The sequence below is a fragment of the Euprymna scolopes genome, chromosome 13 (genome assembly GCF_053919585.1).
Source record: "Euprymna scolopes isolate OS-2025 chromosome 13, ASM5391958v1, whole genome shotgun sequence".
NCBI lineage: Eukaryota > Metazoa > Mollusca > Cephalopoda > Sepiida > Sepiolidae > Euprymna > Euprymna scolopes.
This window is the reverse complement of record NC_136494.1, coordinates 104,353,344-104,497,522: the sequence shown is the minus strand read 5'-3', so window position 1 is coordinate 104,497,522 and position 144,179 is coordinate 104,353,344. Positions and strand designations below refer to the sequence as shown.

Genomic DNA, 144,179 nt, shown 5'->3' with positions numbered 1-144,179 from the left:
AACAAAGAAAATAACAGATTACATTTACGTTACCACTAAACTGTACCAAAACATCATCTTCATATATTAAATATGAAATTAAAACTAGTGATGAGACGATTCCAATATTTTTCCCAATTCTGATACAATTACCGATTCCGATTCTTTATAAATCTGTAAATATTTAATTATAAGGTTATTTACTGTAAAAAAAAAACAAAACAAAAAAAAAAACATGTTAAATGTGCATATATTTTTTCAAATGTAAAAACATACCTGTAGGAGGGGAGTCTATAGATTTTCTATAGACTTTTGTTTAGTGGTAGTTTAAAAATCAGTAAATATTTATTACAAACAGGCACTGAAAGATTTTGTTTTAAACAAAATCGAATAAAAAAAAAAGAGAAAAGATAATTAAAGAAATCATTTTTGGCATCCGAAAATAGACACAAATTTTACAGATTCCAATACCCCCAAAATTCTGATTTTTCAGATTCCAATTAATCGTCGCAACACTAATTAAAACTCTTATTATACATGCATTTTATTCAACCCGATATTTACACTATTTGACACAAACCGCCTTCTGCCGGTGCAAATGTAAATAAACAGCCAGTGTTGCTTTATTACAGACAAGAGTAAATACACCATTCCTTTCTTTGTCTTTTTTTCACAATAATGTCCAACATTTTGCTTATTTGCAACTTAAACAGCAAACATTTTTTTATTGATTTGCTATCCTCCCTCCACAAACGTTTCCATTGTTATAATTTCATCTGGACAAGCTCAAGTACTTTGGTACCATGTTCAAGATTGTGCTCTGCTTCAGTACAGAAGAACTTCTACTTTGATTAATTTGGTAACCGACATTAATTGATTAAAATAACAATATGATAGTTGCAGAGGAATTTTAACCTTTATTAAAGAAAACGTTAAGTTTTTTTTATTATTAATTAATTTTTTTTTTGATGTAACAAAGTTTATAACAATGCTACAAACGATATTTCTTTTTGGATGGGGGACGAGGCTTTGTTTAAAATTAGCTATATGATTGTTTCAGAAGAGTTTGTACTTTTATTCAAAAACAAATGCAACTTTTTGTAATGTAACAAAGTTTATAACATATTAAAAAATGTTATAGTCATTAACATTAAAAAAGCTGCAATAGCCATTTGCTTTTTTATGAAAAAAAATCTTTGTCGTTGCTTTTTTTTTTGTTTTGTTTTTAAATGTTATAACCTTTGTTAAAAAACAATCCTAATTTCCTTAAAAGTTTTAAATCCTCTGCAATTATCGACACATTTTCAGTTTGTCTTTTTTATATTCAAAACTACAATTCTTCTCATTTATGTTAGTTTTAGCATCCAAAATTCTATTTGGAAAAAAAAAAAATGAATCTCTTAGTCAATGATGATTATTTCCTTTGCATTAGTGTCATCAGAACAAACTAAAAAAAATCTCTCATAAATCAGTTGTATAACTTTATCTCTTTTGCTTTTTTCCTTGGTTGTCATGTGATAATATTATGCTGCAAGACCATTCTGGCAAGTTCCATAAAAAAGGGAATTATAAAAAAAACAATAAATAAACAGATAAAAACATAAACCGACAAATGAATAAACAAATAAATAAAAACAAATAAACAAAAAATAAACAACATTTTAAGGTGGTGGATCACATTTCAATATTAATTTAATGTCAAATGATAATCGGATAGTTTCTCAATTTTGAGACGGGAAAATTGAGTTGGTAGTTACTTTTTTCTGTTTTAAATATAAATGAGGAGGGGGGTATATTTAAAATAAATTTTTTAAGAATATTTTTAGAGGATGTAGGCCCTTTTCTGAAATTACTGACCATTTAACAAAAAAAGAGACCATGATGGAAAATTCTCATTTACTCAAGTAAAAGTGATGATAACGATCTGATAATCAATGTTGTATGGCTGTTTGGTTGATGCCAACTCATTTTGTTTTTAACCATTTGAAAAACACTGAAAAAACGATATTTCCTTAATCGAATGAACGCAAGCGGACAGTCAATGGGATTTAACAGACTTTTCTAAGGGAGTCTCATTATTTCACAAACTAAAAATAAAACAGCTAATATCAAATGCATCTGCTGATGACCTAAATACAGACAGTGAAGTAATAAAATTTGTGAACAATGTAGAGAACTTCCCGGTTATGAAAGAGAGTGAGTAGAAAATAATTAGGGAGAAAAAGTTTTGCGACCTTCGCTAACTAAGACGTAGTTTGGATTATGATGCTCTTAGGAATTAATATAAGATTTTTTTCATAAAAGATGAATGTGACTGCAAATATGTGCAAAACCTAAGAAGATAGTGGCTAGTAGTCTGATCATAACAAATTTATATGTAGCGTCTGCAGTTGCAAACCTACTTTCCCCTCCCCCTCTAATGGGAAAAATTACGCCTATTTTATTATGTAAAGAGACAATGAAATAAAACTTTTTACCACATTTGGTCACATATGAAATTTTCAACCTAAGTGGATTAAAATCAAAGATTTACCCCCTCCCTCATTTTTGTAGGATTTATAAGATAAAGACAATACAGCAAATATTGCTAATGTAAAGCAATTTTGAGTTAAGTTGCATTTAAAAAAACCTTTAAATCTTAGAAAGTTGACAAATAAATTTTTGCAAAGGTTTTATTTTGTGCACTTGAAGATTTCTGTTAATAATAGGACTGCAGAGTCAGAAGGTATAAGTTCTGACTACTATAATTCCAAAAACTAATCCCAACTAATTATTTAAAATTTCTCCGGTATTTAGATTGTCTATTGATTATATTTTAGGCAAAAAATTGAAAGTTGTCTCCCTTTAGCTTGAAAGCAAAATCAGATTAAAAACAAATTCCAACACATTTTTGTATTGTTTTTTATGACAACACTTTTGAACGTCGATGTTTAAACACAATAGTTAAGCCAGTAATGAACACACATAGTATCTCCATAGTAAATAGCAGTTATCTATTTTATTATCTGGAGATTCAAACTCTGGTTTCAGCAGTAACACTTTATTCCTACGACAAAAACTTGCTACAAGGGTTGTTCCAAAAGTAATGTCTCCTATTTATTATTCCACCCAAATGGATCAGAGGCAATTGCAAATTGCATTTTTATGATGATTGAACTTGTGCATTGATAACCTGTAAGTTTCATTTCTCTGTCGTAGATATTGATAGTGTGAGATTAAGAAAACAACCCCTGTCACAGATGTGTGTCAGAAGCACAAATGAGTCGTTGAATTCCTGACAAAAGTGCATTGTGAATAGTGGTGAATATATAGAAAAATAAATTCTAAAAGATAAAAAGGTCTCTAGTTTTAATGGTACCACTCCAGTCTTCGTAGCTCTTCAGCATTTTGATTAAAAAATAAAAAAAGGATGCTTCACTTTGGGAATGACCCTCTTACATACAAACTGTACACCAAAGTAAACATAGTAAATTAACATACAAACTCAAATGTGTATAAATAAATACTGCTGTCATATCTGGACAGGAGCTGCTAAAAACAGCCTATCCTGCCTTGACAAAGTACAAAATAGACTTTGTGGTTTGGTGGGGGATGCCCTTTTCTCTTCCCTGCAACCTCTCTCCCACAGAAGAGACGTGGCAAGCCTATCTTTGTTTTATCGTTATTTCCATGGCAGGTGCTCGTCTGAACTCCAATCTCTGGTCCCCCCTCGCCAATCCTTTACGAAAAACACCCATCTAGCTGAATCCACTGTCAAAAACTTTCCACACTCTTTATCTATGCCTAAATCAAAATGTAGAGTCCATGAACAAAGCTTCTTTCTTCTTAGAACTGCACACCTGTGGAACTGTTCCGTCTGCCTGCTTCTCTCCTGACTACAACTTGGAGGTCTTCAAGTTCAACGTAAACAAATTCTGATGAAACGCCCACTTAAGTAGACACTTTAAATATCCACACTAATGTACTGTACTTACAATAACCCTTATCCCTGAGTGGCTTCCAGGCCTTGATAAGTGGTGACCACCTTGTAAAAAAAAAAAAAAAAGTCAGTCGTAAGACAATACAAGGATGGGTCAAGTTTTATTAAGGTCTTACTTCTCCATAGTGTATTTTCAAAGAAACGTTGATAACTCAACAACTATCTAATCAAGCTGAAATTGTGCATGGTGTTACTGTTATCAAACAGCATCAGATCCATACGTTAATTTGGATAAATCGGAAGTTAAAATTCTGTCAACAATTTTAACTTGACAGAACTTTTTAAAGTCATAGTCATATAGTATATGGGACTTCATTGGCTACACTATGGGCCACGTAGAGAATCTTTACAATGAACAACATAAGTTATCACCAAAAGTGTGAATTACACCTAGATATATGCAAATTATATCAGACTGATATTTTGATTAAAATGATTATTCAAGAAATGCAGACAGTAGGTTGTACACAAACAGGGACTAACTCGACTGAAAACATAACCTCCTTAATAAAAAAAAAATAACAAAAACAGTAATAAAAGTCAAATTCAAAAAATAAAAATATTATCACATGAACTAATGGCATAACCATGTTATTCAAATATGCTAATTTTTGTGCTTCTTTAAAATAGTATTAGTGCAGACATGGTCACAACAGATCCAATATGATTTAAACACAGCATATCAGATTTCATAATCTGGAACAGACAATCGATCCATCAATTTCTTGATAGGCAAACATTAAATTTGACTTTCGTAACAGTCTCCCATACACAAAAAAAAAGTCACATTCTGTTATTGGAAAAAGTGGAATTCACTCTTCCTATCCAGTAATTACCAAACTACTAATGACCGTCAAACAAAGCACTTCCTTTTAAGCAACTTCCTGTTAACCTTTAACCTTTGCTTTATGAATATCTCCCACCGTCTCTCCTCAATACATTATATTCCCCCATTAGCTGATTGGCTGCTAATCTACTAATCAAAATACATTCATAAACAATTACACAGGATTGATTTTTATTCTATTAAAATAAAATTTTTTAAAAAGTGCATATGCTCCCAAACTTCTTGACAGAATTTCTAAACTTTACATGATTTTATTCTTGAGAAACTAAACATTAATAGTACAACTGTCAATAAAAAAAACAAATAATAGTCACTTGAAAGTACTGGTCAGAATTACACTAAATTTTGTATGAATGGCCCTTGGGATGTCATGGTTACATACTAATAATTATAAACACTAATATGTTTCAAACTATTAATAGAATTGCACCAAATTCAGGATAAAAAACATTAGGGATTGTTAACTGTAATGCTTAAATAAAGCTTCAGCTGTAGAAGCTAAACTAAAAGTCACCCGTTCAGCGGCTAATACATATATATATATATATATCTTCTATATATATAAAAGCCAAACGTCTGTGTGTATGTATGTTTGTTTGTAACGCTAAAACTTTTGAAAGACGGAACCAAACTTGACAAATTTGGTATCATATCGAAGCCCCATCACCCGGATGACAAATATCGAAATTTCACGTCAAACGGACCACTAGAAGTTGGTCAACTGATCAGTTATCTCCGAGGGGGGCCCCCAAAAAACCTGTCATTATCTATATATATAAAAGACAAATGTTTGTTTGTTTGTAACATTAAAACTTGAGATGAAAGATTCCTCTCCCCTAAGAATAAAACATATGTTCAATATCTGCTTTTGTTTTTTCATTGTTTATACGGTCCCGAGCAACGCCGGGTAGCCCTGCTAGTATATATATATAAGTGAAATTGTGTGTGTGTGTGTGTGTGTACATTTCCCTACCAAACTACTCTGTCAATTTTCAGTCTACAGACTCGAGATTTGACAAAAGGGGTATTGAGATTTGGGAAAATCTTTTTAATCAGTTTTTGGTCGGAAATTTGGCTGTCATGGAGTCAAAGTTCAACAATTTGACCTTTGAAAATTCTACCAAACACCTCTGCCAATTTTGGGTCTAAACACTTGAGATTTTAGATATAAGTTACTTGGACATGGATCAAACTTTTTAATTTGATTTGAGCCCAAAACAATTAATGTTAAGGCATCAAAATTGGAGTCAAAGTTTTAAAAAATTTGACTTCTGTGGTCTCTACCAAATTACTCAGCTAATCTTTGGTCTAAACATTTGAAATTTTACATAAAGTGTATTCAGATATAGGGCCAGCTTTTGAATCAGTTTTTAGCCTAGAATTTGGCTGCCAAGGGGTTAAAATTCAAAAGATTTGACCTTTATGGTCTCTAACAAACTATTCAGCCAATTTTGGGTCTAAGCATTTGAAATTTTTCATAAAGGGTATTCAGACGTGAAGCAAGCTTTTTAATCAGTTTTTGGGCGAAAATTTGACTGCCAAGAGATCAAAGTTGAAAGAGTTAACCTTTGCAGACTGTACCAAACTCCTCCACCAATTTTGGGTCTAAACACTTGAAATTTTAGATGTAGGTTACCCGGACACAAGTCAAACTTTTTAATATATCTTCTATAATATAAAGCTGAATGTGTGTGTCTGGTCATGAATAGGCTCCTATATGGTTGACTATTTTAAAAAACTGATTACATATAATGATAGAAGATGTATTGAGACACAGGAATGGGTATGTTTGATCTGGCAGAACGGCGGTTCAATAAAATTGTGGGGTCTGCGTTCGCGCCTGGTCCACAGAGTATGGAAATAATTAAAAAATTAAAAAAAAAAATGTTTACAAGTGTTTTTGATATAGATGTACATAATACTTTAATAAGTATGTTTTAACTTAAATAGGGATGGTATAATAAAATTGTGGGGTCTGCGTTCACGTCTGGCCTCCATAGAATGGAAATAGGCACAAACTTTAATAAAGACTTTTCATATCTATCTGCGTAAGTATACTTTGATAATTATGTTTCAGTTTGAAGAAATATGATATAATAAAATTATGGGATGTCCATTTGCACCTGGCCTCCATAGAATGGAAATGTCACAAAGTTTAACAAGGTTTTTTAATATAGATCCACAGAATATTGTGATAAGTGTTTCAGTGTGAACAGGTATGGTATAATAAATTATGGGGTTTATCTATTTTATTTTTACTTTCATCATATTTTGCTTTGGTTTTGATACCCCCAAATTCAACCCAATTTACAACCCTTCCTTTTCATAATCTATCATACTTTCATAAATCAGAGTCCATTTTCTGTAGGCTGTTTTTGAACCCAGTCAACGATGGATACTTTTCCTAGTATATATATATATATATATATATATATATATATATATATATATATGCACATAAAGTTATGAACAGAACATAGGGCCCGAGCAAAGCCAGGCTGAACTGCTAGTATATATATAGATATTAAAAATTAAATTCTCTTTATTCCTTTAGAGATTTATTAAAACAGAAGTTCAAATAACAAAAAAGAGAATTAAAAAATTTTTTAAATAATTTATCAGTAGTAAATGGCCGATTATTTCTGATAAGAAAAACAACTTTTTCCTTTACATCTTTCTGCAACCTAACACAACAGGTTCAGACATATCAGTGGACAGCCAAAGACCTGGAAAAAAAAATAAATAAGGAGGACTTGGCCAAGTCCTCAGGATAACAAGTGATAGACTTTCGACAGTAAAATTGTGATTGGTTAATCATCTCATGTGACCTTCCGCAGGACCATCATACATAGGTTGCTGCAGTTCCGGGCTCAACCAGATCTATACTGTCTGTCCTATTCCTTGAGTCATTCTAACTTGGGGAGCATGTGAAATAAATAATGAAAACAATATAACTTATGTACTTTGTGTGCAAAATTAATTATGGAACAGTCACTAAATTAACTTGTATTTTTATTATATACATTTTTATGGTATATTTAATGTAAATAGTTACTGGAAAAGTTTCAATAACTTGATAATTAACCCTTTTTATGTTTTTGCTGCCCTTTATTTACTGCAGTCCTTGATTCAAAAAGAAAAAAGGAGAGGAGGTCAAAAGAATATTCCACCTACTGCTAGCAGAGGCAACAGAACCTATCAACCCATTTTTCTTTCAATGTGCAAAAATAGTTACAAATGACACCTGTAATAACAAATGTCAATAACAATATTAGAGAGGGAACTGGCTGAAAGATATGACTTTCTCACCCGTCAAAAAATTAAAAAAAAAAAAAGTTTCAGACAAAGATTGCTGAGCTAGACTTTCCACCTCTGATCAATGAATAAGCTATTTATTCGGCCTCTTAATTGTTTGTATACAAACAAAAAGAGGTAAAACAAAAAGTTATTAATAACTATATCCATAAAAATACTTGACTTTTTAGCCTTTTAAAAACAGGCAAAAGTTACAGCCCACTGACTAAGAATTAGTACTTTATACCAAATTGATGGTCGAATATGGTTAAATTTGTGCTCATTTTTGCATTAAATACTAATCTTTATTGGTTCTTAGCTGTGTATCAACTACCATAATATTTAGTTTCCTGCACTTCATCATAAAGGTCTATACAAAAATTCAGTCAAATTGGCCCAGTAGTTTCTGAGAAAAAGTGAAATAGACAAATAGACAGACTAAGAAAAATATAATTTAGATAACTAGATGTTTTTATGCTCACAAATAATATACAAAATGTATATGTTAGAAATGGCTAATGTGTAGATATGTGAAAAAGGTGGACTTACCAAGACATGTAAAACGAACTGCAAGTCACAGAACTTATCTGAGCGTGACTATATAAGTAGCTCAAAAGCACTTTGACAGAACTAGTCTGGAGTTGAAGAGATGACTGTATGTCCAGGTGCTAGTCTGGACGAAACCAGGAACAGTAGACAAACAAATGTCACTTTACTGACAAAGACCCCAAAAGAAGTCAAAAGAAAGAGATAATGGTAAACATGTAGGAAAGAGGAAATGGATGTGTCAAAACTTTTATATCTATGACCACATTACTAAATTGATTAATGGTTGACCGTCTCAGTCAAATGATCTAGGACCCCATGCATTATTAAAAAGAGACCCCAACAAATGTATACATTTTCCCTTTTAAAAGGCCATAAATTAGCATGCATATGTTTGTTTTTTTTTAATTCTGATTACATTTTAATTGAAATTCAATGTTCAACGAATCAATGAAAACCAAAATCAAAGAAAAAGTTCAGATTAGACAAAAGAGAAAACCAAGAGATTTTGTTTTGAAACCAAGAAGAGGAAGAGGAATAGGTTTAATAAATCAACAGAACAGATAAGGAATAATTATGAAAAAAAAAAAAAAAAAAAAAAATCACCCAAGTATGACCAAATTTCAATGAAAATCTCTTCAAAATTAGAACATTTTTCAGTTACATGTATTACTTTTAGATTTGTAAACATCTTTTCAAGTTTTTAAAAATGTTTCTGAATTTTTGATAAGAGGATTGGTAATTGGTATTATTCGGATTATTGTTCTCATCTTGAGTGTTATTTGCACAGGGTTTCGGCCAACATAACCTCTGACCTTCTGGAATCTGCATGGAATTTCGAATGGAGCCCTTTATTTAATCCATGGGAGTAGCATGTTTTCGTTCAGCCAGACATCGCCAGATAAAAGTCTTAAGTAAATCACACTTACAATGTAGTCTAATAGATAAAGTACTAGATAAAATTCAGTTGTAAGTGACACTCTTCTGGAGGTTGAAGGTTCAATCCTCAGTGAATAATACAATTGTAAAGCACTTAAGATTCCTATTCAGTCATGGTGGATGAAACAAGAGCATGCTTCTCTCATGGATTAAATAAAGGTCCTGTTCGAAATTCCAAACAGATTCTGAATAATCAAAAGGTTTTCCAAATGTTGAGAACATTTTTCTTCAGAATATAAAAAAGTATTTTTAAAATGCATCAAACTGTTCAAGATGTTTTCAAAAGTGAGAGATATAAGAGGAATGGGTGAGGATGCATTCAATAGAAACCAGCTTTTCCAATTACTCGGATCAAAAACTATTCATAATCATATTATTTGGATTCATCAAACTACTGTTCTCATCTTGAGTGTGATTTTCACAACATTTCGGTCAATGTAATCTCCGACCTTCTTCAGATGTATCTTGTCGAACTCTGGAATGTTTCTGTTGAACTCAGGAATTTGGACGGAATTTCAAACGGAACTCTCTATTTACTTCAGAGGAGTGGCATGCTTTTGTTCCATCACATATGATTGGATAGAGGTCCTAAGTAATTCACAATTGTATTTTTTGGTTGCCAATACTGAGAATTGAATCTTCAACTTTCAGGAGAATATGACTTTTACAATTGATTTTTTTCCAAGTACTCTAACCACTGTGCCATGGGTCCTTGAAACATGTTCATAATCAATTGAAACTGCCAGAATGGTAGTTGGGAATTTATCACTCTCAAAATATTTAAATTTAAATTTAACAGAAAACAATCAGGTGGAATCAGAAATATTTTTTACAAAAACAGTTCAGGTAAAACTGTTTAACAAAACGTTAATATTGAACAAAAAAAACAAAAAAAACATTTTAAACAATTGAATAAAATGTTAACAGATTTCTGTATTTACAATATATATCTCAATGAAACTATTTACAGTGATACCTCGGTTGTCGAACGTTTGGGTGGTCAAACAACTGTGTTTGAACCATAAGTTGGTGATTTTCTTGCCTCAGTAGTCGAACAAAATTTCAGAGTTTGAACCACCAGCAGTGGTGTTCCTCAATGGAACATTGTAATTCATATTGGTCGCAATACTTTTAAAGTGTAGTGTGCGCTTGTGCAAAGGAATATGAAATGGCAAAATTAACTATAAGTACTATTTTAAGCATAAAATTTCTATTAAAGCTAGTGATGTAGCTAAGGTGTGATTACAATTACTAAACAAAGGCCACAGTTACTAGAGGAAGTAGAAAAGTTAAATTGTATTTACATAAAGCAAATGGCGTTAGCTGGAAACAATGTAAGTGAGGAACTTCTGTGCAAAAAAACGAAACATATTGGTAAATTTAAGAAGCTTTACACAAAGTTTTTGTTTAGATGATGCTCTGAGGTAACCAATGACATCAAATTGACCCTATGTGATTTCTAGAGAAATCATTTTAATATCGTCAATAGCACAATTCTTATTCATAAACATGGTTTGATGTTTCTTATAGGACCATGGATTCTGCTTGGCGAAAATTGTGGCCTGATTGTGTTACAGAATGTGAATTTGAAGGGTTTGACGATAGTGTGGGTCTCAGTAAGGAGGCTGCTTCTGTGGAAGCTGAAGTAATTATGGAGAATATTGTAGATTTGGAGGTGGACACCCATGATGTTGAGGAACTACTGGAAGAGCATGCATCTCAGCTAACAGAATTTCATCTTCAAAATGAACTGGAAAATAAATTTGTTGAGAAGGAACATTCAGAGGAAGAGGAATGGAAGGAGGATGAAAGAAATATGCAACAAGTGGAATTATATCCAAGCCTTTGTGGTTAAATATCACCCAGATGTCGCTACAACCAGGAGACATGTAGACATTTTTTATGACAATGTCATATGCCATTTTCGCAAAGTGTTGGACAATAGAAAAAAACAAGTTTCATTGGATAAATATTTTAAACATAAAAAACATCCCGTTCGGGTATCATCTTCATCCAAGAAATTTGCCAAAGAGAGAATCCAGATTACAATTTGCCTTCTGTCTTGATGGAAGCAGATTCTCCTTTCATGCAGTAACATCTCTATCCCTCCCTTCATCCATCCACTTGCACCATCAGCTGACCATTGAAAGGTAAGCAATAAAAACAGTTTAATTGGAATTACATACATTTTATTCTCTTAGTGCATGTATAGATTATATTATTGTAATCATTTGAATATATGTTTATTGGTGATTTTCTGTGCAATTAAATGTATAAAATTCTCAAAGTTTACACATAAAAATGGGCTTTTAAACTCTGAAACCAATAAATTCTATTTCAATTAATTTTAGGGGGAAATATCATTTTGGTTGTCGAATATTTTGATGTTTGAACAAACATCTGGAACGAATTATGGTCGAGTATCGAGGTATCACTGTATATCAATTAAACAATATATTTACTAGACATGAGAACTGGAAATTTTGATAAAAATTTACACATTACAAAAGAAATTATTTTATCTATTTCAGAAAATCATTCAACCATTAGTTTAATTAAAAAAAAAAAAGCACACAATTTGAATTTCCTATTATAAAACAAAAAAAAAAACCGAAATAATTGAACAGAAGCATGAACAATAAATGAAAAACAATGAATTAAAAATGGATCTAAAGTATCAATTCTGTAGTGTATTTTAAGACAACAGATTGATAGAGTAATAACAGACAATGCAATAAAGTCACAATGCAACGGACAAAATGGGCAAATTACTAAACCACAAACACTAACAGCACGTGACTCAACAACAACAACAGACCAACATAACCTCCGACAGAGAGTCTGTCAAATATGTTGCAGGGATTCAAAAGTGTCCATTTTTATAAAGCCTCAGACTGACTGGCTGTTTCTGAATGTACTAAGGAGAAATTTGCATACATATTTACTCAAAAGGAGAATTTATTTTAGTGATGATGCCCAACACACACAAGTTATGGAGTCGATTGAAAGAAATTCTACCAGATTTTAGTCTGTTAAAAAAATAAATAAATTACTAACTCCTCTTTTAAATCACTTTGAAATATGGGGTCTAATTAGATTACCAAAGTTAACCCCAACCAAGTCTATTTAGTACTATTTTTTTCTTTAATTCACTTAAAACAAAGATAAATTGCCACTGAAAGTGTAAGGGACTACTGCAGTAACAGGCATATCTACAGGGGACAACCTGGATGGAAAATTTAGCAGCAAGATGTTTTACATTGCATTTAAATTTTTGCTTGTAAATTTGGTTAGGGAAACGGTGAGCAGAAATGAAATTTCAAAGGCAGTACAGTGAAAGAGTGAGATTTTGTTACAAGTTTAGTGGATTAGAAGTATTTTGTTGCAGTATGTTCATCAGAACACACTCCATAGAAATACTTGTAAAATAAGCATAAGGAAGCAGCACTACAATGATGGGACTGGAGATGGTGTTTGGCAGACAGTACAGGGCCTATTATGTTAGAAATTCCTTTTTTACATCTTATTCCAAAAAGGAGAGACCAAAAGTAAAACATCCCCATCAGACTTGCTGGAAGTATAAATGGTGACAGACTAGTAGCCTGTTATGGGTTGAAGTCATTTATTCTAAATCAATATAATAGACCTGGATTAAACACTTGGCATATAAGCCTTAAGGGTTAGGCTGACATAAGAAAACCAAACGAAAAGAAAGCGGAAAAAAAAAAGAAAAAAAAAACTAAAATATTGCTTCCACTCTTTTTCTTTTAAATTTGATCATTTTATTTTATCGGACATCATATCATACTGAATGCCAGAAAATCATCCGCTATCGAGAGATCCTTTGAAGATTCTAATTTTCCCTTCAAATGCAATTGTTTGTATTTCTCCTGCACCAGGTATATTCGCCAATTAGTTTTGGAAATTGTTTTTCTCGAATCCAGCTGCACCTACAATTACTGAAATGATTGAGATCTTCCTAAAATTAAAGTTTCTTTTCATATTGTACATAAGACATTTGTATTTCGTTATCTCCTCTCTCTCGGCTCTGTTTAAGCCAGCATCATTGAGTACACTGACATACTAGTTCTCTCTCTTATCCTATATCACCAAGTTTGACAGCTCCGTTTTTTTAGCACCTAACTGCAGTAATTTTATAGCCATTTTTTAATGTGTAAAAATAAGAGTTTTATATTGCAAATTTCTTTAATAGCTATGGAATATTTAATGAGAGTCAACGTGTTTTAAAAAGCGTGAAAATGTATGTCAATTTAATAAGGTTATCAAGTGATAAGGTCATAAATGATAAAGCTTTCATTGTTAGCAGTGGAAAACAATGAAACAGGACTGGATCTTATTTTTAGATTGTCACAAGTTTGTTAGAGTTGAAGAGGCAGCCGTAGTTACAATAAATCTATCACAATTGAATTAAAGCCAAATCAAGAAAAAAGTACAAAAAATAAACCAAAAAAATAAAAAATTATTTTTCTGAATCTCAGGTGCTCAACAAGTAATTTTAGTTATGTCAGGAATTCTGTATGTATGTATGTACGTATGTATGCAAGTCTACAAACTTCTAAACGAGAAGATTGCAAGTATTTTATAAAAAACTAATATTTTAACACGTGATGGAAAAAAAATATCTGCTGATTTTTCAAACGAAAAATGGAAATTCATTTTTATAAAACAAAACAGATCTTTGAGTTTTTTTGTTTATTTTTTCAAGCAGATAAAAGAATGTAAATATTTGTTCAAAATAGAATAGTGTTCAATATCGAGTAATGAAATCTGCTGAAGGAGTTAGAGTAATTCCTATGTACAATAACATAAAAAGAATAAATTCTTTAAATGTAAAATTTAAGATATAATGAGTTGTGTATTAATATTTTCACTTTAACTTTACTAGTTTCAATCACCAATGCTATCATCAGGAGAAAAAAAATTATATCGTACCAGTAGTAGCATCAAGCTGGAACAGAATTTTGTAGCTTTCATTTTTTTTTTATAATATGTAGTACATTTTGGATCAGTTAGAAATCAATAGACCCATCAGTATCATATTAACCTCTAATTTTGAGGTGCTTTTTTCTTAGAAGTTTTCGAATTTATGAAATGTATACATGTACATGAACATGTATAGAGAGATATTTATTTATATGTTACAGAAAATCAAAGCATCAGTACCATCGGTTTCAAATCTAATCATTTTCCAGGAAGACAGAATAACAGAGGCCGAAGGAAGTTTTGACACAGGCAAGCAACTATAAATCTTCCTTGTTTAGATTTGAAATGGAGGCTACAGATGTTGTTCTGATTTTCTGTAATACTTATATGAATAAATATTACACTTATTTTTTAATTTTTCTTAATAATCGACCACCTCTACTGGGGGTCCTCTCCAACTAACCTTATATATAATCTTAGTTTCTCAACCTTCAAAACTATATTAAAAAAAAAAAAAACAAAAAAAAAACTTAATCTCAAATCCATCAATGGAAAATTATTTTGCTGGTAAGTTAATTAATCTCTTGCAATGACTATTTGTTCGCTTCCAAGAATTCACACTAATCTTAATATTATTTTAGGGATCATCAGTTGTTTACCATGAAAATCTGTTTCATGGATTTAAAAACAAAACAGTATATTAAATCATGGCTACCCAGCAGTGTTAATTAAACACCACCTACCTTAAAAAACGTTCTAGATATTGAATCTTGTCTCTTTCATTATATATATATATATATATATATATATATATATATATATACATACATACACACACACACACAATTGAATAAAATAAATAGAAATATTAGTCACAACCGTTTCATTGGATATGAAGATAGAATCTGAAATCAAAACAGCATAAAACCACAACAATTGTACATTAATTTATTTACCATCGTTAAATTCTTAAATTACGTTTAAAGCATAAAATTCAGTTATTATCTCATTTTTTATACAATAAAAACAACAAAAAAATGATCAGAAAAAGTTTAATATAGCAAAAAATTAAACTAATCATTCAAGGCATTATGTTCAGTGTATCTTTTTTTTTCAGGAATTAAGTTAATTTTTTAAATAAATTAAAAGTGATCATTTAAATATTAAAAAATCTGCAGGCAATAAAAAATGAAGGAATTACAAAACTAAAAGATCATTTCTAGTTAAAATGATTTAAAAGTTTTCTAAATGGAACAGGTTAATGGTTGGGGTGAACATTTTATTTTTCAAATAATGGATTGTGGAAAAGACTAAGAAGAGTAGCAAGAATTTCGAAGAAAAGGCTAAGAAAAAGAAGAAAAGGCTAAGAAGAAGAAAGAGAAAACAATAAACAAGTATTCATTTCTGAATGAAATCATGCAGAAAGACTAAGTGCTGTGGGAGAAAAGTTAAAGAAAAAAACAACAGTTAAAAAAAAAACAATAATAAAGTAAGGCATAGATACCCCACTTCGCTCGGATGGTGACAGCAAGGCCTAGAAAAAGAAGTAAACATCTTAACAATATTCTAAAATCAGAAAAGGAGAGCACAGAGCAGAAATAGAGAGCAGAAAAAGAGAACAGAAAAAGAGAAAGCTTTTTATTAAATTTCTGAAGAGAACAATCAAATATGGCTATCAAAATGTCATGAAATAAGAAAACATTTCAATTGTGAAAGACATTCAAAAGAGATCACATGCCTTATTTTTTTATGAATAGATACAAATAGACAAACATGGGCCACAAACTCAGAAACAGTCATCTCAGTGTTATTACCAACGAGAATTGCATCAACTGCAGGTGGGAGAGGGAAGGTAGAAGTTTCTTCCACATTCATAGATGAGAGTGAGGGGGTGGGGTCAAGGTGGTGCGGCAGCAGAATTTTCTTCCCTTCTCTGGAGAGGAACTAGAGTAAACCCTGCTGACCTTAAAATTGATTATCTTCCTGTTCACATTTTGCTTGAAGGTCAAGTTCAGTACTGCTGAATGCAAAGGCAAGGAACGTGTGAAAGACACATTTATGTAACATATTAAACTTTGAGGAAAGTATTTCTGGTGAAAATGGTGTTCTGTCAGCCACAAAAAAAAAGTCAGGAGAGGTGTATTTAAAAATTGACGTTAGTCCAAGTATTTTAAAACCACTATATATAATATACATCACTAAAGTATTGGGTCTCAAATTTGTTTTGCCTAATCCAGCAGTTGCAAACCTTTTGGACTTCATGTATTGCTAAATTTATACATTGTAAATACAATAATAGGAAAACTTATTAATATGAAACGCACCCATTAAAAAAAAGTTAAAGTATCATTTTTTTAAAAGTTAAATAAACTAAAAAGCGTTTCAGAATTTTGGAGATGAGGATTGATAATTCGTATTATTTGGACCACTGTCCTCATCTTGAGTTCTATTTTCAGAACAACACTGTGTTATGGAGAGGCAAGGTGCAAATGAACTCAAAATCCGGGCCAACAAAAATGGTTGGTTGCTGGTTGTTTTTGTTTTACGGCATATCAACCTTTTTCAGGTTATTTAATGTCGAATCTAGTTATTTTGAGGAACGATTTTTAATGGAGTATATTTGTTTTTTAAGTCGGATTCTATTTAACCCATAGTTGGGACCCTAACAGGTACTACCACTCCGGGTCAGAGTTGACCTGGGAGCAATGGCAATTAAAGGGTGGCTCCACACTCCCCAAGGCCTGCAAGGTGGGGCCTCACCATCGGATATAGTGTTAGGTCATATCCAGGACCAACAAAAATGGAACCCGGGAATTGGATGACCTGGTCCTATGACGCAAGTCGTTTTCTGGGTCAAGCGGTTGAATGAACTTAAATGGGATGACCTGGAGATGACGTAATTCAGTCGCAGGTAAGACCAAAAACATACGCCAGGCTGGTCAAAATATGGGTCAATGACGTCAATTGGTTTATGGGTTACCAGGTCGAAAGTCCATAAAAGTGAGATGTTAAACAAAAACAAGGAGAGATGCGAAGACAGAAAACGAGACACAGACGACGAGGAACTGCCTGTCCCATTTACAACCACACCTCTTCCACCACCGCCGTATTGTGTATATATGAATGTTTACTAAATAAACCAAGTTTGTTTTATAACAAAGTGTCTCGTTATTCATTGATAAATGAACAGTGGTCATTTCAATCTAGACGATTTAGAACATATGTATAACTGTCAGCGTCAATGTCAAACGCACCATCTCTCAGTCTATCTATCAAGATATTCAAAAATCTCTTATAGTTAAATTACAGGCTTGGTGCTCATGTAGTAGAATGTACCCTGTCTCTAGATGAAACACTAAGACTCTTCCTAAGACGAACAACAATAACAATACAGAATATACATCGTCTTCATACCACCCAGTATATAACATCTGAATAATCCCAAATAGTATGAAATTGAAAAACATTACCAACTTTTAGCATATTTGCTCCATAGGTTGGGTGAAATCAATTTATGGAATTTTATGCTCACATGACTTTGCTATAGGACGAAATGCTGTAAGGTCTTGAACATATGTACCATGCATAACAAGGGGTGGGGCAAGCATCTGCCCCTTTTACTCCTGTTTTAAAAGTGCCCTTTTCAGAGGAATGTATTATAGACTTATGCCCCACCGAGACATTTTTTTTTTTTTCACTTGAGCATCTGCCCTGAAAAGTTCTCTGCACGTCACTGATGCAAAATACATTTTGTTATTTGTCAATAAATCTGAAGCTTCCTAAAAATTGAAATGATGCCCCAATCATGTCTGTGAACCAGCAGTTAGTAACCATTGACCTAGACGACTGGTCTAAATAAAACAAAAATGCATCCAATTCTGAAGAGGAGTGCATTTAAAAATCTTCAGTTAGTATTGAAAATGCAATTACAGATTTATGCATGACAGACTAATGAACGGACACACAAATTAACAGAACCTTTTATAGAGATCTGTGGCTGCATAAAATGCTTTCAATTCCTCCTCACAGATTTAGTTAAATCTGCATGCTTAGTAAAGAAATTATCATTTCAAACTTAAAAATTTAACTGACATATTTTTCAATAAAAATAAATCTAACATACACAATTGATCTAGTTTCAGTGCTGTTTTTTTGGACTACCACCATCAAGAATTAAAGAAAGTTATTGATTTTTTTCTGAACCCCACATGCACTAATTTGGTCTTCAGTTACCCTAAGTGAACGAATATCAGAACATTTTCTTTACCATAACCAACGCAAGATCATACAGTCCTAGTGACATATGGCCGAGTGGTCCTAGACGTTGTATCAAAAGTTTACAGTTACCCAAAGTTCAATCCTGAACGAAGGCAGTGAAGAGTAACATTCAAAACAGAGAATCAGCAACTATGTCCCAGAGCCTAGCTGGAGTCCGAACACGGTACCCCCGTAATAATAGTAATAAAGTGTTGGGTTTGAGACTCCTTACAAACGGTTCCCCAATTCGATACAAAAAATCTGATGAAGGCCGGAGGGCAAAACGGCTGAAACGTTATGACTATAACAACCAAAATGAGGAAGTCAGTCCGACAATCTCAATAAAAGATCATGCAGAATCAGAATATGCAAAGTTTCTGAGTTTTAGCTGATTAGACAGAAATATGATTTTCCTTATATAAAATACAGATACTCCAAATTTTTTAGAAACTTAAAGAAAAAAAAACTATAGAATGCATCAAATGGTGAAAGTAGTTATTTTATATTTTCAAACGTATTTTGTTTCTGTTTTAAACATGTATTTTATGATCATTGCATTAAAACATCTATTAAACTTTAATTTCAAATAATAATTTATATTTTCATTAGATGCAAATATGACCTAAGAGCTAATGAGTTTGAAAATGTAAACTGTTTCTTAAAAAATTTGAATAAAAGTTGTGTGTTGACACACACACACACACACACACACTCTGTAGCAATCCTTGCATTGACTGTGTGTTATCAACAGGTCTAAGTTTGTATGGTAGTCTAAACATTCAGTTTGCAAATCACTCGTTGAACTTAAATGTTATCTTCGAAATCATCTGAACTGATCATTAAACTGGCAGACACTCATGCATCAAAATCGATACGAGATCCATCATATATTAATGATTATGACATCAGGAACGTTTTTTTTTTTTTTTTGAGTTAAAATCAATTTAATAGAAATAGTGAGGAAAAGACGTTTTCATACCTTTTTCTATCTTGAGCAATATAAAAAAAACATTAAAACATCAGCTGAATGCACTACTTTCGGTTTCTTTTGTTAAAAAATTTTGATTATTCCACCATTTTTATATATTTAAAATGTTTGTCTTCAGATTGCATTTTAACTCAAAATGGTTCCTCATTTAATATTAAAAAGAAAAAAAAAATTATCACCTATATGCAATTTTTTTCGTCATATTCTGTTTACACCTTCAAACTCATCATTTGCCAATCTAATATATACAACCTACTGTAGCTACCTAATCTAATATTGCTTAATAGTCTTTACTTACATTTCCATTTATTATTTTTAAGCCATTAAAAAAAAATACTTTTTTTTTTTTACTAAACCTGTTTTTCAATATAATTTTGAAAGTCAAATTTAATTATTACAATATTGTTTGGTCATTAAATTATTAATTGAATCAAATTAAGAAAATATATATATATATAAATTTTGTCAAAGTAGTGTTTTAATCTCTATAAAATCATTGGATGTAAATTTCTTTTTTTTTTTTTTACTAATAAATTTCAACTTACCAAGGTCAAAAACCACTCGAGTACAAGAGTAACTGCAGTGAAATGATTATCAGTTGAGAGATGAAAAACGTTATATGATTGGGAAGGGTTAATGGAATGGACCAAACTTGAATTTATCGTGAGGATGATTCCTAATAAAAATCTGTTGACATTAAATTTGAACACAACCATATTGTAATCTTCAGAGAAGCAGTAAAGCGATGTGTTTTATAGAGGGAAATTCCTTGCAAAGAAACTATATTAGAGGAAGTTATGTCCGATGTTAGGTACATGCAAGAAAGTAAAACATTTTTTCCATCCTTTATGATAGCAAAGGAATTTATGCTGTGAAAACTTGTAGCACATGAAGAATTGTTACGAATTTTAAACCCAGAAATGACTTTCTATTGCATATATATATATATATATATATATATATAAAATAAATAAAATTAAGTAAATCATAGAAACTGTTTGAATACTTTTCATTTGTAGACTTAAGAGGTATTTTATATCAGAAACCTATTTTGGCCTTTTCTGTTGACTTAGAGTCTGGACTTTTTTTTGTTAGACCCAATTTAAATGCTTGCAAATTTAAAAAACCATGAACTAATTCATTTTTCCCCAACTATTCATAAAAGATTATAATGGCGTACTTGTCTCTGAATAAAACAAAATGCCTACCGATGTATTGAATTTTGTAATTTTTATTTTTTTGGCAAATATGACTTTTTAAAAATTCTATTAAAAATTGGATAAATAAAACGTTTGTTTTAATATTATAAGTTATTGCATATCTTATTTCAATAAATAATTGATTAATAGTAAATAAAATAATTGATAAATCATGTACACACACACACCTAACAGGCACACAAATGATAATTTTATTTAGAGAGATAAGCAAAATAAAAAGTAAATATTGATTGAAATAAGTGTTAACGACAGCTGTGAATAATTTTTTTTTTTATATGAATGACTGTTAATGTAGAGATTTTATGACACTAATAAAAAATAGTCAAGATAAATTCTCTATATTACAAGATAAGCAAACAACCATACACTAGATAAGCAATATTGATAAAAAAAATGAATAAAAATCCCTAGTACATATTCTAAGTGTAGAATTTAAGATATCATAATGGATCATTTATTTATTACGCCTCCTTATGTGACTCATTATTATATTCAGTGCAACATCTGTTATACATGTTAGACAGCTTTTAGAAACTGACTTTTAAAGTAACCTATCTCTGGCCAGATCTTTATTTATCCTTCTTTCTGTCAAGTCCATCCTTATCACTTCCTCTCAGGTTTTCCTTGTCCTTCCCGTGTGAACTAACTCTGCTACTTTGATTTCTTCTTTTTTTTTTTACTAGAAGCAAGACATATTGCCATTTGGACATAAGAGGTTTGTATTTGAGATCATGTCTACAGGGGACTATGTGGGGAGTTGAGCAGCAAGATGTTCATATTACATTTAAACTTCTACATGTTAGTACAGTCAGGGAAGAACGAAACAGGGATGGGATTTCAAAGTGTAGCAGTCTAGAGGAAAAAAAAAAACTATTAAAGTAGAAGTCTACGAACCCAAGAACTCTCATCCCTTCTTTTAACATGACCACATCATCAAAGTCTCCTGTTCTGCACACATCAATTTAATCTTCCTCTAAAGTCATCAGATCTAAGCCTGTTTTTAACTCGCATCACATCAATTGTATCATTTTTATATTAATTCTCTCTTTATTCGAATCAACAGTTGTATGTCAACTTTTAATGAAACAAAAACAGACCGGTTAATATTAGCTTCTCAAGTTGTTTGAGCAAAAAAAAGCAGTTAACATATAAAGTGCTTAATATATTTTCAGATAAGTTTTATAGCAGTATTAAATGTGGCTTAACACTTAACTGCAGTTTCATGGCTTATCCATTCTTCAGAAATATTTTTGTGAAGGTGTTCTGTGTGCATTCACTATTACAGGCCGTGATCAGACAATGGTTGCAATATCAGCCATGTTGTCTCGGTCATCATTGCAACAGAAGAATTCTTCGTTCAAATAAAAGCACAACTCCAAAGTTTATTTGTTGGAGGTTACAATTATACCAGTTTTTGAACACCAGGCTTGCAATTGAGAGATTTTTTCCCCCCGGCCAAATCAAAACAAGTCTAGAGGCCCATCTTGCTTGGAGAAGTACACAGACCCAACTAATTGTCAGACTTCAAAAAAAAACAAACAAACTGTATCATACCTAGAAGGACAGCTCTCCTCCCCTCTTTTCTTTTGTCCATCAACTGGTATGAGGTGCATTCAATAAGTTTCCCAACTTTTTTTTGTAAAAGTATTTAAAATTATCATAACTCTTGAAAATTCAGTATGTTATTGCTATATATATTATGAGATTACTGACCAATTTTTATGATTTCAGGTTCAAATGAACAGCTACAGCAGGAATAGGAATACACCCTACTAAAGCCTGATTGTTACAGCTGGTGAATTTCAAAATTGCAGTCTGGATGTGAGGACACTTTAGAAGAATGATTTGCAATAAAATTGTTTTAAACTTGGAAAAAATGCCACAGAAACATATGGAATGCTTCAGACTACTTTTGTACTCTATTGCATGAATCGAATATCAGTTTTGGAGTAGCATAAGAGATTCAAGGAAAGAAAGGAGTCAGTCCGGGATGATGAGAGGTGTGCGATAAGGAAATAAGCCACAACACCAGAGTTGATTGGCCAAATAAAGAATTTCATGGGTAAGTACCATCGTGTGTCTATAGAGACAATAAGTGCACAGTTTGATGTAGGAACTGTACACATAATTATTCATGAGGAACTGAGGATATGGAAGATTTCATGAAGTTTGTCCCAAGGTTGCTCAGAGAAGATCAGACTATTTGACCAAGTTGGATATCAAGACAGTTCCTCACCCTCCCTATAGTCCAGACCTTGCTCCCTGTGACTTTTGGTTATTCCCTAAGCTCAAGGAAAATCTTAGAGGCTGTTGTTATAAGACAATTGAGGAGATGAGAGCCTGTGAGAAAGGTTATTGACACGCTCATGTAAGAGGACTTCTATGGGGCTTTCCAGAAGTTGTTGGAACGGTACAACAAGTGCATTGCAGCCGGAGGGGATTACTTCAGAGGCAACTAAGTTTCATGCGTGCAATATTGATAAAAGTGGCCAAATGAAAAAAAGTCTGGAAACTTATTTAAGGCACTTCGTATATATCTACTTTCATTAGAACTAACTACAGCATCTCTTCTCAGTTCATCCCCATTTGATCTCTCAGAAACTGACTACATGAGAAATGGTCAGCCAGCAACCTCCTCAAACTAGCCAATCTACTACCAATCTATTGAACATCAAAACCGTGTATAAGGCAGGTGAAGCTAGAGTTTCAGCACTTGATATTTCAAAAGCTTTTGAAAAAATCTGACAATATCTCACAAAAATTAATATATACCAACTATACTATATATAGATGAGTATTTAATATAACCAGATCCTTCTTAGTTCAAAGAAAGATCCAAATTGTCCTAGATGGTCATACATCTGAATAACATAACATTAATGCAATTTTGCTATAGGGATCGACCCTTGGACCTTAATTATTCTTGATTGCTTTTCCTTTTCTGAATGATTTACTCTACATTCTCTAGCATTATGGTTCTTGACATAGAGGATGGGGCTGGCAGACTGTCCATAGTATCTCAATGGGAACTTTGTTTCTAGTGTGATAGCACTTGACATAGCAAAGGCATTTGCAAGTGTCTTGCAGAAGAGTTGCTTCACAAACATATTAGCTGTGTCTTCTAAACCATAAACTTCTTTCTCTCTAATAGGTTTGGACAGAAGTACATAGTATCAGTATACCTCAAGGATCTATTCAGGGTCCAATCTTCCTCCAGATCTTTAATGATTTTACAAATCCTCTGGGATCATTTATTGACATATATGCAGATGTCACAACTGTCTATGGCAGCACTTTGAAGAGCATCAGTGATCAAGACTTTGCTGATTCTCTCTTATCTGGAGCATGTGTTGGGCCACTAAACTGTAAAAGAGAAAAAGTGGCTTCTTACTTTTAACACCTCTAAAAACAAACTTCTCTCCTTTCACCATTAATGCCTAGACCTTTGTTTTGCCCTAATTCAAACAAACGGATTTAGCTTGGAGGAAACTCCTTGTTTTGATAAGCTCATGAGAACAGGTCTATTCAATCAGTTGTTAAGGTTGCAAGGAAATGCTTTTGATTATTCTACCATTTCAGAAAGTACCTACTCCGGATATAATTCTGTATCTATAGGAGTCAAGTATGTCCTAACATTGAATAGTGTTGCCACATCCGAGATGCCACTCAGAGTACTCTTCCTTGACTTGACAGTGTGAAAAATCATTTTCACCCTTTTGTGGATGTTTGGCATTTTTAGAAAAGCATGGTTCAGTTGAAGTTAATGAGAAAATGAATAAACTGTACGAGTCAACAAACAGCATTTCATTTCCATTATTTTTGTAATACGTTCTTTCAATGCATCAAGGCTGATCTTCAATGATGCACGGTCTTCATTGTCAATTTCGAGTACTTTCATGTCATCTCATTTTGACTTACAATCTTTTTAATGGCCATTACATTATAATCTTCGTCAAGACTTACTATTCACTCCTGCACCAGAAAAGGTTTGCTTAGGCATTATAAGAAATTATTTCACTGTCAATTTCACTTGAGCCTGTGGAGGGCTGCTTTCTCCATCAAGATTTTGGAATAGACTTTCATAAGATGTAGTAAATGTACCAATCACACATCAATTCAAGGCAAAATTGCGCAAGCACTGGGTCTGTGTAAACTGTAAATTTCTGACCCCCCCCTTCCCTATATGCTACCTAAAGCATGCTTGTTTTGGATTTCATCGGCTCATGCAACACTTAAAAAAAATAGTTTTTACAAATATTTCTTTTTTTCTACATGAACAATTAATTTTTTTTTTTTTTAATAAAAGTAATTGATTTTTTTAATAAAAATTTGGTTAATCTATTTTTAAAGACTTCTTTTGAAACTAGAAAAACAAAGTATCATTTCTTCATTGAAAAATTTTAAAGATTGTTCTTTTTAAAAAAGTAGATAACTGAATTATTATTGCTAAATCGGAACTGAAAGGATAGCAAGGTCATATATGTATGACTTTGGAGTATAGTGTTGATGTAGAAATTGGAAAATGACAGATAATGAAAATATAGCAATTAACTTAACTATATATAAGTAACACTCACACTAGGCGGATTGAATTGGCTTTTTCCAAAGAAGGAAGTTTCATGAGAGTATGAAATTTACAAGCGACTTCCAATCGCATGCATATCCCCATCAGGGGAAATGATGATATTAGGTTTCTGCTGTTCATGCAGGAAGGTGTCAACGTCCTCCCACAAAGAGCACTTGGTATTCCCAAATGGTCACCCATCTCGTACTGGCCAGGCTCAACATTGCTCAACTTTGGTGATTTTAACAAGAACAGGTGTTTATGATTTTGGATTGGTTGTTTTTGTTTTACGGCGTATCAACCCTTTTCAGGTTATTTAATGCCGAATCCAGTGATTTTGAAGAAAAAGTTTTTAATAGAATATATTTGTTTTTTTTTTAAGTCGGTTTCTATTTAACCCATAGTTGGGACCCTAACAGATACTACCACTCTGGGTCAAAGTGAACCTGGGAGCAATGGCAATTAAGGGGTGGCTCACACTCCCCAAAGCCCACAAGCTGGGGCCTCACCATAGGATATAGTTTAAGGTCATATCCAGGGCCTATAATTTTGGAAAAGTAATAAAAAAAAACAACGAAAAAGAAAAAGTGAAAATGGAAAGAAAATAGAATTGAGGAAATTTTAACCCTGAAATTTAATGTTTATATTATTACATAAACGTATATATGTGTGTGAACGTTTATACAAGTAAAATGGTGGTGTAAAGTCTGTAACTTTTAGCCAACCCTCTTAAATAAGAGGAAAAATACAACAATGGCATATGTCATATGATCATGCATGAATCCTCAGCTAATAAAAAAAAACTCATTATGTAATCCGATTATGGGAGCCATGTCTAAAAACTTACGTTGGATGCACTTTGTTTTGTCATCTCATAAACCAATTAACATTAACATTTTTTTTTTTTTACACGTAACCAAGGTACATGAAATAAATGTTGAAAAACTAGGTCAACATGGATAAAAAAAAAGCTTGTATTATTGTCATAATAAAAGATGAACATGTGTGTGTGTAACGGTGTCTATATATCTTATTTTATTTATTTTTTTTACATATCATTTATATATTTTGTTTTATTTTATTTACAAAGAAGTCAAGGCCTGGAGACCACTTGAGAATGACGTTACGAGACAATATCATAGTAATCGTAAGTAGTGGAAATTTGGTAAATTGGTTTACTTAAGGGGGACGGCTCATCAAGAACTTGTTTATGTTGGACTTGATGACGACCATATTGTAGTCAGCTGGAAAGCAGGCAAACGGAAAGTTCCACAGGTGTGCAGTTCTAAGAAAAAAAGCTTCATTCATGGCATCCATGTTCATTTTTAGGCACAGATAAAGAATGGGGGAAATTATTGAGAGTGGTTTCAGATAGACGAGTGTTTTTCGTGAAAGTTTGGCAAGGGGGGGTCTATAGATTGGAGTTCAGATGAGCACTTACCATGAAAATAACGATAGAGCAGAGATACGCTTGCAATGTCTCTTTTGTGGGAAAGAGGTCAGGGAAGAGAAAAGGGCATTCCCAACTAGGCTACAAAGTTTATTTTGAACTATGTGAAGGCAGGAAGGGTGCTTCGAGCAGCTCCTGCTCAGATGTGGCAACAGTACTCCATCCTAGGACGTACTTAGCTCTTATGCAGGTAGGGAATTGCATCAGCAGTGAGACATCTACTGGAACGTTAGAATGATCCCACCATTTTTCCAGTTAGCTTGGCAATGGATTTGATGTGTGTGTTCTATTTCAGATCTGGAGTAAAAGTCAGACCCAGAAGTTTGTCAAAACATGGGGCCCCCTAAGACGAGAGCCATTCATTTCACTTGATGACAGACGGGGGTCAGAGTGCTGATGATGGAAAGATAGAAGCTTGGTTTTAGATGCATTAAAATTAACCAGCCACCCCTTTCTCCAATGTTCAAAGGAATAAAAACTACTGGACAGATTTAGCAAATTTGGAACATTGTCAAAACATGGAGCTTTTCCAAGACGAGAGCCATTCATTTCAATTGATGCCAGATGGAGATCAGAGCGTTGATGATGTAAAGACAGAAGCTTGGTTTTAGATGCATTAAAAGTAACCAGCCACTTTTTCCCCCATTGTACCTCTTGCTCAAGATCAGAGGAGAGAGAATCAGAGAACTAGATCGTTTACAGCCTTTGATGTACTGTCATAGATGGTAGTGTCATCAGCATAAATGTCTATGAATGATCTAAAGATGTGATTTAGAAGATCATTGATGTAGATCAGGAAGAGAGTTGGGCCCAGATGGACCCCTAAGGGACTCCAGCATTAATACTATGAACTTCTGATATCTGACCATCAACCACTACTCTTATGAAACTATCAGAGAGAAATGATTTAATAACTGAGAAGACATTTCCAGCTATACCATAGCTGGAGATCTTGTGAAGTAGACCTTTGTGCCATACCCTATCAAAGGCCTTTGATATGTCAAGAGCAATTACCGTGGAAAGAAAGCCTCTGTCGAGAGATTCTCTAATCCTATGAGATTTAACCGTAAGCCCATCTGCTGTAGATCTAGCAGAACGGAAACCCTATTGCATGTCACTAAGAAGGTTATTTTTGATGAGGTGGTTGACTGGTTGACAACTTCAGATTCCAGTAACGTACTCATGATGCACAGGAGACTTATTGGTCTGTACTGGGAGGGAGATGACCGATCATCTGAATTCTTAAATACAGAGAATACTGATGAGATTTTCCAAGGTGTTCGGAAGCAATTCTCCTTAAGACAACGCTTAAACAGCTTTGTAAGTATGGAAGCTATTTCTGGTTGATGCTTTTTCAGCGCTATAATTGGAAAGCCGTAACTAATATATTGTTGACCGTTCAAAAAAAATTAAAACTATATTTTGTTGCAGTGACACTTTTACTTTATTTATTGCTTTAATTCGAAAATTGTTTTATTAAAATTATGTTTTCTTACGTCGACTTTTCAATAAATGTTTTTTACAGCACCTTGCACTGTTAGGGAAAGATAACTCTAATTTCTTCTTGGTCAAATAAATAAGATTTTTTTCCGAAAACAAAAATTTGAACATCAAAACATTTATTGTATAAAAATGTATCAATATATGATTGTAAAAACATTTAAAAGTCTCAGTAAGAAAATATAATTTTAATAAAACAATTTTGTAATTAAAACATTAGATTTTTATAAAAAGAAAATAGTTGGGGGGGGGGGTCCGAACAAATTCCCCAAAAATACGAGTTATTGTCCCCTGTTCTTTAACCGATAAGCGCCACCTGGCGACAGTTTAGTGAAACACACCAAAAAACATGGCGCTCCCCCGAATATTGGAGAAGTGTCAATGAAATTAATAATCCAAATAATAAAGTGCGCTGGTGGGTTTGTATTACTGTACACATAGATTCGAAAAAGTTGTCAAAAAAACAAATATATAACAAATAAATGTTATCAAAGGCAAGATAAGTTACTTTTCTACCTAACTGGATATATTTTTGTGTTTTTATTAAATGTAACATATTTATTCAGATCGAAAAATATACAGTGTTTACAGATGTATTCGAAAATTCAAGATGGCGTCTCACACCCTCTTTAACACCGTAAGTATGGAAAAAGGTGTTATAAATAAAAAACTATACAAAATACTATTAAAAACCCGCCGAATATATGTCAACCTATGTCACGGTAACATATATTGAGCGAGTTTTTAACAGTATTTTATCCGGTTTTTTATTTATAACATCTTTTCCCACACTTACCGTGTTAAAGAGAGAATAAGACGCCATCTTGAATTTTCGAATACATCGGTAAACACTATGTTTTTCGAGCTGAATAAATATGTTACATTGAATAAAAACACAAAAAATATATCCAGTTAGGTAGAAAAGTAACTTATCTTGCCTTTGATAACATTTATTTGTTATATATTTGTTTTTTGACAACTTTTTCGAATCTATGTGTACAGTAATACAAACCCAACCTATTATTTAACATGGGGAGGAGGTGTTTTGCAACTATTCTGTACTTAACCTAACAATTTAATCCGAATCCCAAATTCTTAAAAGGTAACTCTTCCGGTGATAACCAGCGCACTAACCTAATAAAGTTAAAACTGAACTTTAGACAATGATTTTGTATAAATAAAAAAATACCGAAACTAAAACAGAGAGAGGACTGTAAATCTTTGACGGTCCCGAGCACGGACGTACTATTAGAATTATGCTACCTATGCACTTTTGTTACCGTACTGAAATAATATTTAGAAAGCTATTCTTAACATGGGGGAAGGGCGAGTGTTTTCTAACTATTCTCCACTTTCACTTAATTTAATAAAAAAGATATCTTAAAATGAATTTAACTTGAAAATACCATTTAAAGAAATAGCGCGGTAACAAAAGTGCATAAGCATCACAATTATTTACAACAAAATACTCCTCTTAACTTTGGGGACTTTTATCAACACATTCTAATACAAATTTAGGACGCGGAGATAAAGATAGGCGTGGCGGCGCCGCGAGAGAAACAAAATAACACTAGTTTCTAATCCTATCAGTCACATTATTGGTAGAAAATGTTAAAGGATTGCATGAGGTTTACGCGTTAATTATTACTAAAATCATAATAAAATAAAATAAAAAATTTCACTGTTGGATTTAAGAACGTAATTAAATCCACAGTCATGAATATCAAGCTCTTTATAAAAAAATTTATTTGTTAATTGAAAAAAAAAAAAAAAAATACTTCGTAGCACTTCGGAATTTGAAAGGAGCCTAACGTTGTAGAATTAGCTTTAAAATTCTTAGCAAGCCCTCATGAATTAATCTTGTAATTTTGTAGAAACTATAACAATATTACCGTAACAAAATTATAGTTTTAGAACAATTTATTACAATAATTTAAGACTTGTGCAGTTTGCGAACTGTTATTTTTTTAGATAGGATTTTCAAGGTAAATTCAATTTTTACCGTATCTTTTTATTATTATTATTATTATTATTATTATTATAACATTGTTAGGTGAAAGTACAAACAGCTCTAAAGCACCCCCTCCTCGTGTTAAGAATGACTTTCTGAATAACGTTAATATTTCAGCATGATCAGTAAACTGCATAAATACCAATAATTTAATGACCAAACAATACCTTAAGTAAATTTATCTTTGAAATACTATTTTAAGACGAAAGAATGGCTTAATAAAAAGTTTTCAAGTTTTTATTTTATTAAAAAGTAAGAATTAAAAAAAAATGTATTTTACTTTTTTTATCGTTTTAAATTTACGTTAATAACCCTGATGTCGAAACTAAACTACTTACTGTTGTTGGGGACGCCGATTCCTCATCGTCGCTTTCCGTGAAAAACTTTTTGAACTTGTCCATAATAATTCAATAAATAAAAAATTTATGTCCAAAAAATCCGATACAAACTTTTGCCGTTCAAACAACGACTTTCAAATAACAACAACAAGCAGCATAGTTTGTTTTTAACTATAACTCTTTCCACGAAGGAAATTAACTTTATTCTTCAACAAAGGGCAATTATTGAGTTTCAAAAATAAGCTATTTTTTATTTGTAACTAGCAAAGCCACCTGGCATTGTCCGGGACAAAAGTGTAACATTTTTATTAAAACTTCCACACACCCTCTCCCTAACCTCTTTCTCATCCGCCCAGCTAATTTCTCTTTAACTGGACATTCATACACACAGACAGCTCTCTTTATATATATATATATATATATATATATATATATATATATATATATATATATATATATATATATATATATATATATATATATATATATTATTTTGTTTTATTTATTTATTTTCTGCTTTTTCACTTCAAACAAGGCCCAGTGCCACTTTGATGAAGGGGGCTATTATTTGGAACATAATTAGCAGGGATACTATATAGGGAGTTGAGCAACAAGATGTCTGTTTACTTGAACTTCTGCATGTCAGTGAAGCACAAGCAGGGAAGCAAGGACCTGGGAAGGAATTCCAAAGTCTAGCAGTCAGAAGAAAGAAACTATTAGAGTGGTTTTCGGCATCTAGGGATCTCTACTGTGTAGAGGTGGAATTTTGCTGCTTGTCAGGGATATTTACATGTAGGGGGTACAAGGGCTTGAAGTTCGTCAGAGCACCTTCCATTAAAAGGTACAATGGGACGGCGGGGTTGTAACTACTTTATACTTTCACTTAACAATTTATTAAATAAAGACATCGTTATATTTGAATTCAACTTGAAAATACTACTTAAAAAATAATGCAGTAACCTAGATGCATATGCACCGAAAAGATATTTCTCTATGGAGCATCTCTGATATGATCCCTGATAGCTTTCCATGATAGCCTTCATGAAGTACCTTGTTGTTTTGAGCAATTTAATAGATTTCTTCATGAATGAGCCAGCATTTTCTTTCCAAAAGAGTAAATAAAATGGCTGAAAGAACGACACTTTCTTCCAGACAGAACTTTGTCCAGTTGACCCCCAAAGAATGAATATTTTCTAAATTTTAAAGATTTTTCATCCAGTGTGATCAAAAATATACCAACTTTGTATTTTTTTTTTTTTTTTTTAAATTTTAGCTTGACATACAAACACACATTTCCTCTTTATGTAGATTAGCCTGGGTGCCCCGTGTTGCCCGGGTGTGCGTTGAGCAAATAAAAAAATTCTTTAAAATTGGTAGTAGGCAGGCATGCTCAAACATATACCGTGAAGGGGGAAAAGAATGTGGGAAAAAAAAAAAAAAAAAATTACATCTTTGATGTTGCGTCCCCAAACCAGAAGTGGCGAATGTTTAAATTAAGGCTAGTCAATCAAAAAGAGGGGATGACTTTCAGAAACATTGACGAAAAAAGCGACCCCTCCCTGTAGAAAAGTGCCCAGTTAAGAGTGAAGGGATTAATGTTTTTAACAATTTTTTTTTATATTAGTCGTTTGAAGGGTCGAGTTTCAAAACGATACCAATCTCGTGAAAATCAGTCACCTCTGTCGAAAGTTTTAGGCAGACATACAAACATACATTTAAACAGACAGATATAATAGATTATTATATAGATCATGATGAACAGAATAATATTAGTTCAAATGTTTACTTCCCTCCTGCAACGGGAAGATGTGACAAGTTTAGGGTTTCAAAAGTGTGAATTTTTTTGTTTTCAAAGTTTTTTACTTCTGTAGAAGAATTCCTACATAAGATGCCTTAACCTTAAGTCTTAAATTTAAACCATTTTCTAATATCAAAATCATGAAATGACTTTTTATTAAAATTGGAATAAGGATTGTAAACGTAAGGTTTCATTACATTATATCTTGATTTGTAAGTTGTAAACCGCTCTGTTTGTTGAATTTATTTTACCTGTTCTGGGATGAGTATTTTTCTAGTGATATGCAAGATCCAAAAAGTAAATGAAAAATGAGATTTGGGAATTGATTTTGAGGATACATTTAAAAAAAAAAAAATTATTTTTTTTTTTTTTCTGGGAGCAAATAGAATGATTGGATGGAGAGTTAAAAATATTAGTCAAGCATACAAAGAAGAGTGGCAAAACTAATGAGTAAAAGTAAGAGTAACACAAAGATTTTTTAAAATTAGGATTAACTACTTTACCAGGGAGAGAGAGAGGGAGAAATAAGGCATGATTTAATGGAAACTCTAAAAATAAGTAATAGCATTTTTAACTATAATGGACACTTATAAAAATCTCTCTTAAACCTAAAGCAGATTTCAAAAAGCTAGATCAATTGAGTTCTTTTTGTTATTAATAGTCATCATATTCGGTCTAACATACATTTTACACACTGGCATGTGTTGAACAACTTTTCAAAAATTGACTTCTAAATTAGTCTATCTCTGGCTAGATTATTATTCAATTCTATTTCTTTCAAGTCCATCTTTCTCACTTCCTCCTACATTATTTTTGGTCTTTTACTTCCAACAGACCCTGATAGCTCAACTGTTCTATATCTACTAACTCAAGATTTTTTCAATGTTGTCATACAAACAAATTACCCTGTTCTGCACACATTCCTATACTGTCCAGGTTTAACTTTTTAGGGGGTCATTAGATCTAAGCCTTTCTTTAAGACTCATATTACACATCCACTGCATCATTTTCATATTTGTCTCCATGTAACACATGTCCTCAACCCTCACTAGCTTAGGTTCATTTTCAGACATCATTGCAGTGCATACACATCATTTAGACACTTTTCCTTTGGTCAACAGTAGTAATGCCTTGCTTGTTAGTAATGACAAGTTTTCAGAACTTACTCCAATTGCTCCTTATTCTTGTAGTCATCCCAACTCCTCCAATAATATCACTCGGGTGACAACAAAAAGTATTGAACAACATCAATAGCCTCACCATTCAAATATATTTGCTCCACATCTAAGCTCTTACCCTTCTGCATTATCTTGCTCACAAACTGATCGTCTCCAAACCTACCAATAATTCTACTGCAGTTTTTTTTGTAACTAATGCTTACAAGTATTACAAACAATTGAGTTTCTTCAAGAAATTCCCACAAAATGAGGAGAGGAGCTTTCCTTCCTGGGGGGGGAGGGGGTTCTAATAATACAACCATTGATCATCACTTTCTTTTGGTAACATTTACTTTCAGATGTCTACTTTGCATTCCTCCAAGTTTTTAACAAGTAAACATTCCGTTGTTTCACAGACAAACACTAGGAGTGGAACGATAAAATTGTCGCCCTAAAGAAAACAACACTACAGCTTTATTTTAAAACTTTTATTGAAAAAAAATCAATTCACATAACTTTATTTTATAATAAACCTGACATCTACTCAATGTAGCCACCTTCAGCCTCAATCACCACCTTAATACGGGTCCAGAACTGGGAACATGCCTTTTCCACACGTGCCAGCGAGAGCTTGGCGAATACTCAGCGGATGGCGGAGATCAGGCTGGCTTTGGTGTTGTGGGAGGTCATGTTGATGTTCTCAACGTATGACCAAATGAAGTAGTCCAGTGGGTTCAATCCAGTGATGCATTTTGAGGGTGCTGGTAATGGTCCTGTTGTCATAACTTGGATCGGTAGAGAGCATGAGTTGTACAGTAGTGCATCTCCGATCTCGCTTGTTGAACATTGTATCACTTTAAGACATGATAGAAGGCTCCTATCGCTCCTGGAATTTGTACACAACTGGCCAACTAGATGGTCTGCAATAATGAAAGGAAACCGGTTTTCATCAGACAGAAATGGAATCATCGTCCTTTCTAGGATAACAATTTTATCGTTCTACTCTGTAAATCATCAGCTAAAGCATGTTTTCCAGAAAACTTGTATGAAAATCTCTCGACAATACTGTGATAACTTGGAAGTGTTGAACTTACTGAGGATGGATCAGAGAGGAAGTAAAAACTTTCCTATCTATGGACAATACTAGGCAATTTTTCCGTTATCCAAAACTGGGTGTCCGGATTTGACATGTTATCTAGACACTCAAGTCTCGTCAAATCTCACGAAATGAAAAAAAATCGGCAGTTTTCTTCGTGTTTTCAGATAGAAGATACACGTGGTAAATTCATCTACGTAACCCTTTTTCCATTCTTTTTTTTTTTTTTTTTTCACATAGGAGTCACCACTTATCAAGGCCCGGAGATCACTCAAGGATAAGGGTTAATGGGTGTATAGTAGTCAATGGGATTATAGCGTAGTAATCGTAAGTAGTTGAAATTTTGTGAATTGGATTACTTAGGGGGACAGTTCATCAAGAACTTGTTTATGTTGGATTTGAAGACAATTAAATTGTAGTCAGTTGGAAAGCAGGCAAACAGAACAGAGTCCCATAGGCGTGCAGTTCTAAGAAAGAAGCTTTATTCGTGGAATCTACGTTTAGGTTTAGGCACAGATAAAGAGTGGGGGGAATTAGAGTGTTTTTCGTGAAAGTTTGGCCGGGGGGGGGCGACATTGGAGTGGAGTTCAGACGAGGACTTGCCATGAAAATAACAAAGCAAAGACAGGCTCGAAACGTCTGTTCTGTGGGAAAGAGGTTGCAGCGAGGAGAAAAGGGCATCCCCCACTAAGCTAAAAAGTCTATTTTGAACTCTGTCAAGGCAGGATAAGCTTCTTCTAGCAGCTTATCCTGCCCAGATGTGACAACAATACTCCATCATTGGACGTACGTGGGTTTTATATAGGTAGAGAATTGCATCAGGAGTGAGATATCTACTGGAGCGGTAGAAGGATCTTGTTACCATTATAAAAAAAGATTGTTTGTAACCCCCCCCCTTTACTCATCGATAAGATAATTCCGATAATATTTCTAAGACAAATGAAAATGGCTGATATACTATAACTTTAATGTTAAAATTGTCATTAATGTCACTGTTAATTCTAACATGACTGAGCATTTTTGTACATTGCTTGGACAACATTTACCTATCTCTTACACATCCTTATTTTATGCAAAACCTCACCAGACAACATCTCTGAGCACTGTCAAAAACTTTCACCAAATCCACAAAAGTAAAGTTCTTTTTACCAATATACTTCTCTTGCATTTGTTTCAAAATAAATATAGCACTTTAGCCAGACATAGAACAAAACTATGCTTATCTGATTTCCTATTTGTTGCTCAATTATTCTCTCAACCACTTTCAGGATTTGATCCATCAACTTAAGGTCTCTGTAATCACCTCTATCCAAATTGACGCCATTTAAAATGCTAGTTCATAATTGTACTAGCAATACCAGACACCATAACGTTCAGCTCTGGACAATGTGTACACTGCTACTTCATTTGACAATCACAGTCTTTAAATCAGTAATAAGTACATTTCTCCTACCTCCATCAAAATAAAACTTATATAACTGGATTTACAATGAAAGTTACTTAAAAATGGTATTTTAATATTTTTGTTGTGATTGTGTACATTTGAAGAAATTGTTATTTAAATCCGACTATTAACGACAAAACATGCCAGTATAGCACGCCCACTAGCGGTAGATAACTTTTTGCAAATAAGTGGTCGGGGCGTGTTCAAATAAATACTCGAAGCAGAAGTTGTACCCGTCAATGATATTTCTAGTTGTTTTAGCTAATCTGGGAAAAGAATTGTCTTTTTATGGAATTTGAACATAACACACGTCTTTCCAGTCAAAAGTTAGAATATTTCAAAATTGATGCTTTGTAGTACAAAATAAAGATAGAAACTGTTCGAATGCTATTTAATAGCAAATATATTAATTTCTTTTGTCCTAAAATTTGAAAAGAATTGGATAAAAACTTTATGCAGGAGTCAATAGAAGTCATGACAAGTGCGTATAAAGATGAGAATTTTTGTGTGTCATGGCGCACACAAAAACTCTTATTTTTGTTATTATTTAGAAAACAAGTTTTTAATTATGGACAGGAAAAGAATATCTTTTAAAAATAAATTATTTGAAAAAGAATAACCGACAATGAACCTTGAGTGACAAATAAAACATCTCAAAGTTTGTAGTACAAAGATAATTAAAGATAGAAACTGTGTTCGAACACTATTAAATAGCGAATATATTAATTTCTTTCGTCCTAAAATTTGAAAAGAATTGGATAAAAACTTTTTATGCCCGAGTCGATGACGAATGCATATAAACATGAGAATTTTTTTTTTTTTTTGTTTTTTACATGGGGGTCACCACTTATCAAGGCCCGGAGTACAGTAATCAATGAAATAGTATTGTAGTAATCATTAGTATTGGAGATTTGAAAGAGTATCTTACTTAAGGGGGCGGTTTGTCAGGAATTTGTTTATGTTGGATTTGAAGACATCCAAGTTGTAGTTAGGTGGGAAGCAGGCGAACGGAAGAGAGTTCCACAATCGTGCACTTCTGAGAAAGAAGCTCTGCTCATGGAATCTACGTTTGGATCCAGGCACAGATAAAGAGTGGGGAAAATTACCGACAGTAATTTCAGCCAAACTGGTGTTTCTCATGAAAGATTGGCGAGGGGGGATGAGAGATTGCAGCTCAGACGAGTACTTGCCATGGAAATAACGATAAAACAAAGACAGGCTCGCAACGTCTTTTCTGTGGGAGAGGCTGCAAGGAAGAGAAAAGGGCATCCCCCACCAAACCACGAAGTTTATTTTGTACTCTGTCAAGGCAGGATAGGCTATTTTTAGCAGCTCCTGTCCAGATGTGGCAACAGTACTCCATCCCTGGACGCACTTGGCTCCTACACAGATAGAGACGCACAAAAAAAAAAATCTGTAAACAAAACGTTTATCAACTAACTTACAAACATAAAGTATTCATTTTATTTTTGATATTATTTAGCAAACATAAGTTTAATTATGGAAAGGAAAATAATTTTTTTAAAAAATAAATTATTGGAAAAATAATGATCAACAATGACCACGCTTTTAAAGGAGTTAAAACACACAAACTACTTATCCAGTTAAGTAAAAAAATAACTTTTATTGGGTTTGTTTTACAATTCACAGAGGTATGAAAAAGTGGCTAAAAACAAATATATAACAAATACATGTTATTCTTCTACCTACCTCGATAAATTTTTATTGTTGCAAATGTTTATTCTATTTTATTCGAAAACAAGTAGTGTCGAGCATTACATGAGAACAAAAAAATGGCCGCGATGTCCCTTGAAGTTTTGACAATGACTTGAAAATAAAAAAATTATACAAAATAGTGGTAGAAACTAAGCCGATAATTGTCACAGTAACTTGAAGCCCTTAAAAATGAAATTTATTATCCTTATTAGTTTAATGAACTTGAAAACAATTGTAATCTGTACAAAATTTCCTTTCATTTAATATGCTACAAGCCATATTTTGTTAATTTTTTTGAATTGTGTCGTGGTTGCCATCTTGGATTTTCTGGTTGCCATCTTGGATTTTTCACTGTGTAATGATTGGGGCTATGACAAGAGAATATTCTTATTGTTTGACTTGAGTATTTATCCGACACAGTTAATCGATCAAGAATCACATCACTTTATATAAAAATATATAAGATATTAACTGATATATATACTTGAGAGTCAAAATAATGAAAAGAATATTCTCTTGTCATAGCCCTAAGTAATGATGACAAATGATAAAGTCCATCAGAATAACATTTCGCATGATGATAAATTCTTACCTCCTATTTTTTAAACTGTTTTTTTGTGATGCTTCTACTTTGAGACATTAAAATGAAACTTAATTATGCTAATTACTATGCTAATTAGTTTAATGTACTTGAAAACATAATTCTGATCCGTACAAAATTTCCTTTAATTTGATATGCTACAAACCATATTTTGTTAATAATTTCTTTAAATCATGTCATGCTGCCATTTTGGATTTCCTGGTCGCCATTTTGGATATTTTATGTTATAATGGCAAATGATAATATCCATCATACTTCCTATGATGATAAAGCCTGACTTACCATTTTTCTTAGCTGTTTTTATGATGTTTTTATTTAAAGCTGTTAAAATGAAACTGGAATATGCTAATTAGTCTGTACGTTACCAAGTGAGATTGTCGTAAATAACGCCAACTGAACCTTCATGGTATGATGATAATATCTTCAAAATTTCATCATAAGGAAAAGATCTGGAGATAGAGATTTTTAAAGATGGTTTAATCTGTAAATTGCGCAAATTTCCTACTATTTTCAGTCACAAGCTTATATGCATTTGAATAGGACTGACTTGAGGCAAAATGTCCAGTGAACAATTATTTTGATAATTTGAATGGTCATAACTCCAATTCCAAAAGGCCAATTTTAAAAAACTGAAGATATTATTTCTTTGTTTTTTATGCGCTTTTCAATAATGCTTGATTTGAGTTTATTTGAACTAAAGAAAAAAATGGTGTGGTATTGCTAATTGTACCACAATCCCAGTCTTTTGGAACAAGTCCTCCTTTTATGATCTGATTTGTTAAGTCTGTCATTATCTCAATGCCTGTTTTATTGGCAGCCTTCAACATTACTGCAACGAAACCCAAGAGATCCTCAAACTTTACCCTTATTCATCTCCCTCCAGTATCAGGTCTTCAAACTTTTTTTTTTTTTTTTAACAGACCCAATTAAAAAAGTTGAATCGTAGATGCAGTTAAAAAATTTATTTAAAAAAAAATGCCCAATTAACTCTAGGATAATGTAATGGAGAAATATAATATATAATGAATTTCATTTTTGTCCCTTACATAAAAAATTAAATATTATTCCATAAAAAGGAAATTCAAATAAATTATTCTATTTTTGCTAATGGATCTTGAAACAGATTATGAAATTAACATTGAATTAAAATGTAGTCATATTTATATATATATAGAATATTTAGGCACTATCTCTTTTGAACCAAATTCAAGTCATCTCTGCTGGGTGATTATATAGCAACAAGATAATGTACAATTTTATTTGGAAGTACAAACAAAAAACAAAAAAAAAACAAGTGAAGCATGCATGGCCACTCATGAGTGCACAGTGAACGAAACATAAAAAAGTGACTAATTTCAGCATTTGCCCCCCCACCCCACCCATTTAGCTCCAAAAGTCCCCAGGGGATGTCAAATCCTGGTGAAAATGAACAAATGGTGTACTTTTAGGCCTTAACATATGTAAATCTGAGTTCTGCAACATGCAAAAAAAGAAACAACTAAGTCCATCACCCCCCCCATTTAGCCCCAAAAGTCCCCAAGGCCTTAACATATTTAAATTTGAGTTCATCACCACGCAAAACTGCTAAATAGACATACACAGAAAATTTTGGACAAATATAGTAAAATAATCCCAAAAATGGAGTGTTTTTATTAGCCCTAAAAGAGCCCCTGAGGCACACCCAAGAGTTATCATGAAGTATAGATAAACAAAATTATATAGAAATCAGTTAGTTATAATTTTTCAGAAAGTTTTATAAAAATCCAAGGTATCAATTATTTTTAATAAGCACAAAAGTGTCAATTTTAGCCATTTTAACCCGAGGGGGAGGGGGGCAACCAAAATTTTCCCAGAAAATCCGTTCTGTTGCCTTTTTTTATTACTCATATCATGTTTAATGTTTGTGCAAAATTTCAAAACCTTCCAAGGCATAGTTATTGGAAAAACTGTGAAGGACGAACGGACAAGAGTGAATTTACAGATTCACCCTCCTTTTGTTGGGGGAACCCAAAATTGTTTCACATTCTTCAGATTCAGTATGAGACTTTCTCTTTAAGGTTTTGGAGTTCAAACCAATTAAATGTGTCTAATTGGTACTCCATCTTAGTATGGTTTTCGTAATTCTGATCCAGTTTCATCATAGATTACAGTTAGATAAGATTACTGGAGAGCTAGCAATTTTTGCATGGCCCTTTTCCATTGGTCACAGCTATCATTTTTAGAAATCATTAAAGTAAATCGCATTTATTCCTACACTAGCCTGGGTGCCCGGCATTGCCTGGGTGTTTGGAGGTGTGTGTTGAGCAAAAAAAATAAATAAAGTTGTAGTAGGCAAAAAAATGGAAAAAAAACAAAAAAACGTGACGTCTTTGCTGTTGCGCCTATTGCCAAACCGGAAGTGACGAAGGTTTAAATTAAGGCTAATCAATCAAAAAGAGGCAATAACTTTCCCTGGAGAAAAGTGTCCAGTTGAGGATGAAGGAATTCATGTTTTTAGCCAAATTTTCAATATTTGTCGTCCAAAGGATCTAGTTTCCAAAATGATATCAGTCTTGTGAAAATCCGTCGCCTCTGGCGAAAGTTTTAGGCAGACATACATACATACATTTAAACAGACAGGTGAAATTTATATAATAGATTGCCCATGCATCTCTATAATTGTTTACCCTGGCAATACAGATCTATGATGATTGTGTTTGGGACAATTAACTGACACTTTCATTGTTGTTTTCACTTCTTTGAATGTATCATGTTTTATTATATTCGATTACATTTGTCTTTGATAAATCTTCTGTGAGAATGTCGATGTAAACAAAACTATTTCTTTAGTCTTTTTTTTTTTAAACATTTCACTTTATTCTGATTTCATGTGTGCTCAAAAAAGATAACAGACAAGAGGCAATGCTCATGTTGGAGAAGAGGCTCTAACACATACTTTGCTATAAATGTAAAAATAAGATATAAAATATTCTTATTCTACAATTGCATTTATCTGTTTTAGTATAATTGGAATAGGTATAAACAATTTTTATTTATACAATATATATTTTTCACTAATTGACGATTACATGTCAAAATGTGTGTTTTAAAATGAAATTTTTCATTGGTAACTATTTTAACATTCAAAATTAATTCTCTATTGTAAGAATGAAACCTTTTTTTTCTTTTTACTAACAATTATATAATGAAATTTCCTGTATGGAGTTAGAAAAACTTATAATATTAATTATAATAATTATAATTTGTAAGGGCTATTCATTTAATTTATGGAAATCATTCTGCATAAGGCATGAAGCCACTCGATGTAAGGAGAAAAAAAATTTCAGGATCAAAAATTAGCCAAAGCTAAGTGTTATACAAATAGATTCAGATTAAGAAAACAGCAATTTTTCACCCTTTGTCTGAAATATTATTTATGAAAGATAAGGACAAAAGGACAAAATATGTGAAGTGAGATTTATAAAGCTGCTGAAAGTAAATTCAACGTCCAGTTTCTACTCTCTTAAAAAGGTTACAAAAGTTGGCTGATAGAATATAGGTGAAGTTTGAAATGCGATTCGGAATGTGATTTCAGAATCCAAGGCTGAATGTGTTAACATGTTACGAGTTATCGGTTGGGTTGAAAAATCATTTTCCGTTTATTGTTTAGAGAGGAAATGCACAGAAAGAAAAACAATTGTGAGAAATACTACCAGAATGGAAAATTAAAAAAAAAAAAAAAAAATATCAAAGCAAAGATTGTCCCAGAATCTTGTGTATTCAACCTTATTAGTGGGTTCAGTGGAGCATCGAAAGTAGATAAATACATAGTAGTAAAATATGAAAGTAAGATAATGTTGACATATCAGCAATAAAAGTAAGAAATAAAAATTCTTTTTATATTGTCGGATGTTTACTTGTAAACAAAGCTGCAGAAAAGAAAGATGTTTTAAGAAATGCTGGGAGAATTCACCAATGAAAGAAAGACAAGTGTTTCTTTTCACTTTTATATGACACTAGCAGGGCTACCCGGCGTTGCTCGGGACCGTATAAACAATGAAAAAACAAAAGCAGATATTGAACATATGTTTTATTCTTAGGGGAGAGGAATCTTTCATTTCAAGTTTTAGCGTTACAAACAAACATTTGTCTTTTATATATATAGAAGATAATGACAGGTTTTTTGGGGGCCCCCTTCGAAGATAACTGATCAGTTGACCAACTTCTAGTGGTCCGTTTGACGTGAAATTTCGATATTTGTCATCCGGGTGATGGGGCTTGGATATGATACCAAATTTGTCAAGTTTGGTTCCGTCTTTCAAAAGTTTTAGCGTTACAAACAAACATACATACACACAGACGTTTGGCTTTTATATATATAGATGGTATTAAAGATATTAGCTTCATGACACATAATCATTAGAAGCAACATCATGCATAATCATTTGATGCTGCTTACAGTCTTTCATATGAAACCCCACACAAATTACAAAAGGGAGCAGTACATTACAATAAGTAGGAGTAAAAAAATTTTAAAAAGCAGGATAATTTTATCATAAAATGAGTATATTTTTCTTAATGATTATAAACAGAGCAGAGGAATTTTATTATAAAAAAGACTTTAAAAAAGACTTTAATCTGGCATTCGGTCCAATAACAAATAAGCGATTGTTCACGAAATTTATAGTAAATAGTTATTTTAATTATGTTTATAATCTTTGGTACTCATGGTCAAAATGGTTCACAAGCAAGTGACATGCACAGGAGGTGAGGGTGGGGTCATCTAATTATATTCAAACTATCTCCTTTTCTCATATTACTCAATACTAGGACTTGGGGCATACAATCACAGAGTTAGCTCCGGGCAATCAGCAAACCTCTGCACACTAGTTTACAAGTAAATAAAGTTGACTATACATATTGAAGTATTTTCAATACTATTTTTTGTTTAATTTATTTATTTTTCTTAATTTTATAATTTCAATTATTTGGAGGAAGGAAACACATTAACTTGTTTTTCAAGTATGTTTTCTTTTTTTACTTTAATGTATTCTAACATTTTTTATACATATTGTCTTTGCAAAATCAGAGAAAACAACAATGATTTTAAATGCTAAAACTGAAGATTACCTTCTACTTATTAGTAGATACTACTTTCAAGATTTTGATATTTTTAAGAGCTTGAATTATAAAGTGGATCCTTAACACAGATCTTCTCACACACTACCCTAAACTTTGGTAGTAGTATTATTGTATCAATACATCCTTTAGTAGTAGTATTATTGTATCAATACATCCTTTGGTAGTAGTATTATTGTTATCAATACATCCTTTGGTAGTAGTATTATTGTATCAAGTATCAAGTGTATTGATACAATAATATCACCCCACAAAAACAAATTTATCAATGTTTTCAAAAGTAAATTATGAATTTGAGTTATACACTCTTAGTTTTGTTTTCTAGTGGTTTATAAACATGGCTATATTTTTCCATCCAAGTTTTCATTTTGGTATTTCACGTGTACAATGAAACTTGCTATTAACTTACTGGTGTTAACATTTTTTTTTTTTTTTTGCTAAAGCAGTTTAAGTAAAATAAAAATGTTTGAAAATATGATCAAAATTGGTTTCACTCTTATTTACATGATTGAAACAAGTGAAGTATGCATCGTTCCCTGTGAGTGCACAGTGAACAAGGCATAAAAAAAATGACTAAATTCAGCATTGCCTTCCCCTCCCATTTAGCCTTAACATATGTAAATCTGAGTTCTGTACCATACAAAAGAAAGAAATGATTAAGCCCATCATTTGTGCACCCCCCCCCCCATTTAGTCCCAAAAGTCCCCAAGGCCTTTACATATTTAAATTTGAGTTCAGCACCACGCAAAACTGCTAAATAGACATACACAAAACATTCTGGACAATAGTCCCAAAAATAGAGTGTTTTTATTAGCCCTAAAAGAGCCCCTGGGACACATCCAAGAGTTATCACAAAGTATAGATAAACAAAATTATATAGAAATCAGTTAGTTACAACTTTTCAGAAAGTCCTAGAAAAGTCCAAGGCCTCATTTTTTTTTTTAATAAGCACATAGCGTCAATTTTAGCCATTTTAACCTGAAAGGCACCCCGAGGTGGAGGGAGGGGGGCAACTGGAGTTTTCCCAGAAAATCTGTTTTGTTACTTTTTTACTCATATCATGTTTAATGTTTGTGCAAAATTTTTAAAAATTCCAAGGCATAGTTATTGAGAAAAGTGCGAACGGACAAAGGTAAATTTACAGGTCCACCCTAGTTTTGTCAGGGGACCAATAAGAATTGAATGTTGTTATTTTTGTTTTCTATTCAATTCTGTAAATCGTTTACAGAAAGACTCAAGCTACCATTGGACAAGTACCTTTATTTATTTGGTAATCATTACTATTACCGACATGCATTATATTCAAGAAAATAGTTGGGAAATTTGTTAAAAACAATTTATTTTACTTTACCTATGAACTGTTTGCATGAAAATCTATTTAATGTTATAAGTCATTAAAGTTACCGTAAATATCGATTCTGAACAAAGTGGCCATCTTTAGTCAGAGGCAGTAAGCCCCATAACCTAAACAAATGAAATTACTATTTTCTTCAGAATTGTTATTTATGGTAACTTTAAAGGTTCATAACTCGTATTGAAGCTTTTCTGTATTTTCCTCAACTTTTGGGGGGCATTTTATACAGAGCAAAGTTTTAGGTTTTTAGTATTTCTTTTTAAGGTATTGTTCATAGAAGCTATACAAATAGGGGGGGGCGTTAAGAAGTTATGCTCGTTTGTCAGTTTTTATTTTATGGGAAAAACAATGCATTTGGGGTTCATATGATAGGACATTGCTTTTGGTGGTGTTCAAGGGAGGGGGGAAATCACAACAACAGTAAGCAGAGGTGTTAAAAAAAAAAAAAAAAAGTGATAGTAGGTAGGCGGGCTTGAACCCGTAACGCGAAAGAGGAAAAAAAAAGTATCCATCGTCCGACAGGAAGTTCGGAACGTTGAAATTAAACGAAGTCAATCCAACTGATACGATGACTTGTAAAAATGGCGATGCAAAAAAACGATCCCTCCTTGTACAAAACTGCCCAGTTGAAGGTGAAGGAATGAATATTTTTGGCAATTTTTCAATATTTGTCGTCCGAAGGGTCGAGCTTTAAAACAATATCAATCTTGTGAAAATCCGTCGCCTCTGTCAAAAGGTTTTGCGAGACATACAAACACACACATTTTGCCCTTTATATATATACTAGCGAGGGGTACCCAGCGTTGCTCGGGTGTTTGTAGGTGTGTGTGAAAAAAAACAGGTGCCCGTGAAAAAAAAAACCGAAGCTTTTACAACGCGCAGTTGGAAAATAGTAAAGTGTGAAAAAAAAAAAAAAAAACAGGTGCTCGCTTTTGATTGACGTGACGGCGATAGGTATTCAGCAGTCAGAATTTTGTGCGGGACAGTTTTTAATGAGGTCAATAAATCGGTTTGTTTGTTTTCAAAAACCCGCTCCCCTGTCTGACATGACGAAGTCGACAAACGTTCACTGGCTCTGGGCCTGTTATTAGAGTTGAGTTTCGCTTTTTTTTATACCGAAAACCAAATGTAACGCATGCCGATGCAGGAAATGTGGAATAATTAACGTTTGAAAGTCAATAAAATTAAATAGACAGGAGAGAGGAGTACCCAGCGTTGCCCGGGTGTTTTTTGGGGTATGTGAAAAAACCCCGAAGCGTTGACGACGCGCAGTTGGAAAATAGTAAAGTGTTTTAAAAAAAACAGGTGCGCGTTTTTGATTGACGTGACGGCGATAGGTATTCAGCAGTTATTTTGTGCGGGACAGTTTTGAATTAATGGGTTTGTTTGTTTTTAAAAACCCGCTCCCTCGTCTCGATATGACGAAGTCGACATTGAACAAACGTTACTTAGCTCTCTTGAGACAACTGGCTGTGATTAGAGTCGAGTTTCGCTTTTTTTTATACCGAAAACCGAATGTAACGCGTGCCGATGCGGGAAATGTGGAATAATTAAGGTTTGAAAGTCAATAAAATTAAATAGAGAGGCGAGCTCCGTGGATAATTCGTAGATATTACAATTTATAGATAATATAAAAAGTTTTAAAAAGTTGTGAAGCGAGCAAGCGCTTGTTTGAAAGAAGCCTTTCGTGGACATCGAGGAAAAGCGAACATACATACATACATACATACATACATTTTCGCTTTTATATATATAGACTAGCAGGGTACCCGGCATTGCCCGGGTGTTTTGAGGTGTGTATGTAGGAGAGGGTGACCCTGTTTTAATATTATAAAAAAAACACGATGTTAAAAAAAATTGGAAAAACCAAAACAAAGCAAAAAGGAAAAAAAAAAAGGTGTAAAAGAGGAAAAAAAGTTTAGGTAGGAAGCTAGGCTCGAACCCAAAGCATCGAGGCTAAGGCGGAAAAAAATAGCCTAACACGTTACCCCTACGCTAAAAGACATACAATTGAGAACAGATAAAATTAAACCTTTAAAAACACTTGCAGGTGGTTTAAACTAGCATCAATGTTTTCTAGGTCAAACATGACGTCATTGTCGTAGTAGCAGGAGGAGAGTAAATGAAGCAACGATTTTTTTGGCACCTCTCCTTGTAGAAAAGGGTCCAGTTTAGAGTGAAGGAATTAATGTTTTTGGCCAATTTTTCGATATTTGTCATCCAAGATGTCGGGCTTCAAAATGATACCAATATCGTGAAAATCCGTCGCCTTTGTTGAAAGTTTTTGCTAGACATACAAACATACATACATTTTCGCTTTTATATATATATAGAAAACTAGCGGGGGGTACCCGGCGTTACTCGGGTGTTTGTAGGTGTGTGTTTGGGGGGTAAATCGGAACAAAAAGGAAACTTAACGATAGCGATTTAACAAAACAAAACAAAAAAACAAAAAAAACAAAAAAAGAGGGGGAGGGGTGGCATGTGAGCTCGAACCCGGAGCCTTGAGGCCTATAGACTGAGCTTGAACACCTGCGCTATGGCGACAATGTTAATGTAAGAGCAATTAAAGGGAGTCAAGTCAAGGTGGTTTGATTGACAGGTGGCCGGTTAATGAGGTCATCTCGGGAGCGTTACGATGATGGGGCAGTTTTTTGGCTTTTGTTTACTTTGTTTCACTGCGAGGCGGTTTTTTCATTTACTGTGAGGCAGTTTAGGCTTCACCAAGATGATGAGAGGGTACCAGCTCCCCATTGAAAGGGGATTGTCCAAATTAAATAGCAATTGTCTGATATAAGGAGAAAAATCCGCATTGATCAAAGCTGATTACTTTTGGACGTTCCTGGCAATCGCACTGTGAACGATGCAACAACGTTCGTATTAGTTTCGCTTTTATTATACGAAAAAGCGAATCTACACGTAGCGATTGAAAAATGTTGAATATTTAGCTTTTGAAAGTCGGGCAAATTATATACACATGCGACCCCCGTTCGTAACTCGTAGATATTATGATTTCGATGTGATATAAAAAGTTTTAAAAATGAATGATGGCCTCAAGAGGCCGCTGAAAAAAACAAAAAAACTTTTGCGGACATACAGAAAAATGCACACACACACACACACTAACACACACATTTTCGCTTTTAGATATATATAGACTAGTGGGAGGTACCCGGTGTTGCCGTTGATGTAGGCATGGATTATGGTGATACTTTTCTGGTCTGATACAGAAATTGGTTTCACTGTAACACCATGCCTGGCCCTAAAACCACCACTTTTAGTAGGAACCAAACCATCATCAACTAGACTTTCCCACAACTTCAGAATATCTTCAGCACATCTGTTGATCGGGAATCCATCAGAAATAAATTTAGGATTTGTCCAGTCTGTCTGCTTGCTAATACAAAGAATAAAATCTGCACCACTTAGTCCTGACACATGCAACTTAAACTTTATGGTGTCATGAATTCTTATCTTAAGATTATATGCCTTATTGCCAACGTGTGCACACAGATCATGAAAACGCTTTCTTCTTTTCTTTGTTGTTATAACATCTTCACTCTCAACAACAACAACAACAGTAGCCTCAAACAACTTTACTTCTGTAGCAGCAAGTTCGAGCACAGCTGAATTGCCTGTCTTGTGCCGATTCTTTAAACAAGTTAATTGCCTCCATGATGATTTGAAGAATTCCAACCAGTCAGCAGAATCTTGGTTTAGATTGAATTCTTTTCCACATTTACTGATCCATTCATCATCCAGCGCAGCCATAGCCAAGATTGAACTCACTACACGAGTTTGTAGCGTAATTCAAATCTTGTTGGTAGCTGAAGAGAATCCCATCTACCCTCGAGAGAAGGATAGACTACGCCAGTTTCTCAACTTGGTATTTTACCTCGCGGTACATACAGCGCCTCACCTTCCCAAATGGTCACCCATCTGGTACTGACCAGGCTCAATGTTGTTTAACTTCGGTGATCTGGCGAGAACCGGTATGTCAATGTGAATTGTGCCGTATATTGATTTACTGATACAAGCATCATAACCAGGAGATTTGGTTGGTGGAAACTGCGACCTGTAATTAATGATTACTTGGAAGATTTGTTTTTGTGTAGTGGACACTTTGTTGATTTCTTCTTTCTTATGTAAATATATATATGTGAAATGTAAATATTGATGTTATAAAACAATTACTGCAACAGAAACATTGAAGAAAGTTTAAATGATATAAAGCATAGTTTAAACAAAAGAAAACCAAGGGAATCCAAAATGGACACACAGAACTTCTCAATGGACAATTCTCAATTTTTAGAAAATATGTATGTAAACAAGTAAACTAACAACATAGCATGCATTCAACATCCATTTGCAACAAACGTTTTCTATTTGAAGACATAATTGCAAAAAGAATTAGGGAAATCTCTTAATATTTCTAAAATTTTTCTTATAACCATAGAATATTTCAAAGTAAATTATTCTTCAAACGGCTAAATCTCACATAAATCTGTTTATTGCATCAGAGAATCCACAAACCAAGGATTTCAAAACGTATATACATTAATATGTGAGCTTTAGCCATTTTGAAAATATTTTGCAATTTATGCAAAAAGAAAAAAAAAACGATTTAGGTAAAAAAAAAAAAATGTACAGTTTAGGCATATTTTTTACAAAGTAGAATCAAAATTATTCTCAATTTTCTGAAAATGTTCATTTATTATCAATTTTATGAGTTGATAAGTTACTTCTCAACATTTACAAACCTAACAAAACAAGTGTGTTTTTAAGGATTTTCTTCTATTTTGGAGAGGTTTTCTGAGGCTGGTACAATTTTGCTTATAAAAAACTGAGCTTGACGAAGGTCGCTGATTCCTGCAATTTCAAAATCTTATTAAATCGCTAGATTCAGCACTCTCTAGATAGTAGTGCGCAAGTGCATCTGTTTGGTGACTTTAATGTCTACCACATTAATGGGCTTGGTTTCTCTAGTTACACAGATGTAGCTGGCAGCATCATACATAGCTTTTCTATATCCCATTCGCTGACCCAGACTCAAGTTCCCAACCCATCTCCCAGATCATCAAATCATCAATAAGCCTTACTTCAAGACCTATTTTTTACCACAGTTCCTTAGGACTGTGTAACAAATGCCCATAGTTCACTCAGGAATGGTGATTATGCTATGATGGCATCACCCTAAACTCTCAACCACAAGTGGAATAGCCACTGCTCAAAACAACATGTTTCAAGGTGGCTGACTGGGAAGCAATCAGGGATAACATCAGAGATGTCCCATGCAGCAGAATCTTTTTCTTCCTGTGAAACAGTGTGCAAAAGAGGCTATTGAATGGCTCAAAGCAGCAATAGTAGAACATGTTACTTCACGGAAGTTTTATAGCAAACCCCACTCTCACCAATGGTTCACTTTTACTTGTGCAACTACCATTGCTCAAAGGCAGCATGCATTCCACAGACTTATCCGATATAAGCCCAGTACAAATAGACAAGGGTGTATAGAAGCGAGACATAAATGGAAGCTAGATACAAATGTAAGAATGAAATAGTTGCAGCTATACTGAAATCACTAGAAAATGCATTGAGTAGCAGAAATTAGGAACTTGTGATTTCTGGAAAATTTATAACAGTGTTATAAATAATGGTCAATCAACAATTTTCCCTCTATCCAACAACCATGCATGGCAACTGAGAAGGCTAACCTGCTCATCCAGTGGTTTGCCTCCACTTTGAAGGGATTACAGAGTCTTGAAAGACATTACAGCCATCTTTTGTTTTTCAGTAGCGCTCAACATTACTAGTTTTTCTAACCAAATAAACATTTTACATTAAATAAAAACACTAAAAACTTATCCAGTTAGGTAAAAAGTACCTTATCTTTCCTTTGATAACATTTATTTGTTATATATTTGTTTTTTTGACAACTTTTTCGTACCTCTGCGTATAGTAATAAAACCTGGGGATGCTAAACTTGAAGATAACCTTGTCTTGCACGAATTCACAATTTTGATAATTTTTCTTGCCCATAATTTATAAAAGTAATATTTTTACCGCTATTTTTCTGGTTAATGCATGTGTATATCATCAGCAACAGCTGTGGGCTGTGGGTTCGGCATGTCTAGTTAGAGTTTTGTCAGAGCTAATGTTGACCATTTCGGTACTTATGTTGAGAAGGTACCACTCAGGACCGAATAAAAGTTATTTAGAAAACCATTCTTGACATGCGGAGGGGAGGGTGTTGTGTAACTATTCTGTATTTTCACCTAATCATTTAATCAACAAGGTATCATAAAACTTGAAAATACTATTAACAACAAAAATTAGCACCGTACCTTCACTGAATAGGCATCCCTTTCGGTCAATGTGCGCTGCTTGTCCAACCCACAAAGGGTGTTTATTCAGAAAGCCGTGCTTAACATGAGGTTGAAAATAAAAAAAATACCTTTCAGAATAAACTCCCCCAATCTCTCCATATTAAGAACGGCTTTCGGAATAAACACTTCCAACCTCCTATGTTTGGAAAAAATAAGGGTGGCTCCAATGTCTGGAAGGGGGTGGAGATCCTAGAAGGTCAGTTCTACCCTGAGGCGTGTTTGCCATTTTACGTTGTTACGGGGAGGAGTGGTGGGTAGCTGGCTGGACTAGGTGGTCGTCGTCATTTGGTTCCGTTATTGGTGCACGCCACTTTATTGGAGAGAGAGTTCTGAGGGGTGCTGACATCGTCCGTGTCCTGCGGTGTTGCCTGTCTGGCAGTAGTTTAAAGTGTTACGTGACGGGGTAAGTTGCTAGCAGTACCTCGGTGAGCACTTTCTGTTACCCGTTGCTTGTCGATGTATATGCACCTTCCAAGTTTGGACATGGTGTGAGGTATGCTGCGGAGGGAGGGAGTCGTTGGTTCCTTTCAGGGCTAGTTCACCAGAGAGTTGCATGCATCATATTTTTTCAACTAGCGGTTAACTGACTTCCGAGTTGGGGTCACGAAATAAGGATCATTTCGCAACCTTTAAACCAGCCCCATCTCAGATCATCCAGCCCAACTATGGTCGGAATTAAATTTTCGACACATGTTAAGAACGGGTTTGGGAACAAACACCCCCAATTTCCGCTTGTTGAGAACAGCTTTCGGAATAAACACCCTTTGTAGGTTAGACAAGCAGAAGCACTCAGCGCATATTGATCTCACTTTCATTTCCATCAATACCTTTGTTAAAGTTACGAATCCATGGTACTTCTTTTGTATTAGAACGAAAATTGAACACCGTAAAAAAAAAAAAAAAAAAAATGAATTTTCATTAAAAGCCAATGGCATCTATTTACTTTTTTATTTATTTTTTATTTTTTTCAATTTCAACTGAAAGCAATGTTATCTACTTAATTGTCATGTTGCAATTAATTATCCTCAGACTCTCTAGCTATGGATTAGGAGAAGGAAAACTCCAAAATAATAAGTCTTTCCCTGCTTCCAGCACACAGTCCAGCAGGAGTCCAGCCAGCAGTCGAGCCAGCACCTTCAAGTTGTCCAGCAATTCTCCTGGCCACTGGTCTCAAGCAATTACGGTTCCGAAGAGGTGCGATAAAGATTACGTAACCACTGCTTTACTGATAAACACCTCGCGCATGCATTCCTACAGAGGCTATCCATTGTCTTTCGACGCTGAGAAAAAGGCCTATCTATATACAACTACTACACATCAACGAAAGTAGAGAATATGAGAAACATAGAAACTATGGCATATATTTAAACATGAAAAAGAAAAAGGAATATTAAAAAATTTAAATAATCATAACAAAATAAAATACAAAATCCGTCGTACCTGCGTAACAATTCCTTGTTCCTCATCTTCGTCATCGCCACTCAACGCACGCTTTAACTTATCCATAGTTTTGGTAACACCTGTATGAAGTCAGTTTTCCTGTTTCGCTGTGTAGCCGTTAATCTCGAATCATATAAATTCCGTTAACTTTTATTTATTTATTTTTTATTTATCCAAATATACAATAAAAAAAAAACAGTTGAGAATGTTTTTGACGGTGTAAGTCGTGTATACAAAAAGACGTCGACCAACAATTAGTAGAGCCAATCAGTTGCGCCCTCTTGTAAATAGAAAGTGAATGAAATTTAGCATCAACTCCGCAGCCAAAACACGAAATGAAGACAGAAACTTAAGAAAAAAACAAAACAAAAAAAAAAACTTATTCAACGTTTAGGAATCTATGTCTTAAAAAAATGACTATTAAAAATTTTTTTTATTATTATTTTGGTACAAAATATTAACGATTTAATAAAAATTCCGAACTATTCTTAATCTAGCCACATAAATTATTTAGAATGAGATAGGTTTCGTATTTTATTTACCAACTATTGTGTTTGTAAATCGATTATCACGAACCAATGTCGATAATTTGATTCAATAAGGCTTAGCGTTCCTTCATTCTCACGCGCCCCGGTATTATTTTAGACAAGCATGGATACCCGGCGTTGCCCGGGTGGACATGAAGTTCGGTTTGCACACAGCTGAAGTAGATGACAACTTCCCACCAGATATTTCGGCAACCGGTGCGCTGGACCCCCCCCCCCCAAAAAAAAAGGAATCAATCAAAATAACTTTTCTTTCAATCAAAATAGCAAAAAAAAAAAAAAAAAAGCGTGGTAGACAGGTTCTAGGTGTGTCAGAAATTTCGTGAAAATAGTGAATAATTCCACCCCATCTTTCCTCGAAAAATGTAATTCAAGCCCTAATTATGTTTTTCAATTAAAGGAGCAAGAACCAAGGTTTCATTAAAAAAAAAAGAAAGAAAAACGTGTGAAACAGGTGAATTTCTAAAAAACAGTTCTTTTTTGTTGTTTTAAATTTGAATATATTATTTATTGACCCTTTCTCTTCAATTTGTGATATATAAGACTTTGGTACATAAATTAATTATTTACTTTTTAATAGACATTTCAAAATGGGAGGCGTGAATTATTCGACCCCCTGTCTTTCCAAGCTTATAACTACTCGAAAAATGTAATTCAAGCCCTAATTTTTTTTTTTTTTTTCAATTAAATGAGCAAGGACCAAGGTTTCATTAACAAAAAAAAAAAAAAGAAAAAACAAATAACGTGGTTTAAAAAAAAAGGTTTTAAACTTCAAACTTTACAGGTAAAATTCTAAAAAACACTATTTGTTTTTTGTTTTAAATTTGAATATATTACTTATTGACTTTTTCTCTTCAATTTGTGAGTAAATTAATTATTTACTTTTCGGTGAGTAAATTAATTATTTACTTTTTAATAGAAACTTGAAAATGGGGGGGGGTGAATTTAAAAAAAAAAAACGTTTGTCTAAAATATTATATTCGGTTTATTGGAAAGGACATAAAATTTCACATTGACCCTGAAAATATCGTAAAAATAGAATCAATAGAAAAATTTTGATAGATTTTTAAAGTTTAAAAATTGAAAAATATTGAGTTCGGAAAATTCATTACTGTTTAAAAAAAATATATATTTCTATTACTTTTAAAACAACTTTAATAGTTTATTTTGGAAGTATAATCCATAAAGAAAATAAATAACCCACTTTTAACTGAGAAATTACGAGATTTTTATATTTTATTCGCAGTTTCGTGCTAGGGGTGTCAAAAATTCCTACAAAAATTCTGATACACCTAGACAGGCTCTAATCTGAAACGCGAAAAAGGGAAAGAAGGGAAAAACGTTACTCGCAAACGCTTTTGCCCATCGAACCACGACGACTTATGACGTCATTACCCTTCAAAATAAGTTTTTTTAAACATGCATTCAGTTTGATATGCGTACGTGACTTGCAAAAATCTCGATGCAACAAGTTATCCCTCCTTCCAAGAAATAATCCGGTTGACCACCACAGAATTAATCTTTTTTTCTAATTTCCAGATATTATGCGTTTCAGATGATACCAGTTTAGACCTGGTCCGATGACTAAAGTTTTTAACAGACATACAAGCACACACACAAACACACACACAAACCGATGTTTGAGATTTATATAGTAGACTAGCATGGATACTTGGCGTCGCCTGGGTGGAAATGAAGTTTGGTTTGGACACAACTGCTAACTCCATCGTTACCCCACAACAATTTAAAAAATAAAAGAACGGATAAAAATACGAAAATGTAATCGCCCAAGAAAAAAAGAAGTACATGAAAACCTCCCCACTAAATATTTCGGCAGAAGAGATATGAAAATAAGAAGCTTTTTTTTTTTTTTTTTTTTTTTTTACACAGTGATCACCACTTATCAAGGCCCGGAAGCCACTCAGGGATAAGGGTTATTGCAAGTACATTACGTTAGTGAGGAGATTTTATGAAGTGTTTAATTAGGGGGCGGTTCATTAGGAATTTGTTAACATTAGACTTGAAGACATCCAAGTTGTAGTCCGGAGGGAAGCAGGCAGACGGAAGCTAGTCTTCAAATATTGATCACTTTTAAATGACTATATACCAGTTTATGCAAATTTCTTTAATGCTGCTTCAGTCTAGAAAGATTTCTCGTTACGGTCTGTTGCAACTAAAAACAAAGTAGAATTTGTTTTAACTGAAGTAACCATTATAAAAATGATTAGTTATGACTTAATGTGTTATCAAAAGAAAAAAAAATAGCAGTAACGATGTCAAAGCATGTGATTTACACAACCCTCGAAATTAAAAAAAATTATAGAAACTTTGGTTATCGTCATTGAATTGGAATTTTTGTTTCTTTTAAATAAAAACTTAACCTTCAGTTTACTTACACTAAAAAAAAAATCAAAATACGGAAATTGTTTTTTGTTTTAAAATAATTATCCGCCAAAATTACAAAACAACCCTGTTTAAATGCAAAAACAAAAAGAAAGAAAAAAGACCACCGTTAGATCTAAGCGAACGTTAAAACTAGAGCTTACAGGGCAACCTCCTAATCCACTGGCTCACAACGCTGAATGCGGAATAACGTTGGAAATTCTTTTATTTAAACCAAAAATTAATGCATGTGCAGTTTTTGAAGTCGTTTAGAAAGAAACAATTTTACTGACTCTCCCTGAATTTAAAATTTTATTTCTACATGAAATAATTGACCATTTTTTCTAATTCACACATATTATACAGCTGAGGAATTGTTTTTTCAAATGGTACTGGTTTCGACCCGATCTGATGCGGCTGACGAACGTTTTTAGTAAACATACAAACATACATACATATATTCATGCACACACACACACACACACACACACACACGCTAATAGGCAGTTAAGATTTATATAATACTAGCAGGGATACCTGGCGGAGTCATATAGATTTAAATAGAAGTGACATTATGTGTACTATCTTTATATCAAAATTTCTATCTTTCCCTCTTTCTTAAGCAGTATCTTTATGTTTCTCTCTTTACCTTTGAGATCATTAAAACTGCTTTAGCCATTTCCGGGACTGACCCCATATCCTCCTCCCACTCTTAAGAATATTTCCCCCGTGATTTTGGGAATGTGACAAATAAATACTCAGCATTACTTGATCAATCTACATAATTTTTGGAATCAGCAGTTTTTCCAAATTTATACATAAATACATAGAAAAGTAAGTGATGATTGTTTGTCATTTTTGTTTGTCATCAATTGTCAGTGTCATACATCATAAAAAAATTTTATGCCTTTTTTTATAGAAGATAATTTTGGGGAGGAAATTACGCTATATAAGATGGTTACTTGGTCTTTTGGCTAAGATCAAAGTGTATCATATCTGTTCTCAGCATGCCAATGACTTCATATCCTCCTTAAAAAGAGTTTTGGCAATTACTGCCATGAGGACATTACAGACGAAAATCACATTTTAACATGACAACTAAACAAAAAAGTGGGGGTAATGCTTGGGAAAATTGCCTTGTCACAACAAAACAGACAGTAATTCCTAACACGATGCCCTAACCCAAAGAAAAAAGGTTTGATAATGCCTGTAGGTCTCCAGAACACTTTTAATATCAACGCAATTTTGCTTCAACTGTTTTCTGTTTTTCATTCATAATATTTTTCTACCACATTGTTTTTCGTGATTTATGGTATCCGGCATTGCTGGTCATATAAACTTAAATAAAAATGAAATTATGCGTAATATCTTTCTATTTCTCCCTCTCTCTTCAGTCGTCTCTTTATATTTCTCCCTTTTTTTCTCCTCTATTTACCGTCTTTCTCCGGAAATCTTTCTGTATCTTTCATCTAATTTATTCCTCTCTTTTGCTTTATGGTGTTGAACAATATGTAATTCAGATACTGGAACTAAACTGTTTTGATCCTTTTCGGGACTAACTCCACATACTCGGCCCTCCCCCTTCAAAAATATATATGAAATAAAGTTATTTCCAGATCATAATGTGCTGCAACCATTTCTGAAACTGACTCCATTTACACCCCCCTCCAGAAAATACATATAGAATAAAGCGATTTTCAGATAGTGAACTGCTTCAGCCATTTCCGGAACTGACTCCATGTACTCACCCTGCCTTCTAAAAATATATATGAAATAAATTGATTTTCAGATAGTAAACTGCTTGAGTCATTTCTGCGACTGACTCCATATACGCCCATCTCCTAAATCTATATAATACTAAAACTCTATGGATCTTGTATGTTTGCAATCAGATTTCCGGTTTTCAACATCCGGTTGCGCATGCGTAAATAGCAACGTCTTCAATCCATTATTCCAATTCCGGAATTTTTATATCGCTTTTAATACAAACAATTTCATTTAATTTGATCAAATAGTTTTTTGTTTTTTTTTAACGGCTAAAAACATTCAACTTCGTAAAGTCTGTCGCAGTTTCAAAAAAACTTCTCCCTTTTAAAAAACAAAAGTAAACAAACAAGAAAAACAACACTCATTATTAATAGAAGCAGCGGCGGTGAAAGAAAACACCTCTCACTTTCCCTCTAATAGATTTCAACACTCCTACTCCCTCTGTTTTCGTTACGTACGCGAGAAATCTTTAATTCATGTCATTATAAATAAATAATTTTATAAAATCAACCGTAGTTTTTTTGTTTTTTTTTAACGGCTAAAAACATTCAACTTCGTAAAGTCTGTCGCAGTTTCAAAAAAACTTCTCCCTTTTAAAAAACAAAAGTAAACAAACAAGAAAAACAACACTCATTATTAATAGAAGCAGCGGCGGTGAAAGAAAACACCTCTCACTTTCACTCTCATAGATTTCAACACTCCTACTCCCTCTGTTTTCGTTACGTATGCGAGAAATAGTTACGTGTATGTGTGAGAGAGAGAAAAAGGGAGCGATGTAAAACTGGATAGAGTTATCCCCCTTAACTAATGCAGACCTTTTTACTAGAGGGCGTTATTACAAAAAAATTTCTTTTTCTTCTTCCCATGTTTTTTAAAGATATATTGGACCATCAGAAGCAGTTTCGATGATACTGGGATTTCCAATTCATGTTAGAGAACCTGCAGTTGTTCATCTTCAGATACATCTCCCTGATCAACATATGATCTATATTCAAAGGACAAGCAACAGAGACCTTAATAGAAATGCTTCTTGCACAACTCTAACAGAGTTTTTCAATATTTGCCAGAATGATGAATTTGCCAGAACACTCTATTACTCGGATGTCCCAAAATACTATGTGTGGCAAAATAAGAAATGGCAAAGAAGAAAAATGGGTAGAAGAATAGTTGACCACCCAGGAGTTTTTGAAGCAAATATTCTTGGTCGTATGTACACAGTCTCACCAAATAGTGGTGAATTGTACTTTTTGCGGCTACTACTTCACCATGTAAAAGGACCTAATTCTTTTGAATCTCTGCGAACTGTAGCAGGTCATATATGTCCATTATTTAAAACTGCTTGCAAAGAAAGAGGATTACTGCTTCATGACAACCACTGGATACAAACAATGGAGGATGCAGATAAAACGAGAATGCCAAGAGCGATAAGGGATCTGTTCATTGTGATACTTTTAAACACAGAATGTTCAAATCCTCTTGAGTTGTGGGAAAGATTTTCCAACTCCATGGCAATGGATTACTACAATGCAATGCAAATCCAAGTCAACAATCAGAACATGGTCAATAAAAATGCCATCAACAACACGTTGAGGTACATAAATGATAAACTTTGTGCTGCTGACAAATCACTGCAAGATTTTGGATTGCCTTTGCCTCAGAATTTACCTAATGTGATTCACATAAATAGAGCCATAATGGATGAGCAAAGTTACAATATAGCAGAGCAAATGACATATATAAAGACACATCAACATTTATTAAATGACGAACAATCGATTATCTACAACTTTATATGCAGTTGCTTAAACACAGACTCTTCTTCATTGATTTTCATCGATGCTCCAGGAGGCACAGGAAAGACCTTCTTAATAAAACTTCTTCTTTCAAAAGTAAGGAGCTTAGGACAAATTGCACTGGCTGTAGCATCATCAGGTATTGCTGCAATATTGATGCCTGGTGGTCGCACTGCTCATTCCAGATTCAAGCTTCCTCTCAATGTAAGAGAAAATGATGTTTGTAATTTTGATAAACAATCAGAAACAGCCAACTTGATAAGGGCAGCAAAACTTATTATTTGGGACGAATGTCCAATGATAAGAAGGGAGAGTTTAGAGACGTTCGATAGGACTCTCAAGGATATATGTGGAAACAATGAAACATTCGGAGGGATATTGACGGTGTGCAGTGGTGACTTCAGGCAACTACTACCAGTCATAAAAAGAGGAAATGATGCTGACATTTACAATGCTTGCATCAAAGAGTCGTTTTTGTGGCGTAAATTTAAGAAATTTTATTTAAAACAAAACATGAGAGTTCAAGATGATGATGATGAATACTCTAAATTTATTATAAAGATTGGTGAAGACAAACTTGAAAAAAATGAAAATGGTGAGATTGAACTGCCTGAAGATTTGATAATCCGTGCAGATAATGTTGACCAATGCATTGAATACATTTATCCTTCGTTTGACAATCTAGAAATGTTTGCGGAAAATTGCATATTAGTACCATTTAATGATACAGTTAGAGCAATAAATCATAATTGTATTGAAAAATTTCCTGGACAAGTCAAAGAATATTTGTCATTTAATTCTGTTCTTGAAGGAACAGAAGCTACACATTACCCAACAGAATTTCTTGATTCGATAGAGTTATCAGGATTACCTCCACATAAACTTGAACTCAAGAAAGGAGCTCCAATCATATGTATGAGGAATATTGATCCACCACGCTTATGTAATGGTACAAGACTAATAATAGAGGAGCTGTATAATAATTTGATTGTTGCTAAAATTATTGCATCACAGTTTGAAGGAGAAATCGTTTTAATTCCAAGATTGAAAATGGTCTTATCTGAAGGTGACAATATTCCGTTTGCCAGAGTCCAGTTTCCTATACAATTAGCATTTGCTATGACTATTCATAAGTCTCAAGGACAGACCTTACATAAAGTTTTAGTTTATCTAGACAAACCTGTCTTTCAACATGGTCAACTATATGTTGCACTCAGTAGAGTTAAGCGAAAGGAAAACATAAAAGTTTTTTTAAAACACTCAAATTGTACAAAAAATGTTGTAAATAGAAAAGTATTGTCTTAGTTTTAGTGACCTTATTATTAGCATATGAATACAATATTTATTTTCTGTACAATAAGTGCTTAAGCACCCGTGCTTTTCAGCGATACATATTCAATAAAATAAATTGATTAATATAATTAATCTGGATATAAGAGAGTTAGAACCTGATAAGAAGTCTCAATTAAGCAAAAGGATAACAAAAGTTTTCTTTAAAAAAAATTAATTGTACAAAAAATGTAAATAGAAAAGAATTGTCTTAATTTTATTGACCTTATTATTAACATACAAATTAAATATTTTACACAATGGGTACTGAATGTTTGCTTAAATTAAATGAAAAAAGTTACATTTTATTTTCATTTTCTATTTAAAAAGCCATTATTAACATGTGGAGAGTGTTTTTTTTATTATTCTGTACTTTCAACTAACAATTTCATTTAAAAGATGATATATCAAAATTTGAATTTAACTATAATAAGGATTATGATACCTGTTCAGTGCATATTTACCTATAAGTATGACCAACCACTTATAATTCAGTAACTGTAATTTTAAAAAAATAACAATTATAATAAACAGAACGACTCATAGAAATCTATCTATATTCTTTTTTCATTTTAATATACTTTCATAGAAATGCTTCTGTTATGTAAAAAAAAACTATTTTCTTTATGCCACAAGTGTCACGCTCATACATGAATTCCATAGCTAATATAACGTACTGACCCAACGGGTCACGGGTGGTCTAGTATATACATAATAATGTGATTTTTTAATCCTAAACTATTTCAGCCATTTCCAGGAATGACTCCACATACCCCTCTCTCCTAAAAATATATATGAAATAAAGTGATTTTTAGATCGTAAACTGTTTCAACCATTCCGGGGTTGATTCTATATACTTCTCCCTCTCAAACATATATATGAAATAAGGTGATTTTCAGATCCTGAATTGCTTTAGCAATTTCAGTGACTGATTCCTTATATTCCCCTCTTATAGATATAAAATAAAGTATGGTTGAAATCAATGTATGCAAATAAGTAAGGTTCTTATTAATAATATTATTAATCAGTATTTTTTAAATGAGGATTGGTTATTTGGATTTTTTTCACACAAAATTAAACGGACATTTTATTTTTATTGTTCAATGTTTTTAAATTTAAATTCTAAAACAAAACACATTTAATCATTGTAAAACTTCATCCTGCATTATTTCTTTTCAAGAACAATATCTACTGTAAAAGTAAACCAACATTTTATTTTTATTAATCAATGTGTTTAATTTTAATGTGGGGAAAATGGGAATGGCCTACCTTTCAAACGTCCTCATGTCTGTCTTTCCTGTGGATTCGGATGAAAAGAGATCCAAGATAGCGTCCGTGAGGCTTTAACACACATGGACAATTTCACAAAGTCACGCTACACGCATGCAAATGAGATGTGTCGGGCTCCATAAAGCAGGTCGCTTGGACGAGTGGAGGAGAAATTTTTTTTTGGACACATTGCTTTGCGTTGTTGTGGTACGTTACTTTGTGGCAAACATTTTGAAACACGTTGGCATGTTGAGGCGTGCAGAAGAGAGAGAAAGAAACGCATCACTTGGGATACACCCCTTACAACAAACTATTCCAGTATGTCGGCAGGATTTGACCCCTAGTTAATTCCCCTGTTCGATGGCAGCAGCACTGAGCAGTCAGTGCAGGAGTGGGTGGACACTAGTTCACTAGCCCTTGGAGTTACCGTTGCGTTTGATGATTTCATTATCGAAGACGTCTGCTGGCTTCGGCTAGAGAATGATTCTAGGCACATAAACCTGGCTGAACTTGATGCCACATTGAAGGGAATTAACCTGGTGCTTCAGTGGCAAGCCAGGGTATTACATATTATCACGGACTTTGCGGGCACTCATTGGTGGATAACCGATGCATTGTTTATAAGAGCACAGCTGACCACACGGGCAGCGAGTGAGATGTTAATATGAAGGTGGCTCGCTCTGATCGAGACCATCAAGGAGTATGACCTGACCGTAGACATAGCATTGATCAGGTCTGTGATCAACAGAGCAGATGCGCTGACATCAGTACCTCAACAGTGGCTGCTGACTGATACCTGATGAGAGGTTCTGAGATTCTGCAATGACTGAGTGTAGCCGTCGTGTGTAATGTGAATGTGGATTGTATCATGGAGATTCATCAGCAGTGCAGGCTCCCTGGGATCAAGCGGACCCTATATTTTGCCAAGATGATTGACCCAGAAGTAGAAAAGACAGATGTTAGGAGAGCGGTGAAAAGTTGCAAGGCATGCTAATCAATCGACCCAGCTCCAATACAGTGGAAGAGGAGGCAGTTTGGAACGAGTGGCATGTGGCAGAGGGTGGGTATGGATGTCACACATTACGGTGGCAATCACTTCCTCACCCTTATTGACTGTGGACACATTTCGCGGTCTGGAGACCACTCAGACGCCAGGATTCCTTCTACATTATTTGCTAGTTGTCTACAGTATTCTTTGAAAGAGACGTGCTGAAGAGAGGCTGACAGACAATGACCCAGCCTTCTGAAGCTATCAGGTCAGGCAGTGACTGCAATGTGCTTATGTGCCATCTCGTAATAGTATCGCCGAGAGAAGCCATCGCAGCATCAAAAGAATTGCAGCCAGGAAGCAGGGCACCATCTTGGAAGTCATGTACTGGTACAACATTATGCTGAAGAATGGTGTCTCTCCAGGAACAGCGCCTGCAAATGTGATCTACCAATACCGGGTTCAGGAAAAGGGAATCTACCCCAACAGAGCAGTCACCAATGAGGAAGAGTTTGGTTGTATGCCTAAGGGGGTTCTGTCTGGGTGAAGCTGCCAGAAAGCCGGTGCACCAACAGGTACAAGCGGGGCTGAGTAACTGACGTGATGAGTCAACAGTTCTTCCTGGTTGACCATGTGCCCCGTCACATTAGGGACCTGCAGCCGTGATACAGTTGCAACCGCCACTGGATGACAGGAGTGACTCTGGGTTTGAGACCAGTGGACCATTGCTTTGATTCGCTCTAGCCCCATCAAGCAGTGACTCAGATGTCAGTAGCTTTCCAGGAGATGCAGTGTTCCTTAACCATCAAACTGCGGATGAGAGGACATGAGAGTACATGAGAAGATGAAGCCTGCACCATCCCCCTTCGGAGAAGCACCCAGCGGAGGTGATCGCCATCTCCCTGCCATCTCTGTGATCATGAGATCAGGGGGGGGGGAATAGGAATCGCCTACCTTTCAAACACCCTGGTGTCTGTCTTTCCTGCGGGCTGGGATGAAAAGAGATCCAAGATGGCGTCCATGAGGTTTAAACACACAGAGTCTCGGACGGTCTTGGACGATCTTGCAAAGTCGCGCTATACGCATGCAAATGAGATGTGCTGGACTCCATGAAGTACGTTATTTGAAGGAGTTGGGGAGGAAGTTTTTTTTTTTGGACACATTACTTTGTAGTGTAGCGGTGTGTTGCTTTGGGCAGGCATTTTGAAACACGTTGGCACGTTGAGATATACAGAAAAAAGAGAAAGAAATGTATCACTTGGGATACACCCTTACAACATTTAAATTATAAAGTAAAACACATAGACAGTTTAAAGGCTTCCAAATCATACATGTTGTGAAGGAACATAACTGGCTATACACCGGTTACAAACTGTATATATATATTGGACTGTTTGGCAGACAGCGGCAGACAGCGGCAGACAAGCAGTCGCAGTAAGACGGATAGTCTTACGTGTTGATTATCAGACTTTCTTCCCCATACTTGTTACTATGTACTTCTATTTACCTTAGGCGAGCAGCCTTACGTTTCTGTATTATAAATAAACCCCATTACACATACCACTCGGTGTAACTCACGTTTGTCTTTATTTCCTAAGTATTTAGGAATATAACAATGGCGACGAAAGGATGTTCTTTCTCTTAACAGAGATAAATTACCGTACCAAGGACTGTGTACAATGCAAGGATTTTTTGTTTTACGAAAAAAACAAACTACACAAGGATTTTTGACCACGTGCGTCAATGAATTTAAAAATTTTTCCTACCTAAAGTAGCGAAAAGTACGGATTTTTCTTCGTAAAGAACTCACAAGAAATTATAGAAACATGTTCAAGGTAAAGTGGAATTTATATTTATTTTGACAAGTAAAAAAAAAAAAAAAAAAAAAAATGGTCGCAAGTTGAATTCGAAACTACACTAAAGGATTACGAGTTTCGAAAGAAAAAATATAAATACAACGACTATTGTACCATTTTATGCCACGTGGGAACGGCAGCCATATATTTTTTTTTTTTTGGAAAATTAATTGTTTGTTATTGCCTTTATATAAATAATTGGAACTATTTGTCGTGGGAAGTAAGAAATATTTTGTGTATGAACTTACGTTGTTGAAAAAAAAAAAAAAAAAAAAAAAAAAAAAGAATTATTTTACAAAGCCTGTTGAATTACTATGGATGAACTTTGTTGAAACGTGTTGTGTCTGCATATTGCTACTAATTTACGATATACGTAAATTTACGATTTTTCTTTGGAATTATTGTGTAGAATTCGAAAAGACATTTTTGTACTAGAAGCTAACATGGAACAATTAGCAGAGTTAACTAAGGCTCTAGCCCTTAGCATCCAGGAACAGACAAAAATGACTCAACAATTTTTAGCGCAACAACAACAACAACAACAAATTCAACAACAACAGCTACAGCAACAGCTGCAACAACAACAAGAAAGAACACAAAAAACTTTAGAGGCACAACAAGAACAAACAAACATACTACAACGACAAATGTCGACACAGCAAAAGAATTTAGAAAAGCTAATTCTAACGTCGACCGGGAAGAAGACTAATTTTTCTGCCGAGGGTATTTCAAATTCACTAACGGAATTTCGTTACTCCCCGGATACTGGTGTTACTTTCCCTGCATACTACAAAAGATACGAAACAATTTTTACGAAAAGATGTTTAGACTGGACCGATGAGGAAAAAGTTACCCTGCTACTACAAAAACTGGGTACTGATGAAAACACCAAGTATGCAAATCTAATTCTACCAAAAAAACCGGAGGAGGTTTCGTTCGAGGAAACAATTAGTACCTTGTCGAAAATATTTGATAAAAGGGATAGCCTATTTCACTCTAGATACAAATGTTTGAACATTCAGAAGGCAGAAGCTGAAGACTATCTAGAATATGCTTGCACTGTGAACTGTTTATGCGAATCATTTAAATTGAATGAAATTTCCGCAGACCAATTTAAATGTTTAATCTTTGTACAAGGTCTCACAGCACCAAGGGACAAAGATATACGTTCACGGATCCTAACAATTATGGAGGCGGATCCTAACATAACATTGCAAAAAGTCACTGAAGAGTGTCAACGTCTGATTAACATAAAGAAAGACAACACTCGCATTGAAGAGAAAAATATTTTTAAGGTGCAGCAAGTAAAAAGGCAAGGGACCACAAGAAAGTCCAGGTTCCAAGAACACAGGATCCTTAAAGGATACAAAGACCCAAAGCTAAAGTGTAAATGTTGTGGTAGTTTAAGACACAACAATAAGACCTGCTGGTTTAGGAACAAAATATGTTATGAATGTGGTCTCAGAGGTCACAAGGGAACATACTGTGCCCAGAAGAAAAGACAAGGGACCGATAATGTAAATACGCTTCGCATGAATAAAGAAAAAAGCTGCAAAAGACGGAAATATGTTGATGTTCGGATAAATGGACATCTGGTTACATTGCTTCTGGATAGCGGTGCAGATATTAGTATTATAAATGAAGATATATGGAAAAGGATAGGTCGACCTGAATTAACGAAAACCAGAAAGACGGCGAGAAGTGTGTGCGGCAAAAGATTAGAGTTCAAGGGAGAATTAAAATGCAAAGTGACATTCGCTAACCAGACTCATAAATCCAAAGTGTACGTCGTACCAGGAAAGAATACATGCCTGTTTGGGGTAGATTGGATTGTCCTGTTTAATTTATGGGAGAAACCCATAAATTCGTTTTGTAACGTTTTAACTGCAGAAAAAGCAAACCAAAGGGAAGACTTCCTGAAGGATTTGAAAACTGAATTTCCCAATGTTTTTGCCGAAGGACTAGGACTCTGTATTAAGACAGAGGCAAAATTTGAATTAAAGAAAAATGCCACTCCAGTATTCAAACCTAAAAGGAATGTGCCTTTTTCAGCGATGGACGCAATCGAAAAACAGTTGGATAGACTTCAACAACTGGAAGTCATTGAAAAAGTTAACCACACAGATTGGGCAAGTCCAACCGTGTATGTAAAGAAAAAAAATAACAGAATAAGGGTCTGTGGAGATTTTTCAACGGGTTTAAATGACTGTCTATTGGACCATAATTATCCCCTTCCGTCCGCAGAAGATCTGTTCTCTAAGCTTAACGGAGGAAAAATTTTTTCTAAGATAGACCTCTCAGATGCTTACTTGCAAATTAAGATCAGCGATGAATGCTCCAAATACTTAGGCATAAATACTCATAAGGGCATTTTTAAGCTAAAGAGGCTTCCTTTTGGATTAAAGGTTGCTCCTGCTATTTTCCAGCAAATTATGGACACGATGCTGGCAGGGTTGGAATTTTCAATGGCCTACCTTGACGATATCCTAATTAAAAGTGAAAATTTGCAAGATCATAAGAAGCATGTAAAAGAAGTATTCAAAAGAATACAGGAATTTGGTTTTAAATTGAGCCCAGAAAAATGCGATTTTTTTATGAAAAAAATTAAATATCTAGGTCAAATAATCGACAAAGAGGGTCGAAGACCGGATCCACAAAGGACTGAAGCAATTGAAAAGATGCCTGCTCCAGATTCAGTGACAAAATTAAAATCGTTTTTGGGATTAGTTCAATACTATGCAATTTACATCCCTAACATACATAATTTAAGAGCTCCTCTTAACGAGTTACTGAAAAAGGGTGTTAAATGGAACTGGAATAAGGAATGTGAATCTGCTTTCCAAAATATCAAAAGATGTCTACTGTCAGACTTAGCATTGGCACATTTCAATCCAGAAAAGGAACTAATACTAGCAACGGACGCCAGTGATTACGGTGTTGGCGCTGTATTACTTCACAAGTATGAGGATGGTAGGACAAAAGCTATCGCCCATGCTTCAAGAACGTTGGTTGCAGTGGAGAAAAATTACAGCCAAATTGAAAAAGAGGCGCTGTCGATAATATTTGGAATTACAAAGTACAATCGATTTCTCCATGGACGATCTTTTATTTTGCAAACCGACCATAAACCCCTACTTACCATATTTGGATCAAAGAAAGGCATTCCCACACATACTGCGAATCGATTACAGCGATGGGCTGTAACCCTCTTAAACTATCAGTTTAAGATGGAACATGTATCCTCAAAAAAGTTAGGACACGCAGATGCATTATCACGGTTGATCCCTAAAAGAAGCGAAAGTTTCGAAGAAACGGTAATTGCTGCGCTTAAAGACGAAAGTGAATGTACAAGTTCAATGTGTAATATGATACGTGAACTTCCGGTAACTTTCGAAAAAATAAAAAAAGAGGCAGTAAATGACATTTTCATTAAGAAAATGAAAAATCAATTGGGATGGATAAAAAAAAATAAAAAGGTAGATCAAACAACGCCTTTTTCCATCTGTGAAGATGTGCTCATGTATGGTGAGAGGATCGTAATTCCACTAACGTTACAGAGGAAAATTCTGAAGGAATTTCATACAGGTCATCCGGGCATTTCGAGAATGAAATCCCTTATGAGAGGATATGTGTACTGGCCTGGTATGGACAAGGAAGTTGAAAAATGTGTCAAGACATGCAGAGGATGTCAATTAGCAGCTCGAGATCCTCCAGTAAAAACGACGCCATGGCCAAAGACGGACCTACCCTGGTCACGTCTGCATATTGATTATGCGGGACCTATAAATGGTTATTTTTACTTGATTATTGTAGATTCTTTTTCAAAATGGCCAGAAATATTTAAGTTTAGACATCCAACAGCAAAAAACACTGTGAGTGCGCTTAATGAAATTTTTAGCCGTTTTGGAGTGCCAAAAACCTTAGTGAGCGATAATGGAACAGCATTTACTGCTCATGAATTCAAAGAATTCTGTGACTCACTAAATATTCTACATATGACAACACCTGTGTACCATCCACGATCGAATGGGTTGGCCGAAAAATTTGTAGATACGTTTAAAAGGGCACTTAAGAAAAATCTTACTACGGACACAGACGAACAATGTATTCAAACATTTTTAGCAATTTACAGGGTGACACCAAATCCTAATAATAATGTCAATTCTTCCCCGGCTGAGCTAATGTTTGCAAGAAAGATAAGATCTGTCTTCGATAGGCTGCTACCAGAGAAAAAGAAAGTTTTCAAAAAAGAAAACCTTAATACCAAGTGCTTCTCCCCAGGTGAAAATGTATATTTCAAAAATTTTCAAAATGGACGAAATCAGTGGGTTGAAGGTATTATCAAAAAAAGGATTGGGAGCATGGTCTATACCATCCAAGGATTAAGTTTTGTCTGCAAAAGACACAGAAATCAAATACGTCCCAGACTGTCTCCAAATGTGGAAGAGACACCAATGGAAACATTGTGCGATATTTTTGATATACCAAAACCAGCGTGTGTACCGCAAACAATGAATATTTCGCCTGAACCGACCATACGGGCTGGACAGAAACCTTTACCCCGGGTAACGCTGACCAGAAGGAAAAGCGCAAGAAAGAGAAAAGTTACCAGGAGATTAAGCCCTGACCCTAAAAGGAAGAGGTATTTAAGCTAAAATCAGGAAGATTTCAGCTTCAGGGGGAGGTGTTGTGAAGGAACATAACTGGCTATACACCGGTTACAAACTGTATATATATATTGGACTGTTTGGCAGACAGCGGCAGACAGCGGCAGACAAGCAGTCGCAGTAAGACGGATAGTCTTACGTGTTGATTATCAGACTTTCTTCCCCATACTTGTTACTATGTACTTCTATTTACCTTAGGCGAGCAGCCTTACGTTTCTGTATTATAAATAAACCCCATTACACATACCACTCGGTGTAACTCACGTTTGTCTTTATTTCCTAAGTATTTAGGAATATAACAATACAAAACCCGGCTATTGACTGTAGTAATTGTGTAATCGTTTTCTTTTAATATTTTTATTTAACATATAAAGAAAGAATTTTAGTCAATTGTACTTTAAGAAAAAAAGAAGGGTTTATCTAGATGTTTGAAATCAAACGCGCTTCAGAAGTAGAGTTGCGTCATTGAATTCCTGGCAAAAGTGCATTGAGAAGGGTGATGACTGTACAGAAAACTAAATTCCGAAGCATAAAAAGTCGCTTGTTTTAATGGTACCACTCCCGTATTCATAGCTCTTCAATTTTTGGAGTTAAATAATTGGAGGTTTTACTCTTAGAACAATCCTCGTATAATGATTCCAATGTTTTATTATTAAATTAACGAATCACCTATTATAAATATAATTACCTTGTGTTTTTTTCATAAAATAATATAGAATCTGTCATATCAGGAAATAATACAGATCATATCATACCACTATTGAAACTTAATATTTTGCAAGCAGACAGAATATCAAAAGATTGCAGAAGGACATTTGCATATTTTTTTCTCTCCTCATTTTAGTTTCTGAGTAGAAAACAGATAAATAATTTCATATCACTTCCTGTAACCTCCCCTCATGTTCCACCAAGCATACATTGTCACTGATTTGTGATCAGGAAAAGCTGCGTACCAAAATGAAATTGAAACAGAAAAATTAGAATTGTAGAAACAGCAGTTTCCACAATATAAAAGATTTCGGATATTCAATTAGACCCTAAAACAACAGCAGAAATTATTTGAATTATCAAATGGGTGTCAAAATAGTATGGACGAAACCATCTTTTCTCAGAATACAATCAGAAGTACCATTAAGACTTTCCACTATGATCCAGACAATGGAGTTACTTTATGGCGGTTAACATAGATTTTAACGGCGTTTGAAAAAGGGTCACCATTTTGGTCGGTCCCCTTTTTGGGGCACCTCCGAAATTAGAGAGAGAACAAGAGTGCTGAAAAAGAACGGTTGTGGAAAAGAAAACATTGGGTTATAATTAAGTGCAACGAGACTTTAGGATTGATAACGTTTTATAAAAGTTTCAAAGATTTAGGGGTACAAAGAGGATTTTCTTGGATAAAAGTCTTTACCCAGGGAAACTGGTCCGTCACGTGTTGATGCTTCTATCGTTTCTGCATGTCTGAGAGAGATTTATTCTTTGTATCTCCCTCCAGGACAGTCCACTATTCCGATTGGCTGAAACCTCTGGTGATGTTGAGAGAAGAAATGAAGGGAAAAGTAGTAGAGTAGGGAGAAAGAGAGAAATAAGGGAAGCATACTGTAGCAGAATCATAGTAGTAGTTCACTACAACTTTTGCCTCATAATTCCAGCGTTATGAAGACACACAATTTAGACTGTGTTTGGTGTCACTGTTAAGGAAATTAGACACAGTGAATATACAAAATTTGTAAACTAGATTTTACCTCAAAAGATCAGCAAGCTAAAATTTAGTGAAGCAGTACCATTGTTAATGAAATTATTTACTCCAAATCATCTTGTTTTCACAACAGGTGGAGGTGTTTGAATCCTACAATAAAGAATAATGAAGACTGTATGACTTTTACAAACATAGTAAATAAGCACTGTGATGACGTCAGGTTATCAGCGTTAACTGCAAATAATTTCAAATGTTTTGTATTTGCACAAGGATTGGTGTCTAACATAGAAGAAGAGTCCTTAACAGATTGTAAAATGAGCTAGAGTTAACACTCCAGGACAGTAGCTGTAGACTGCCAACATCAGAATTCAAAGGATATCAAACAGTCTGAGTGTCTCACGTAAGAAAAATATGCAATAAAAGAAAAAATGATATCACCAGTAAAATTTGATAATTAAAATAAAAGTAGTCTGCCTCCTAAACTATGCTTGGGTTGCAGACAGATATATTAGTACAGAGATTGACCCTATAAAACTAAGAAATATTTTAAATGCATCCATTTAGAAAATAAAAGCATACTTTGCAGAATGAAAATTAAAACAAGAAAGAGTTTTATCAGAATTGCCAAATCCAAATAAATTGAAAATGTTAGAAAGTTTATACAAGTTAAAATAATAAATAGATAAAACAGTAGATGCGTGTGTGTGTGTGTGTGTGTGTGTATATATGTAAATATTTAACCAATAAACTCTAAATTACTGGTAACATAACAATGAAATTAACAGGAAATAGTAATCATACACTAAGGATGGATTATAATGAGTAAAACCTTGGTTTGGATGGATGAATAACGTGTACAGACATATGTCGGCAAGTTTAAATACAAACTGTTTATTTCAACTTGCCGACATATTTATATTATTTTTGCATATGTGCAAATTTATTAGTAGCTTGAAGTTTAATTTTAAATCTTTCTAATCTATCTGTTGATAACTCAAACAGTAGGGAACACAACTAGAGCATTAAATGTTTTGGTTTCAATTCTAGTTGATGGCACCCAAGTCAGTTTTTTTTTTTTAACTTTTGAAATCAGTACTATATATTAGGTACAATATAATATTCAATAGATAATTGGCCCTGTAATAATAATTACAAAATCTGTATGGATTAAAATGCATTTAAGCGTAGCTTACGAGCGGGCAAGACCCCCACCCCATCCTGCTAGTATACAATAAATTCGAGCATTCTTCGTCTACCAGGACCTGCAAATATGCATCATTTAAGTCCACTTTCAAAAAATACTTTCCACTTTTTTTACTGAAAAAATTAACTTGATTATGTAGTAGAGCTGACATCTATTCAATGTAACCACCTTCAGCCTCAATCACCAGCTCAATACGGGTCCAGAACTGGAAGCATGCCTTTTCCACAAGCACCAGCTGGAGCTCGGTGAATCCTCAATGGATGGCGGGAATCAGGCTGCCTTTGGTGTTGTGGGAGGTCATATTAGTGATGTTCTTGATGTATGATCAAATGAAGTTGTCCAGGGGGCTCAGGTTGGGGGAGGAGGGGGACCAGTGAGAGAAGGGTCGTAGCACTCCATCTGAAGTCAAGCCTGGGTCTCTTTGAACTTGTAGTCTAGTGCCGAGTTCTGCTGCCACACTCAGGGTTTGCCAGCAGCCACCTGATTGCACCAGGGGATCACCTCACTCTTCAGCACATCCAGGTACACTTTGGTGTTGACTTTCAAGCCAACTTCGAAGATATGAGGTGGCATGATGTGGCCCTCATTTGAAGCCACACCAAAGACTGTAATCGAGGCCAGAAACTTTGTTTTCATCACCCTAGGCACGTCCCTAGGCACGTCCCTAGGCACGTTCCTAAGCACGTCCCTGTTCATGGCAATTCAGAAATGCATTTTGGAGGTATTAGAAATGGTCCTGTTGTTCATAACTTAGATTGGTAGAGAGTATGAGTTGTACAGCAGTGCATCCCCGATTTCACTGATTAAGCATCGTGTCACTTCCAGACATGATAGAAGGCTCGTATCGCTCTTGGAATTTGTACACAACTGGCCAACTAGTAGATGGTCTGCAACAAAAAAAAAAAAGAAAAGAAAACAGGTTTTCATAAACTGGAAATGGAATCAAGCTGTCTTTTCTAGGGTGACAATTTTATTGTTCCACCCTGTATTCTGCATAAGTACTAAAGATTGGATATTTATTACTCTCGAAATATCACATTTTTTTTAATGGATAGCTGCTAAAAGATGGATTGTACTATATTGAATCTAGTCATACAAAGTTTATTATTAGTAAATATTCCACAATGGAAGATATGAATAGGTGTTTGTCGGTAATGTGTAGATACAGTGATCTAGAAAGAAAATGGCTGCTAAATTGGAGTTTTATGCAAAAGCTGAAATTGAAAGAAATATAAATTATGACTTTCTAGGAAAAGTTTTCTTCATTCAAAAAAGAGAGGGTTTTTTTTGTTTTTTTTTCGTATTGAACAACAAAATCTATTTTTTAACGTTTTCATCTCCAACCATATATTGACTACGAATAACAGTTCAATTCATATGATAACTTACAGATTTCACACTTCCAAGTTATTGGCTATTAATGTCGCTAAGCAATCCATTGAATCATTTCAAAATTATTAGCCATTATTAGATGATAAGTTGAAATATTGTTATTTTTTCAGTCTCCATGAAATCATTATGAGATGTCCTTATTTTTCTTTTTCGACTAAACTGTTTTGATGACCACTGTACACTCATTAACCCCTACCCTTGAGTGACCTTTGGACCTTGATAAGTGATAACTCCCTTGTAGAAAAAACCCCATCATTTACAAGACTTGTTGGACACATTCTGTTGCCATATTTTTATATATATATTAGGGTATGATTAAAAAAAGTTGGAAGGTTCTACTTATAGGAATTGACCAATCAAATAAATCCACGTTCTCCTAGAAACCAATCAAAAACCAGAATTGCTCCATAAAAGTATTAAATCTTTTAGCATTCCTGCACATAACTGCTTTTGTGTCAACACAAGAAAAATCTTTGCTTTTTGCCGACAAAATTTTAAAGTCCGAAAATTATGCAGAACAGCTACCCACTTAAACTCTTCATCTCCAGGACTTGTACAAATAGTTACCCAACGGAAAATTTTCTGAAATAAAACATGGTTTTCAATTCAAGACATTAAGACATTCTAAGAACTTAGCAGCCATTTTTTTAAGCCACTGTTTCTACACATTGCCGTGTTTGGCTTGTCTATAAAGCTAATTCTCAGTTTTCGTTGACATTAGCACTTCTTTGTTTACAAAGCCATTCGTCGAAAGTGACGTCAGACAAATTTTAAGCTACACATGACCAGCACAGCATGCAATGTAGCTTTTTTTTTAAACAAATACTAATAAAATTTTTTACAAAAATTAAAAATTTTCCTCACCTGATCGCCGCCACACATGTTTAAAGCCATCAGAACCAAACAAATTAAATTACGTCTCATCAGACAATAGGACATGGTTCCAGTAACCTATGGGCTTTGTTGACATGTCTTCAGCAAACTGTTTGCGGGCTTTCTGGTGTATTGCTTTCAAAAGAGGCATCCTCCTGAGGGGGACAGCCATGCACACGAATTTGAAGAGTACAAAGATAAATGTGTCATGCCTACAGTCTAGCATGGTGGTGGGAATATTATGGTCTCGGACTGCATGAGGTATTAGAGAGTTACATTTCATTGAGGGAAACATGAACTCCAACATGTACTGTCAAATACTGCAACAAAGCATGATCCCCTCCCCCCAGAAACTGGGTTGCAGAGCAGTGTTCCAGCATGACAATGATCCAAAACACACATCCAAGACAACCACTGCTTTACTGAAGAGGCTGAGGGTAAAGGTGATGGACTGGCCAAGCATGTCACCAGACTTGAACCCAACAGAACATCTTTGGCGCATCCTCAAGCAGAAAGTGGAGGAGCACAAAGTCTCAAATATCCACCAGCTCTGAAACATTGTAATTGAAGAGTGGAAGAGCATTCCAGTGACTACATCTGAAGCTCTGGTAAGCTCCATGCCCAGGAGAGTAAAGGCAGTTTTGGATAATGATGGTGGCCACACAAAATATTGAGAGTTGACATGTTGTATGTTAATATTGACAACTTTTCGTAAAAGTGCACTCACTTTTGTTGGCAGGGATTTAGCATTTAATGGCTATATTTTGAGTTATTTTGAGGGGAAAATAAATTAAGTCTGTTATATATGCTGCGGACAGACTACTTTTTATTGTGTCAAAAATCATTTTTTCAGCGTTGTCCCATGAAGAGATATACTTAAATATTTGAAGGAATGTGAGGGGTGTACTCACTTTTGTGATAGACTGTATATATATATATATATATATATATATATATATATATATATATATATATATATATATATAACTACTTCATTTACTCACATAAAATTAATATACGAAAGTATAGATTTATGTGTAAACTTTAAGTATTTACTTCAAAAGTGCTCAATACGTAGGTAGAGCTAGTTAGTAATTTATAAAATATATATGGCGATTAAGCTACACTGAATATTCGGCGTTTCATCCACTCTAGGATTCGTCAGGCTTATGCGCGAATTCTGTGGTTGTTTATTGTTTTTATATGGTCCTCTTCTGTTGAGGGTTTTAGTTAGCCAATCAGCTTTCTAGTATCCACCGTGCCCCTTCCTATCAGCCAATGGGCATGTATTTTATCGAACAAAGGATCTGTTTTAAAACTAGTTTAGTGGTTTAAGGCAGACATTTCTTTTTTTTTTTTTTTTGTTCACAAAATAAAATTTACTCAAGGATAGCGATACAAAATAGTTTTAAAACTAACAAAAACTATAGAAAATAAACAAATAAATAAATTAAATAAACATGAATATACATAAACGACCACACATATATGTATGTATATATATATATATGTGCATATATGTATGTACACATATGTATATTTATATATATAAAAAAAAAAGAAATGTCTGCCTTAAACCACTAAACTAGTTTTAAAACAGATCCTTTGTTCGATAAAATGCATGCTCATTGGCTGATAGGAAGGGGCACAGTGGATACTAGAAAGCTGATTGGCTAACTAAAACCCTCAACAGAAGAGGACCATATAAAAATAATAAATAACCACTTGAATTCGCGCATAAGCCTGACGAATCCTAGAGTGGATGAAACGCCGAATATTCAGTGTAGCTTATTCGCCATATATATTTTATAAATTACTATATATATATATATATATATATATATATATATATATATATATATATATATATATTGTTGCAATATTTTGGAATTATAATGGGGTATGATCCCACACAGTCAGACGATTCTATTTATAAAGGATGCTGCTAAGAACTGACGAATCAAATTAATTAACGTTCTGCTACCAACCAATCAGAAACCAGAATTGCTTCATAAATATTAAACCTTTTCTGGAGCAATTTCACATGTTCTTTCCCATGTTTCGAAAGGAAAACCCAAAATTGTTTCTTTGTACACTGAACTGACCTTTCTAAAACGAATGGAAGCTGAAATTATTACTGATTATATTATAAGAGCCAAGACAACTGCAAATTCTTTAAAAATGTCTGGTGAAGTTATAAGTGACAGTCTGTTAATTTCCATGGTCCTTAAGGGATTACCGAGTGATTTCAAGCCATTTACCACCATGATAACCCAGAAAGAAAAACCCATGACTTTTAGTCAATTCAAAGTAGCACTCAGAAGTTACGAAGAAACTGAAAAAATGATCACAGAAAAAAACGAATCCACAAATATCATGAAATTTAAAAATACACACATAAGAACACCAAAATCGAATTATACCCATGCCAGGAATAAAAAACGCAACTTTGCCAAAAGCAGGTTTTTTCCTAAGAAAGGTACAAAAATTATTTGTTATAATTGTGGACGACCTAATCACAAGAGTTTCCAATGTAGATACAGGACTCAAAATGGCGACTACATTAAAAATGTAGAGAGCTCTGTTAGCGAACATACATTTTTATTTTCGTGTACATTTGATCGTCAACAAACAATAATAATTTTCTTGTCGATTGTGGGGCCACGGCACATGTGATTACAAAGGAATCTGATTTTATCAATTTTGATCCCAACTTTAAGCCACAAAATCATTTTGTAGAACTAGCTGACGGGAGTCGAGTCAATGATATCGTTTTGAAAAGAGGCAATGCGAAAATCTCGCTAAAGAACAATAAAGGTGAATTGTGTTTCTGTATTCTAGAAAACGCTCTTCTAATCCCAAAATTTAAACAAAATATATTTTCTGTACAAGCTACCACAAAACAAGGTGCAAATATAAGCTTTAGCCCCAATAAATCAAAACTGGTATACCCGAATGGAACTGTATTCGATATTAAAGAAAACGGAAGACTATATTATTTAAATAGCGTAGTCCCATCAAAAACCGCCTGCCATGATCTACAGACATGGCATAAAATTCTTGGACACTGCAATATTCCTGATATCAAAAGGTTGCCGACTGTAGTTGATGGAATGCGAATACAAACATCAAAAACCTTCAACTGCGACGTCTGTACGCAAGGGAAAATGACAAACTATCAAAACAAGATACCAGACAAAAAGGCCAAGAAAATTCTATCAATGGTGCATTGTGACTTGAACGGTCCCGTAGAACTGATGGCCAGAGAACATTATAGATATGTGTTGAATTTCGTAGATGACCATTCAGGTTTAAAGAACAAATCTGACACCCTGCTAGCAACTAAGAAATATCTAGCCGACATGGCCCCCTACGGTGAAATCAAGTGTATTCGCTCTGACAATGGTACGGAATTCACCAATAAAGACTTTGAACTTTTACTGATTAACCATCATATCAGGCATGAAACATCAGCTCCTAGATCGCCACACCAAAACGGGACTGCTGAACGTGCGTGGCGGACACTTTTTGAAATGGCAAGATGCCTACTCATTGAATCAAAACTCCCTAAAAACCTCTGGACGTATGCACTTATGGCGGCAGCCTATATATGCAACAGGTGCTTTAACAAAACACTATCTAAAACTCCATATGAATCTTTCTGCGGTAAAAAAACAAATTTAAGCAGAATGCATATATTTGGTTCAACTTGCTTCGCATATATAGAGAAAAAGAGTAAATTGAATATTAAAGCCGACAGAGATATATTTCTTGGCTATGATAAAAACAGTCCAGCCAATTTAATATTTTTTCCCGAAAAAAATAAAATAAAAAGAATCCGGTGTGTAAGGTTCACAGACACGTTTAATTTTACAGACGAAACCCCGTCATATGAAGCGGATGAAACTATATTACCTCAAATAATTAGAACAAACGAAAACAATAAAAATGACGGAGATGAGAGTGTTCATGATGATGATGATGATGATGATGATGATAAAGTCGAAAGATATCCCAAAAGAAATAGAAGACGGGGTTTGTATTACTGTACACATAGATTCGAAAAAGTTGTCAAAAAACAAATATAGAACAAATAAATGTTATCAAAGGCAAGATAAGTTACTTTTCTACCTAACTGGATATAATTCACGTGTTTTTATTCAGTGTAACATGTTTATTCAGCTCGAAAAACATGCAATGTTTACCGATGTATTGGAAAATTCAAAATGGCAGCCGACTGTCTCTCGGAGAGGGTACGTTTGGGAAAAGGTATTATAAATAATAAACTAGACAAAATACTGTTAGAAATTCGCTCAATATATGTTACCGTGACATAAGTTGACATGTATTCGGTTGTTTTCTAACAGTATTTTGTCTAGTTTATTATTTATAATACCTTTTCCCAAACGTACCCTCTCCGAGAGACAGTCGGCTGCCATTTTGAATTTTCCAATACATCGGTAAACATTGCATGTTTTTCGAGCTGAATAAACATGTTACACTGAATAAAAACACGTGAATTATATCCAGTTAGGTAGAAAAGTAACTTATCTTGCCTTTGATAACATTTATTTGTTCTATATTTGTTTTTTGACAACTTTTTCGAATCTATGTGTACAGTAATACAAACCCTAGAAGACGACCCGGTTTTTTGTGGTCGACAATATAAAAGATTATCAAATCGACTATTGCTATTCAATGGAAAATGCGCCAAAAAGCTTCAACGAAGCAATTAGTTCAGAACATTGTGATGAATGGAAAATTGACATGAAAAAAGAAATAGATGCCTTAACTGAAAATGATACCTATACAGTAGTGCCTCTTCCAAGAGATAAACATGTTATTTCTACCAGATGGGTCTTTACAAAAAAGAGTACAGCATCAGGCGTAGAACAGTACAAAGCAAGATTTGTTGTTAAGGGGTGCTCTCAGATTTACGGTAAAGAATACTTTTCTACGTTTTCACCGACCACAAACCTAACGACAATCAGAATTTTACTGCAAGTCGCATCACAATATGACCTAAACATCCATCAAATGGACGTAAAAAATGCTTATTTGAATGCCCCAATAGACTGTGAAATTTATATTACCCCTCCAGAGGGATTTATAATGAAAAATAAAAATAGCGTGTGGTGATTTAACAAGTCATTATATGGTCTAAAGCAGAGTGCTCAGTGTTGGAACACAGTATTCCATGATTATATTATTAAACAACAATTTAGACAATGCGCTGTAGACCTCTGTTTATATACCCAACACAGACGATAAACTACTGATTTTGGTTTTGTGGGTCGATGATATTTTAATCGCATCAAATTGTAACATAATGTTAACTGATGTCAAGAACAAATTAAGTAAAAGATTCAAAATGACCGATCTTGGCAAAATATCCTGGTTTCTGGGGATAGAATTTACTCAAAGTAAAAGACTTGTTACGATGACTCAATCGAGATACATCGACAAAATACTATTAAAATTTGGAATGGGAGAGTGCAAGAAATGCTCTACACCGGTCGAAAATGATATTAATAAAAATATACACACAGAATCTGAAATAATAAATGACACACAATATCGTGAAATTATAGGTAGTCTTATATATTTAATGACTGCAACCAGGCCTGACATATGCTATACAGTAACAAAACTGTCACAAAAATTATCACGACCAACAATGAAGGATTTAAACAGAGCTAAACAAGTCCTACGTTATTTAAAAGGAACTAAAGAACAGAAGTTAGTATTTAGAAAATCAAGAAATCCCCTAAAATTAGAAGGTTTTTCAGATTCAGACTGGGCAAACGACGAAGATCGCAAGAGTGTATCTGGATATTGTTTCAGACTCTCAGAAAATGGGCTTATTATTTCATGGAAATCTAAAAAGCAACAGAGTGTATCTCTCTCTACGTGTGAAGCAGAATTTATCGCGATCACGCACACGACCCAGGAAGCACTCTACCTTAAAAATATCCTGAAGACTGTTTTGGAGCCAGAATTGATTACAAGCCCCGTAGTAATTAATTGTGATAATCAAGCCAGTATAGTCTTAGCACAGAACACGATAATCAACCAAAGATCTAAGCATATAGATATAAAATACCATTTCATAAAAAACGAGATAAAAAAGGAATCCATTATTTTGAATTACATATCATCTGAACAAAATATCGCTGATGTATTTATGAAACCGGCAACATGGATAAAGTTACAACGTTTTTTCTCAAAACTTGTTGGTGAATTCGACTGAATAATTTTTTTTTTCTTTTACTGCCCTGTATGTATATAGATTTCTATATATTAAAAATACAGACCAGCGAAGTTCCACTTATGAGAAGGCTCTTACTTTTTTGCATGAATATCAGCGGAAACCCCTAGGGGTAATGCTCAGAGTATATAGATTTCTATATATCAAAAAAAAAAAAAAAATAGTCCTGGACAAGACGTTAAACTGTATCCATTTTATTTGTATTAACACTTTAACCTACTAATGCGTAACTAATACTTTTGCTTAAAAAAAAAAAAAAAAAAAAATCTTTGTAATTTTCCTTTTTGACATTTGAACACAATTAAAAATGGCGTCTTTTTAAATGCTAAAATTCTAAGATCCAAATGATTTCTAATATAAAAATATATATTCATTTTTGAGCAGAACGAACACAAGGGACTTCCCCATTATAAAAAATAGGGAGGATGTTGCAATATTTTGGAATTATAATGAGGTAGTTATTTAATTGCCGCCCACATCGGCAATATTTGGCACAAGGCCTGGAAAGTGGGAACCCCGCAGGCTCCCCTGAAGGAGGGGCACTCCTGCAATTTTAAAAATTGCCTGAGTAACTCCGTCGGCATTCCCCAGTCGGGGCGCCTCAGGCAGCAAGCAATAAACTTGCCCCACCGGAAAGCCCGGTGGCAAGGCCTGGGAGGGTGGACCTCCTAGGTATTACCCAGGCAGTGTACCTCAGTCCAACAGGTACTGGGCCGGTTCCCGGCCCCTCACCTGTTGGGCTGAGTGTCAAGTGACGAATCCTTGACTTGTACTACCCTGTCTCCATGCAGCCGAAGCCGCTAGGAGACCTTCCCCATCAGACGAGTAATGGGGTATGATCCCACACAGTCGGACGATTCTATTTATAAAGGATGCTGCTAAGAACTGACAAATCAAATTAATTAACGTTCTGCTACCAACCAATCAGAAACCAGAATTGCTTCATAAATATTAAACCTTTTCTGGAGCAATTTCACATGTTCTTTCCCGGGTTTCGACACGGTAAGAATATTTTGTTCTGTGGAACTGTCTACTACAAACAAGTCACCTCCCAGGACTTGTGTGTAACAGCGAACCATCTGAAACTGTTCTGAAACTCAAAATGGCTTACACTTATATATATATATATATATATATATATATATATATATATATATATATATATATATATATATATATACCTAAATGCGAATTGGGAATAATTTTCCCTTCGACCAATTTGGTACTCTCAAATGGGGAGCGGCATATGTATTGTTTTTAAAATATAATTATCCACTGACACATGTTTCATTCATTGTCTACGACTCATCAGCCACTCTAATGAGTCAAAGATGACGAAACACGTGTCACAATGCTTATGAACTGTTATAAACAAAATTTTTACAAACTGTATGTTTGATGTGAAAAAATTACCAACACCTGATGTTTGATTAAAAAAAACAGTTCATAAATATTTTTTATAACAGTTTTATTTTTATTTTTGATTTAAAAAAATACCAACAGCTGATGTTTGATTAAAAACAAAAACAGTTCATAAACATATTTTTATCATAAAGGGTATAATTTTGTTATAAATGTTCAAATAAAGACTTCTATTTTCATATTTGCTTAAAAAAAACTATATTACATACAGTGTTGGTCATCCATAGCTAAAAATTTGTCTGACGCCGCTTCCGACGAATGGCTTTGTAAACAAAGAAGTGCCAATCTTAACAAAAGCTACTTTTTTCTTTAATGTATTGTAACCATTTGCAGTTGTAAAGAATCAAGAATTTTCCAAAGTTTCTTCTCTCTTTATTTTTCATTCACTTCATCTAGAATTTCAATGAATCCAGGTTTGTAATGCTTGTCATAATCGTAATATAAAGTGATTCTCTGCGGGTGAGACTTACAGTAGCCCTGGTATCCACAATCTTTCAAACTGCGGTCATGTGGAAGCAACATCTGACGAAGACGTAACCTGTTTGGCGAAAGGTAAATTTCTTGGCTGTTTGCATCAGACACCTCTCGGATGCGATGGACCAAATAGGACACACAAGCTTCACTGTTCAAAAGAACTGAAAAATGGGAATCGCAAAAGGCAATGTCACAATAGATAACAAACTTCAATTGAACTAAAACAAATCTCTCTATTACAATCGGTTGCGTTAAGAGAGCTGCAGTTAATTTTGCTTCATTCTCCATTTCAAATGGACTTAAAATTTTTATTTGATCACTTTTAGCTTCCATGGGATATTTATTGGTATCACTTGCAATAATACCAGGAACAGATTTTTCAAAAGGTTTTGTCATCTTGCGGATCATTTCCTCATAATTACTTTGATTTTTAACTTCCATGTCTTCATTTTGAATGTCCAACTTCTGTACAGGATCAAATTTGTTTGTTACTGATAGCTGGTCAACACTTAACTTTGAAGAATGTTCCTTTTCATAACGAAATGGAATGTTTCCTTTATTTGGTACCGGTCTATTTTCTCCCATGATGCTTAAAGACTGATTGAATGCTAAGGGTTTTTGTGAGCATTTTGATTCTTTCGAATTTCGATCTGTGAACTTCTTCTCTCCCCCACCCTTAAGCTCAAGTTTATTTTCAAATGTTGCCTTATTGATATGAGTTGACTTCCTAATAAAACCAGAGAAAAATGCTTGAATTAGCTTCCTAACAAAACCAGAGGCAGCTGCTTGAGTTGGCTTCTTTAGACATTTTGAATCTTTTGAATTTTGGTCTGTGAACTTCTTCTCTCCCCCACCCTTTAGCTCAAGTTTATTTCCAAAAGTTGCCTTACTCATATAAGTTGGTTTCTTACTCAAACCAGAGAAAACTTCTTGAGTTGGCTTCCTAGCAAAACCAGAGAAAGCTCCTTGAGTTGGCTTCCTTGCAAAACCAGAGAAAGCCTCTTGAGTTGGCTTCCTAGCAAGACCAGAGAAAGTTTCTTGAGTTGGCTTCCTAGCAAAACCAGAGAAAGCTCCTTGAGTTGGCTTCCTTGCCAAACCAGAGAAAGCCTCTTGAGTTGGCTTTTGAACTAAACCGGCGAAAGCAGTTTTTTTTCCGGTGGTGGCATCATCCGTTTCATCATTCTTCTTAGGTTTCAAAAATATTTGACCACACTGTTCACTCTTCAGTGGTTTAGAAGCAGTTTTATCAGAGGCTTTGACTAAGTCTGGTGTGTTTACAGTTATAACTGGTATCTCGTCACCTGATTTAGTCATTCCCAGGCCACATATATAACAAATGGTCGGATCCATTGTAGATGGAATTATCTTCATCATTTCTTCTATGGAAATCATGCCAGTTTCCTGGAGATTGAGTTTAAGAGCAGCAGCACATATTTCAAAACATCGAAAGGGCGCAGATAGATCAATCTGATTTGTTTAAAAAAAGAAAAAGAATTATTTGGAAAAAAAAAATAACAGTTATTTAAAACAAAATGTTTCTGGAAATCGCTCCAGTCAAAGATATAATGAGTAGGGCTATGACAACAGCATATTATTTTCATTGCTTTGACTCTCGAGTATATATCTGACACAGTTAGACACAGTTAATCAACCAAGAACCACACCACTCTATATAAAAGCATATAAGATATGAAGGGATACACACCCGAAAGTCAAAACTATGAAAAGAATATGCTGTTGTCCTAACCCTAGTAATGAGCTTACAAGAACACAAGATGAGTATCGCAAAGATAGGAGATGTCTATTAGTGTTGGTCTTTTTAAGACCAATACCAAAAGGTAGGCAGAAAACAATTACCAGGAAGGGAATCTTTTGGAAATTTTGAGATGAGAATTGATAATTTTTATTATTTAGACTATTGTTTCCATCTTTATGTTTAAATTCACAACGTTTCGGTTGATGCAATCTTAGGCCTTTTTCATACATATGTTTGAACTTGAGAATCTTTATGCCTAACTAAAAAACTGTATATTTTTTAATTGAACTCGTGGATTAGATAAAGGGCTCAGTTCAAACTGGACACTAACAATTAAAATAATCTCAAAAACTAATTCTGCTTCTCAGAAAAGCTGGCAAGAATATTGCCTATGGCCATTTAGGAAAAAGAAAGTGGAAATGGGGTACAACTGATAAAATCGTTAAGTAATAATCAGCTACAAATAACAATCTTCTGAAGGTTGGAGGTTCAATCCTAACCATAGGCGAAACTAACTAAAATAAAATGAAAATTACTTAAGACTGCTACACATTCATAGCTGACCAAACAAGAAAAATCTAGCTTCATGAATTAAATACACGGCTTGGTTTAAAATTTCATATAAATTCCTGAGTTTGATAAGATGCACTTGAAAGTTAGAAGTTCCATAAGCCGAAATGTGAGAATAACATCCAAGGTGAGAATATTAGTCCGAATAATGCTAACAATGCAAATTGCCAAATTTTGTTCATTCCATTCATCAATTTTGTTGTGGTGTGTCCACACTATGGATAATAAGCTGAGCATGCGGGATCCCCCTCCACAAATGAAAACTTTACTTTCACCCATGACTAATGTTTGTGCAAAAGTTTTTTTGAGTTATTTTGGTTATTGAGAAAAGTGTGACCAAATAAACGGTTTGGGTGTAATTTTACCTCCAGAACGCCCCCTAGAGAGGCAACCAGAGTTATCCTAGAGAATCTGTTCTGGCAAAAATTACTTTTACCATGACTAATGTTTGTGCAATATTTAAAAAAATCCAAGGCATAGTTAATAAGGAAAGTGCGAACAAATGAACGGATGAATGTTTTGGGAGCAATTTTACCTCTATAATGCCGCCTGGAAGAGGGCAACCAGTTATCCTGGAAAATCTGTTCTGACAAAAATTTACTTTCACCATGACTAATGTTTGTGCAAAATTTCAATAAAAAATCCAAGGTGTGATTATTGAGAAAAATGCGAACAAACAAATCTTGTTTATATGACTATAAATCAAATTTAATGCAAATCTGAAAAATTTAAATTTTAAAATGGAAGATTGTGCCCTCTAAAAATTTTTAAAATATTTAAAAAAAAAAAACATTAAAAAACATGAAATTTGAGGAATATTTATTAATTAATTTTAAATACAGATTGTTAAAATTTTACAAAAATCAGAGGTATTTGAATTTGGTGCTTATTCAAGTTGGCAATTATGGCGCAAATTAAAAGTAAAGAAAATATAGAAATGTCTGTATGATGTGTGTACCAGTCATGGAACAAAGATGAAATATTAAAAAAAAATCATGTAATTTGATCAAGTAGTTTTTTTTTTATTCAAGAACGTCAAATTTTACGACTAAGCAAGTGGCAGTGTTTTTGTTAGCCATGATTAAATCCAGTGAAATAAATAAGTAGGAGACAGCTCAATTCAGAGTGTAATAATCAAAATCAGTCTTATGTTCAATACAGTTTAGTAGTAAAATCGCTAAAAATTATAAATTTTGATTTTCTTAGTTTTAAATACAACTATGTGATCGATTTATGTAATTTTTGGAATATGACATCTTTGTTATGTATTTTCTTTACTTTTAATTGCCGGTATAAATGCAAATTTGAATAAACACCCTGAATTTTCACAAAGGGATTCCACCCACTATTTACCCCTGTGCATAAAACTGAGTCAAACTAAATATAGCTAACATTACTCACCTTCATACTTAGCAGTCATGTTCTAAAATTCATAATGATCAGTTAATTATTTTAACCCTTTACTGCTAAATTGTACTTTCAAGTCGCCTTTCAAAAAACAATATCTCTTACTCTTATGGTTTGTCAGCCAAACTGGTCTTCAAAGTATAGGTCTATGTATGGTTCAACAAGTGAATGAGGGCTTTGTTTATGTTCGTGCATCAGTTGCATGCTAACTTCCATCACGTGTGGGTTTCATGATTAAAAAATTTATTTATTGCATAAAAAATTTCTGGAAAAGTGAATCCAGTCCATACAAAAATATATATATATATATATATATATATATATATATATATATATATATATATATATATACAGAGAGAGAGAGAGAGAGAGAGAGAGAGAGAGAGAAAGAGAGAGAGAGAGAGAGAGAGAGAGATGATGGAGTATGGAGTATGACAAGTTTGGGCTTAGGGATTGCAAGCAAGTTAAGCTGGATCCGTGAGCTTGTGTTACCAGGTAAGCTGATCTACCCATTTTGGGGAATAATGAACTTACCGAGAGACAATAAATATAGTTACATTTCATAAACATGAGGGTAGCGATCTGTGTCATTCATTTGCCACTGGGTTGATATCACAGACATGTGCTAGTTGAGGTTCCAGTCTTGATAATCAGTCCACCAGAAAATGGATCATTTCGGAGGTATTTTACCTGGTAGACTGAGACATTCATTCTGGATAGTCCTAGAGGGCCCACCTTCTCAGGCCGCATTTTCCATCTTTCAGATGAAGTAAGTTCATTACTGCATGAGGCTCCCTGAACAGGGAATGCTGAGATGGCTACTCAGATAATTTTTAATAAGCTAAAGTGCTTCTTCTTTAGAACCGCTGGCTAAACCATCCTCATTTTTCAATCTTCTTGCGGTGGAAAGGAAGTAAATACTGTATTGTAGCAGTTATGGCCCCAGAATCATGATGTGAACTTCTGTAACTTACCTTTGTTAATACATTTTTTTTGTTAATTATATCACTGTGTTTGTTTTGATTATTACCAGCCTGCAAGGCTGTTGGATATTTTGGATCCTGGGCAGTGCCAGATTACCCAATAGGAAACAAAAGATGAACTGCAAGATGTCCAATGTTATTGAGACGTGAAATATTTTGATAACAGAAGAATGTGTTAGAAGATAAATAGTTTAAAACAATAAAATATTTACAGGATATTTATAATAATAAAAGATTAGAAATTAGTAAAGCCAGTTAAATATTTATATAATAAAAGATTTGGAATTTTAGTTACAAAAGTAATAATTTACCAATACAATAAGATTGACCTGACTGGTGACATAAGATAACTAAAAAAAAGAAATGAGTTATCATATATTCATGAAACACAGACCAGTAAAAGAGAGGTTACAGTTAGAGAGAAAAGTCAGTCGAGATTGACTGGAGATTAGCTTTGAAGAGATTTTGTCTCTGCAATCCATGGAATCATTGACTGGACCAACTAAAAACTAAGGGGATGTGACAAACTTGAAGGAAAGATGGAAATAATGATCTGCGAATTATAACTTGGTGCTATGGTATGAGGAAAAGACCCTCAATTACAGGACTCTCGTCAAAGACTACTGTCAGGAAGACGAGATTTATTCCAGAAGGTATGTTTCCCCTTTGTCTGGTGTCAAGCAGACAAAGATGTTATTTGTTGTCGTTAAAAAAATTGTCTCTTGTATATACACACGACTATGCTACACATGCGTTATATATGCATGCTATGCTACAATAATAGCTAGTGATATATAAATACATAACATTGCATTACAAAGCTGTTGAAAAGTAAGACCAAATTCTGTCAAGCTTATTTCAAACAATTGTAATGACTTATTCCTATTTGTGGACAACCATGTAATCATAAATCCAAAATGAGGCTAATAACCATTACACCACTGCCTACAGCATAAGCGGATATGTGAACGACATTTCTGCTTTTCAACATGAGTTCAAAGCTAATGTATTTTTTCTGGAACAGTATACTTTTTGATCATTGGATCAATGAGCCTCTGTGTTCATTATTCATAAATTCTACTTGTAGTACATCAACACACATGTTTCTTTCAATCTCTAACTTGGATAACACATGCTTTTAATATTGTATGAGGACCTACGTTTTCTTGATTATGATTTATGTATTTATTTATTAACTAGGAGAATAGCATGGATGAGTAAAATTAATTTTCCAGATAAAATATGTTTGCACCACTTTTATGTTCCCTTACGAAGATTAAAACCAAGATATAATGATACTAGACATTATTCTTAGAATGCTTATTGTTTCAATTTTAATCAAATTCCATTGCGTGCTTTTGATTCTAGAAAATGCCTAAACATTAAGGCTTAAGCTTAAAGATTCTTAAGAAATTGAAATTCAAGAAATCTTGCTTTATTGGTGTCAGATGACTATGGATCAAATTTAATGCAAATGTTAAATATTTGAATTTTCAGATAAGAAATTGTGCCCATATTGTAACCCCCCCCCCCAAAAAAAAAATTTTTTGAAAATACTCCAAAGAAACTGAAATTTGGAGAATATTTATTAATTGATGCCTAATATCTATTGTTTCATAAAAAAAACAACAAAAAAAACGGAAGTATCTGATTTTTAATGAAGCATTTCTACCTCATTTTTACCTCTGTTGCACAAAATTAAATTAAACTACATTTGAATCTCTCATGCTTAACAACTGTGTTAAAAAGAATTCTAATAATATATATTAATTAGTTTAGGAGTGAATTCGATACATGCTGATGTACGAACATTCTTAACTTTATAAAGATAGAGATTATTAATTTGTATTATTCTGTTATTCTGGATTATTCGGACTATTATTCTCATCTTAGTTGTTATTTTCAAAACATTTCGATCAATGTATCCTCAGCATTCTTTAGATGTATCTTTGAACTGATGAAATTTTACAGAATTCCAAACTGAATTTTTTATTTAATCCATACGGGTAGATTCTTCTTGTTCCATCAATTATGACAAAGTAGAAATGTTAATTATTCTTGGTTATTAAGTTATTATTATCCTGTAGTAAGGATGGAATCATCAACTGCAGAAGACTTATGGCGTGGCTCTTGGCCTTAGTAGTGCTATTTTAGGCAACATTAACATTTTGTGAATTTTACCAAGAACCACGTCAGCAATTAATATAAGTAATAAAATGTGGCTATAAATGTTATGAATAGCAAAGGAAGGATACAGAGATAAACAACGTACATGCAAATTAAAATGGACATGAATGAAATATTGAAATATTATCAAGTGCTAACTAAATACATAAACAGAGTTTTGTAAATGAAAAATCAAGGAAAACATGATTAAATAACAAAACGTTGATATAACTATAATTTTACATCAATATACAAGTCATTTTTAGTCATAAATGTTCATTTGGGAAAAGTTTATACAAACTTGTGTTTTAGTAGAAAATGTTCAGTGGATAAACAGACATGAAGGTGCGGGATGTGTATGTCTATATATTTCTTAACTAGCAGGACCTGTTAACCAGCGTTGCCCGGTGGAAGCATGGCACATATCTAGAACAGAATCATTAAAGGACACCCCCCCCCCTCGAAAACAAATTAAACTACGGTTGTTGCTGGTGGCCACTCTTGTCCCTAGAAAATAGCAGACACTGGCAGCCATGGCCCAAATAAAATAATCTGGCTTCCACTGTCTGGCATTGTTTTCCAGTAGCAGCTAGTGGAAGCCACTGTCTGTGATTGTCAGCACTTTTGTTTACTGGCGATTAGTACTGGCTTGGGGGCAATAATCTGCAGGCATTTAAGGGGAAATAATTTTATGTACTAATTTGTCACGACTATATCAGTATAACTCCAAAATTTATGAAAAATGGTCAATTAGAAAAATAATAATAAGTAAAAACAGAAGTTTTTGAAGGTAGGGATTCTCACTGTATATTAACTCCTTAGATTAATCAAAATCAGTGGTAGATAACTGCCTTCTACTGATGGCAGTATCTTTCAAGTCAGCCATTGTTTTTCTTCTTTGTATACTTTTTTTGAGGTTGGGGGGAATCAAAACTTCCACAAATAGTTTTAAATTAAATTCCAGTTTTACATCATCTTTTTTAATTTGTTAGGTGAAAGTACAGAATAATTACAAAACACTATATGTATGTGAAGAAAAGGTTTTCTAAATAATACTGTAATAGTTTGAGTATGGTAACATGTATGTATAAGAAAACAACGAACAAAGATAATATTTTTGAAGTCTCGATAATTGGCCAGAAAATATTGGCACCCACAAAAGAAATTTTTTTATGGTCGTTTGGGGGGGAGGGGTAGTGGCATATCGGTATTTTGTGCATATTTAAATTCCCAAATCAATGCTGTGTTTACATTTTGAGATGTTCTGTCTGTGCAAGAAAAGAGCAATATGTGTTTGTTTACATTTTATAGTAGTTCTAACTGTGCAAAGAAAGAGTTAGCAATGCGTATTAAAATGCCTATAATTCTTAAAACTTTTGTTAGAGCTCACTGTAGTAAAAGTTTAAGGGTTCCAGTATTTAATTTGTTAAAATTTTGATCGATTATCAAGACTACAAAAATGCTATATAGGTTTTTTAGGAGAATTGCATTATGTTTAGAAGTTGATTAAATTTTATATGTTTGTGTGATTATCGAGTGTCAAAAGACGTTATGTATATTCTTTATATGTATGCTAACAAGCTGAATTGTTAAAAATAAGTTGCTAGTATTTATGAAAAATTAGGATAATTTTAAGGTTACCAGTATTTAATTTTCTGTTTTTGATTATTATGAATCACAATGCAATTACTTTATCGCAGTAATCTTTAAAAATTTTAATTTAAGCTTTACAGTATCTGTTATTAATTTGTTCGGTTAAAGTATGCAATAGTTGCAAAACACTATCCCCTCCTCACATTTGTAATGAGTTTATAAATAATCACATTATTATTTCAGTGCACTTCAGTAATTGCATAAGTCCAAAAAGAATATAGAATGTCAAAATAAGAAAAAGTGAATGTTATTACAATGTTCTGAACTGTTCGTTTAGAATGATCTAATTCCAGAATAAGCGAATTAGTGGGCAATCAATCAGAGGCAACGGACTTTCACGAGGGAGACATTATTATTTTTTGATAGTACTGCGGTTACTTTATTAATATAGAGAAGAAAAATCCAAATAATATTAATAACTAATCCTCATCGCAAAAATTCAGAAAAAGTATTTGGAGAGTTTCCATTTTAGGGATTACCAGGTTTGGAGAGTTACTTTAGGAATTCCAATTTGGACAAGGTATTTTTGGGATTAGGGTTACAGGACAGCATTACTGTCAAAGGAAAAGTAAGGCACCAGCATATTCAGTCTGTGTATGAAGTACTGTTGCCACTTCTGGGCTGATGCACCTACCACTAGTCTCTCCCTCTTGGATAAGGTCCAAAAAAAGGGTCTCCAATCTAATAGATCCCACACTGTCAACTAGGTGCCAACCCCTGTCCCGTCGCTGCAATGTTGCATCCCTGTCCCTGTTTTACAATTATTTTAATGGAATGTGCTCTGATGAACTCATTGCACTTGTACCCCCTCCATATACATATTTCCAACAAACCCACTTAGGAGCAAAATCACACCCCTTCACTGTTAAGGTCCCTAAATGCCAGAAAGCTTTCTATTTTAATAGCTTCTTCTCTAGAACAGCTAGACTTTAGAATTCCCTTCCTGCTACCTACTTCCCTAAGTGTACTGATATGAGAAGTTCAAATGTAACATAAACCAGCATCTCAATCTTCCTTAGTCATGGTCCCAATTAATAGCTTCTTACGCCTAAGTGAGAACATGCCTTGTTTGGAGTGAAAGTGAGTAAAAAAAACTGTGAACTAGAGACCATGCTAACAGAGACATTCTAAGTAGGGAGTTGGGCAGCGAGATCTGTTCATTTTACACTTAAATTTCTACATGTTAGTACAGGTAGGGAAACTAGGTACAGGGAGGGAATTCCAAAGTCTAAAAATTCAAGGAAAGAAACATTCAGAGTGGAAGGTTCTCCAGCATCTACAGTGAGGGCATGGGATTTTGTTGCTTGTCAAGTTAGTCGGAGTTTTTTTTTTTTTTTTTTTTACATAGGCATCACCACTTATCAAGGCCAAGCGGCCACTCGACGATAAGGGTTAAAGAGTGTACAGTAGAAATTGGACAATATAGTAATCGTTAGTAATGGAAATTCGGTAAATTTGTTAACAAGTGGAACGGCTCCATTAGGAACTTGTTTACATTAGACTTGAAGACAACCATATTGTAGTCAGCCGGAAAGCAGGAAAACGGGAGACAATTCCACAGACGTGCAGTTCTAAGAAAGAAGCTTTGTTCATGGAATCTACATTTAGGTTTAGGCACAGATAACAAGTGGGGGGAATTATTGATAGTATTTTCAGCTAGACAAGTGTTTCTTGTGAAAGTTTGGCGAGGGGGAACCATAGACTGAAGCTCAGTCGAACACTTTCCATGAAAATAACGATACAGTAGAGACAAACTCACAACATCTCTTCTGTGAGATAGAGGTTGCAGGGAAGAGAAAAGGATATCTCCTACGAGGCTACGAAGTCTATTTTGAACTCTATCAAGGCAGGACATGTTCTTTCTAGCAGCTCCTGCCCAGATGTGGCAACAGTATTCCATCCTTGGACGTACCTGGCTCTTATATAGATAGAGAATTGTATCAACAGTGAGATATCTACTGGATCGATAAAAGGATCCCACCATTTTTTCAGAGGCCTTGGCAACAGATTTGATGCACCTGTTCCATTTAAGATCAGGAGTAAAGGTCAAGCCCAGAAGCTTTAATCTTTTCACTTCCCAACAACATCAAGAGAAATTTCAACGGGTCTTTGTTTTAAGCTCTTATTCAGTGGAAGGTCTACTTGTTAAATTAAAAATGGAGGAAAACTATGAAACATAAAGATCTTAAAGTGAATGTTACTGAAACGTTTTTCTTTCAACTCTTATTTACCTCAAACAAGGTATATTGTCACTTGGATATAAGTTTGAAGGAAGAAACTATTAGAGTTAACAACTTTCCGGCATCTAGACACCTCTACAGTGAAAGGGTGAGATTTTGCTGCTTGCCAGGTTAGTCATGGATATTTACATCAAGGGGACATAAGTGCTACAAGTTTGTCAGATGACATTTCCTTGAAGTAAAGCAGCCACAGGGATGCAACATTGAGGCGATAGGACAGAGATTGACTTCTCATCTCTACTTCCCTGCAGACTAAAATATAGTTTCTTCAAACCCAATGCCAACAAGTATTCGTCATGAACTATCCTATAAGTAACCAAACTTGGTTCATTGCATCGATCAATTTCGGCTGACAACTATTCCATCGAAAAAGGAAGAATCAAATGAAAAATGAATAAAGCAGTATTTATCCTAGGCAAATTAAACTGGCTTCCTTTGAAGTAGGAAGTTTCTAGTAATATTAAATTCACAAGCCCTCATCAATCACATCTTGGTCAGAGGAGATGACAACGTTTGGTTTTGCAGTTTTTGCAGCAAGGCGTTGACGTCCTCTCACATATTGCCCTTGGTATTCTCAAATGACCACCCATCTGATACTGACAAGGCTCAAGGTTGTTTAACCAGTAATTTAATGAGGACAGGTATGCCAACCTGATTATGCTATACAATCGTTCTATCCAATTAACCTTTATCCTTGAATAGCTCTTGGCCTTGATAGATGGTGACAAAAATGTTAATAAAATTAAATAAATACATACCATTATGCAACAAAACTCTTGATATGTGATGTACTCTTTTGCCAAGCCTTTTTTGATAATTTCCAAAGTTTTATCCATATTAGCAAGGAACCACTTCCCCATCTTTTCTAGCAATATTTGCATTACTTCTTTGTTGTCAATTAATTCTTCCAACTGGTCTTTCTTTGGCACTATCTGATTTATTTCATCCAACAAAGTGCTGATTGGATCTGGTACCTCCATCTTTGGATCTGATTTGCTATCCCATTCCTTAGAATCTGACTCAGGTTTTATCTGTAAATTTGTGCCAATATATGCCATGGCTGGAGAGATGGGTGCAGAAATGTTGTTTATTTTTGTGACTGTATCAATTTTGTTGTCGTTGGATTTCAGTTTTGTCGGTCAGGCATTTTTAATCCCTCAGGTAAAAGACTTCATGGTGCCCTTTTAAATTAATTTGCTGGTTGACTGAAATAAAAAGACGATACACAAAAATCAGACTTACTTTACAAATGGTGTATTGGGGGAATCAAAGTCCACACCGGAGAAGATGGACGTGTAAAGTCAAAAGCAAGAAATGGCTGGCTAATGCCAGCATAAGTAGAAAGGAAAATGCGTGCCTAGTGAGATGGATGTGTGGACCTGCAGTGGCGATGAGAGATTTTAAGCTGGTGTCATGAGAGATTTTAAGCTGGTGGGGAGGGCGGTTGTTCATCTCATGGCAGACGAAATGAAAAATAAAAAAAAAAAAATACAAGAATCAGGCTTTGTTTGGAAAATAATGGTAATAAATGCCTTTTTGCTAAAACAGAAAAAAACAGAAAGAAAACCCAAGTTGGATTTCTTATTTGTTTCCTTTGTTTGTTTGTTCCTGCGATGTTACACTATTAATGATTAGGGAATTATGTTTATAAACAGATTTATCATATAAACATGATGCAGGGGTCAACAGGATTTCAGGTAGTTAACCCTTTGGGACAATCACCTGTAATGAGATAAGTTAGCAGAAGTGACGTGTAGTGGATGTGAGACATCAAAATCAGCGAGTCCGCAAGGGATAGGCACCACAACCAGACATGTCTGAGATACCTTAAAATCGGTGTGAATGGAACGATGTGCTTTTAGTAAGGGTTTCCCTCTGCACCTCCACCCATCTTTGCCACCCTTTGTTCCTATTTATTTGCCTCCCCACAAAGGCAGAGTTAGACACAAGGTCAGTGTTTTAATGTGGGGAAAATCTTACTCCCAAAACGAGACACTCTGGATTAGAACAAAAATAAAAATTGTCTCTGTCTAGAGGGATTTCTTCTTCCCTAAACAAATATAGAAAAAGAAGTGCAGCAACAAAACAGACACTGCACTTTGCTTCTTGCAAAAAAAAAAGCAAACAAAAAAAAAACAATAAAAACACATCTTTTTTTAAGAAGCAGCTAGTTAACACCAAAATCAGATTGGCAGAGTCTCTGTCATTTTTGAGGTCCATCTTTCCAGACTTTGCCATAGGCGCCTCCACCGGAGATGTTGATGGGGTTTCCCAGACAATTTTTCTTTGGCCAGAGAGCTCTTTTTCTACGGTAGTAGTTTCAAATCCTTCTCTTCAATCTTTTGTCATATCTTCTTGCTATGCAAGGGAGATAAATATATTCATTACAAACTTGCGGGACCTGTGGAAATTCCACAGGGGACTCATTCATATGTAATATATTAATGTTGGCATTCTGTAAATGTGCAGTGTAAATGGATATGCTCTGATATTATTGTAGCTTTTTTGTTAAAACCACAAAATATTTGTCTAAGCTAGCATGAACGCCTGGCCATAAAGTACGTTTATATATGATATTTTAATTCTTGCAGATTTTGTATATATTATTATAGAGTTAATGTTCTATCGATTTTTGTATATTATAAAGTTGCGATTTCAAAAATAAAAAAATATATCCATATGACTTGGGTGCATTAGCTTGAATCGAAACTGAAATAAAAACTTATGAAAAAAATATATGCATATATATATACAACTTGAGTTCCTTCAGTCATAATCGAAACCAAAACCAAAACTTATGAAGAATACTTGATAAAATTATTTATAAAAAAAATAGATTACTGGAGTGCCCTTAGTTATAATTGAAACTGAAACTAAAACTTATTAAGAATTCATGATAAAATTATTTATGACAAGAAATGTAAGTACATAACAATTAAACGACCCGGATGTAAGCATGACACAGAAAATAACACACGCATTATCATATTAATATATAGATGCATGTAGCAAGCAAAAATGTGTTAAGTGTGGAACCTCCAATCAATGGAGTGAAAGTGGCAATGTTGTTTCTGTGCTATTTCTTTGTGTGTCTTGTGCCAAACTTTCCCCGACTTTGTATACAACTACTGAGTCTTGCTTTTCTCAGTGTCAAGGGTAAACACCTGAAACAAATAGTTGCTACCAGACAATCCTGAGTGAGCTTAATGCTGAAATTTGACTGATTTAAAAAAAAAAAAAAAAAAAGAACAAACAGTAGCAGCCATAATTTGAAATTTTCAAATATTTATGAAAACATTTTGCACTTTTCAAATCTATATAATTATAAAACTCAGATCAGCTTGCTTGGGCGTTTAAATCGTTCATCCGGTTTGTGACTTCCGGTTTCCAAAATTCGTCTGCTTACCTATTTCATGGCCATCCTGTCTTAAGTCCGCTATTAAAAGCCACTGCTGCTATTCAAAACATACACAAGGTTAACAATATTTTTTTTGTTTTAACTTAGTTTAACATGTTTTCCTTACAATTAAATGTAATTTAACACTGTGGAGTAAAAAAAAAAAAAACTGATTTAAATATAAATATGCAATCTATCTATCTATCTATTTATATATATATATATATATATATATATATATATATATATATATATATATATATATATATATATATATATATATATATATATAATATAAAGCTGAACGTCTGTGTGTGTCTGGTCACGAATGGGCTCCTATATGGTTGACTATTATAGAAAACTGATCACATATAATGATAGAAGATGTATCGAGACACAGGAATGTGTATGTTTAATCTGGCATAATGATGATTTATTAAAGTTGTGGGGTCTGTGTACACGCCTGATCCACAAAGTATGGAAATAAAAAATTTAAAAATTAAAAAAAAAAAAACGTTTACAAGTGTTTTTTATATAGATGTACATAATAATACTTTGATAAGTATGTTTTAACTTAAATAGGGATGGTATAATAAAATTGTGGGGTCTGCGTTCACGCCTGGCCTCCATAGAATGGAAATAGGCACAAACTTTAATAAAGACTTTTCATATCTATCTGCATAAGTATACTTTGATAATTATGTTTCAGTTTGAAGAAATATGGTATAATGAAATTATGGGGTGTTCGTTCGCACCTGACTTCCATAGAATGGAAATATGTCACAAAGTTTAACAAGGTTTTTTAATATAGATCCACAGAATATTGTGATAAGTGTTTCAGTGTGAACAGGGGTGGTATAATAAATTATGGAGTTTATCTATTTTATTTTTACTTTCATCATATTTTGCTTTGGTTTTGATACCCCCAAATTCGAAGCAATCTCTTTACAACCCTTCCTTTTCATAATCTATCATACTTTAATAAATCAGAGTCCATTTTCTGTAGGCTGTTTTTGAAAAGTCAACGACGGGTACTTTTGTTAGTATAATATAAAATAAAAAATCTTGATAGTGAAAATTTATTCAATTTTTCAATTTTTCAAATTTAAAAAAAAACTTATAAACCTGTAAGGAAAGTATACAAAATTTTAATTATATATATATATATATATATATATATATATATATATATATATATATATATATATATATATAATTATATTTTCACCCCAAACAAGGCACATTGCCACTTTGGTGTAAGGGGCTACTATCAGGGACATAAGTTACTGGGATACTATGTAGGGAGTTGGGCTGCAAGATGTCGGTTCACGTTACACTTGAACAGTACAGTTGGGGAAGCAGGGACTCGGAATAGAATTCCAACGTCCATCCGCTTTTGGTTTACGATGCGCATGTGTAAATGAATAAAAACAAAACTGTAACTGCCTTTTGTTTTTGTTTTTTACATCGACATTTTACAAATCGTTCTTTTATGTATTTCATTTTTTTTTCTTACATTTCTGTATTATTACTTTTTAAAGATTTCTAATCAAAACGATATAAAACGGGAAATAATAAAAACCATGTACGTTTTTAGCGTCCCAAATTAATATACTCACTATTCCATAGTTAGAGAGGTCACGGGTAATCTAGTATTTAATCTGTATATATATATATATATATATATATATATATATATATATATATATATATATATATATAAAGCTTACTATGTTTGTGAGTCTGTATGTCTGTCTGCCTCCATTTTTCAAAGTGCATCTCCTCTGAAACACAAGGTCACAGAGTAACATGAGGTTGGTCAAATCGTTGCATTTTTGTGGAACATTTATTTATTGGTCTTTACCTGATTAAAATAGTGGCTAAAGGGTCAAAATAGTGGTGAAGGGGTCAAAACTAAAAGGATTAGAACTTGTCAAGCATAAGTCGACTTTAAACTGCTCTTCTAAGCATGTGCAAATATATATACATTTGTATGTTAATGTTAATTTATTTTTAGCTATTTATTATCCATTATTCTATTATATATATAAAACAGGTAAAAATAGCTGTTAAGGGGTAAAAATTGAAAAATTTGGAACTTGGCAAGTGTAAGTCGACTTAAAATGCTCTTGTACAGATGCACAAATATACATTTATATGTTAAAGTCAATTCATTTTTAACTATTTCTTATTCATCTGACAATAGCTCAAATGGTGACAATTAAGGTTAGAGTGCTAAATGTTTTGGTTTCGATTCTAGCTAATAGCACCCAAGTTATTTTATTTTATTGTTTTTTTAGTTTTTTTACTTCTGAAATCACTACTATATATTGGGTACAATATAATATTATCAATAGAGAATTGGCTCTATAATAATAATTATGAAATCTGCATGAATTGAAATATCATATTTAAGCATATTTTACAACTGGGCAATGTTGGGCAGCCTGCTAGTAATATATATATATAATACATACTAACCTAACGGGTCATAGGTGATCTTTCCTTGCTTGTCACCATTATTATCAAAAAAGATATATATTTACTTGAAAATGGATGCTGTCATAAAAGATGAATGGTAGTTGCCAAAAACAGCGTGACATCATAATGGATAAATTATAGTTGTCAAGAGCTGTGAACATGTATGCTTGTTTAAAAGCAGATCCACTTCGTCTAACCATCTCTCACAGGAACTGCTGACTGTTACTGATCTTTATCCATTTATCTATAGCTAGATACGACTATACTAAAACTGTGGATCTTTTCTATTTATCCGTGCACACTGGATGACGTCACAAAGGGATCACATCGTAAGCAATCAATCAATCAATAAGGGTTTTATCACTCAATGAGGAACCCTTCCCTGGACTTTAGGCGTCTCTGTCCCGAGCTATCCGCTGCCATGTGGGACCCATGTGCTTTATCAGGTCGTCCCCCATCTTGCTCTTGGTTTTCCCTTTGTCCTCTTATGTACACAAGGTGTCCATTCCATTGTCCTGATGGACCATCTGTTATCATGTTGTCTGGCTATGTGCTCTACCCATCTGTGTTTGGATGTTTTGATGGCAGTATTGATATCAATAACTCTTGTTTGTTGGCGGATCCAGATGTTTATCTTTCTGTCTTGCCTAACATTATCCTCTCTATCTTCCTTTGTGCTACTGCCAAGATTTCACTTTGATGAGTTGTAAGAGCTCATGTTTCACTTCCATAGATCATTACAGGTAGTACATTAATGATGATATCATAAATGTTTATGACACTAAAGAATGATCATTCATTAAAACATATGGGGGATAACGATGAACAGTGGATGACGTCACAAAATGATGACATCATCACTCAAATGAGAGTTGGGAGAAAACATAATATCTAGAGGGTCCTCTTTATTTGAGAAGGAGAGGGCTTGATTTCTCACTATGACTAGACTTACGTCTTTATTGTTGTGAAAGGCAGGTAAATAAATTACTCAATCTTTCGGATAGAATCAAGTTGTAGTATTTGTTCTGTCTGCATTCAGAGAGAGAGAAATCTTTCTTGGCTGTAGTAATTTTTTTTTTTTGTGTACACAGTGATCTTCTTTGTGATGCTGTACCGCGCCTATACAGTTGAGATTCCTAGATGTAAGAAAGCCTTTTACTCTAATAGCTTCTTCCCCAGAACTGCAGGACTTTGGAATTCTCTTCCGGGTTCCTGCTTACCCAACTGTACTGACATGCAGAAGTTCAAGTATAATGTGAACAGACATCTTGCTACTAAACTCCCTACAAAGTACCTCTGCAACTTACGTCCCTGATAGAAGCCCCCTACATCAAAGTGGCAACGTGCCTTGTTTGGGGTGAAAATGTAATAATAATAAAAAAAAAAATCATCAAGTTAACGATCACTCTACATGCTGGCATGCATTGCATGGCTTTTAGAAATCAACTTTCAAACTAATCTATTATCACTGCCCAGGTCTTTTTTATCCTTCTTTTTCTCATTCCCATTCTTATCACCCCCCCCCCATGCTTTCCTTTCCTTTCCTTGGTGTTTCTCTGTAAACTCAACCTGCTACCATAATTACTTTACATCTGCTAACCCAAGAACTCTCATTCATTCTTTCAACATGGTCATACCATCTCCCTATACTGTGCAGATTTAATCTTCCTGGAGTTATTAGATCTAATCCTGTCTTTAAGACTCACATTACACATCCACCGTCTCATTCTCGTATCATTTGTCCACATGCAACACATGTCCTCAACCCTAATTGGCCAGTTTTCACTTCCATAGATCATCACACTGCATACACATGCCTGATAGACTCTTCTCTTATTTGACTGATAAGGCTTTGCTAGTTAGTAATGGCAGGCATTCCCTGAACTTATTCGATCCACTGCTATCATTCCAGCATCAATTCCTCATAATTCTTACAGCCAAATTAGCATCTGCTTCACTCTCTGTTCCAATTGTATCACCAAGATAAAAAACACTTCTGAACGACCATAATAATTTTGCCATACAGATATAATTTCACAGCATCTAAATTGGATTAAAAAAAAAAGTAAAATAACGACATTTATATTTTTATCTTGAATTGGTTTGGTTGTTTTTTGATTGTCTTCAATCCTTTTGGAGTTATTTAATGCCGAATCCAGTAATTTTGGAAAAAAAAGGTTTTATTCTTCAAGTTCTTTATTCATGTTGTTTGGTTTGGTTTGGTTTTGTAGAGAGAAATTGTTGTTTTTATTTGGGGTTTTGCAGAAAATGATTAAGTTTTGCAAAAGGAAAAGAAAAAAACATTAATATTTGGTGCATTTTAGGTCAGGGTGTCAGTATCTTCAGACAGCCTAATCTAACACCAGGTAACAAAGATAGAGAAGATAAATACATATAATTACATTCAACAACGATCCAGAAAAAACTAATCTATATAAACAAAACATCTTTTTTAATTCATCATGCACCTGAAGGCGGCAAATTTCTTTTTACACTCAAACAGAACGTTCGAACATTGACTCGCCAAATGGAAATAACGGATCACAAGAGAAGCAAACAAGAATTATCCTTGCTTTTTAACAAAACATGATGTATGTGTGTCTGTGTCTCTGTTTGTGTGTGAATATTTAACCGATAAGCTCTTAAACTACTAGTCATATAACATTGAAATTAACAGGAAATAGTAATCATATATCAAAGATGGTTTATAAACGAGCAAAATCTCTGTTTGGATGGGTGAATAACGCATACATACATACAAGTTGAATTGCAAAATGTTCATTTCAACTTGCTGACATATTTTTTAATTTCTTTCAATTCGTTTAATATTAATTCTTTCTTATCTATCTCTTAATAGCTACATCGGTAAGGAATGCGGCAGGGCTGCTAAATGATTTGGCTTTAATTCTAGCTGATGATAACCAGGTCATTTTGTTTTTAACTTTTAAAATCAGTACTATATATTAGGTACAATATAATATTCTACAGAGGATTGACTGTAATAATAAATACGAAATCTGCATTGATTAAAATATATTTAAGCATATTTCACGCCCCCTCCCATTAGTAAAGAATAAATTTAATAAGTATAGCAAACCAAGAAAGAACTTCACATAAGTCAGACATCCTTTTTTTCAAATCTGAAGAGAAAAAAAAAAAAATGGACAGAAATTTGATAATTTTGTAATGCATTCAAAAAGTCGGGCAATACAGGGCAAATTTGTGGAAAGTAGAGATAGTCTAATAAAAACGTAATTATCTCTGAATAAACAGATTACAAACTTATGCAAGAACTCACTTACAACCTCATTTGTCATGCGTAGGAGAAGCAGCAGAACGATCAACATTAGAATTTATTACATCTTTGATTAAAAAAAAAATTCAATTTTTATTTCATTATTTATATTTAGCTTTTTATTATCTAATATATAAAATTATCTTGTCAGAGTTTCCATGTTAGCAATAGACCTTACAAAATCGATATTTAATTCTGACTAACAATTTCTTCCTTCTTGTCATTGCAGCATGTTCTTTACAATAAAAAAAGTGTAATCTGCTTCAGTTTCTTTGTGAAAATAATCCTGGTATAGATGATTATTACAATTGAGACAAGTTTAAATAATGACTTAAAGAGCTCGAAATATAAGGGAGATAATTTATATTTTGTGACACCTTGATAAATTGGTACAATAGACAAGATTGACACCTTGATAAATTGGTACAATATATAAGATTGTTACCAAGTGGAAAGAACAAACAGCATATTAGTTTAAAGAAGGAAGAAAGAAAGGTTTGTTGTAATATAAAATACAATAATGGATATTACTAAGATATTGGGTCCTGGATATGACCTTAAACTATATCCGATGGTGAGACCCAAGCTTGCGGGCTTTGGGGAGTGTGGAGCCACCCTTTACTTGCCATTGCTTCCAGGTCCACTCTTATCCGGAGTGGTAGTACCTGTTAGGGTTTCAACTATGGGTTAAATAGAAACTGAGTTGAAAAAAATATATTCTATTAAAAATTTGTTCTTCAAAATCACTGAATTTGGCGCTAAATAACCCGAAAAGGGTTGATATGCCGTAAAACAAAAACAACCAACTAACCAAACTAAGATATTATTAATGTCAATACATTGTTCCAAAAGAAGGTCCACAGAGTTTTATAATTATTAAGATTCCCAACTTCTCAAGCTGCATACCAACCAGGGAAAGGTACTATAGAACAAATATCAACTTAAAGCAGATAAGAGAGAAGTTCATAAAATTCAATAATCCTGTGTGTATTGCCTTTATTGCTTTTATTAAAACTTCCATTGCTTTGAAAACTTTTGGAAGAAGTTAATCTGATTAAACAGGATATATACTTTTTGAAAATTGTAGCATTTCAAATGTTAAACAAACGGAAGCACATAGTCTTTTAACAAACAGTATCAAGGAAATCATTCACTTAAATTTCTACATTGTGGAGCAAATCTTGTCTCTCAGCTTCCTGAGAATTATCTACTGGAAACTCTGTCCTGTGTCCTGAATATGTGATGTAATTTCTATCTAATAATTGACACTTGCATTTCTAGCAAGCTGACCTTTGAACCCTCGCATCACTCACGCTAGGTGCACTGGGTTTATTTTCGTTTGCTGCCAGGCTGTCCTGACAAGTACTTAATGTAACCCTTACTGAAATTCATACAAGTTAACATAATCTCTACTTACTGGCCTAGGGTCCCAATATATATAACACTATGCTAGTTTGACAGTTGTAGTTAAAACTGACATAGACACATCACGATCAATCTGAATCTTCCATGATGTAAAGCAAAGCAGCACTTTTATTTTGCCTCATTATGGCATCAGTTATTTGGTTTTCCAATTGTTCACCATCTTTTTGTCTAAACTGAGCTATGCAGATGCCACAGCTGCAATCACTAACTTCAAATTTCATTTGCAGTTATGTGATACGATAAAGAGGGTCTGAGGTGGACTTGAGTCACAAAGTGCTAAGAGACAAAGGAATAGGAAGTGTCCTACAATAAACAATAAAATAAAAAGTAGCAAGCAATGAATCTGTAGGTATTTTTAGATCAAGCCTGCAGATTTGACAATGACAATACAAACCTACAGATGACAAGGGAAGGGCAGCTTCTTGGTAGGGGGCGACTTCAGATACCAATGCAGAGAAGACAGTTAGTAAGTTAACAACTAGATGGCCTTCCTGGCAGATGGGAGTTGATTGCGACAACGGTTGGACAGTTTTTAGAGTTGACTGCGAAACAGAAATAGAGACGAATTGTGACTGACAGATGAATGTAACATCGATAGAACAAGGAGAAGGCACACACGCTCACAAGTCCTACCATCAAATATATGTGAAACATTGGCGTTTGCATTTTTCCTTTCTTTGTTCTACAACTTATTATATTTCTACTTTGTGAAACCACGTGTGTTTCCATCAACAGTCACTAGCGAGAAAATGACAATCCGGCCAGAAGAGGAATAGTCGAATGAAAAATCCATGACACACGATGTTGGGAGTCGGCAATCTGTCGGGGCCATACACGTCTGGTCACAGTTATTTCTGAATAATTTTGTGAAGTTCTTGAAAGAAGTTTGTCTTTCTGTTAACACACCCAAGACCAAATGCATGACCACTGATAAAAAAAAACCCAAAAAAACTGCTCTTAACATCAGCATCAACCGGTAACAAATTGAATAAGTTACAGAGTTTGTTTACCTTGAATTCAAACTGTCTTCATCTAATGCTGGAAAAATAGCTGGAAATCACAGAATCGGCTTAGGTCGGGCTGCCTTTACAAGCCATCCTAACTTCTGAATTCATATTTGGGGAGTAGAAGGTTCTATTTTAGGGAGTCACCATTACCATTTTGGAGGGTTTCTATGGGTGTTTTGATTTGGGCGAAATATTTTTAGGATGAGCCAATTTTAGAGAAATATTTTCAGTGGAAGTGTTTTTAGATTTATGGTTGAATATGAGAAAATGAGAAACATGTTATACAATAAACACAGGAAAATAATGAGTTCAAAGATATAAATTCACAAGAGAGATAATTTATATATGTTTAAAATGAAAGTTTACAGCAATAGGAAAAACAGAGAATGTTCATGAGTATTTTAGAGTTCTTGTAAAACGAGGAAGTCATTAGCTTAGATAGAAGTCAGTTCAAGAGCCGTGCATTACACGGGTCTAAAATTGTAATCCAAACTTCTCCGTTAAATGATACAAATATGATATGGTCAAGTCTCGACCCATCCAGTAACAAGAGTCTATAATATCCTGAGTCATGGACACCAAATATGACCTTCATGACCCATCCATGTTATGCTAGTTAATCTGGGTCACAGGTCACTGGGTCTAAGAAGACCCAAAGTTCGCTCAAATGGACAATTCCAGTTGTCAATCATTTCTTTGGCCAAAAATGATCAATCACTCACAATGCACACTATTGTGTTGCACCTCAGTTGTAAAAAGTATCACTCGTCCTCACAGTTTGTGTTGCATCTCTGCTGTACACAAGATTAATGTAAAAGACCTTTGCTAAATGAACATACCAAACAAAAGGAAAGAAAAAAAAACACAAGTCCCTTTGTTCTGTGATATATGTATATATTGTGTAGAAAAATTAACAATGAATCTGAAAACAATTTATACAAGGTTATTTTTTTCGACTGTTTACAAAAGGAAAAAACGTTTTTCTCTCTTTTTCTTTGCTTAACTGGCTGTGCGCAGCTAATAGGTAGCAGTAATTATATAAGCTTCATCTCATTTCAAGCGACATTGGTACGAAGTATGAGTTTCAGGCTATTGCTTTGATCCTTTTATAAGGATTAATTATTTGGTCAGTTATTTGCCTTGGTAATTTCCTCCAGCTATTCCTCTATGTTTCTGATCTTTCTGGGGTTTTTTTCTTGTTGGGGAACTCTGTTGTCGGGTTTTGCAGGTTTTAGCTATAGCTTTGATCCCATCTCTTATTGAATTGCAAATTTTGAGGATATTGTCTTCACTTTTATTCCTTCTTTCATTTTAAATTGCGGATTTTTGGCTATTGGTTTTGCGTTTCTAGAAGTGCTGAAAATCTGGTTGGTTTCTCATTCTGACTGGTCTACTTCTTGCTCTGCCCTCTTCAACAGTTCTTTTCTACTGCCCAGAGTTAACTGACTCTTCAACTGTTTAAAATCACATGTGCAGCTCTTTTTTTTTGGGGGGGGATAAGGATTATGGCTGTAAGATGCAAGCCCCTTGGATAACCAATCAAAGCTAACCACATAATTCCCCACTAGAAAACGATTGGTCATATGCCAATTACACATTTCTTCACTCGGATTTTAGTTCTGGTGATTTAATTTGATCCCCATGACAATATCAGAGTCACTAAAGATCAACTGTGTTTGTTTTTGTAGCCAAACCACATTATAATTTTTGATAACAAATGCTTTTCACACCTGGTCCAGTGTTTAAGAGGACAAAGCAATTATTTTATCTTGATATTCCATGGGAACCAACTGACTGCCATCTATTCAACTCATAAAAAGTAAAGAAAAATGGAGAAAGCATTATAGCCCGTTGATTTTAAGATAAGCCGCATGCATCTAATTCATGACTGAACAGGGCTCAATTTATGCTAAATTCTGTTTTATTTACAACTAGCAAGGTACCCGGCATTTCCTGAGCATGTGGAGATGTAGTAAGGACCCCCGGGGGAGGGGAATTAAAAGGTGTTTTAAAAAAAGTGGTATAGTAAAGGGGTTCCCCGTCATTGGCTGGGTCAAGTAAGGAACCTCAGGGGGGGGGGGTTTAAAAGATAAATAAATTGGTAGTAGCGGAGGGGGACGAAACAACAGTAGGCAGTTTGGGTGGAGAGAGAAAAAAAAAGTGGTTGTATGTAGGCAGGTTCGAACCCGTAATGCGAAAGAGGAAAAAAAAAAGACATCTTTGCCGATGTCTCCATCATTTGACTGGAAGTTTGAACGTTGAAATTAAACAAAGTCAATCCAACTGATATGATCACTTGCAAAAATGGCAACACAAAAAAACGACCCCGCCTTGTAGAAAACTGCCGAGTTTAGGGTGACAGAATGAATGTTTTTGGCCGATTTGGTGATTATGTCACACAAATTATATTTCATTAAAAGTTATTAATAAGAGTCAATGTTAATTTGTCCCATATTAGAAAGAAAGTTCAATGAGAAAGGTTGAGAATATTTTAATAAATAAGTTGGTTATAAGTGAGCAGACAACAACGATGGGATTAAAGCAGTCAGTGTGTGCTGCACTTTATGAGTATGTGTGTGGCAGTGTATGATTACATGAGTTGAGAATTGTGACGATTAAATGGAGACGTATATTAGAACTGTCAAAATTTTTTGTCTCAATTGTTTAAGGAAAAATATAGCTTTTATGTGATCGAAGTGGCTCCAGAAAGGCCATTTCAGAATAAATTCAGAAAATCATTGAATAAAGATGTCACAGAAGTATGGATGAGTTTTTTTTTTTTTCTAATTTTGAGAATAAAAACAGTTTTATTTTATTTCGTTTTTAACTCTATTTATTGCATCGTCAAGTGAATTTTAGCCTCAATCAATGGTGACTCATTAATAAAAAAAATATGTTATTTTCGCTGTATATGTACCCTATACCAGTACGTCTGTGTGATTGTTGTAAGCTCATAACTTTGTTTTCATAAGCTCTTAGCTTTATTGTTAACATAGATAGAATCAATGCACTCTGTCACGAAATCGCCTAGCAGGGACAATGATTTGCAAGAGAAAAATAAGACCTGATTTATGACTGCTACTAACATTACTAATGTCAGAAGCAAGACATTTGTCAATCAGTGTTCACCAGTGGTGTGCAGAAGTCTGAAGGTACCCTGGTGATACCTGAAGCTAACTCCTTGATTGTATGCCCCAAAGCCTCAAATATAAGCTCTAGTACTGATGAATGAAAGTATGTCCATATAGAAAAAATTTTATTTAGGCTATCCTCATTACAACAGATAAAAAATAAGTTGTACTTTTAAATATAGACTCACTTGAAATTTTGTTTTAATAGAAATCTCTCAATAAAAAACTCAGTGCCTGTTTGTATGTGTGTGATTTTTTCTATGGAAATCGCTCCAAACAATGCATGAAGCTACTTGATTTAAGGAGCTAAAAATACTACTTCAAGGTCAAAAATGTGCCAACAAAACGATGTGCTAGAGGGAATTGATTCTGATCTAGAAAACAGCAATTCTTCCTCTTTTGTCAGAAGCATTACTCATGGAATATGAGGACTAAAGGACAAAATAAGGGAAGTGAGAGTTACATGGCTGCCGAAGGTAGATGTAAGATCCATTTTCTACTCTCCTTAATGTGCTCTCTACAGAAAGAAAGGTTACATGATCTGCATAAAATCTAAAAGTGTGTTTTTATGTAAAATTTATTGAGGAATACAATGGAAGAGTTCTTGAATCTCTAAGTGCTAAGAATAATATGACTAGAAGAACCCTTATCCCTGAGTGGCCTTCGGGCCTTGATAAGTGGTGACCCCCATGTAAAAAAAAAAAAGCCCCTACTCCAAAGAAATATAATAGGATGCAGAATAAACAAATCAAAAGCTACATAAGTAACTGCAATTATTGAAGATATTCACACAAAAAGCTTCATTTGTATTATTTAGCTCAGGAGTCTCCAAAATTTTTGAACGAAGAGCTACATTTTTTACTTTTTTAGAACTATGCAAGCCAAAATAAAAATTTAAAAAAATGACCTGGATGCGTTTTATACTGTTTTGCCCATTAGCTTTGCTTTTTAGTGAAACTAGTTCTTCAAAGGCTCGCTTTTTAAATCATTTTCTGAACAAAAAGAAAAAAACACACTATTTTCATACCTTTCCATTTTTAAAATGTTTTATGAATATTGTTATGTTTTTCATAAGACCTCCGTGGGGCAGATTAAAAACTTTGGTGGACCAGATCTGGCTCACGGGCCCTATCTTAGACTACTGTTTTCATTTTGAATGTTATGTGGACAACATTTTGAATGATGTAACCTCTGACTTTCTCCAGGTGTATCTTGTCGAACTTGACAATCTTTCTGTCGAACTTGAAAATCATTCTGTCAAACTTGACAATCTTTCTGTCGAACTTGACAATCTTTCTTTCGAACTTGACAATCTTTCTTTCTAACTTGAACATAATTCTGTCGAACTTGACAATCATTCTGTCAAACTAGACAATAATTCTGTCAAACTTGACTATCATTCTCTCGAACTTGACAATGTTTCTTTCGATCTCGAAAATCATTCTGTCGAACTTGACAATCATTCTGTCGAACTTGAAAATCATTCTGCCGAACTTGACAATCTTTTTGTCGAACTTGACAACCTTTTTGTCGAACTTGACAATTATTCTGTCGAACTTGACAATCATTCTGCCAAACTTGACAATCATTCTGTTGAACTTGACAATCTTTCTTTCGAACTTGAAAATCATTCTGTCGAGCTTGACAATCTTTCTTTCGAACTTGAAAATTATTCTGTCGAACTTGACAATCTTTTTGTCGAATGTGACAATCTTTCTCTCGAACTTGAAAATCATTCTCTCGAACTTGACAATCTTTCTTTCAAACTTGACAATCTTTCTGTCGAATTTGACAATCTTTCTGTCGAACTTGAAAATAATTCTGTCGAACTTGACAATCATTCTGTCAAACTAGACAATCATTCTGTCGAACTTGACTATCATTCTCTCGAACTTTACAATCTTTCTGTCAAACTTGACAATCAATCTGTCGAACTTGAAAATCATTCTGTCGAACTTGACAATCTTTCTGTTGAACTTGACAATCTTTATGTCGAACTTGAAAATCTTTCTTTCGAACTTGGAAATCATTCTTTCGAACTTGACAATCTTTCTGTCAAACCTGACAATCTTTTTGTCGAACTTGACAATTATTCTGTCGAACTTGACAATCATTCTGTCAAACTTGACAATCATTCTGTTGAACTTTAAAATAATTCTGTCCAACTTCACAATCTTTCTGTCGAACTTGACAATCTTTCTTTCAAACTTTAAAATAATTCTGTTGGACTTGACACTCATTCTGTCAAACTAGACAATCATTCTCTCGAACTTAACTATCATTCTCTCGAACTTGAAAATCTTTCTTCCAAACTTGACAATTATTCTGACAAAGTTGACAATCATTCTGTTAAACTTGACAACCTTTTTGCCGAATTTGACAATCATTCTGTTGAAATTAACAATCTTTCTGTTGAACTTGACAATCTTTCTTTCGAACTTGAAAATCATTCTGTCGAACTTGACAATCATTCTGTAAAAATTGACAATCATTCTGTTGAACTTGACAATCTTTCTTTCGAACTTGATAATAATTTTGTCGAACTTGAAAATAATTCTGTCAAACCTTACAATCATTCTGTTGAACTTTACTATCATTATCTCAAACTTGACAATCTTTCTGTCAAACTCGACAATCATTCTCTCGAACTTGAAAATCATTCTCTCAAACTTGACAATCTTTCTTTCAAACTTGGCAATCCTTCTGTCAAACTTGACAATCGTTCTGTCGAACTTAACAATTATTCTGTCGAACTTGACAATCTTTCTGTTGAACTTGACAATGTTTCTTTCGGTCTCGAAAATCATTCTGTCAAAGTTGACAATCTTTCTGTCGAACTTGACAATTATTCTGTCGAACTTGACAATCATTCTGTTGCACTTGACAATCTTTCCGTTGCTATGTTGATTTATAAGAATTTAGATTTTTTCACAATTTCATTCATATGTAAATATCTTTGAAGTATTTGGGACTTATTCTTACACTTAATAAAGTGTTGTAGTATTTTTCAATATTCCTTATGATAATATAGTTTTGAATAGCATGCTCTTATTGCATCAGGTATGACTTGGTAGAAGTCATGAATAATTCGTAATTATATTCTTCACTTCGCCTGCACTGAAAATTGAACCTCCAACCTCTAGAAGAGTGTCACTTACAGCTAATTTTTACCTAGTACTTTATCCGTTATTCCATGGGTCTTTGTAGACAATTCTGGGAGCTTCAAGCCTATCTTTGTTTTTAGATGTACAATCTTACTACTTTTTTTTTTTTTACAAAGGAATCACCATTTATCAAGGCCCAGAGGCCACTCGAGGATAAGGGTTAAAGTGTACCATAGTCAAAAGGACAATATCCTAGTAATCGTTAGTAGTCTAAATTTGGTAAATTTGTTAACTTAAGGGGAACGACTCATCAAGAACTTGTTTACATTGGACTTAAAGACGACCATATTGTAGTCAGCTGGAAAGCAGGTAAACGGAAGACGGTTCCGCAGGTGTGCAGTTCTAAGAAAGAAGCTTTGTTCATGGAATCTACGTTTAGGTTTAGGTAGAGATAGAGAGTGGGGGAAATTATTGATTGTGTTTACAGCCAAATGAGTGTTTCTTGTGAATGTTTGGCGAGGGGGGGGGCCATAGATTGGAACTCAGACGAGAACTTGCCATGAAAATAACGATAAAAAAGATACAGGCTCGCAATATCTCTTCTGTGAGAAAGAGGTTGCAGGGAAGTGTGAAGAGCACTCAAGATGAGAACAGTGGTCTAAATAATACAGATGACATGTATTATCAATCCTCATCAAAAAAATTAAAAAAGAAAAGGCTTCATATTTAGCATTTCACACAACTTGAACAAATATTCTAAAAAGGACACAAAAAAAAATGTGCAGAATAAAGACCATAAATAAAAGAATTGAACAAATAGAAGGAAAATCTGTATTTAAGTTTCAAAAATATTAACAGTGACAAAACTAATAAATGGACAATAAATATGAAAATAAATAAAACTCGAATGGATCTGAAAATTAATTCTGGGGTACAAATAAATGTCTTGTCAGAAAAATGCTAATATGAAATAAAGCCATTGCCAAAGGTAAATAAAAAGACAACAATTCTAACAGCTTATAATAACACAGCCATATTGGTGTTGCATAAATTTATAGCAAAAATAACATACAATTTTATTATTTTATTTTTAATACTATTTTTATTATTTATTAATGCGCTACCACTTGCTGAAGTAAAAATCCACTTGAGGATGCAATAGATAGAGTCAACAACAAAATATCATGAGACCGTTTTTATTTTATGTTTCTGAATTTTTTAGATGAGAATCGATAATTTGGATTAATTGGATTATTCACACTATTGTTCTCATCTTGGATTTTATCATTACAACGTTTCGGCTGATGTAACCTCTGATTGCAAGGACCTGGGACATACAGAATAAAGTACTAAGTAAAATTCAGTTCTAACTGACACTCTTCTAGAGGTTGATGGTTCAATCGTCAGTGCAGGCGATACTAAGAATACTTTTGCAAATTACTGTGGCTGATCGAATGAGAGCATGTTACCTCTAGGCATTAAATAAAGGGTTTCATTTCTGCGTTCGATAGAAAGATTCCTGAGTTGAACAAAATACACCCGAAGACAAATTATGGGGAAAATAGGGATCGTTGATCATTGTCGATCTATCCTACTTTGTCTATTCTGTTTTTCAGCTAGAAGCAGTGCAGTCACCAAAATACCACATTTACTCGAGGGGGCGCATTTGATTTAAAAATAGTTCTACTTTGTTAAGTAGGTTGGTGTCTAGACAAATTACTTGTGTAAATTTCTACCAAATTACTCAGACATTACACAACCACTACATTAAATTTGACAAGAATTGAATATGGCCACTCAAACAGTCACAAATAGAATACATACTTTTTTGTTTTGTTTATTTTACTTCAGTAGAAATTCTCAGAAATCAAGGGACCCACTACCTGGGGCTAACACTTGAACTCTATATGAGATACATAGGTATTCCAATGTTCCATTAAACTTCTTTATCTCTCAAACACTGAGTTGGTAAAGAAATTGAGAACATAATTTTCCTCTCCCCAATTAACCATTTTCATATGCTGTAGTACATCTTTTGTTTTGGTTTCTTGGTCTTACTGGATTCCAGGACAAGAATTTATCTAGTCTGGTGGAGTATCCAGCTTCGTGCTGTTACTTGAGATAACATCACTTGGAGAATGTGCACCATTCTTCGTAAAAGCTAATATGGGTAAGCCATAGTGAGGAGATCTTATTGGGGCAGCGAATACAAAATGTGATTTTGAATATTTGGTCAGGGTTTACTTCTATGGAAAAAGTATCCTCATGCCAGGTTGTTCTGGCAAACCCCTGTACAGAAAGACCTTAGACACTCGAGGATAGCGTCTAGTAGGCATTCAAGTCCTCCCCAATACATATATGTGTGTATGTGCGTGAACACAAAGAAATAATTATTAGTTGACCAGCTCTACAATTCTACCACCAAAATTTTTCAACTAAAATAATAATTGACTTCTATACTATTACTTTCTGACTTTTGTAATTAAATGTATACATTTTAATTTGTATGAATTGCATTATTAATTTAATTAATGTACATTGATTCAAGACTTTTCTGTATTTTCTTTACTTCTAATTGCCGCCATAAGTGCCAATCTGAATAAGTACCATTGATTCTATAGAAATGATATTTCTTTCAGAGCAATACCGAAACTTATTTTATTATAATTTGAAATAGGAATTAACCATACTTTGAAATATTTATTTTCAAAAAATATAAAATACGGCACTTCTACACTATCAGAACAAAATTTTGTAGTCGATAAATGTAGTTTTCAGATAAACAAAACAATGGTTTCTACTGATTTTTTGTCAATTCTAATAAATTACAATGTTAGCTTCCAAATTATGCAGTCGAAATTACCTGAATATTACTGAATTATGTAAAATAAAAATAAAAAACTTTAATCGTGTTAGTAGGAGAAACATGGCGGCCATCTTGTTTTTATAAATAAATCGAAACGGAAAGTTAGCTCCCTTTTGAACTCTCCTGTGTCTTACATTAGCAAATACGATCGTTTTCTTCAAATTCTATTTTCTTTAACAAATAATTTTCTACCTAATCGATTTTCATAATTTTTGGATATAATCATCTTAAAAATACGAGGTATATGTTTTTTCATGCGAAATTCAATATTACGATTTCAGAAATTTAAAACCGTTAAAAAAAAAACCCCAAAAAAGAACACTTCAAATTCTGTAGAAGTACATACAATTTAAATTTTGAACAAATTAGGCAGAAAACTATCCAAAATTATAGGGAAAATAGAGATTGCTGATCATTGTCGATCTATCCTACTTTGTCTATTCTATTTCTCAGCTAGAAGCATTGCAGTCACCAAAATGCCGCATTTACATGAGGGGGGGGCGCATCTGCTTTAAAAATAGTTCTACTATGTTAAGTAGGTTGACGCCTAGAGTAAATGGGGTATTGTGGTGACTACAATGTTATTGACTAAAAGTAGAATAGACAAAATAGGACTGATGAAGCCCATTAACCGTTGTCCTCGAGTAGCCTCCGGAGCCTTAATAAGTGGTGACTCCTAATGTTAAAAAAAAAGGTAAAAAGATTACTAGACATTTCTTATCATAAAATGCTTTATGGCAGAGTAATCTCCCTTTAGTGAGTTCTCCGATTTATTGAGGTTATTTTTGTAAACACGTGTTCCTTAGTGAAACGACCTCAAATGTAAATATTACTAAATTTGTCTTCTTATCTTTGACTTAGTTAAATGCACTTAATTGCTATGTATTTTCGCCGTTGTTATTTAATGGTAAACATTTTTTTTAATTTTATTATTTAAAGGCGTTTGGTTGTGCCTTCGATTTAACGTCATCATCGTCTAAACAAGTATTTTTTTTTTACGTTAATCATTTTATTGTCATTTTGTAAGAAAATAGGCCTAGTTCTTATTAAAGAAAAAAAAATGAATTCAGTTTGATTTTGGTGATATTTGCAGTTTTGCTTCTTTTTTTTTTTTTACCTTGAGTGTTTTAAAATTTCAAGTTTTCGTAAACTAGCTGTATCTGTGTCCGAGTGACTATTTGCCTCCACATTCAGATGTTTTAAACATCCAAAAGCGAACGCAAAACAACGGCCCCATGTCTGTTCATATTCGCTAAGTAAAATCTTGCAACGAATCACAACAACAACCGAAAGGCGACCTCACAAAATTAAACTCGAGTTCATGAAAAAAAAAAAGTTTACGGGTAGTACTTTTTTATGTCTGCCACTGCTAACCACAATCAACTATTTGTCTCAACGTTACCCAAATTAACCAATCAAGGGCAACCATGTGTCACATGGTTTCACATGGTCCATGTGAAATGTGAGACAACACTATAAGAGTTTCTTGGCCTTCGGGACAAAATCAAATTGTAGTATCTGTTCTTCAGATGCTGCACTTCAATTTCTTGTTCTCTGTCAGTGGAGGAGAAATCCTTCACGACTGAGACAATTTTTATTTTTGTTCCTTTTCTCCACGTTAAAAAACGACCTTGGTGTCTAACTCTGTCCCGTGGGCAGGCATTGTAAATAGGATCATCAATTGACAAGAGGCTATTCAAAGTAATTTGGAAACATGGAAGTTATGGTGATAAATAAACATTTCCTTTAACAAATAATATGAAATTGGTTCTTGTTTTTGGTTAATAATGTTACTGGATATGTTCTTAGTTTCATATAAATAGAAATATGAAGTTAGAATATTGTTTTATTACCGAAAATATACATTTTTAGACGTTTGCAATAAAGTGATACACACTTAAAATTAACCAGAAAATAGAAAAATTAGCATAATTTTCAAAATATTTGTTCGAATTCCACAAAAATCAGCAAAATAAGGCACCTTGTTATGCTCTTTCAGTGTACCAAATTTCACTTCTCTGTGTTTCATAGCAATTTCAAATATATATAAACACTTCTGATTTGCAACAACTTTGGTGTAATGACCATGCGAAGATCATGTGACTGTGCAGCAACAAACTAAAGGAAAAAAATCCCTTTAGCTGTGATCTATCAGATGCTTGATATTGGTGGGATTTGGAATACCTTGCGTGCTTGGTGTTTTAGATGGTTTGGCCACATACGGCATGCCACCTCTTGCATTAACTTGATAATATGCATGGATACCCCAGGCACAAGGATGTAACCAAGGAAGAACTGGCTTCAATATGTATGAAGTGACTTCACTGCATGTTATCTGAGCTAGAAAAGTCTATAAATGACATTGGTCTTTACATTAATGCAGATGACAAAGTTTATGACTTTCAAGAGAGAGATATCGAAATTCGCATCACAAAAGCATGGGCTGCATTGGATAAGCTGTGGTCAGTATGGACTTCAAGGCTGACTAACAAACTGAAAAGTTCTTCAGAGCAGTGGTGCTACAACCTGAACACTCACCAAAAGATTGGAAAGAAAGCTAGACAGCACGTACACCCATATGCTATGAACAGTGTTAAATATATTTTGGCAAGATCATCCCATGATGCAGCAACTCTATGGCAACCTACTTGCCATATTTACTTCCATCAGAGAGTGACGTCTATAGTTTGCCAGTCATTGCCAGAGGAGAAAGCAAGAGCTAATGAGATGTATTTGCTGTGGACTCCACAGCATGGGTGCACAACCATAGGACGACCTAAATCCATTTACATCCAGCAAATTGAACAACTGTGATCCTGAAAATGTGAAGACGGAAATCTGGAGGGAGAGAGTCACATTCGTTTGAGCAAGGAGCCTGACCAGATAGATAGGTAGACTTGACTGTTTGCAACATGACTGTTATCAACCCTTTGGATCAGACTGTATGGAGAGCAGGCATGAGATGTTAATTGGTGTTTCCCACTCCCAAGTCCAAGACACTCGCTGCACTAGGGGTGTCAGAAACTGACCTTACGAATGCGTGAAAAAACATTGAATAATTCGACCCCCTGTCTTTCCAAGCTTATAACTACTCGAAAAATGTAAGTCAAACCTTAATTTTTTTTTCAATTAAAGGAGCAAGGACCAAGGTTTCATTTAAAAAAAACAAAACAAAAAACACGTGTTTTTTTTAAAAAAGGGTTTTAAACTTCGGACTTTACAGGTAAATTTCTAAAAAAACACTTTTTTTTGTTTTAAATTTGAATATATTATTTATTGATCTTTTATCTTCAATTGTTGATACATAAAACTTTGGTGTGTAAATTAATTATTTACTTTTTAATAGACATTTCAAAATGGGGGGGGGCGTTTGTCTAAAATATTATATTCGGTTTATTGGAAAAAGCATAAAATTTCACATTGACCCTGAAAATATCGTAAAAATTGAATGGATAGAAAAATTTTGATAGATTTTTAAGTTTAAAAATTGAAAAATACTGAACTCGTAAAATTCAATTGATTTCATTACTGTTTTTTTAAAAAATAAAAAATAATATTTCTATTACTTTTTATACAACTTTAATAGTTTATTTTGGAAGTATAATCCACAAAGAAAATAAACAACCCACTTTTAAAAGAGAAATTACGAGTTTTTTATATTTTATTCGCAGTTTCGTGTTAGGGGTGTAAAAAATTCCCCCCAAATTCTGATACACCTAAATCTGAAAATGTGAGGCAACTGATGGAAGACGGAAATCTGGAGGGAGAGAGTCACATTGGTTCGAGCAAGGAGCCTGATCAGATAGATAGGTAGACTTGACTGTTTGCAACATGACTGTTATCAGCCCTTTGGATCAGACCGCATGGAGAGCAGGCATGAGATGTTAACTGGTGTTGCCCACTCCCGAGTCCAAGACACTCGCTGTACCTTCAATACCAAAACATCATCATCATGAATTTATAAAAACATAAATAAATTGTTAAATGTTTCAAGAACTGAAATTTAATTTTGTGTGGTCGTCATGACTTATCAGATTTTACCAAGCCAATATTGGCAGCCAATGGGGCTGATCTATGTAAGCACCCATTTATATTTCACTTTAAAAAAAAACAACTAAAAAACTATCATATTTTTTTGTTTTTAATATTAATTTTTGTTTTATTAAAACATGGTGCAAGTAAAAATAAATTGTTTGGGAGTAATATTGAAACCATGTTGAAACTCATTTCATTGAAAAAAAATTTGATGACTGAAATGGAAATTAAATGGTCTATATATATAAAAGTATTAAGTGCTATTGGGATAAGCTGATCTACGTATTTCAGGAATAAATAGACTTACCCAGAGACAATAAATTCAGTTACATCTAAACATTGTGGCAGCGACTTGTGCCATTCGTTTCACATTTGGGTCTTGATCACAGTAACATGTCAGTTGAGATTCCAACCTTGACAATGTCTCCGGCAGAAACAATCATTTTGGTGGCCTTTTATCTTGCAGGCTGAGGCATTCATTCTGAGTAGTCCTAGGAGGTCCGTCCTCCCAGGCTTGTCTCCCATCTTTCGAGTGGAGTAAATTTATTACTTACTACCTGAGGTGCCCTGACCGGGGAATGCCAACAAGGTTGCGAAGGCAATTTTTAAAAGACCAAAGTGCTCCTTTTTTATGAGTGCTGACTTGACTTTTCCCACCTTTCTGACCTTGTGTCACATCTTGTGATTTGTGGCAGTTATGGCCCCAGAATTTGTTTGTCTTGATTATTACAAGCTTGCATAACAAGAAATAATTGTTTTTAAGATTTAAACTTTACTGCAAAATTGTAGTTTTTTTGATAAGCATCAATCCAACCTTTAGGCTAAGATCAAAGCATCTGTTCAAACGCAGAAGACCATCTTTCCAAGCATTACCTCCTCCTTTTAGAGAGGCAATAAGTTTATTGGCTATCTCCTCATGTGCCCTCATACATGATGGAGTAATGACCAGACTATTTTTATAAGTCTGGTGTAAAGTACCTCTTTCAAAGGAAGATGAATGTGTATTATTTGGAATCTTCAGACTACTGTTCTCATCTTGAGTGTCATTTTCACAATGTTTTGGTCGCTGTAACCTCCAACCTTCTTCAGGTGTATCTTTTTGAACTTGGGAATGTTTCTGTCAAAATATGATACTTGAAGAAGGTCGAAGGTTACATCGACCGAAGCATTGTGAAAATGACACTCAAGATGAGAACAGTAGTCTGAAGATTCCAAATAATACACATTCATCTTCCTTTTGAAAATAATAACCAATAATAATAATAATAATAACCGATTAACCCATCTTCATCTCAAAAATTTGTGAAGATGAATTTTTTCTATATTAAAAAAAATAATCTTGTATCTAATTCTGTAATTGTGGAGAAGCATGTAAATAAGATAAGTAAGGTGATCTGAACTGCTTTAAAAAAAAACCCAAAAAACTGACTACTGATTCAGTTGTCCAAGTCTTTCAAAAATTCCTGACTCCTGACACCAATTCCCTAATTTTGCCTCTAATGACTGTCGCTGCTTAGTATTCATTTCCTCTATTTTATATCATTATTTCTTATTATAGATGTTTTCCAGAAGCCTGTTACGGATTCACTTAAAGAAGATCAGTTGGTATTTTCATTCGCCAAAATGCAGTTATTTCAACCGTCATCTCCACCACCTTTCAAGTAACAGACACTTTTTACTCAAACTCTATTCATCTGAGCTCCAGAAGTCCTTCAAATTTCCCTTTTCCCAAAGCTGTGTTCAGCAAGGTGAAATTTTAAACAGTGCAAATGTCGATGCTTACAATTTTTCAAATAATAATCAGTATTCTTCTACGCCATTTCCAGAAATTGAAAATGAACGCTTTCATCAGATTCTAAGAAAAAATGTCGCTTACCGGCCTCTGATGATGCACAATGATGACGTCGGCACAGAAGTACAAAATGTTCTGAAAAAACAAAATGTTTCGCCACACCTTGACGTTTTTTTATCAAACTTTGATTATTACTCGCGCTTTGAAATTATTTCTCGATTTAACAAACTCACAAGTTTATCACCTGAAAATCAAAACGAGTTATTTATCAATAAGAAATTTGTTCAAGCCTGTGAACATTTGATAAATCGAATTTCCGACTGGAACAACAAAGAGTTCTTTTGCTTAATGCAAGTTATGACCAAGTTCAACTTCCGTTCCTGCATCACACCAATTCTACGACCACTGCGATTCATGATAGGCAAAGCTTTTGATGACGAATGTATCAAGCGGGCACCTCAGATTTCCACTGAACAATTGTTTCAATCGTGCGATTTCTTTTTCTATTTACGCTACAGCAAATACAGCAAGTTCTGTCGGAGTTTCTTCAAATTGATTCAAGATAAAGCCCTTAGTAAGTCTGAACTAATTCTTGCTTTGTTTTATGCCAATCTTTTAAGACAGGCCCCCAAGGATTTTATGGATAAAACTTTAAACTTAGTTCCTTCGATTGCTGATAGTTTAACACTGGAAGAAATGGCTATTATTTCTCTGGGATTCTTCAAGACAAAATTCCAGATCCGAAACATTGCTTTCTTGTCGGCATTGGTCAACAAATTGCACTGTGAAATCAATTTGATTGACCCGATTACAGTGTCGGCTTTATTTAAAGGACTACAGATTTCAACAACGAAAACAGTCGATAAGACTATACCAAATCTCTTTTCTAGCCTGGGTCACGTCTTAGACAGTGTAGCGAAAGAACTTCTTCATTACCCGTTAACCACATTCATGCACGTCTTTCTTTACTTCCATTTCATCCATTTTATAAATAACGAGTTTATTGACAAGGTTAAAGAGAGGCTCGCTAAAGAAGACATTTCTCGATGGCGGATCAAAGATATCGCAAAAATTAGTTATTCTGTGGCTAACCTTGGGCCTTTAATATCTCCGGTGCCTGAATTTTGGGACAAGGTTCTTGAAGATTTGGAATCACCAACACGGCAAGTGGAAATCCAGCGATATCCAAACTGTTTATTGTCAACATTGATTGGTATGTCTTTTATCGGTCTTTATCCTGAAAAACTCATCAATAAGATATTTCAACCTGAAACACTTGCCAATTTTGATGCAATTCGCAAAAGTAAGTATAATAATTCTATCATTCTTACTGTTGAGATTCTTGAAACTACATATCTATTTATGTGAAGTTAATTATGTGTATATGTTTATATATATTTATATGTACAAGATCTACTCCTAAACTAATTAACTGATCATTATGAATTTTGGAACATAGCTGCTAACCATACGAGTAATAGTCTACGTTAAGTTTAATTTAGTTTTATGCAAAGGGAGTAAAAAATGGAGTGGAAAACTTTGTGAAAATTCAGATACCCTTGAATTTTGTGAAATTTTTACCCATAGTTGTTAGAGATTATTAGAGATATTAATAAATATTTCGCAAATTCCAGTTACTTTGAAGTATTTTAAAGAGTTTTTAGAATGAAAGCATAATATGGACACAACCTTCCATTTGAAAATTCAGATTTTTATAAAATTTGTTTCATAGTTATTAGACACCCATTAAACAAGATTCTCTGAATTTCAATTTTTTCTTAAGACCCCTTAAGCTTAACCCTTAAATTTTAGACATTTTCTACAATCAAAATCATCTAATGAATTTTGAACAAAATTGAAATAAGTATTCTAGACATAAGTTTTAGTAGCATTGTATCCTGATTTTAATCTTTGTGAGGAGACATAAGTGGTGCAAAGTTAATTTCATCAGTCCAATGATGGCTATTACCATATATATATATATATATATATATATATATATATATATATATATATATATATATATATATATAATTGTTTTCTTTGGTCTGTCATGTTTACACTTGTAATTCTGTTGGTCTGTCATGCTTAATTTTGAAATCATATTTTTGTTGGTCAGTCATTTTTCTTATTAAATGCGTAGATAAAAACAAAATATCTTAAGGAACGATTTGTTTTTGTTTTGTTTTGTGTATGCTGTTGCATGATTTTTGCTTACCTATTTATTTTTTTTTTTTTTTTTCAGGTTCTCGATTAGATTTCCGCCGGGATCTTTTCCAATTGAACGAGAGTGTCCGTCTGGAATGCCCCGATTACAATGGCTACCTTCTACCAAACAATTTTCTTAGCACGATTTCCAAGGTAAGTTACCTGATGCTGTTAACAAATTTTCTATTCTAAGATTTCATTTTTGTCAACATTTTTATCCATTAATTTCTGAATGATCAAACGATAGAAAAGAGCTAAGATTTTACTCAACAAAATATTCATATTATATCCATACTAGACTTTTTAATATTTCAAAAATGGGCAAAAATTATAACCTTATTTGACTTAGAATTAGTGCCTTATGCCAAATTGATGGTTGAATATGATTAAATTTGTGCTCATTTTTGCATTCATTGCTAATCTCTATTAATCCCTAACTGTGCTTTGAACAGATACCATAATACTTAGTTCACTGCACCTTATCATGACAAATGTCCATACAAAATTTCAGCCAGATCGGGCCAGTAATTTCTGAGAAAACTTCTAGAGTAAATGTGGTATTATGGTAACTAATCTCTATTAATCCCTAACTGTACATCGAACGAATGCATTCATACTTAGTTTGTTATACTTTATCATAACGAATGTCTATAAAAAAATTTCATCCAGGTCGCCTAGTAGTTTCTAAGAAAAAGTAGAATAGACTGACAGACAAACATACAGACAGAATAAGAGAAATCTATATATATAAAAGCGAAAATGTGTGTTTGTGTGTGTGTGTGTATTTTTTTGTATGTTCGCCAAAGGCTTTTTTCACTGGGCTTCTCGGTCAGCTCACTCTTTCTTAAAACTTTTTATATAATGTCTAAATCATAATATCTACAAGTTATGACTGGGGGTCACGTCTATTTTTAATTTTCACAACTTTTATGCCCTATTTTTGAGATTTTTTTTTATCACAGTGTTTTCGTCACGCTTTTCAGTATAAAAAAAGCGAAAACTGGCTTGCAGCCTCGTCATGTTTCAAGGTCAAACATCACGCGACTTAACTTTCTTGCACCTGTCAATTTCACTTTATAAACGTTAACTTACGACACTTATTACTTCCTCTCCCCTCGTGGCCGAGATGGTTAGGTCTCAGGGTTTTCTTCCATTTCGTTTCCACCTTTGTATCAAGGCTTCGGAGTTCCAGCCTACCTTCCTACTAAAATTTTTTTTTCCTTTTACACCTCCAAACACCCGGCCAACATTGTTTTTTTTAAACAGGGTTATTTTGATCTACTCCCTCCCCTCCCCCAACACACACACCTCCAACGCTAGTCTATAATATAAATCTCACCTGTCTGTTTAAATGTATGCATATATGTATGTCAGCCTAAAATTTTTGACCAAGGTGACAAATTTTCACGAGATCAGTATCATTTTGAAGCTCGACCCTTCGGATGACAAATATCGAAAAATTGGCTAAAAACATTAATTCCTTCATCCTCAATTGGGCACTTTTCTACAAGGAGGGGTCACTTTTTTCGACAATATTTTTTAAAGTCATCCCCTCTTTTCGATTGACTAGCCTTAATTTACATCTTCACCACTTTCGGTTTGGTGATGAATGCAATAGCAAAGACGTCAGGTTTTTTTTTTTCATGTTCTTTTCCTCCTGTGCGGTATGAATTCAAGCCTGCCTGCCTACAACCATTTTTTTTTTTTTTGCTTAACACACTCCTCCAAACACCTAGGCAACGCCGGGCACCCAGGCTAGTATAATATAGATAATCATCACATTTCATTTTAGTTTTTTTTATCGTTAATCATTTTAATTATTAAATAGAAAAAAACTTGCTAGATAGAAAACCAGTAATCACTGAAGAAAGTGTGATATAAAAAGAGAAATCCAAAACGATCTTTCATTAAAAGTCAAACCATTAAAAATGGAAACTGGCATCAAACAAAAAGTAGAATATGCCTGATGAAATAATGCTACGTGACCATGATGAGGATGAGGATGATAGCTTGTTTTTGATCAGTTCCAGCAAGATACAGTGGCTGAAGGTGTACGATGCTAAAAACATCCAAAACACTTGATGCCAGGATAACATCAATGAAAACTTTTTGAAAACTTTTTTTATTTGATATGTTCCGGGAAGGAATATATTTGTTTGAAATAGCTGAGGCGTCTTGGCTACAGTAATTGAGTAATACAATCTCGTAAGTCACCTTAATGAATGGTTGTTTGTAACAGTAACTGGTAATATGCTTAAGCTTTAGGCTATTGGCATATCTTCAGTGTCTCTCCCAGGTTGCTATAGCCATCCGTATTCATGGCTTATTATCCAGCCAATCATATTGTTATGTGAAGAAAATCAAATGCATTCAAATTCATTACATCATTATTCTTATATTTATGTACCTTAATGTTGCTACACCATTGAAGGGAAAAAGTTATAAACACAAATCCAATCAGCGATGTTTACGATAACATCTTCAACAAAAAATGTGACCCGATGGGGACCGAGCGATGCCGAGCGACCTTGCTAGTTGACACAAATTCAGAGGAATTCGCACGGCTGAATTCTAATGATGATGATGGTTTGATGTTGTTTTAAACAGAAATGTCTATGGGATTTTGTCAGAAAGGAAAAAAAACAAAAAACAAATGATAATTGTTTTATCTCATTGCTGTTATATATGGAAAGGTTGTTTTTAAAATCTCTGTTGAGCGAGATGAGGAGGCCCGGATGTCTTAGCTGACAGCTTGGGGTGAGGGTCGCCGCGTTATTCAACCGGGGTGACTAATCACGCCTAATTGATAATGGGTTAACACCTCAGTGCAAATGAGGTTAAAAATTGGTATAGATAAAGTCGAGAGGAGGATTAGAAATTATGGGAACAGAGAAAGGGAGGGAATTCAAAAGAAGAAAGGCAAAAAGGGAGTACAAATTAATAGGATAAAAGAAGAGAGGGAGAGGAAAAGAAAAAAAAGAAAGAATAACTCCAAAAAGATGAAGGGAGGAATGACTGATTTGATAAAAACATGACACTTGGCGAATCGGTGTCTTCTTTTCGCTCTGGCAGCTGATCCCTTCCCGTGGACTGATGGTAGATGAAGAACGGAGAACTTGGTAAAGGAAAGAAAACTGCCAGACCCCTAAGTTGCATGACTAGGCTAGTGTGTAACTATTATTTGTAAAGTCGAAGACAATAATCAATTCTATGTTAAAAAAAAACAATTAAGTTTTGAGTTTCTTTTCTTTGATTGGAATGCTGTTGTGAATGCAATATATTTCTCCGATAGCTCAGGTGACGTTTGGAAGCTGATTTGAAAGCGGAACCAGAGAGTGACCGACGAAGACAAATTCCACCACTAGACGAAACCACGGGTGACGCCACAGGTATCGGCTACAGGTGCATCTCAACCACGAGCCTATGCACCTGAGCTACCCTGGAGGGGTTACAAAAAGATAGGGGCTGTGTAATATTTAAATGTGGGTCTTTAAAAATAAAGTTAGTATGAGAAATTTCCATGTAAGGTTAAAAATAAGTAGAATTTCTTATTAGAAGTTGAGTGAGAGTTATGTGCCCCAGTAGTTACGTCTCAAACAGGAAGTTGCTAGTGTGACGTGATGGATGGATAGTTCAGAACATTTTTCCTTTTTTACTTAATCGTCAGAAAAAGCAGTCATTTTTATTGTATAATCACTTTCGTCTCCCATGGCAAATGGATTATGAATATTATATATGTACATATGTATACTTTTAAGAGAAATAAAATCGCAAATGATGTAAAGTTTGTAAATGTATCTTTGATGGTTTCTGAGTTTTAGCTGGATGAGCACGCAAATAAAACTACATTTTCTTTTATATATAGATTATCCTGTTTTTCGTCATGTTTCTCGTTTTTTTATTTATCTTCTTTCTCCTTTATTTTAATTTACCTTTTTTTCTTTATTTTATTCTTTTCCTTTTTATTTCATGTCTTTTCTTCCTCTTCTTTTCATCTTTATTCAATTATGTTAGCTCGTGTTTTTTTTTCCAATTTCTAATTGAATTTTTAATACTCCTTTGTTTTACGAAACTTAACATTCTTTAGTTTTTCTCTCATTGCAGAACCATGAAATATTTGGAAAGATGCCAGACATAAAATTTTCTTTCAAAAATCTTTCTCATAGAGATGCCATTTTCTTTGATCTTGTCCAGAGCCTCAACAAATTATTCCAAAATAAAAAGAAATATTCAATAGATTTCTTTCTGCCGCATTTTCAAACTGCAGGTAAGCAAACTTTTGACGGCCATCTTTTTTTCTTATAATTATTGATGAAGAAAACAATTCAAACAAAATAATTATTTGCAGTTAAAAAAAATGATTCTTTATTAGTCATCAGCTGGTTTTTATTAAGTGACCTTTTGTCCCATCATCTCAAGATGAACTTCTCTCATACAGAAGCAACCACTTGCACACAAACTCTGTAAAGACTATTCTATCTCAGAAACTGAGAAACCAACTGATCTCTTTACATCACATGACCTGAAATACCATTTCAGAACTGTACCAACACTACTTTGGTATACCCTTGGATGCATCCTTTCATTAAAAGGAATACATAAAAAACAACAGATTGAAAGTCAGCTCTCATAACAGCATCCAATTGAAACTCCAAATAGGGAGTCACAGTATATACTAAGATGTACTGCCTTAAGTCTATGTTTTTTTCTCTGCTTTGCTATTATTTTACCAATAAATTTGGTTTGATTGATTAGTTATATACACATGCTTAGTTCTCTCAGGCCAAACCTGATCATCTTTCCAACTTCTCTCGACCTTCACCAAGTCCTGAGAATCTACCTTCTGTGAAAATGTATTAATATTAAATTTGAAAATAGCAAAATATCTTTGAAACCACATATAAGATGAAAATATTTTTTTATTAAAAATCATTTGTTTTTGTTTGACTTTAATCTTAAATTTTTTGTCAATGACATATTCTTAATTAGAGATCAAAAGTGTTACATGACAAATATAAAGATATTACCCTTTTTTTTAAATAATTAGTAAGGATTTTTAATTAAAAAAAAGATAACTTTACATATGTTATGAATCGGGCTAGGACAACAGCATATTCTTTTCATTGTTTTGACTCTTGAGTGTGTATCCATTGATATCTAAGAGTGATGTGGTTCTCGGTTGATTAACTGTGTCTAACTGTGTCTGATATATACTCGAGAGAATGAAAAGAATATTCCGTTGTCATAGCCCTAGTTATGAAACACTTTTGATCTCTGATGAAGGATATGTTATCAGAATGATTTAAGATAAAAGTCAGAAAAAAAAATTTTTGGATAAAAAATTATTTGAGTCTTATACATAGTTTCAAAGAGATGCTTTAAAAGAATTTTTTCCATTATAAATATTAATTTTTACTAAGATTTGTGTTTTGCATTAAATTTAGTAATGATTCATAAAATCGATATTTCTTTGTAATGTCTGAGGCAACCAATTGATTATCTAATTGGAAAATCAATTCACAATTGTGTTTTAATTCGAAGTTTGGACATTGTCACAATGGAAAAATCAAAAGTTCTTTGAAAACAAATAAATACAGACTAAATATTAGACTAAAAAAAACTAAAACAGAAAAACATTAGGTAAATATTTGCATCTGGGAAAATCCATGATCCCAAATTAGGGAAGAATGCATAGTCTCTACTATTATATAAAAAGAACTTTCTCTGTGTGTCTGTTCCTTATGGACTCCAAAACTGCTGGCCCGATTTTTTAAAAAATTTACAAATCTATCTTATGTGTCTGGGAGTGTTCTTAGATACTTTTTGTACTAGAATGTCTCTGATAATAATTGAAAAATATTTAAGGTGGAACAGTCCGATTTTTACCATAGTTACCACTTTTACACAGTCTTACATCACGAGTACATTTAGGAAGTTTTATCACTGTACAAACAAATGTGTTTGGCGTATAAAATCAACAGTAGGTTTTTTTATATGACAGGGGCGCATTCAATATGAATGTTTCTGTTTAAAGCACAATTGAACCATTATACTTGATTTTTGCATTTAAAACTTTAATTCATACCAGTATCACCACACAAGTAGAAAGGCCAAACATATAAAATATACAGTAAGTTTTTGATATGAGATATGACAGAAGCGCGTTCGAAATGAATGTTTCTGCTTAGAAAACAATTGAACCATGATACTTGACTTTTGCATTTTAAACTTTGATTCCAGCCATTATATATAAAAATAATTTTATAAACTCAACAGTAGGTTCTCTACAGTGCAATGTATTATGGACTAAGTTAGTGCGGGGAGGAATGTGAAGCTTCCTCCTGGTGCACCACAATGGGTCCCCAAGTAGAGATAGCAATCAATCGATTTGATTGAAAAATAGGCGATTTTACCGATTTTGATGACAATAAAATATGGGAGGATGAAACGTGTTCATCCTTATGAAATCCTGGGCAATCTCGGGTCTCCCTACTAGTGACTACTAGTATAAACATGGCTCCTCAGGGTCGCAAAAATCCAGAGTCTGTGCCATTTCTGAAATGTCCTTTTCCATGTTGATTGAGGTAGGTTGCTGGTCCTATGCAGTTCCAGGATGTCCATTGTCCCAGGCTTTGTCTTCTCTCTTTGAGAAAGAGTTTATTGCTAATTACCTAGGGCGCCTCTACCGGTAATGCCAACGGGACTGCCCAGGCACTTTTTATAGGCCAGAGTGCTCCTCCTTGAGGGTGCCGGTTCTTCAATCCCACTTCTTTGACCCTTGTGTCACATCAGTCTGCTATTGGACGAAGATAAATACTACTAATACTAACACAAACTACAAAATACTAAGTTCAAAATTTGTCAGACCTATTAGATTTACTTGCCAATATCATTAAGGTGACAGAGGTGGGTGTGTGAAACCACCATGTCTCATTAACAATAGATAAAATAGCTAAGAATCTTTAATGAATTGTTTACAATAGTTATAGTCATATTACGGCAAAAACAAGATTATTATATTTAATATATTATATTAATATATATTTTTATTTTTTTTTCAGATATTGAAATCCGTGTTGATGTTGAAGGTGAAGCAGTTCCGGTTAAATTATGGAAATCTTATGAAAATTCACAGGCGCAAACGATGAAAAGTTCTATGATAGCAGAAGAGTCTTCTCTCAATAATCTCCTCCTTCATCTAGTTAATGGAAATTCAATGCAAAGGTATTTACTAAGTCCGACAAGTAAAGTAATATTTTCACTCCTCTCTGTCTGTCGGTTGATAAGATTACCAAAAAAACTAGTCATGGAATTACTGCATAACTTGATGGTGGGTTCTTGCTTACAATAGATTCCCTTAGATTTTAATACAGAACTGAATAAAGATAAGATCTAAGAAACTTAAATGTGTATATATATATATATGTATATAAACAAGCATTTTTTTTTTTTACAAGGTGGTCACCACTTATCAAGGCTCGGAAGCCACTCAGGGATAAGGATTATTACATGTACAGTACGTTAGTGTGGAGAGTTAATAAAGTGTCTACTTAAGGGGGCGGTTCATCAGGAATTTGTTTACATTGGACTTGAAGACATCCAGGTTGTAGTCAGGTGGGAAGCAGGCAGACAGAACAGAAGAACAGAGTTCCACAGGCGTGCAGTTCTAAGAAAGAAGCTTTGTTCATGGAATCTACGTTTGGATTTAGGCACAGATAAAGAGTGGGGAAAATCTTTGACAGTAGTTTCAGCTAGACTGGTGTTTTTCGTAAAAGATTGAGGGGGGACGAGAGATTGGAGCTCAGACGAGCACCTGCCATGGAAATAACGATAAAACAAAGATAGGCTCACAACGTCTCTTCTGTGGGAGAGAGGTTGCAGGGAAGAGAAAAGGGCATCCCCCATTAAACCACAAAGTCTATTTTGTACTCTGTCAAGGCAGGATAGGCTGTTTTTAGCAGCTCCTGCCCAGATATGGCAGCAGTATTCCATCCTTGGACGTACTTGGCTTTATATAGATAGAGAATTACATCAGTAGTGAGATATCTTCTAGAGTGGTAGAAGGATCTCGCCATCTTTCCAGCGATCTTGGCAACAGACTTGATCTACGTGTTCCATTTCAGATCAGGAGTAAAGGTCAAACCCAGAAGCTTGTCAAAACATGGGCTTCTCCTAGACGAGAGCCATTCATTTCAATTGATGCCAGATGGGTATCAGAGCGTTGATGATGTAAAGATAGGAGTTTGGTTTTAGATGCATTAAAAGTAACCAGCCACGTCTTCTCCCACTGAACCACGCACTCGAGATCAGAGGAGAGAGAATCAGAGAGAACTTTGTCATTTACAGCCTTTGATGTGTTGCCGTAGATGGTTGTGTCATCAGCATAGATGTCAACGAATGATTTAAGTATGTGTTTAGGGAGATCATTGATGTAGATCAGGAAGAGAGTTGGGCCCAGGATGGACCCTTGAGGAACTCCAGCATTAATACTGCAGGCCTCTGATTTTTGTCCATCGACCACTACTCTTATGAGCCTATCAGAGAGAAATGATTTAATGATTGAGAAAACATTTCCAGTTATACCGTAGCTGGAAATCTTGTGAAGTAGGCCCTTATGCCATACCTTGTTGAAGGCCTTTGATATGTCAAGAGCAATTGCCCAGGAAAGGAAGCCTTTGTCAAGAGATTCACTAATCCTATGAGATATAACTGTTAGCACATCTGCTGTAGATCTTGCAGAACGGAAACCATATTGCGTGTCACTAAGAAGGTTATTTCTGCTGAGGTGGTTGACTATTTCTCTATTTAATATGGATTCCAGGAAACATTCATTTCGCTGCTTATTTAGATATTATGCGAAGCTGTTTTTTGTTTGTAAACAAGCTAGCAGCTTGAGCACTATAAAAGCGATGGGCGAGTGTTTATTTAATGGACATTTCATGAGTCGTTTGTGAGCACCAAACCATGGTCCTGTGGTTAGAATTGCCGACTATCAACGCAATGGTTGTAGGTTCAATCCACAGTTAGAAAAATGTGCTAGTCTGGCCGCACTGATGAGTTGTGATACAACAAAACAGTACTGTTTGTGCATGCCTATATACACATATATATATATATATATATATATATATATATATAAGGAAGTATTTTAAAAAGGCCATCTTAAATTTATTAAAGTGAGAAAAAAATGTTTGCTTTGAAATGGGCAGAAAAAATTATATGCGTAAAAATATTTTTTAAAATGTAAATTCAGAAAATTTATTCAATTATATGTTTATACAGTAGCGTCCAAAACTAAGGGACAAAATTTTAAAACCTAATATTTGTTAGAAATAATGACTGTGAAAAGTTGAAATTTTGACAACTGGTAGTCGTTATCATCCATGATAACATACTAAAATTTGAATCATTTGCAAAGGATAGAAAAAGGATTATAACAATTATTTATTTATTTTCAAAATCGGAACGTCCAAAAGTAAGGGACAACATTGAGAAAAACAATGTAAACAGTATGCTATATTCAAATTTTTTGATTTCCTCTGTAAAAATAAAACTACTTGATCAAATTAAGTAAAAAAATTTTTCGGAGATCTTCAGTCCAAAACAGATATGTACAATATAACCTTTTTTCAATATTTTCATTTTTTAATGTCTTCATTAAACTTTTCATGTACTGACTGCTGAGATGAGTTTTTTAATATATATATATATATATACTAGCAGAAGTACCCGTCATTGACTAGGTTCAACAAAATGATGTTTCCTTACAAAGAGAAAATGTTATATATATAATAATATAAATATACAAGAAATAAATGTTACCATAGTCAATAAAAGTTACTTTTATAGTAGAAAAGTTCATTGGTTTGTATTTTTAAGTAGTTTGTAAAAAAAAATGTTTTTTTTAATTCACGAACCGGTTTAAAAAAAAATCAAAATGGCAGCGACTTTGAAATGGAGAGCCCCGTTTTCAATTTGAAGGAGGGGCACCTGATACGTTCTGTGTTAACAATTTTAAGAGAGTTCCATCAATGTAAGGAATATTTATAAACATATTTTAATGTTTTCCGTTATTTTGTGCTTGAGGAATATGCGATTATGGCATGTGTAGTTTATATAAAAATTCATTTAAGTAGTTATCGCCTCAAATTTTGTTTTAATTTCGGTTCGCTGAAATTATTTCAAGTAAAGAGCATTAGAAACTATTTCAAAACAAAAAAAAACATGAACTGAACTTTTATTGACTATGGTAACATTTATTTCTTGTATATTTATTTTTTCAGGTAGTTGTTTGTTGGCTTTTCTGCTAAACACTCTTACTAAATAATATCAACGAAATATTGAAAAACAAAGAAACAAAAACAGTTTTGAAAATAATGAAGCTTTACTTATTTTTATAAAATAATCCGAAACATCAAAATGGGATATTAAAGAAGTAAACACGTAATTACTTTAGTTTTTTAAAGCAAAGAATCGATATAAATATGAATAAGAAGAAAATAGCGGCCTTTTAAAGCAGAACAGCTTCGTTTCAGTTTTACAGTATTGAACGGTGTAGTATTGCACCGTCGGATTCAGGGTTGTACTATTGTAATGTAAAGAACACGCAGAAAGGGTTGTAATCAACTGAATTCCTTCTAGTACACTGACAAAAAAAAGCTTAAACAGATATATAAATAAAAATAAAACGGTTATGTAAATGTTTTTAAAAAGACACGTAATCACGTGAGCAGGATTTTTTCTTCTTTTGACACGATAACAAGTAACGTTCTTATTTTTTATTATTTATCTGTTTATCTATTTTCGAAAGAGTGCCACGTGCAAGTGGAGAAGGAAAAAAACAGAATTATGCAAAATTTGTGTAGAGAATTGTCTAAAGTTCCGACTTTTTTTTTGGCTTTCACTTTAATAAGAACGTGAATTTATTCGATGCAATATGATTCAACTCAAAAAAATAAATAAAAGCTAATGTGAATTAAGATTAAAGTTAAGGTGTTATTGTGCACCCTCATCCCTTTTAAAACACCTTGTTAAACTTTGTGACATATTTACATTCTATGGAGGTCAGGCACGAATGAACCTCCAATAATTTTATTATACCATATTTCTTCAAACTGAAACATAATTATCAAAGTATACTTATGCAAATAGATATGAAAAGTCTTAAAGTTTGTGCCATATTTCCATGGAGTACAAGCGCGAACGCAGACCCCACAATTTTATTATACCATTCCTATTTAAGTTGAAACATACTTATCAAACTATTCTTATATACATCTATATCAAAAACCCTTGTAAACGTTTTTTTTTTCATTTTTTATTTCTGTACTTTGGAGGCCAAGCGCGAACGCAGACCCCACAATTTTTATGAACCACCGTTCTGTCAGATCAAACATACCCATTCCTGATCCTCGATACATCTTCTATCATTATATGTAATCAGTTTTTTAAAATAGTCAACCATATAGGAGCCTATTCGTGACCACACACACACACACACACACACACACGTTCAGCTTTATAATATATATATATATACTAGACCACCCGTGACCCGTTGGGTCAGTACGTTATATTAGCTATGGAATTCATGTATGAGCGTGACACTTGTGGCATAAAGAAAATAGTTTTTTTTTACATAACAGAAGCATTTCTATGAAAGTATATTAAAATGAAAAAAGAATATAGATAGATTTCTATGAGTCGTTCTGTTTATTATAATTGTTATTTTTTTTAAATTACAGTTACTGAATTATAAGTGGTTGGTCATACTTATGCACTGAACAGGTATCATAATCCTTATTATAGTTAAATTCAAATTTTGATATATCATCTTTTAAATGAAATTGTTAGTTGAAAGTACAGAATAATAAAAAAAACACTCTCCACATGTTAATAATGGCTTTTTAAATAGAAAATGAAAATAAAATGTAACTTTTTTCATTTAATTTAAGCAAACATTCAGTACCCATTGTGTAAAGGAAAACACTATTTAATGTAATAGAAATGTGTGCATTTACCGATTCAGCTTTCCGTTTGGAAATGTAAGCAGACGACTTTAAAAAACATGGGAAGAAGAAAAAGAAATTTTTTTGTAATAACGCCCTCTAGTAAAAAGGTCTGCATTAGTTAAGGGGGATAACTCTATCCAGTTTTACATCGCTCCCTTTTTCTGTCTCTGACACATACACGTAACTATTTCTCGCGTACGTAACGAAAACAGAGGGAGTAGGAGTGTTGAAATCTATTAGAGGAAAAGTGAGAGGTGTTTTCTTTCCATAAATTGTATAGGGTAATATTTCATATTATTAATAGATTCATAGATAAATAGATTTTATAATATATATTATAATTATCTATGAATCTATGTATTATTTGTATATATAAATAACTATTTGATCAAATTAAATGAAATTGTTTGTATTAAAAGCGATATAAAAATTCCGGAATTGGAATAACGGATTGAAGACGTTGCTATTTACGCATGCGCAACCGGATGTTGAAAACCGGAAATCTGATTGCAAACATACAAGATCCATAGACTTTTAGTATTATATAGATATATATATATATATACTCCTATAAATTTGTTTTTCTTTTGTGTGTATTGATATTCATATTAAAACCCCACTTTTCTATTTATTTAAAAATAAAATACAATTTTCTTATATATGGGTTGCGGAATTGCATTCACTAGCAAAAGATCTAGCTAATTTGCATATTCTTTTAAACATTCATTTCAATTAATTCCCTATTAGTTTTTTTCGGTTTTCTTATGGGATGATCATCTTTAGTTAACTATTACGTGTAATTATATCCATGCAGATATTCTACATGATTTATACTTGCATAATATTTGCGTAAAAAGTTTACAGTAAACACAAAATTTTTTCCATATATATTTATATATACGTATATATTTTTGTTTAATCTATCTATATATCTATAAAAGTGAACGTGTCCGTGTATCTGTGTGTGTACATTTCCCTACGCAATAACTCTCTAAATTTTAAGTCTACAGACTCGAAATTTCATACAAGGTACTGAGATTTGGGAAAATCGTGATCAGTTTTCGGCCAGAAATTTGGCTGTTAAGGGGTCAAAGTTCAACGATTTTACCTTTGAAAACTCTGCCAAACTGCTCCGACAATTTTGGGTCTAAAGACTTGAAATTTTAGATATAGGTTTCTTGGACATAGATCTAACTTAATAACTTGATTTGAGCCCAAAACAATAAATTTTAAGGGGTCATTATAGTGGTCACAATTAAAAAAATTGACCACTTTTTTCTTTTTGCTCAACATGCACCTCCAAACACTCGGGCAACGCCGGGTTGAAATGCTAGTGTGTGTATATATATATATATATATATATATATATATATATATATATATATAAAATATGTTATCAAATATTCATTAAGTATTGAAATCACTAAAAATCACAAATTTTTTTTCTTAGTTAAAAATTTTTTTATTTATTTACTTGATTTTTTGAAAATGACATCTTCGTTTCATGACGAGTATGTAGATTATAAAGAATTTTTGTATTTTTAAATAAATATAATTTCAAATAAGCACTAAAAACTATTATGATGTATGTATTTATGAAGAAACAAAAATATCATATTCTTAAAACCAAGTAATTATATTTTTAGACAGAAAATCATTTTTAAGTGTTTAATGAAAATTTGTAGACATTACACCAAAAAAATTTGAATTATTGTCGAGTTATCTCCTTTGTTAAGATTATTTTCAGGATGCAATGCAGTTGCTCCTCTCTTACTCATAAAATTTGATTTTCTTAGTCTAAAATAAAACTACTTGACCAATATACATGATTTTTGGAAGATGATATTTTCATTTCGCCACAGGTACATGCATTTTACAGACTTTTTATATTTGCTTTTTAATGTAGAAGGGGATTCTGGGGTGATACTAATTTAGAAGATGTATAGTTTGTAAGTGTATCTTTGGTAGTTTTTGAGTTTTAGCCAGAGAGACAGTAAAGACAACTTGCCTTAGTCTTAAATATAAAAAAAAAAAACTTGTTAGTTTTCATTATGTTGGGGATGCATCCCTATTAGTAGGAATAATGAACTATTCTATGACGTCACTTCCGGGTGACAAGAAGCAATTGATGAGAAAGTCGATGACAGACACACAAAACGGATGGTAATTCACAACTAGTCCTGCCATGAGCAAAGATATTGTTCAATTCCCATTTTTATGTATTTTTGTTAATACATATTTAATTGTTTCTGTGTCTTTCTCGTCATTTATTCAACCACTAACACCACAACACATTAAAACCGTGATTACTTTTCTGCACAATAATTCAAATCATATTTACTGCAGTTACTTATTGGTATTTGTTTTTGTTTTACGGCATATCAACCATTTTCAGGTTATTTAATGCCGAATCCAAAGATTTTGAAGAAAAATTTTTTAATAGAATATATTTGTTGTTTTCAAGTCGGTTTCTATTCAACCCATAGTTGGGACCCTAACAGGTACTACCACTCTGGTAGAGTGGACCTGGGAGCAGTGGCAATTAAAGGGTGCCTCCACACTCCCCAAAGCCCGCAATCTGGGGCCTCACCACTGGATATAGTTTAAGGTCATATCTAGGACCTGCAGTTACTGAGGATTGTTATCTGAAGAAGCACTCACAATTTTATTTAATTTAAATTTTTTTTCTTATTTTTATTAACTTTAGTCATTTGTTTTATTTCTTTTGCTATTTCATCTTTTTTTAGAATAGCAGTACTTCTGTTTGGGCCAAATTGCTATTGTCGAGTACATGACCAGGAAAAAGACAGCTTCACTTATCATCTTCTTGGCCTTCACCGAACGAAGCTACGACAATTAAAGAAGAAAGGACTTAAAGTTGTGGAAGTAAGTGAATTACTTTTTCTGCTTTGATGAGAAAGAATTCTTCTGGATTTTATATACATATGAAATTGGCTCAACAGTAAGATCAAAAAGTAAGGTTGCCGTCATCATCATATTCAGTTTGATGTCCATTTTATATGCTGGCATGTGTTGGATGACTTTTAGAAATTAAAATCATAACTATCCTATCTCTGCACAGGTATTTATTTATCCTTCTTCCATTCAAATCCATATTTCTCACTTCCTCCCATGTTCTCCTTAACCTTCCATCATGAACTGAACCTGTTACTTCAACTGTTCTACATCTTCTAATCAAAAAACTTTCATCCATTCTTTCAATATGGCCATACCACCAAAGTCTCCTGGTCACATTTTACTATATTGTCTCATGTTAAATATTCATTATATCATTCTCATATCATTTCGCTCCATGCAACAACCTGACCTAAAATGCGCCAAACATTAAATGTTATTGTTTTTTCCCTTTCCAAAATTCAGTCATGTTTTGCAAAGCCAAAAACAAAAACAACAATTTTCTTCTACAAAACAACAAAACCAAACACCATAAATAAATATTTGAAGATATAAAGAACTTGAAGCATAAAAACTTTTACCAAAATGACTGTACCTAAAAAGGTTTGATATACCATAAAAACAAAACAACCAAACCAAACATTATAAATAAATATTAACACATTCGTTGCCAGCTACATCTCTGTTAAATTTATTGTCATTGCAAACCTATTTTATCTGCAATTTCTAAAAATTAAAGTCCACAAATGCTGCATATGAATATAATATGGAATATATATTAAATTTGTATTATTTTGTAATATTCTCGTATTTGGCACATTAATAAGAAAATATCTTAGTGTGCCAGATACGAATATCAGTTTGTATATTTTTTGTAATAAAAATAACTCGAATCAGCTTTTATTTATAGTGAATCATTCAACTTATAATTTATATACGTATTTGCTAGAAAAAAAATACATGGCAGGGGCCAAATATGAGATAACTCGTAAACGTAGTATTCAATATGTGTTATTTTGAGATGCCAGTTAAAGTTATCATATGTGCCGATCACGCATTGACTAATAGAAAAAGAATTTTGTTACTACAAGTTTATTTGTAGTAGGCAAGGCTAGATAAATGTCAGGGTACAAGAATGCGTTAAAGTACTTGAATCATAAAAAACTTTTACCAAAATGATTCCATTTAACATTGAATAGTCTGAAACAGGTTGATATTCCATAAAACAAAACAAACAAAACCATGCAAGACATGTCCTCAAACCTGGCATGATTTTGGGAAGTCATTGATCATTTATATGCTTTTCACTAAGTAAACATTTTTTTTTTTCAAAGCCATGAAGTAAATCCTCTTTTTGTAGTTAACGATATTAATATTTTAAATGGATATATTCGTTTTCCACAACAAAAGAGTTAATCCTGAACAATAATACTTTTGAAAACAATTAATTGAACATAAATTGCTATGTTTCTTATAACTATATTAAGTGTATAAATGACAATAGATTAAATTGGATTTCACCTCTGCATAAATGCTTTCAGCATCAACATCAACCATTTAACCAGTCATGCGCTCCTTTATATTGTTTATTTAGTTTCTTTATATCTAAAATTTCAAGTGTCTAGACCCAAAATTGTTGGAGGAGTTTGGTAGAGTTCTTAAAGGTCAAATCGTTGAAATTTGACCCCTTAACAGCCAAATTTCTGGCTGACACCCGTCACATCGATTTTCCCAAATCTCAGTACCCGGTATTTCAAATTTCGAGTCTATAGACTAAAAATTGACAGAGTTATTGCGTAGGGAAATGTACACAGACAGACAGACACACAGACAGACAGACAGACACGTTCACTTTTATAGATATATAGATTGACACATAATAAAATCAATCTGTTTTTATAATTGGAAATTAAATTTTGTTATTTATTTTTGAAGAAATTTACTATCAAATTAACCTTTTTTTAATAATTTGAATGCTTTTCTTTTAATTTTGAGAATATTTTTAAAATAGTTTAATAGTTTTTTATAAATGGAAATTTAACCATTTAAATATATCACAAAATCAGGTTTTTATATAGTCTGGCACAGTAAGCATTATAGTATGTAATGTATATCATTAATGCAATGAATATGAATACATCCGGGTTCTTCCTCGCAAGAATATTATTCATTGGTTAAGCCATAAATATTGACTGGTGGAGCCACTCAAGGGATATGTCGTGAGGTACAGTGAAAGCTTAAATATACCAACTCTGACCATGAACACCCATTCAGTAAGGCGACTTACTCGATCATTATTCAAATACAGTAACAGTGTCTTGATTTTGGTATGATCAAGAAAAATACCCTCCTGTTAGCTAGTTCAAACAAATATATCCACTTTGCAGGACATATCAATGATACAGAATATTCCCAAAGAAATTGTCTTTAACATGATGGTGCCAGAGAAATTCCAGAGCAATTCATTCTTGTCATAGCAATCATTTAATTGTTTTTAATATTCTCTGCAGTTGCAAGGATTAACTTTCTTAAAGAAATGTTCAGTAAACAAAGGTCTAAGGCTGGTACTAATTCTTAGCAAATTTTCTGTTAAAAATTCTGCCTGAATCAAAGCAACCTAAAATAATGATTTTTGATTAGCACCAATTGTCAATTTCCAATTTAAAAAATAGCAGCCATGACTGAGTGGACACTTTCTGTTTTACTGACTTGTCCTGATTTTGGTATGCTCAAGAAAAACTCCCTTCTGTCTTTTAACCTTTTCTCTTAATTTACTGTTGGAAAATATTTATATTTTTAAAAAGATAATTCAATAGGGAAATATAGTCAGCTGTACAATGAAATGAAATGTCTTACAAAATGATTTAAATCACATAAGTTTTGTTTTTTTTAACATAAAAAATATACATGGTAGGAAATAATATTTTTTAAACAGCTGATGCATGTTATCCCTTTTTTTTTTCATCCTTTATTTAAAAAATTGGACTTTTGTGAAATGGAATTATTTACACTATCGTTTGGTCATTAGATTAATTAAATACAAATTGTTTAAAATTATAATATACTTAGCAAAAATTAATGTAAAAAGTTATGCTTGAATGTTGTCATAAACGATATATTGTTTGACAATTTTATTATATAGATAAACAATTTTCTAGGGTTTGAATAGCTTACTGTATTAGTGTCCGATTATATTATTCAATCTATACTATTAATAAAATTCTAAATGTTTATTTATTTATTTATTTATGTGTGTGTGTGTGTGTGTGTGTGTGTGTGTGTGTGTGTGTATATACCAATAAAACTTTCGAATGGATGCACCGAATTGAAAAATTCTTTTTTTTTTTTTTTTACATGGGGGTCACCACTTATCAAGGCCCGGAGGACATTCAGGAATAAGGGTTATTGCATGTACAGTAATCAATGAGATAGTATTGTAGTAATCATTAGTATTGGAGATTTGATAGAGTGTCTTACTTAAGGGGGCGGTTCATCAGGAATTTTTTTATGTTGTACTTGAAGACATCCAAGTTGTAGTCAGGTGGGAAACAGGCAAATGGAAGAGGGTTCCACAGCCGTGCACTTCTGAGAAAGAAGCTCTGTTCATGGAATCTATGTTTGGATTTAGGCACAGATAAATAGTGGGGAAAATTATTGACAGTAGTTTCAGCCAGACGGGTGTTTCTCGTGAAAGATTGGCGAGTGGGGACGAGAGATTGGAGCTCAGACGAGCACTTGCCATAGAAATAACGATAAAACAAAGACAGGCTCGCAACGTCTCTTCTGTGGGAGAGAGGCTGCAGGGAAGAGAAAAGGGCATCCCCGACTAAACCACAAAGTCTATTTTGTACTCTGTCAAGGCAGGATAGGCTGTTTTTAGCAGTTCCTGCCTAGATGTGGCAGCAGTACTCCATCCTTGGACATATTTGGTTTTTATACAGATAGAATATTGCATCAGTAGTGAGATATCTTCTGGAGCGGTAGAAGGATCCCACCATTTTCCCAGCGTCCTTGGCAACAGACCTGATATACGTGTTCCATTTCAGATCAGGAGTAAAGGTCAAACCCAGAAGCTTGTCAAAACATGGAGCCTCCCCAAGACGAGAGCCATTCATTTCAATTGATGCCAGATGGGTATCAGAGCGTTGATGATGGAAAGATAGAAGCTTGGTTTTAGATGCATTAAAAGTGACCAGCCACCTCTTCCCCCACTGTACCACACGCTCAAGATCAAAGGAGAGAGAGTTAGAACTTTGTCATTTACGGTCTTTGATGTGTTGTCATAGATGGTCGTGTCATCAGCATAGATGTCAACGAATGATTTAAGTATGTGTTTAGGGAGATCATTGATGTAGATCAGGAAGAAAGTTGGGCCCAGGATGGACCCCTGAGGAACTCCAGCATTAATACTGTGGGCCTCTGATTTCTGCCCATCAACCACTATTATTAACCTATCAGAGAGAAATGATTTAATGATTGAGAAAACATTTCCGGTGATACTGTAGCTGGAAATCTTGTGAAGTAGGCCCTTATGCCATACCTTATCGAAGGCCTTCGATATGTCAAGCAATTGCCCAGGAAAGGAAACCTTTGTCAAGAGATTCACTAATCCTATGAGATATAACCGTTAGCACATCTGCTGTAGCTCTTGCAGAGCGGAAACCATATTGCATGTCACTAAGAAGGTTGTTTCTTTTGAGGTGGTTGACTACTTCTTTATTTAATATGGATTCCAACAACTTACTCATGACACACAGGAGACTTATTGGTCTGTACTAAGAGGGAGATGACTTTTCACCTTAATTCTTAAATACAGGACATACTGATGGGGTTTTCCAGGGTGTTGGAAAGCACTTCTCCTTAAGGCAACGCTTAAACAGTTTTGTAAGTATGGGGGCAAGTTCTGGTTGGAGCTTTTTCAGCACTATAACTGGAATGCCGTCAAGGCCAGTTGCTTTACTTGAATCAAGGTTCTTGATTAGCTTGGCGACCTCACGCACAGATATTTGTATGTTGCATAGCGTGTTGTCTCTTATAGGAGGAAATATGGGGAGTTGATGGCTTTTGTCGCATAGGGTAGAATTAGCTGCAAAGTTCTTGGCAAATAGTCTGGCCTTGTCTGATGCTGACAAGATGACCTCAGGTCCATTGATGATAGTTGGGATAGAACGCACGCTTCTGTTCAAGATCCTGTTTGCTATTTGCCAGAACTGGTGGGAACCAAGCCGCTGCTCAGCTACTTTGGATTTAATGGACTGAGCATATAGCTCTCTTGCATTTTTTTATTACTCTTTTACAGTGGTTGCTGGCAGTCCTGAAAGCAGCTTTAGTCTCAGTACATCTATTACGTTGGTAGCTATGGAAAAAGTGATTTCTGTGTGCGATGGTAGCAGCACATTCAGGGGAAAACCATGGCTGGCTGTTAGGTTTTTGTTGGAATTTTTTGGATGGTATGAATTGGCCCTGGAAGGAGGGAGTCCCTAGATTATCCTTATCTATATATGGTCTGTAACGAACAATGCCGAGTCACACAAAGACCCCGAAATAAGGGCTTTTGGGCTGTTTCGTTTTTGTCAAAAAAATTATCTGCTTATGTCAACGGAATTTAGCACTGTCTGTATAGTCACAGTAACGTCTTTTGGCGTACGGACAAGACTTGTGGCACAATGGATAACGTGTCTGACTACAGATCAGAAGATTCCAGGTATAATCCTGGCAAGTTCGTAATAATTTTAACCATCATCTTATCCAACGTTTACTCATTATCCTTACCCTTAGTTAGGGTATTTTTGTTTTTTCAGTAATTTTGTTTTGTGCATGTAGGAATTTCCCATACTCCGAGTTCACAGGGTAAGCGTTGATGGTAAGACGATGTTGAGTGTACTTGATGTTTAGTGTACTCGATTTTGTGTTTGACTCGGCGTTGTGTATGCCAACGTGGCGCAGCCACTAGTATGAAATACGTACTTTCTAAGATTCATTTGACTTTGTAAGTTACTTAAAGCAACTTTTATGTTGGTTATAAGAACTATTTACCGACAAATTTTTTGATTGAATAAAACTGATTGCATCTTTCCACTGTAGATTTTCACAGGAAATTGAGATATTAGTGTTGTCAATATACATCAGGCAGTAGGTGTAATATTTAAAAAGCACTTTAATCTTTCTGATTAACTTTATCTATGAAAAATACAGATTATAGCTAAAATATGATTAATTATCCTAATTAACATCAAAATAACCAGTCATAATGTATTTGAAATATAAATTTCTTCATGAAACACACATTAAAAAGATGCATATTGTAACTATGTTTTCTTTTTCTACTGTAATGACCCACAAACTCTAATAAAGCCATTTTCTTTTCAACTATTCTGTTAGTGTCCTTGAAAGAGATACACATCCATATTTATGTATGACATTCTTCTTCATAGCCATATTTGTTAATAAAAAATATATATTTATGATTTTATTTTATTTATTTTTGTTTTTTTGCAGATTCCATATTTTGAGCTTCCTGGAGGTCTCGAGCAAATTGATTATCTCCAAAAAAAGATTTTTCACGTTGATCCAAGTAATACCTAGGAATTTTAAAAATTTAATTCTAGATAATAAAATTAAAAAAAAAAAATTATTATATTAATGTTTAATGTTGAGTTATTTATTTACATATTGTTCTGTTTATGACTTCAAAGTACATCCTGTAGCGAAGCTCCAATTTCAGAATTTTTGTGAGTGAAAAGTCATTTCTTAGTTGCCATTACTAATGAAGTGACAGTATATCTGTAAGGGCTTCATCTATGGGTTAAATAGAAACCAGTGTTTACAGATTGTTTGTTTACAAA

The 144,179-nt window shown here is 33.8% G+C and overlaps 3 protein-coding genes across 13 annotated transcripts in view; 1 reads left to right on the top strand and 2 right to left on the bottom strand.

The window, feature by feature from the left end:
• Positions 1-53,713, bottom strand: part of LOC145292136 (vesicle transport protein SFT2B-like) — an 84,450-nt gene extending 30,737 nt beyond the window's left edge. The window contains exons 1-2 of one of the 4 annotated variants that reach the window (XM_080138253.1): positions 52,967-53,262; positions 16,033-16,062 (exon numbers count right to left, since the gene is read on the bottom strand). In XM_080138253.1, coding sequence (XP_079994379.1) covers positions 16,033-16,062; positions 52,967-53,032 — 96 coding nt within the window. In that variant the 5' untranslated portion in view covers positions 53,033-53,262. Of the gene's footprint in view, positions 1-16,032; positions 16,063-30,856; positions 31,090-52,966 lie in introns of those variants that run through there. The other 3 variants (XM_080138254.1, XM_080138255.1, XM_080138256.1) reach the window with 3 other exon arrangements.
• A 28,921-nt stretch (positions 53,714-82,634) lies between these two features.
• Positions 82,635-99,752, bottom strand: LOC145292135 (uncharacterized). Of its 3 annotated transcripts, none has more exons than XM_080138252.1 (3): positions 99,610-99,752; positions 94,425-94,871; positions 82,635-84,358 (listed from the first exon to the last, which is right to left on the bottom strand). In XM_080138252.1, exons 2-3 carry the CDS (start codon positions 94,722-94,724, stop codon positions 82,790-82,792), a joined length of 1,869 nt encoding a protein of 622 aa, XP_079994378.1. In that variant the 5' UTR covers positions 94,725-94,871; positions 99,610-99,752; the 3' UTR covers positions 82,635-82,789. The 3 variants fall into 3 exon arrangements, with proteins under 3 accessions (XP_079994378.1, XP_079994377.1, XP_079994376.1); XM_080138251.1 differs by lacking the exon at positions 99,610-99,752 and adding an exon at positions 95,024-95,179; XM_080138250.1 differs by having other exon boundaries at positions 82,636-84,358; positions 99,545-99,664.
• LOC145292134 (FAST kinase domain-containing protein 5, mitochondrial-like) lies at positions 99,701-143,977 on the top strand. Of its 6 annotated transcripts, none has more exons than XM_080138245.1 (7): positions 99,701-99,873; positions 119,966-121,502; positions 122,445-122,560; positions 126,512-126,674; positions 129,469-129,631; positions 137,166-137,304; positions 143,833-143,977. In XM_080138245.1, exons 1-7 carry the CDS (start codon positions 99,850-99,852, stop codon positions 143,917-143,919), a joined length of 2,229 nt encoding a protein of 742 aa, XP_079994371.1. In that variant the 5' UTR covers positions 99,701-99,849; the 3' UTR covers positions 143,920-143,977. The 6 variants fall into 6 exon arrangements, with proteins under 6 accessions (XP_079994371.1, XP_079994375.1, XP_079994372.1 ...); XM_080138249.1 differs by lacking the exon at positions 99,701-99,873 and adding an exon at positions 114,588-114,612; XM_080138246.1 differs by lacking the exon at positions 99,701-99,873 and adding an exon at positions 115,122-115,194.
• Positions 143,978-144,179: the final 202 nt, after the last annotated feature.

What these genes read in the sequence shown, in the direction of transcription:
- LOC145292135 (XM_080138252.1), bottom strand. Translation starts at nt 94,724, where the DNA reads ATGGCATATATTGGCACAAATTTACAGATAAAACCTGAGTCAGATTCT. An exon ending in AAGAGTTTTGTTGCATAATG is followed by an intron (nt 84,359 to 94,424) that starts GTATGTATTTAT and finishes TAAACAAATCAG; the next exon opens with ATTGATCTATCTGCGCCCTT.
- LOC145292134 (XM_080138243.1), top strand. Translation starts at nt 118,395, where the DNA reads ATGACTTATCAGATTTTACCAAGCCAATATTGGCAGCCAATGGGGCTG. An exon ending in TTCTTAGCACGATTTCCAAG is followed by an intron (nt 122,561 to 126,511) that starts GTAAGTTACCTG and finishes CTCTCATTGCAG; the next exon opens with AACCATGAAATATTTGGAAA. An exon ending in AAGGACTTAAAGTTGTGGAA is followed by an intron (nt 137,305 to 143,832) that starts GTAAGTGAATTA and finishes GTTTTTTTGCAG; the next exon opens with ATTCCATATTTTGAGCTTCC.